Source organism: Ambystoma mexicanum, chromosome 5q (genome assembly GCF_040938575.1).
Source record: "Ambystoma mexicanum isolate Mex_15411 chromosome 5q, UKY_AmexF1_1, whole genome shotgun sequence".
Lineage (NCBI taxonomy): Eukaryota > Metazoa > Chordata > Amphibia > Caudata > Ambystomatidae > Ambystoma > Ambystoma mexicanum.
Genome location: NC_090933.1, coordinates 675,815,103 through 675,959,281, shown reverse-complemented (window position 1 = coordinate 675,959,281; position 144,179 = coordinate 675,815,103). Strand labels below are relative to the sequence as shown.

The following is a 144,179-nucleotide window of genomic DNA, read 5'->3' as shown; positions in this document are numbered from 1 at the left end:
TCTTAGGAAAAAAATAGGAACATCATGCACACTAAACACCTCATAAGAAAGAGTGGAGGGGGTGACATGGTGTGATCATGGTGATGCATTGAGGTAAGATGAAGGAAAGAGTGTGGTAGAAGAAGGAGAAGGAAAGTATTAGTGAAGACTTTTTTAGTAACATGATGGTCCCGGCCTGATGAGGAGACAGAAAAGGTTGGGATGTTGGGAAACAGAGTTATGTGCCCCAGACAGAGAGGAGAAAGGTGATATCACACCCACCATGTTGCCCATTAAGTGGTCCAGCTCTTGGTAAAAACTATGGGTCCTTGCTTTGCGGCAGACATCCCTCCCTGCTCTGCTACTTAGGCCTAGTGGGTGGCCACACCCAGACCCCGATATCCACGTGATAAGGTCTCCTGAGGACCAGAAGAAAAAACAGAATAAGAGGAAGAGAAGAAACCAGGACAGATGCAGAGAAACTAATATAAAGACGCAAGAGCAGGAAAGAAGTGCTTGGTCACTCAGACCCTGGAACTGTGAGTGACTGAGATACTTCTGGGACAGGAACCAGGATTTGGTCTTGGGAGGATAGCTCAGGGGCAATATGCTCGCCTTGGAAGCAAGACGATGCACAGCAACACAGGTTTGATCCCGGGTCCGTGCTTAGAAACCTCTGGGTATTAAGCGCGTTATAAATAACCAATTTTCTTTTATTTTTTAAATTAAATTAGCTGAATTAAATCAACCTTTCAATTTATACTAATACAATTACATAACAGTTACAAAGTATTTACAATATAGCTCTCGCTAATGATCCAGCTTTACACAATAAAATCTCTCAATGTTTGGACACTACATCACATATAAATATCAAATATGAAATCCATTTTGCTATAAAACTTACTAATAAATCTCATCCAATTGCATAACCATCAACATGATGCCCAACTGTGATTTGTTCTAACATTTTTTATCCAATTCTAGGCTTGCTAAAAAAGTTGGCGGCCGCAATTTGAATAGGCATATATGAAGGAGATAAAATGTAGGCCCAACACTGACAGGGATCTAATACTCCTAGATAAACACAATGCCTCATTAGGACCCAGGCGGTAAGGGGTTTACGGCGGCGTAAACAGCGCCGACCCTTACCGCCTGATTCCGAGGTCCCTTAGCGCCATGGAGGATTTAACACCTGCTTTTAGCAGGTGTTAAAATCCATGGCGCTAAGGGACCTTGTTGTTAATTACGCCACCGTAATTTACGGTGGCGTAATTAACGCCTTCCCCACTCCCATTATGCCCTATGGGGCAAAAATGGGAATGGGGAAGGGTAAATGGGTTAATGGGGACTTACCGCCCCGCCAACCTCGGAATGGGGCGGTAAGTCCGCCAACCACCATGGGGTAAACGTAGTTTACGCCATGGTGGTAAAGGTATGACCCAGGCGGTAACTTACCGCCTGGGTCGTAATGAGGCTCTTGCAAAATACATCTGTCTTGCGCATGTCAGCGCCGAACATTCTGTGACTACGTGTTCTAAGGTTTCTCTCACCTCTGCCTTTGGACAAAAATGACAGAATACTTGCTGCCTCATAATCAATTTCCGCTTCGACTGTACTTCTCTAGTTGGCCAGAGATTGAAGCGTGTACGTAAAATAGCTGAGCGGATTAACGGAGATGGCGATTTGGAAAGATATTGTGCCAATGTACGTGCTTTTCCTGGTGGAAATCTTGGTAAGTCTGCATGCATATATTGCAGACATAGTTCATGCGTCCTAATCCAATCGGAACAATATAATTTATCCTTTGCCTAAATAACCAATTATAATTATAATTATGCGAATACTTATTGTTTATCCAAGAAGAGAATTTGTTTTGCTTGTGGAGAAGATATCTTGTGGGTTTGTTCCAATTTTTCCCTTTTGATTTTCTGAATATTGTGCCACTTTCTCAGCAAGTGTGCAGGCATTAAAAATAATTGGAACCCATTTTCATATAAATTACAAGGAGGGCAACCAACCAGGGAAACGATTTACCACACGCATATCACATCACCAAGTATCAAGATGTTCGCCCCTGGGACGTGGCGTACCTGATCTTCCAGAGGATGCGTGTTGTGGAGATGCCAGGCTGTCAATTGATGATGGTCCGAAGAATGGTAACGCCAGAAGCCAGCTCCACTCCCACCCTACTGGCACAGGGTTGAAGGGGAACTAACTCCTGATGCCACAGTCAAGGCACTTCCCCGGGGATTAATGTGGCGCCAGAACAGTGCAAGCACTGATAGGGAAGGCCGTCCAAAAGTCCACTTGAGCAGGTAGGAATTGGTCCAGCTTCTGATGCAGTAGTAGGAGGAAAACTGATGCTGGCAACAGGAAGGATGAAGGATCCAACCAGGGAAGGTACTGGCCAGGAGGAAGCAGACGGGATCAGGCAGTGAGAAACGGAGGGCCCCTTGGGTGGTCAACAGAGGAGGGGGCTGGATCCAGGCACGGAAACAAAAAGGGAAAACTAGCAAAGGAGCAAGGCAGAAAGGAGGCAGGGACAGGAGGAACAAGGCAGATCAAGGCAGGGAGGTACAGGGGCAGAACGGGGCCTTCCCAGTGGCTACGGGGAAGGACACGAACAGGCTGACAGGGAAGGACAAGGTTCTGGCAGAGCAGTAACTTCAGGAGCGAAGTGGTGGGTCGGGAACCAAGCCACGTTGAGACGCGACTGGCTCCCGACCCGACCGCTAATGAGGAAGTCCTCGCGAAAGCGAGGCCAGACAGGCAACGCCTCCTAGAGCGTGCCCCCGGTGCGAAAGCGAGGCTTGCAACACAAGCCTCGCGCCGTTGCTCGACCGCGCATGCGCGCCAGTCGGGGCCCGGCGAGGAGAAGATGCCCCATATCCCTGCGGCCCCCACCAACAGTAGCGGGGATACAATCCCCAGCGGCGCCTGGCACCAAGGCAGCCCCTCAAGGAACGCCCACCGGTAAGTGAAGGTGGTGTCCTAACACCAAGCCAGTTTGAATTCCTTTTTCTAAAGTTGACCCAATCCAAGCACAATTTACTAAACACACCTGAGACAATGCAAACAGATTCACATAGTTTCCGCACTCACCTTGTTCCGGAGGAGAGGAATTCACTGATGGGCCCATAGGTCAGCGCTCACCCTCTAGAACAAGATAGCTGCACCATGTGAGGATAGGGGGTGCAGGATTCACTTACTCCAACACGACTCAATAATGAGGACTCAGTAAGTTGGCAAAGGGAAGTCTGTTTAATGACAAGTACATCAAACAGAGAAACAAATGAAAATCAGCAGCATTGCGATCACCTGTCGCGCTCCGACTTCCTCAAACTTCAGTCGAACAGTCATTGTTATAGGCAAAACCCGTCATCACTGACGTCTAATTCTTTAAAAAATCATCATGCAATATAATTGGTTAGGAAAGATAACTTAAGTATAGGTGTTATATCTTTATATGATAATTGGGCATGCGGATTGGATAACTCTTATCGGGTGGGCGTCTACACCCATCCCTCTACATCACGCGTGATAGACGTCACTACAACTACGACGTCCTATTGGTTCTACTATCTATAGGACTCCAGATAACTTGGTCCATTGTGATTGGGCAGGTTACACCCCCAGATATAAATCCCTGTTTTAATTAGCAGCATGCAGAATGGACACCCTTGTGCCTGGTGTCCCAAGTTTCACCCTGCCTCCCTTCATCAATCAGTGTTTTAGGGCGATGTGTCAATTAGTTGGCTAAGGATGTAGTCTCTTATCGGGAAAAGTTATGGCATCCTTGGGTCCTGGATGACATCATGCGGTGGCACTTCTTCGCGCCTGGCTGGTCATGTGTTAGTTCACCATGAATCTGCTTCAGTTTCCAGCTTTTAGTGCATTAATTCTGTTTCAGCCTCGCCACCTGCCTGGGCCCCCCTTATCTTGACCTTCATGAGGCAGGCTGGTATGCTCTGAAGTTTGAGTCTTGTTAGCTGGCGCTCTCCTCCCCTTCTCTGGTTGACCTCGATTTTCTAGGCATGAGCCGCTCTTTGTTGAGTTTCGATTCCGCTCCTTCTCTTGCCTTTGGCTGGGTTATGAAACTTGGCCTGTCAGGCCTCTGGCAGCCTGGGTACATTTCTGCTTTTACAACATGGTGTCGCACTTGTATAATGTGCCTTATTGAGGTAGATATATGGTTGGCGTTTGCCGCTCTATCTTCTACTAAGCATTGCAAGCAGTATCGATTTCTTAGCATCTTGCATTTCAAGCCTACTTACACACGTTTAACAGGTCGGTTGCTTCCATCTTGTCTTGTAGCACCGTTTCCTCATGTTTTAACATTGTCTTTCTCTGTGTCCATTACATTTATTTTCGTAATTACTTGCACTGGCGTGTTATCTTCGATAGCTGCTTTTGTTCATTCACGAGTCTGTTCAGGCCCTTGTGTCATTTCCAATGGCCTTCCATTAGGGCTCTTTGGGTCTCTTCATGGACTGTCAGTAGGTACTCCTCGATTCTTATCAGCGGCTGGTATGGCTGTCTGATAGGGTACCGTGCTGCCCAGGGTTGTCTGGTTATGGGTGCATCAACAGGTATGGAACTTCTTATGTATACTGGGCAGAATCCCAGTGCAGCTCTTTGTAGGTTAATTTGCTCTTCATACGTCACATACCTTGGCGAGTACGCTCCTGGTACCTCGAAATGAGGGGAATGGGTGCAGGCCATGTCTGGGACCTCCTCTACACTCCCCCCTCTGGTCGGTTCATTGACCACTTCTGCAACCTCCTTTGCATTTATTTCTTTTGATTCTTCTGCGTCATGTTCATCGCCTTCAGGGTGTGTACATGAAGGTGTGAATGTGTGAGCCTTTGCAGTCCATATTTTTGTATCACTCCCTTCAAACTCCCTGCTGTTTTCACATGTTCAGCTTTGTTCCATGTCATTAGCTGACATTGTCCATTTGGGCTGCAGTAGATCCATTTTCCTTCATACCTTCTTCGTTTCTTAGGGTATGTGAAACTCCTTCCCTCTGGCGCAAATTTTCTGGCTTTCACAAAGTCTCTTATTTCTTCATCAGTCAGGTCTCTGGGCTTCCACCCTGGCTCGACATCAACCATTATTTTCATCCTTATTGCTTTCTTCGCAGTTTTCTGGCACTGTGTAATGATTGTCTTGATAACACAGAATCCTAGCAATACCATTGCTAGTAGAGCTCCGAGAAACTTGAATATATCTGCCATCCATTGTGGGACCCAGGAGAATAGGTCTCCAAACCAGCTGTCATCGTCCACTTCATCACTTTCAACGATCATCTGGTTTTTCAGGTTTGTCAACATGCTTATGGCCTCTGTTAGGGGTCCGTTTTCTTCATTGTGTGATGGTACAAATGTATCTGTTTTGGAGAGTCATCAGTCTGATTGCTCTCAGCTCTTCTTTGATCGTGTTGAATCCTTTTATAGTGGTATTGATGGTCTGCAATAACTCCCATCTGGTTATCTGCAACCATTTAGCATTCACTCCAACTTGTATGTGGGGCAGGAGTAGTGTTGTGAATACTGTTGAGGTGACAACAGCCAGTGTTCGTACGGGATTGCATGGAATGCCTTTTCTGATTTGGGAGAAAAGTATTTTTCCCTCTTCTTCCTGGATACCAGTTCCACAGATCTCCTTCTTCTTAGATGAGCAGATGCTTTCGGGAAACTGTCCAACATCCAGTCATTCTTCGGGATCACTAGCACAAGAACGAGAATGTTCACTAGTGTGCATATGCCTCCACAGTTTTTCGGCAGCCTTATGTATGCCTTGGATCCACACGCCCAGTAATGGTCCATAATGACTGCGGTACCTTGTGTCATTCCTGGGTCTTCAAAGATTCGTCCGCAGTTTATATTCTCTCCCATCTTCCTTGTTCCATTACTTCTGAAGCATAGTTTCGGGCTTTCCAGTGGTACTATTTGCAGGGATCCCCCTCTATCTTTGACCCATGTTAGCAGTTTTACCAACCTTAGCCACAGAGGTTTGCATAAACTCTGCAAATTCTCTATTGCTTCTTTGCAGGCTCCAAGGACAATCCACGCTCGGCAGATTACTACTCCGTCCTCCCATCCATCTGAGGAGACTACTGACCCCCAGATCTGCATTTGACCTCTATTCTTCCAGATTTTAGCCTCTTCTGCAGTCTTTCCTTGAGCGTTCAGTCTCAGGTTAACTTCCCATCTTATCCCTGATCCTTTGATGGCAGGGTTCTCTTACCTGATCACATGATTTCTGGTGTGCGCTCAGTTTCTTGTTTTAATGTCTTGGACATAGCCATCTTCATCCGGGTAATCCTTTTATTTGGCCCATATCAACGAGGCGCCTTTTCCCATAAATTGTCCTCTGGTGTTACACATTACTACATGTGACATAGAGTGTGCTGTAGGGACATCAATTTCTACAGCCACAAAGATCTTGGATTTTCCCATGCTGTATGGTAGGCGAGCACAGATGAAGCATTCTCCTTCCGACTGTCTTCGTCCTACTTCCTTCATGTGCTGGTACCATATGTTGTTTCCGAGATGGGCTGTGCTGTCCAGGTAATCATTTATCTTCGTGTGGGCTTCTCTTGATTCTCAGTGTTCATCTGTAGTTTGCTATGACTATGTCTCTAAATGCGTCTGTGCTGCTTTTCCTCTCTGGGTGTCTCAGTGGAGCAGGCTGCCTCGACTGCATCGCTGTGGTAGGAGAAGGTTTTGCGTTTCCTTTCCTTCCCTTTTGTATTTTGTCATAGACTTCCTCTAACCGCCATTGGCTCCCCAGCCTCCCAACGCGTGGTCGTGTTGTAGGCCTGAGGCTTATTCCTTGCGTTGGAGCAGGTGTGCTTGCTGTTATAGTCTCTATAGTCCTACCTTTCAGCTCCTTGTTCAGTTTCTTTGCTCTGACTATGAATGGGAACAAATAGTCTATCAGCATTTGTGTTTTCTCTGTGAATTCCTTTGTGGCTACTTTTGTTCTTTTGATGGATTTTGTTATGCCCTCTCTCTCTAGTGTTTCACTTGGCTCCTCTTGGCTACTTCCACTGTTTTCTGGAACTGTTTGTTCAGCAGGCAGTCTCCCCTTCTCTGCTGCCTTCATTGGAGGCCCTGTAGCCATTGACACTTGCCCTTGTCTGTGTGCATCCTGTGTGTGGGTGCGTGCAGTGGTCAGTGCAAAGTTTTCATTCATTCCGTGTTGACCCTTTCTCCAGCTTTTCTCTTCATTTGTTACCTCAAATGTGTCTAAATCATTGCTCATTACATTTAAATTTAGTTTGTTACTTTTATCATCAGGTTTCCTTGGGACTGGAAGGACTATATAGGGTCTGGGTGCTTTCGTAGGCCCCAGATGTTCATTATCTGGTGGGTGCACTGAGATTGGGACACTTCGTACACCGATAAAGAAAGCAGTTCTGATTGTTAATGACAGAAAAACAATAATAATAACTATACAGATAAACATAATCGTTCGGAACAACAATTTGCAGCATTTTCTTCCAGGGAAGTGGGGGCGCCCTTCTGTTGGGGGTAAAACCAAGTTACTGTTGTGGGCCCCCATTTCGAACAAGTTCATAGTCATTTATTCCTTCTCTTGCTCTGGTCTCGTAGTTCGAGAGTTCATTACTATTTAAGTGATGAGTTCTTCTACAAATGTCCCCCCTCATGTGAGTGATAGTCTCTGGGTACTCAGTACAGTTCCTGTGCTAGACTATGGAAAAGAGTTAGGATAGCAACTTTGGTACATCACATTCATTATGCATATCGATAATAGGTGAGGTCCCAATGCACGCCTCGAATTTGCCTTGGTCCTGAGGACATGCTTGAACTTGCTCAATGAGAAAGAATGAAAAGATGGAACTGCTAAAAATCACACAAAAATAAAATGTTGTAAAAATAAAAACAAAAATAAAAATAAAAGTGAACATATGAAAAAATAGGAAAAAATGAGAAAAATGAAGAAAAGGAAAATAAGATGGTGAAGTTCTTGTGTCTGCTCCTTTTTTCGCTCGGTCTCTTGGCGACAAGTTGAAGAACAGTGTCTCTCTCCTCGATCTGCTCCACAGCGGAGGATGACGAAAAGGATAATAAGAAAAATAGAAGAAAAATATAAATAACTAGGATCAAGATGTCGTAATCCTCGGTCCTGCTCTTCTCGATCTGTCCTTGGCAGAAAATTTATTGGGATCTCCTCTTCACAAGGCTCTCCTCGGCAGTTGATGAACATAATTACTTCTCAGTTGCGCTATGATGGCTCTCAGGAGCTTGTTTAATTGTGGGTTCTTTACTGGGTCTCTGAGGAATGCGGGTACGTCAACATTGTTTGGTCTACCCACTAGTTCTGGAAAGTTCTCAATGAGGTGAAAGAAGACATGTGGCCTCATTATGAGTCCGGCGGTAACCGAGGCGGTAAAACCGCCTGGTTACCGCCGGACTCGATTTACCATTCTGCCTCCCTGACTCTTGGAAATACCAAGGCGTTACGACCCTGGTGTCCCGGGAATTCCGGAGGCGGAATTCGGTTAATCCCCATTCCCATTGAGTCCTATAGGACTCAATGGGAATGGGGAAGTGGAAACACTGGCACCATCTCGTGATGGTGCTGGTGTTTCCACGTCCACCTGCAGGTGGGCGGTGTTAAACCCGCCAGGTCAGACCTGGGGGGAACATCACCTCCCGCCTGCAGGAGTCAGGATTGGGCGGTCCGGAATTAACAGTGGCGGCGGGTTTACCGCCACTGTTATTTCCGGACCACCCGACCTGTAATGAGGCCCATGGTATGCATATCTGCTGTCTTCTGGTGACAACGACATTTGTTCTGATTTTCTGGTCTCTAGATCATAGGCCTTTTTTGTGACGTGAACAGTCGCTACACTTTCCTGCTGCATGGATTGCGACCACGTAATTCAGTTTGTACCACACTCAGTGTAGGAATTCATTGTTTCTTGGATCTCTGATAAAGGATAAGGTATCTGTGGTTCTCCCGACGAGTCCTGGGCATTCCTCTATGATGCGAAAGAAAAGCGTGTATGTCAACTCATCAATGATCACTTGTGGTGGAAGCATCTGTACCCTTATCACTGTACTCGGGCAGTACAATGAAGGCTTCCGTGATGACAGTCAGTAGTTGTCAGATTATTTTCTTGTTGGCCGGATCTTGAATAAAGTCTGTGATACTGGTAACTCTCCCTACAAGTGATGGATATGTCTCTAATACTAGCCAGAAACAGGAAAGCACATCCTTTGTGATATTTCTACTGGGGGATACCATAAGTTCTATGAACAAAGTCTTGATACTGGTTGCTTCAGGATATTGCGTTTGGTTCTCAGAAAGTCTTATTTGTAGTTCATCATAGTCTTAGTTTCATCGTTGTTGTGGCTCTAGATACACTTCTCTTTACCCTGCAACTGGGATGTACAGAGTGTTCGTTATGTCCTTATCCCTCTTTGCTTGGGGAACCTGTCCAGTTTTATGCCACAACTTGCAATCAGGTTCTCTGTCTTGGTTTTCTGCTTATGCGTCCTTCTTCCTCACCATGGATCTTGTTTGCACGTGCTGAGGTTCTTCCCCATTGTCTGTAGTTTCTTTGCAGTTGGATGTAGCAGGAGGGCTCATGTCATTTATGAAGATCCATGCCCATCTGCCCTGGAGCTTGATGGCGGAGGGGGTGCAGTCCTCTACGATGAACGGGCCATTAAATCTTGGCTCGTCCCACCTCTTCATGGTAAAGTTCTTCATAAGCACGCTGTCACCAGGGAAGACGAGGGGCGCATGTACACCTTGCTCGTTGTCTGCTTCAGCACTTCCTGCTGTGTTTCGTGCTGCGCCGTCCCCTTTTCGCCGTCGCTGCAGCTGGCCTGTAATGACAGAGGCACTAGATGTCATACAGCTTAAGTAGTCCTGCATCTCTGTTCCCAGAACCTCCCTAGTCGGCTGGGCATCACATCTAGCTCTATCTTGGGGGGTAAGAGGGGTCCTCATCCTTCTGCCTGTAACTATCTCGTGCGGCGTGAGATGATGGTCGGAGCCGGGTTGGTTCCGAAGTGCATACAATGCCAATGGTAGACGGTGCAGCCATCCCTTCTTTAATGTGAGCTTCAACTTGGCTATCCTCTCCTTAAGCAAACCGTTGATCCGTTCACATATCCCATTCCCCTCAGGATGATACGCCGACGAGAACTTGTGCTTTATACCAAGCAACAAGCTAATCTGTTCGAAAACTGAATTTACAAAGTGAGCCCTGTTATCTGATCTCATTGCTTTGCACAAACCCCATCTAGGGAACACTTCCCTCACTAGGAACTTGGCAGCACAGGTAGCGTCTGGGTGTGTACAGGGACCTGCTTCTATCCATCTAGAGAATGGACACACCACCACAATTAAATACCTGTACCCGTTGCACACTTGAATCATGTCGAAGTAGTCGATATGCAAGTGCTGGAATGGCCCATTTGGTCTGGGGATGATCCCTCTCACTACTTTTAATGTGTGCCAAGCGGTGAATTGCTGGCAGATTATGCAGTTCACCATGAAAAATGCAACATCCTCTGCTAAATTCGGTGTGAACCAGTCTTCTGCGAGCGTTGCAGCAAGATTTTCTTTTGTCATATGGATGGGGTAGTGTAGTTGTTCTAATTCTACTTTTAGAAGGGCGACAGGCATTACTGGTTTACCAGTGCTGTCTTGCCTCCACAACCCGACACAGGGGTTTAAAGAACACCCTTGACGATTCCACAAATTTTTCTCTTCCTGAGGTGCCTCCCCCTGGAGCTCCATTAGCTGAGTCTGCCCCATATTGCTATAGGCTTCTGGTGTGGCTCGCTCTACCATCATCCGCTCATGGGTACGTGCCACTTCCACGTCCATGATTGTTTCATTCTTGGATGCCATGCGCTTGGCTTCCGTGTATGCCTCATGATTTCCACGTGACACGAAATCCGTCCCCTTGGTATGAGCGGCACATTTCACGTCCGCTATGCCCACTGGGAGCTGTATTGCTTTTATTAGCCTGTCCAACAAGGCTGCATGTTACACTGGCGTGCCATCTGCTCGGAGGTAGCCCCTCCTTTTCCAGTGCGCTAGACCTGCATGTACTGTGGACGTCACATAGGCTGAGTCACTGTACACAGTTACTTCCTGGTCTGCATGATTCTCAATGGCGAGTATCAGTGCCAGCAGTTCTGAAGCTTGCGCAGAATAGTGAGAGGGTATTTGTGCACTGATGAGTGCTCGAAACTCTCCATTCGCTAGGTGTTTTACCACGGCCACGCCTGTACACCTTTGTCCGTCTTCTTGGTCGATTCTCGAAGAACCGTCAATAAAGACGATCTCTCCACTTGCCAGGGTGTTTTCCTTTACCCTGGGGATCTCATCATAGAATTCCTCATAGTTCGCACAGTTGTGTATAGGTTCTCCCTCTGTGACTGGCTCAGCTATGAACGTAGCAGGGTTCACAGTTTTACATCAAACTATTTTGATCGATGGGTTAGAGATAATGACCTCATAGGCGGATGCTCTCTGAGATGTCAGTGTGCCCTTTGGCTTCTCTATTATGGCGAACAGCGAATGTTCAACATACAATGTCATGGAGCACCCCATCATGATGGATGACGCCTTTTCGATCGCGAATGCGGCAGCAGCTAGATTTTGTTCGCATTGGAAGTGGCCCTTCATGACCAGGTCCAGACTCCCGCTGTAATATGCGACGGGCTTGTACCCCAGCGAGGTTCGCTGCGCGAGCACTGCGTCATAAAATTGCCATCAGAGTGTGAGAACAGGTAGAACTCCTCTGCATAATTAGGGCCTTACAAATTGCCCCTTAAGTTCTGCAAACCCTTTCTCCATTGCCTCAGTCCATTTAATTTCTCCTTTTGTTGCCTGGGCTTTTTTCAAAGCCTGAAGCAAGGGCTTGGTATACGAGCTGTAGTCAAAGACCCATGCTCTGACATAATTGCACAGGCCTAAGAAGCTCTGCATTTGTTTTATCGTGTGCGGCTTGGTCGTGTTCATGATAGCTTCAGCCCTTTCTGGGGTTACCTTTTTCCCTCATGAGAGATTAGTTGCCCTATGTACAACACCTCCTGTTGACAGTACTGCAACTTTTCCTTATCAACTTTGTATCCCTTCTCAGCCAGTATAGTCAATAGCTGGACAGAGTCACACCTGCATTGCTCTTCAGTGGTGCTGCAGATCAGAATGTCATCTACATACTGCAAAACAACACTGTGCACTGCAATATTGCTTAGGTCCATTTGCAGGACTCTGTTGAAAATAGACGGGGACTCGCAATACCCCTGTGGCAACCTTGTACTTTTCAAGCTGAAAGTGAATGACGTCAAGTCTTGAGAGTCATGGTGCAACGGGATTGAGAAAACACATTTTTCAAATCGATCAGCGTGAAATATTTTGCCTCAGTGGGTATTTTACATAGTATTGTGGATGGATTAGGGACTAGAGGGAACTCAGCTTCAACTATATCGTTTAATGCTCGTAAATCTTGGATTAAACACCAAGACCCTCCCTTTGATTTTCTGACAGGGTAAATCACCGTATTGCAAGGTGTTCTGACGTTACTAGGATGCCCTGCTCCATCATGGTGGAAATTGTCTTTGCGATCCCTTCATCTGCTTCTCTGGACATGGGATATTGTCGTGCTCATGGTAAAATTGCTCCTGGTTTCAGTTTAATTCTTACTTCACCTGCCCCTTTCAGGAGACCTACGTCATAGGGCCCTGTAGTCCATACTGCGGCAGGCACTTGGGCCATGTCGTCATCAAAGTATTCTGAACGTACCAGCGCCAACATCATTCTCTGTTGCACCTCCCGTTTGATCATTTTGACCCAAAATGTGAGACTTACTTCCACTCTTGTCTCCTCTAGGTCAGGGTACTCTTCGAACAGATCGTCATCGGTGACGTCAGTTACTCGATACCCTTCTTCGATGGCGATAATCGCACACCATTGACTGCCTTCGTCATCATATCCTACCAATACCACTTTCCCTCGCACTGCGGCAGATTGTATCATTAAGGGAAATACTTGTCCCTCCTCTTCGTGCATAGGTATTCTGGGTCTGAATAAAAACTCATCAGGTGTTCTCATAGTCTTATCTGTGAGGCCTGGCAATCCCGCCATGAGCACCCGCATCCCATATGCGAAGACTTCTGGCTCTAACGGTACAGCTCTCATGGCTATACGTCCTGAGTATGCTCTGATCATTTCGCACATGTTTGAATAATGCATTCCTGGAGTGGAGCACACTATACCATTCTCGGTAAACTAGATGGTCATGTTTAATTTAGTCATCAGGTCTCGGCCCAGAATATTTACTGGGGTCTGACGTGAATATAATAGGGGTACATTAATTTTGCGTTCTCCCACTGAGACTGGGAGTGCGTCTGTAAAGGGAAGTCTACTATGAGCACCGGTGAAACTCTGAGTATCTATAGCCTCGCCGGACAAGGAAAATTTGCCCTCTCGTATGCATGAGCGCGTTGCACCCGTGTCAACTAAGAAGGAATATTCTTTACCCCCTAGGGTGACATTCACCCTCGGTTCCCTGTTAGGGTCTGGTGTCACTGATATGATAGAGCACATCAGAGTCCCCCGTGAGCTGTCCTATTTCATTTATAAGTTCGGCCCACTGTATACTTGTTGATTTCCCTCAGCCCCAAGGTTGACTCCCCCTCCGGAGCTAGCGCCCTGGGACATTTGCGGTGGTGCCTGCTGGGATTGTCCTTGTGGCAAGTTCCCCATGTTCGGTGGTTGAACCACTTGCTGTGCACCTTGCTGTACGCCTGATGCCTGCGGCTGCACTGTGTAATTTTGTGCACCGCCCTGATGCGGGACGGCGGGCTGATTCACCATGCCTGCCCCCATCCCTTGGCTGTTTTGCCACATGCCTTGGCTTCTGCACATACGCGCCACATGTCCTGACATTCCACACAGCTAACACACTGGCGGTGGTCGGGCCATCTGTCTATCTGGCATAGCTGGACCGCCCATCTGTGCGTTCTGAAAGCCATTTTGATTATTCTGAAATCCTCCCTGGTTACCTGGAAACCCTCCTTGATTACTCTGCCATCCTCATCCTCCAAAACCCCTTCCTCTTGGGTAAAATCCTGCGTTACCCTGATTATTCTGCGATGGGTTGGTCACGTGCACTTGGTTCGGCTGGGCTGGTGCATGGCTCCCTCAAGAGCATACTTCGAGAGCTTCTTTTGCACCAGCTTCGCCTCCTCGCCCTTACGAGTTGCCTCCTTTTTCCTGTTCTTTTCTTGCAACAATCTACAGTAGTGTGCAATTGTCAACTGTATTTCGGCCCATGGTTTTGCTTCTACTCCTACCAATTTTTTTAGCTGCTTCTGCACCGGTCAGGCAACCCCTGGCATAATATGTGGTAGAATACAGGGATAGATTTCGTCCAAGACTCATGCGTTTCGAGCACCCACGCGCCTTGAAAATTCTGGATATAAATCAATGGATCCTCTGACTCTTTTATTTTCTGAGTCATTATGGCCCCCATATCAGAAGTGTCTGGATATAGCGTTCGCAGCGCTTTCCACACTGCTGCCCTACAGTTATTAAATAGCGCTCCGTCATGGGAGGTGTTAGTTAGGGTTACCCTAGGATAGCCTGCCCGTTTCCATATATCATCTGCTCTTTCACCAAGTATAGCAATTAGGAGGCCCTTAATGTCCCCTATAAAGACCCCGCAGCTTATAGCGATTTTGCGATCCCGCAAAATGCCGCAAAAAGGGCCGTTTTGTGCAAAAACAGCATCTTTAAAAAATATATATATATTTTTTAAAGTAATCTGCAAAAATTACTGTTTTAACAAAAATAATACTCAGGGTGCCAGGTGACCTGCTCATTTCCAAAAACGGGTTGTCTTAAAAATAGCATATCCTCCGTTCTTTTTTTAAATACCCCATTATTTGAGGAACTGGGTCAAAATCTACATTTAAAAAAATAAAAAAATGGTTACACTATGAGAGAGAGTGAGAGTGATGGGTGAGATCTGAAGTGATAGGCAAGAAAGCAGAGGGAGAGCAGTGGGCCAGAGGAGGAAGCGCTGCACAAGAGAGCAGAGGTACAGAAAGTAGAGGGAGCGTGTGGTCAGTGATCCAGAAAGTAGAGAGGAAGCGGTTGGCCAGAAAGAGGCAGTGACTGCAGATTGGGAAAAAAGGATGAGAGAAGAGTGCGATAGAATGGGTGAAAGGATGCAAGATGCAGAAGCAGCACAAAAGAATGAAGGACTGTACATTGCGACAGGAATTGTAGAGTGTAAGGTGTGAGTTGGGAGTATGATTTGGAGTGTGGCAGGGGCTGGGCAGTGCAAATTGTGACTTGACAGTGTGACATAGCATGTGAGTATTTGTATGACAGAGTGAGAGGTTAAGGAATGTAAGTTGTGATGGAGAGTTGGTGAGATGTGTGTTGGTGAGAGAGGTGTGTGGGTGTTTGGGGGATTGGAGAACATAGAAGGGGAATATTTTCAGCATTACAATTGATAATGATCAATTTAGTTAATGTCATGATGCCTACCTCCAAGGAGCCGAGTACGACCCAGCAACCCAAGAGGCAGGCATCATTCCCCCCAGGGAAGTGCCAGCGGGCCCAAGCTGGAGCCCTATGGACACAGTCCTGGCGCCTTAGGCGTCAGGCTCATGTTGGACCCCTGTCCTGGCGCCTTAGGCGCCAGGCTCATAAAGCTAGACATGTGTTCAAGTGTTTCAATGTGCACTTACCTGATGCAGACCATGCTGCTACATCCAGGCCCTCTTGAGGCCTAAATGGAACTACTTTACCTGTGGGACTACTTTCCACCTGGGTGTGGTCGGGGAAGGATACATACCTGATCAGTGGAAGGATACATACCTGGAACTTCTTCCAAAGCTATTTAAACCACACCCAATCAGCAACTCTTGCTTCGCGTTGTTCTGCTCCTCGCAGCTGGACGCTCACCGTGTCAGCTCCTGCATCTGGACTTCAGCCACGCCTGTCAGCATCCTGGGTCACCTGCAAAGGGAGATAAGAGAGAATTGGAGAGAAAGAAGATCTTCTCTGCTAAAGCTGTACCACGGAGACATTACACCGACAATCCTGAAAGGGAAGACATCATTTTTAAAAGCATTTCGTTTCGATCGCTGCAGCGCTGCATTTCACTCACCTTTCCTGGGCACCTCCATCTTCAGCAGCGATCATCCGGATCCGCAGCCACTTCCCAGTGCCTAGAGAGAAAAAGACAAGAACACAAGGTGAGAGAAGGAAGGGAATAGGAAAAGCTCAGTTTCCTTCTAAGACTTACCAGTTGGGTCATTCCCATTTCATTTCGGGTCCTGCCGCTTCCTGGCATTCCGGACCCCGGCCTCTAAGGGGAAAAAGACATAAGCGTTAGCGCTTGCTGCAATAAGACTATGAACATTATTATTAAGCTTGAACTTTTGAACTTGCAACAGAACTCTTACAGCGCCTTACCTGAATATTCAAGCTTATTTGAACTTCCATCAAACCTCAATCCAGTGAAGTAACTGGGTTTCAACGCGCCCCTGCATCAGAAGCAGGATGGAGAACTCATCCTTCCAGACCCTAAGGTGAGACTTCACGGGGAATCGTGGAAGGGTATCGTGGAGGGTTGGAAGGAAGTGGGAGGCTTGAGCATTATTCCGTCAGTAGGTAATACTCCCTTTTCACGCACAGGGGAATATTCCTACCAGCCAGAGAAGCCAGAGTAGAGGGGCCCTACCTGTCCATCTTCAGAGTCCTGCGCTTCACCATTGAAGAAGCATCAGCACTCGAAGCCAGACCTGCGCCTCCGTGGGAATCAGGTGAGCGTGACAGTTAATACTATTAAATAGGCATGAACATTAAACCAGAAATGTAGCCAAATCAAACACTGCTCTGCCAAGCCAGAGACATCTGGGACTCTTCCTATTAAATTAATACAAAAGATACATAATAATGATACCCTGGCTCTCTTGTAGCCTTGCACTCTTCCTATTTCCTGCAATATGGCAATCTTACACTCTCTAGTTAATACAAAATGCCCCGCAAAAATGCCACAATAATTAAAGGTTTGTGCTGCAAAATTAGCCATTTCATGCCGCAAAATCCTGGAAGGTCTGCCTATAGTTAAGGTGACACCACCCCGTCATTTTCTCTAACTCATGTATCCACCTTCCGGCTCCCGATGTCAGCATTGGAAGCTTAATTTTAAGGTTCTCTCGGTCCATGTGTGGCCATGGAATATATTGCGGTCTTGCTCCCCCGTTTTCTAGCAACGGGAATTGGAATGCACAGTCCTACTTCTCTTGCCCCATAGCTCTCCGGTCTATCGCCGGGGTGGCATTCCCGCCTTGCCGTCTAACTGGCAATTCCCTTCGTCTGTCTGTATAGGCTGGAGCTGACGCCCCCCTCTGACCGTGGGGTGTTTCTTCATGTCGGCTGGACTGTCCAGCAGACTTTGGTGTCCTCGTTACGGACCCACTAGCGTCTGACCATCGTACCCCTTGGTCCCCTGGGAGCCGTTTTTCGCACCGTCTCCCTTCTTCATGTGCCACATCCTCTGTTTCCCCACTGGAGTCAGATCCTGCATACTCCCAGTTTACACAACTCCTTGCATCTTCTTCGTTCTGCCCAATCTCCAGCCTGACAAGGGACAGTCCCCTGCTCCCACTACTTCGGGTGACATCCTCAGTGTCATATAGCTGAGTGCTCTCTAAGCGCTCATCTTCCCTTCCCCCATCGGATATCTGCTCTAGCCCCATCTCATCGTATATTTTATCGATCGTTTCCCTGATGCTTCTGGTGTCGAAGTCATCTTCAATATTTGTCCCGCTTGTACCTGCTACCGCATCGCTTGCAGGAAAGAATTCTTCTATGTCTTCCCATTCTACTATAGGATTGGGTTTAATCACTTCCTGCTCCAAAAGTTTTCAAGATCCCGTGCCCTCTGTCTGCGCTTACATTCCAATCCTTCGTCTATTTCCTTTCGCTTCTTCGCTTCTTCTCTAGCCTTATCTACTTCCCTCATCCGTTCATTTCTACGTTCTTTTGCCCTTCTACTTTCCTCGTCTTCCTGCTTTTTTACTTTCCTTTCGTGCACTCTCCTTTCTTCCTCTAACCTTAACATGTTCTGCCTGTACTTTTTATAGACTGCGTATTGTACGCGACTAAGCGGTATTCCTTGCTCTTCGCGATATAGTTGTTCTTGCCTTAGCCTATCTTTCTTTCTTGTCCTTTCATCCCTTTCTTCCATCCCTTTCTCTCTCTCTCTGTTTTGCGTCTCATCACACCTCTCCCTTGGCCTCAAATCATCACTTCCTTTTCCATCCAACTTCAGTAATATCTGACCTCCCATCCATTCGTCTTTCGCGAATGCTATCTCATCACCCCTATCTTCATTTCCTTTACGTTTATTTCCCTCTTTCTCCTTATCTGGAGGTGCACAACTCCGTGCCCAATCTTTCCCTTCATCTTCGCATCTCTCTTTGTCCCTTGAGATCGCAGAGACGATATTGTTTTCCTGTTCTTTCCCTTTATTATCGTCACTACTGTACGTAGGTGACTCGTATGCGGGGTTGCTATACCCCGTGGCTGCCTTAAGTTCTCTTAGTGAGTAAAGACCCTCTGACTTACTTCCTTCAATGACTGGCTCAGGCGGGGCTGGTGGCGCGGTAGGCGTCTCACCCCCCTCCGTACATACATTTAGTATCCAGTCTGCCCTACCTTGCTATCCTCGGGGGCATTCGTGCTCTTGGGTCGCCGTAGTTGGTCAATAGCACCTGGTGGTCTGTTACTATCGTGAATTTCTTGCCGAATAAGAACTGGTGGGAATACTTGCACGCCCATACAACTGCCAATCTTTCCTTTTCAGCTTGGGAGTATGCCTGTTCTGTGGCGGTGAGGCTCCTGCTGGCGTAGGCCACGATGTAGACGTTGGGCGGATCCATGAAGTCTTTCTGGGTGAGTATGGCGCCGAGACTTACTGGGCTGGCATATACGATGATTTCGGTGTCTCTCTGGGTGTCAAAGTATGCCATGTCTTCCGCTTGTGAGATGGCGTTCCTGATGTTCTCAAATGCCTTTTGGCACTCTGCGGACCATGTAAATGGAGCGTCTTTGCGGGTGAGTAGACGTAGCGGGTTGCTTATGGTGGCGTAGTCCTTCAAGTATCTGGAGTAATAGCTGGCCAGCCCTAGAAATGAGCGCAGGTCCGACGTGTTTTTGGGTGGCGGGGCTAAGTTAAGTGCTGTAACTTTATCCAGATCTGGGCGCATCCCTTTTTCCGAGAAGATGTGCCCAAAGAATCTTAGCGCTCCTTTGGAGAATTTGCACTTTGTTTTGTTCAGTGTGAGTCCTGCTTCTTCCAGGGCCTGGCACACCCTGTGCAGTGCTCTGTCGTGTTCTTCTTGTGTCTTGCCATATACGAGTACATCATCAGAATAATTCAGGCAATTAGGGACGTGTCTGATTACTCTGTGTATTTCCTCCTGAAATATCTCGTCTGCGGACGAGATGCCAAAGCTGAGTCGTTTATACTGGAATAAGCCGAGGTGTGTCACGAGCGGGGTGATGTACCTGGATTCTGGGGCTATTTCTATCTGGTGGTATCCTTTTGTTAAATCCAGTTTGGAAAAGAATTTTTCCCCATGTAGGAGGTGGATCATGTCCGTTATTCGGGGTGACTGGTGTCTTTCTCTTTCGATGGCTACGTTGGCTCTGCACATGTCGACAGACAGCAGTATGGATCCGTCAGGGAATTTCTTTGGGACGGGGACTATGGGTGATACCCAGGGTGTGGGGCCCGAGACGGGATCGATGACAATCATTTTGATAAGTTTGTCCAATTCCTCCTCCTCCTGATGCTGAATGTTGATCGGTATGCCGCGGTAGTGTTGCGCCACTGGTTTAATATTCGAGTTGATATGCAGGTGTACCTTTCTGCTTTTCAGTTTTCCGAGACCTCTGAATAGTTTGGGGAATGTTTGCTCAATGGCTTCCGTCTTGGCAAAGTATTTGTGAGCCATTGATTGATAGAATATATGCACTAGTACCATCTCCACTGCGGTACGGAAACTCAGGATGCACCCGCTGTTGGCTTCCGTTTTTAGGATGTGCAGTGGAATTTTAGCTGCATGTTCCTTGTGTGTGCACCATGCCGTGATCATGCCCTTGCAAGGTAATGGCGTTGTTGCTCCATATGGGTAGATGTCAACGGTAGTCTGTTTGACCTTTGGTGGTGGGGTGAGCGATTCATAAGCTTGTTCGCTTATGATGTTGACTGTTGCTCCCGTGTCGATCAAGAATTTTAGCGGTGTGTTTTGACGTGCAACGTGAGGATTGGGCTGTGCTGGGTGGCCGTGCTGTTGTTGAGTGCCCATACATACCCCTTCTTCCTCTGGTCATCTTCCGACAACGGGGTGTTCCTGCTGGAGGGGGAGCGCATCTCGATGTACCGGACGAAGCGTCTCCTTTGAGAGCGTCTGGACCATTCATGTGATCGCCTGTCCTCGCGGAGAGGTGGACCCGTGCGGTCTCTGTCCTCCCTTCGGGGTGTGGCTTGTTCATCCTCCCTCCTTGTGTTCGGCGGGCTGCGTCGTGTAGATCTTCGTCTGTCCTGGGTGCGTAGTTTGAGCGTGGCGGGGCTTGGTGCGTTTTTGCACATTGCTCTGTAATGGTCCATACCCCCGCAAGAGGCGCACTGTTGTCCCATGGCGGAACATTCATCCATGTGCGGACATTCATAGCCGCATCTGTAGCAGGTGGCATCCGGGCACTTCCCTCCTTGGCTGGGGGCTGTGTACAGTTTGTTGATGGTGTCGGAATTGCTTGTGGGTTGTTGAATGGTAACTTTGCCCAAGTTATCTAGTTGCGACTCTACCGCAGCTTCCATGCGAGCGAGCGCCAGAATCTTGTCCAGGGATCTTTGTTTTTGTAGGAGTTGTTTGCAGAAAGGTTGTGACAGACATCCTGCAATGACCTGTGATCCCAGTGCTTCCTCATTTGAATACCTGTGAAATTTGCAGTGATTCAATTTAATGTGGAGTCGCATGACAAAGTTGTCCATAGATTCGCCTTTCTCTTGCCGTGTGGTGTGGAATATGTGGCGTTCATAGTCGATATTGGTGTGTGGTGTGAAGTATTGTGAGAGTTTGTCATGGAGTTGGAGTTTCAACGTTGAGTAGTTCGCCTGCAATGTCTCTTACCGCTGGCCCCACTGCCATGAACAACGTGTTTTTTGAGTCTCTCATCGTCTTTCAGTCCTATGGCCCCAGCGTAGAATTTAAAGTCTCACAGCCAGGTGGTCCAGCGGGGTCCTAGGTTTGATGTGTCTCTTATCTCAAATGGGCTTGGCATGTGCATGACTTGTGCTACGCCACATGTCTCCTGTGCCGGTTAACCATCTCCTTGTGTGTTGTCTGCGCTTCCTGATGAGGACGCAGTGGCCTGTGCTGTGTCTGACATGGTTGCGCCTGTGCTTTGTGATGTATTCTGTACTTGCCGAGTTTATTACTGTGCTTGGTGATCTCCTATGAATTTTAAGCTTTGTGTTCACTCTATTTGACTCTCTCCGGGTGTTTTCTTTGACCCTGGAGCTTAGGCCGATTACCCTTCTTTGAATGTCTTATTAGCTTTATATGAGTGGTTGCCGTGGTCTTTTTGCTTTAATTTGGTGACTGCTGTGGGTAGCGTGCGTGCATCAGCAGCTACTAGTGTCAACGTGTCATGTCTCCCCTCCACGGTGGGTCTGCGGGAGTTCCTACCCGTAATATGGGCCTATTTCGCCCGTGCCGGCTTTTCCACTGCTGTGCTGGTGGGGTGCCGGGGCGGCCGCGTGTCGTTAGTGCTACGCGTACCTTGCTTGTCACACGTGTATCTCGCGTGGCTGTGCAGCGAGTGACCCGTTCTGGGGCCAAGGCTTAAACATCTTATTGGCCGTACCCTTGACCCACTCTGTGCTGTATTTCTTTAGTTTTGGTGCATGCTTGGGTAGCTGCATGCACAAATGCGCAAGCGGGGTAACTTCCTCCATTTTTAATTTCGTCCCTAACAGTATTTATACAGTTTTTTAACCTTTGAATGGTATGAGCGAGCACCACATATGCAAGCTCCAATCCAATCTTTTCCTGCCAAAATGTAAACCAACAATTTACTAAAAACCCATCAATTCAATGGCGATTCCCTCTTAGCTACAGATTCGCGTAAGGCCAAAATGCATTTCACACATTTGACATACAACAAGACACGTATTACAGACACTTGACAGACTAGACGAACACCAGCTAGACACACGTATACCTGCCTTCTAATCAATACCCCGACATGGGGTGTAAACGAACCCCTTTGATGCCGTCTTTAATCATCACCGTAGCCTAATCGTCCCCCCTCTGTGGGCTATGAGTTCACGTTACTTCTGACCGCTGTGTTAAAGTGCAGGAATAAGGCGAATCCTTACGTTTTTATCTCTGGTGCCCCCCTGGTAATCCTTACGTTTTATCTCGGGTGTCCCCCCGGTAATCCTTACGTTTTATCTCAGGTGCCCCCCTGGTAATCCTTATGTTTTATCTCGGGTGTCCCCCCGGTATCCACTCTTTATTTCTTATGCTCGAGCCATTACCCCCTAGATATATACAGTCTTCTCTACTTCTAACTACTTTATTTTTTCTGCGCCGCCCTTCGTTACCTTTCCCCTACTTGCTTTAATGCCTACAAGACATTTGCCAAAGTAACAAGTTTACTGTTTCACTCACTGATCGCATCTTTTCCTCTCTGGAACTTTGGGATCACCACCCCTTCCTCTTCCAGCTTTTAAGGTTTTCGTCTGATTGGCTGCCCGTGGGAATGAGAAGGGTTATGCTTGGAAAGGCGGGTTCCTTCAGACCCACTGCAGATTTTTGAAATGTTACTCTATCATTGTCCACGGGGAGCTTCTCAGTCTACTCAGCCAGAATGGCGAAAGGAATCATGATCTTACTGAAGGCCTGGAGTTACTTCGTGCCGTCGGTCTAAAGGTGTCTTAATATTATATAATCAATAATTAATGGCCGAAACCGTCCTCACGCTACCAAGTGTTCCAAGTGTGCAAAAGGAGAGGAATTCACTGACGGGCCCATAGGTCAGCGCTCACCCTCTAGAACTTGTAAAACAAGATAGCTGCACCATGTGAGGCTAGGGGGTGCAGGATTCACTTACTCCAACACGACTCAATACTGAGGAATCAGTAAATTGGCAAAGGGAAGTCTGTTTAATGAAATGTACATCAAACAGAGAAACAAATGGAAATCAGCAGCATTGCGATCACCTGTCTCGCTCCGACTTCCTTGAACTTCAGTCGAACAGTCATTGTTATAGGCAAAACTCGTCATCACTGACGTCTAATTCTATAAAAAATCATCATGCCTTTGGCTGGGTTACGAAACTTGACCTGTCAGGCCTCTGGCAGCCTGGGTACATTTCTGCTTTTACAACATGGAGTCACACTTGTATAATGTGCCTTATTGAGGTAGATATATGGTTGGGGCTTGCCGGTCTATCTTCTACTAAGCATTGCAAGCAGTGTTGATTTCTTAGCATCTTGCGTTTCAAGCCTATTTACACACGTTTAACAGGTCGGTTGCTTCCATCTTGTCTCGTAGCACCGTTTCCTCACGTTTTAACATTGTCTCTTCTCTGTGTCCATTACATTTATTTTCGTAATTACTCGCACTGGCGTGTTATCTTCGATAGCTGCTTTTGTTCATTCACGAGTCTGTTCAGGCCCTTGTGTCATTTCCAATGGCCTTCCATTAGGGCTCTTTGGGTCTCTTCATGGACTGTCTGTAGGTACTCCTTGTTTCGTATCAGCGGCTGGTATGGCTGTCTGATAGGGTACCGTGCTGCCCAGGGTTGTCTGGTTATGGGTGCTTCAACAGGTATGAAACTTCTGATGTATACTGGGCAGAGTCCCAGTGCAGCTCTGTGTAGGTTCATTTGCTCTTCATATGTCACATACCTTGGCGAGTACGCTCCTGGTACCTCAAAATGAGGGGAAGAGGTGCAGGCCATGTCCTGGACCTCCTCTACAACCTGAAGAGCCCGAGAAAGTGAGGAAGATAGAAGAACTTCAAGATTTTTAACAGTTGTCACTGGAGTAGGAAAATCACCGATTGTGGGGGGCCAAAGCGAATGGGACCAGAGAGCTAAGCTAAAAGTGGAACCCACCACCAAGATCTCGGTCTTGTCGTCGTTTATCTTAAGCCAGTTTACACGGATCCACTCCCCGACTGCAGCCAGGTACTCACACAGACCTGACGACACCTCAGCCCGGTCTTGATCAATGTGGACCAGAATCTCTGTGTCCCTGCCCGGTTGGAATCCAGATGCAAAGGAGTCAAAGAAAAGTGATGGTTCCAGGAAAGAAGACAAAAGAGGAGACACCAAATATTGGAGCAGTTTCATAAAAAAGGGAAGAAGTGAAATGGGATGATAGTTAGCCAAAACAGATGTATCCAAAGATGGCTTCTTCAGAAGAGGAATTACGATTGCTTGTTTCCATTCTGCTGGCATAACACCGGTCTGACAGGATAGATTAACGGCACATGTTACCCAGGGCATGATTGTTTTCAGAGTGATCAGAGTAATCGGATCAGAAGGAGCTGCAGACTTAAAACGCAAAGCTGCCTGTGTAACATTATCCTCAGAGAACTCTGGAAAAATAGCCCATGCCGAGATAGGAGAATCAGCTAAAGATGGAACAGGGGTAGGGTTAGAACAAGTCGCAATCACAATAGTTTTCTGGTTTTGTCACTTTGGTGATAAAAAAATCAGAGAGAGAGTCACACAGTGCCTTAGAGGGGGGAGCCTTAGGAGATAGGTGACTGACAGAGGAAAGGGACTTCCCCACTAAGAAAAGTTATTTTGAATGATTAAGAGCTTGTTCCATTTTTTGAGTGAAATGAGCTTGTTTAGCAGTACAAATATGGTGATAGTATTCTCTTGTTAGTTGTCCAAAGTTCTCTTTTTTTATGGAGCTGTAACCACAGCACCATTTACGCTCTGCCTGCTTATCTCACATCTGAGAAGCTTTTAAATGTTCTGTGAACCATGGCTCAGAGGGGCGCTTTTCGTGTATATACAGATTTAAGAGGGGCTAATTGAGTAGCCACCTCATTGAAAATGAGTGAAAATGAGGACAAACTAGTTTGGGGAGGACTCCCGCATTTATCCATAATCAAACATGACAGATGCTGGAGGTCAACATTCCGTCGGCTACATCTCAAAGACAACCCGGCAGGAGGTTTAGTAATGGCCATGGGCCCTAATAGTTGGAAGGGTTTAAGGTAGATATCTGACCAGATCACTGGTTGATTAGATGAGATGGAGATGCTTGTAGAAACAGGGAAGGTCATGTCAAGAATACCCCTCTTAACGTGGGTTAGATATGGACTGAGACAAGCATAGATCCTCCATTGCTTTGCGAAACTGAGCTAACACAGATGGAAGTGGGGTATTGAATCTCATATTAAAATTGCCTACTACAACCAAATTAGTACATTTTAGCTGTAAGGCAGGTACCAAATCCAAAAAAGGATTAACAAAAATGTGCATAATGGCCGGATGGTCTATAGACCAGAAGAAAGTGCCATACAACGGAGGCTGAAAGAGCAAAACATACTAGAAGAGCCTCCATTTTCAGTTTATGTTCCAGCAGCAGAAGGGAACATTTTAGGCTGCTCATACATATAATAGCAATACCGCCTCCAGGATGGAGCGAGTTTTGGTCACAATGGGTAATATTATAGCCATCGGGGGATAGCCTGGATAAGGGCAGTCACAGCTGGTTCATACAGTCAAGTCTCCATAATGAGTCCCATATCAAACGAGCCTGTGACCAGAAGCTCATGGAAGAAAGGGGCATGTTCGACTAAAGAACAGGCGTTAATTAAAAATGTTGATAGGGGTTTTACATCAGCCTTTATGATTGTATGACTAGTTTCTAGCACATTTAAAAAAATATGCTGGCAGCACAGTCTCCGAAGGGCGAAAAACCAGTAGTGGTTCCCTAGAATAAGACTTACCTTCCAAAAGTTCATGCCTGCCTCGTGCCCGGACGGGCACAGACGGGCTTGATTTAGGCGCAACTTCGGCGCAGCATGACCTTTTCCACTGTACATGACCGCTGCACTTTCTGGCGAGTCTACACATTTATACTGTAGTGTATTACCAGAGCCAATCCGTTTCCACTGCAAGTAGACAGTGAACAAAAACTGTCCAGCGTGCCTTGCATGCAGAAAGAAATTAAAGAAAGACCTGTACGCCGAGTTCCAGCCTCAGTGCACGTTCGAAGCCAGGCACCCTCTTCCAGGGACTGCCATACAAGGAAATAAAATGTATAAAAGAAGAGGTTCCTACATAAGATAGACCTATACTATGGTTTCTAAACATTTTCCTCCAGCATAAATGTCTGTGAAGAAGAATGCTTGTAGGATGAGAAGTTTGTTCATCCACCAATTATTCTGTGGCTGTCAAGGTTGCTTGTCCTCATGTCTTCTTCCTGCTTATTTATTGGCGTTTTTATTTAGAATTTGAGTCCCTAATTGCCTGAGGCCTTTGTTATTGAGCACATTGTCAATCCTCTTCTGTATTGGCTTCCTGTCAACTGGAGACATTTTATGTGCCTCATGCTAACCCTGAGGATCAGGGCACTTTTGAGCGTGCATTTGTTTCACTGTCTGAGAAATATGTAGGCTCTGGAATCTTCGATGCTTACATTTGTTGATGTTTCTTGCAGTATTCCGTTAATTAACAATGGATATCCAGTTAGTGATAGATCTTGGGAATCTGCATCTTTTGTTGACTCTCCCAAGTTGATCCATTGCTTTTATAGTGTGCTTCCTGATAAACACACTGCTCCAGAATGAGAGGAAGGGTCTGTCTGTATTCTGGAAACAGCAAGGCAACCACGGATGTCAGGGGGGTCAGCATGGTATCCAGGGACATCGGCCGAACATAACATCTGAAAGCACCTGGGCCACTGTGGTGCACAGGTGTTTGGCTTCCAGCAGGGTGCCCACGGGCCGGGGGAACATAACGGAAGTATGCGTTAACAGACCCATAAGATTGCAGATGGTATTTGATGGCAGGGCCTGCAATGAAGAAGGGGTAGCCTTCAAAGCAAAAACAAGATATCAAGACACTTAACGACTTTCAGGTTGTTCGGGCTAAGTGATGTCTGAAGTGGTAGAGAGTGTTGGGATGTACATTGTCCATCAAGCTTGGGTTATTGTGCCTGCCCTCCTCCTGTCATTGGCCAGCACTGAGTATACAAGCGAGCCATGATCGGATTTAGATGCCTCCAAATTATTTCCTCAATGTGATGTCAGTTTGCAGCAGAACCCTTCTCTCCCCACCTCAAACTCTTGCCAAGCTCAGTTGAACAGAAGTGTCTTCAAACGTTTACGAAAAGAAGATAGGTTTCTGTCCAGCCGTAGGTCTGCTGGCAGTTTATTCCATGCCAAATGGGCCTGAACGGGAAAAGAGCGACCGCTGCCTCTGACATGCTTACTTCACAGATAACAGAGGCGCATAGAATCCCTGGATCTTGTGATTCTGCTGAGTTGCTGCAAAGACAAGCAATCCTGCAGGTATGAAGGGACTGAACCATACAAACATTTATGAGTAATGTTATTTTTATTTTGAAACACACTCTGGCCTCAATAGACAGCCAGTGAAGATCCTTCCTATGCTCTGAAAAGGGATTGCTTCTGGAGATGCTTTGACAAGACGAACTGTGTCATTCTTTAGCGCCTGCAGCCTACGAAACAACCTTTATTAGCCCCACTCAGAACGGCATTACAGTATTCCAGTCTGGGCATCAAGATAGCTCTAACCAGTGTAGTACAAAATGTTTGTGACAGAAAAGGTTTGACTAATCGAAGTAGCCTCAATTGATAATGGGCTTTGCTCACCGCATTATTAACATGTGTTTCCTCACTTAACGATGATTCAAAGATAACACTGAGTGCCTTAAGCTTTGTGAAGGTCTTGAGAAAGTGCTGTTCAATATGAAAGTCTGCATAATTAGCTTCCAATTTGGCTGGCGATTACGAGGAGCCAAAAATGAGGAACTCTGTCTTTGCTCCGTTGATCCACCTTTCATTGGTTGTCATCCAGGCCTTGACTGTCTCATAGACAGATGAGATGTTCCTAGAGTCTTTACTATGATCACCTCTCAGTTCCATGACGAGCTGGGTATCATCCGCAGAGTTGGTAAAACGGACACCTAGCTTGTCTAATAAGTCACAAAGAGGGCAACAAAAGACACTGAAGAGAGCTGGGGAAAGGCAAGCGCCTTGTGGGACTCCAAAAGGAATTCTTTCCGACTCTGATCATGTGTCCCCCTAGCAAATCTTGACCATCCAGTTCCTGAGAAAGGAGCAAATCCATTCTACCACTGCTTCAGAGCGGTGTCCAAAAAGTGCAAGCCTTTTGTTGTTGGAGCATGTGGTTGCAAAAGGGGATGGAGGAGTGTTGGTAGGTGGTGCTGGGTTCATTAAGGGGTGTTGGCGAGGAGAGGGGGGAGGAAGTGGAGGAGGCTGTGATAGTGGAGGGGGTGATAATAAGGAGACAGTGGTAACATCAACAGGAAGTGGTAATAAGGGGCAGTTGTAACAATAGAATATTGGTGGTAATAAGGATGAGGAAGTGTCACAAGGAAGAGGTTGAGATAGTTGGAAGAAGAGATAATAAGGCAGTGGGAACAGCTGAAGGAAGTAATAACAAAGAGAAGGAGGTGAAAGTTGGAGATCTAATAATAAGAAGTAGGTGGTAAGATCAGAAGGAGGTGCTAACAAGGAGGAGGTAGTAACAACCTGAGAATGTGGTAGCTAGGAGGAGGTGGTGACAGTGGAAGAAGATAGTATCTAAGAGGGGTACCAGACAGAACTAGCCAGGCAGAGCAGGAGTGAACGAGGAGGCCGGATTAGGAATAGGAAGGCAAGAAAGGTAGGTGCAAGAACAAGCTCTAGGCAGGAAGTGTGTAGGTATGATGTCCGAAGTGAAAGGAGTATAGGAGGAAGGTGACGGCCAGAGCATAATCCAACAGTAGAGGCATTACAGAGCAGTGCCGACAAAGACTCCTGGTGGAAACTCATCCAGAAAAGAAACTGCATCTATACCTGATTCTGGTGGAAGAAACAACAGGTTTAAGAGCAAATTGATTAATTCACAGTGATGATTGATAGAATGTGGGTCCTCTGGAAAACCTGCAAAGGACCAGACATAGGCTTTTATAGACTGTTGTTGGGACATTACAAATATACTAAGGGCTTGGGAACTCCTGGAATAGCTCAGGGGAGGGTGAGAGACTCTGTTGCTGTTTTATATATATTTTTTTTCACCAGAACATTGTTTTGTGATAATGACCTAAACGTCCAGTCCCAGTTACTAATAGTGGCAGAAGGGCGCTATACAAGACAATTTGCATTACATTTGTGCACCCCACAAGGCCTATATGAGAATGCCCATTGTCCAAGCAGCCCATAGCTGCTCTGGCTCTAGCCCCCACCTTCCTTACTCCTGCTATTGCTCCTGTACTCCGGCACTGTACTCCACCAGGTTGTTTTTAGAGGAGCACAGCAAAGGAACAATAAAGAAGAGGGGTTCCGTGTTTTTAGTAGTCCTGATGAAGGCACGACTGGAATGAAGGGGCTGTTGTAATACTATGGGAGATCCCTATTGAAATGGGCCAAAATACAGGTGTGTCGACATGTAATAGAATTGTCATTGTACAGGGCGGCCACTAATAGACCAGAGGTTGAAGATATTCGCATGAGCACCACACAAGATAAAGCTGTGCTGGAGCACTCATGCTGGAATCAAATTGTGTAATATTGTGTTCTAACAGTGTATCTTTGGGGAACAACAATCTTGATGCATACAAATTGTCTGTGGCAGGTCTCAAACAGTACAATGTTATAATAAGAAAGCTCAGGAACTGTTTGTGTACTGAGCAAGAGCATTAAATTGACTCACATACTAATCCCTACACTATTTTTAGTTTTTGCATATTTTCTTATGAGAATTATTACATTGGATACATTTTTGTGTTGTGAAATGTATTAAAGGTGATATGTATGTGTGGATATGCAGTGTATTATTATTAGTATTATTATTATTGTTATTATCATGCTATTTATTGAGCGCAGACCCAGCTTTGAGAAGCAACAGAGCCCTTTACAGAGCTATACACCAATACAGCTACATAACAGAGCGCATTACTGAGGTGTACGACATTACAGATGCATAAGAGAGCTCTTTTCATAGGTAACAACAGAACAGATATACAGTGTGGGGTAGGATACATAGGAGCACAGAGGTGGGGTACAGCTGTACTAGGGGAGTAGATGGCCGGGTGGTGTCTAGTGAGTCAGGTGGCGTGATGGGCGATGTAATGCCCTAGGTGTTGAGGAGCAGAGGCTCCTTGAAAAGATGGGTCTTGAGTTCTTTTCTGAATTGTAGGAGTGTGGGGTGAGTTTTATGCCACCGGGGAGGATGTTCCATAGTCTTGGGGCGTAGGCAGAGAAGGCTTGTTTTCTGGTCCTTTCGTTTTTGCAGCAGCGAATTACAAGACTTCACGTGGCCTGGTTTCTAGTGGTGTGCTGTTCTCCGGAGATGCTGAGTTTCTCTCTGAGGTAGCTGGGTGACTTGAGGGCGACGACCTTATAGATGATATAACAAGACTTACTTGAAGGTGATTTGTGCGTGCAGTGGGAGCCAGTGAAGGTCGATGAGGGCCAGGTGAGAGAGGGGTGCATGCACAGGCATGATCAAGTAAGGTAGCAAAAGAGTTATAGTATGGCATCAGTGCTTCCATTTAGGTGCTGTGTTTCAACTGTAACAAGTTCCCGGTGGTAAGGGAGTACTGGGCTGGGCCCCATTGTTGATGCACAGCACTCCACCCTACCACATTCCCTCTTAGCCAGTCCTGCCATCCAAATGTCTTAGAAATTGGAAGGCAGACTTCACATGGGATCCCCCTCTGCAGCCATTTTTTACCTTTTCCTTTGGAAGAAACACAAGTCGTGTACTATGTCTGCATGGCGGTTTTTTCTCTCAAAAAAAGAAAAGGACCTTTGGCAGCTGATGGTTTGCCAGGGCCATGCAGCCATAAATTCACCCTTTTGGTTAGTGAAAATGGATGGCAACAGTCCGCTGCCCACATTAAAAGCTCTTGTCGTGGTCATGTCTATTGACTCCGATGGTATGATGTTACCACCTGGTACTCGTCAAATGCGGCATCAAAAGTACAAATTAAGGTAGGAGTCCTAAAACAAGTGGTCACATATAATTTCTGCCATACACATGAAGATGGACATGTTTATTTCTGATTTGGGATCTAACTTTTTTTCACAATCATATGCACTAAAAACTGCAGAGGTTTCTTACTAGATAACGAACAGGGTGTATTATCGGCAATGGCAACACCAATGCGAACAAAAACATTAAATTATACATTTTTTGTTTGGAAGACTAAGCTGTATAATATGTGGTAAGTGTGATTACTGCGAAATGCAATTGATGGTTCATGCATGCACTTATTTTACTTTTTTTACTTTGGTGCACCGGGCAACTTTGTATACAGCAAAGAGAAATGTATTGTATGCTGTGTGAGGCCCCGATTCATAGAAAAAGTGCAAAGTCCCCACAATGTACTCTGTGCGTAAAAACAGATTTGCGCCTAACTGCACGCAAAAGTATGTCTTGCGCGTTCTGCGTGTTCATGGAATTTTAACTGCATGGTAAGCCTAGGCGCAAGTAGCGCCTGGAACGCCCACGACACGCCCCCCTCGCAAAGCAAAACCACCGACATATACCAAACTTTGCACCTAACTTATGCGCACCATCAAGCACCCTGGCAATACTGCGGGTCCTCCCCTGCAACCAACGCAGCACCCCGGCGACAATGCGTGCGAACCCACATATCCCAAAACTGCATCCCATAATCTGTGCACCATTTTGCGTAACTCAAGGCAGCTGCCGGTAAACCTGCGTGCAAACTCCTGTTATTCAAGGCTGCATCCCAGTTATCTGCTTACGATCACCCCTAACTCCAAGCGGTACCTCAACTACATACCGTCATCCCTAAATTGCTATGTGAATCCATACTGTTGCGTGTTAGATCCTATGCGCGCAGTCCTCTGTGCCTTTAATCATGTGGCGGTGAATCCACGAGGTTTGCATGCAGCTTTTCCCCTTGTGAAGTTGCGTGTTGGATTCCATGAATTCAGTGAGGTTTGCGCAACACACCCACGTTCTTCCTCATTTGGCTGGGAGAATGGGGAATATGCATGTTTCACCCATTTTTTATTTCTTTGCGTAGTCTCGGCTCACACTTTGCGTGGAGTGTCGTGCACAGCCCTCGATGGCGCGCAAAGTTGTGACGGGCCCACGCAAAGTCCCAGAAATACATGCACAGTCCTTTTCAGCACACAAAGAATTCTATGGATCAGAGTCTCCTTTTCTCGCCTGGTAATGGACTCCGCTTTTACAAATGTGAAGGGATCACCCGGTTATCTTTTCAAACAATTTATTATATTTCAACATAATTATTTTTTTAATTACGTTGAGAAATTTCAAAATACATGTAATCATTCTTATATTTAATATTTGATTAAATGTATGTCCACACTAAATGTTTTGGAGCATATATCTTGTTTGAGTTGCGAATCCTTCTCAAGTGCATCAATAAACTTTCCTCTGTGTTATCTCGCTGCAAATGTTGCCTTCCTGAAGGAATTGTGAGTAAGGAAGAATGATTTTTAACATTTAATCCATTAGGTCATTTCTGACCTACAGTGTATGCAGACACAGACACTATTGAAAACTAACACCTCCGATAAAAAGAAATTAGATTTAAAAATAGAAATGGCAAAACAATTGGTTTTGTTAAAATTGGACGACTTGGTGGTATAGAGAAACCTTGTTTTCAAGAAGACGTATGTGGTTGTTGATGAATGCAATGCATTTTACATTATGTTGAGCGTGCTATGATGGCTGTGTTGAGTGATAAAGTCGCCTGGGAAATGGCCACCAGGGGGCGACATTTCCCAGAAAATGAACCCTCAGTAAAATCAAACACTTTCCTCAAATATTTTAGGATTGGAATTTATCATATAAAATGATACCCCTCTTAGAATATTGAGGGAAAGTATTTTAGGGGTCAGGAAAGAAATGTGCCTACCTGGTGACTTTTCCAGGCGACAGTATCACATGGAACTAACTACTGGACCATGTTTGGGCAGATTGAATAAAGTTTTGCAAGATTTCCTAAGAGATTATGAGTGATTTGGAAAGAGACCCATGCATCAAGGCACCAGCAGAGAACAAAGCTTGAGAATGAGTACAGATAGGCATTTTAGTTCAGACAAACAAAGCGTCTAATGGCAGTAATGCCATCCTTCCATCCCAATCAAAGTAACCTGACATAATCATAAAACAATATTATTTTTAAAGTCGTTTTTCGCGAAAATACGAGCCACTGACATAATCATAAAACGATATTATTTTAAAGTCGTTTTTCGAGAAAATACGATGCACAGTAGGAGAGACTTGTAACTAATTTATTTGGGAAAGTCTGATACATAGGCGTAATTAATGTTTGTGTAGCTTCCAATGGATCCAGGAGGCTTCAAAGAAGTCAATGTAGTATGTAAACGTGATTGAAATACCCCTGTTACTAGTAAATGACGACAACAAAAATCCTGCAATGGATTAATTTGTGGTAAAATTAAAAGAGAACATTAATGACACTGACATTCATGGGGCACATACTTCAAGATGAATGGTCTGTATATGCAGGGGTCAGAGTCAAACTTGCATTTAATCATATTTTATAGGGCATGGTTAGTATTCTTACCTGTCAGCTGCACTAGGGATTCAAATTCAGGTTTGGATGAAAAGTGAAGGATTTGACATAATCTATACAATTAGATGTGTATGCCAACCCAGAACGTCTTGCTTGCAGCAGGATAACAGATGGCAAACATATATACAAAACCTCTATTTAAGAAAATGTCAGATTGGGGTCGCCATATATTTGAAAATCTGCATGATGTTAACATTTGTTAGTCTCTTCTGATAAAATTCTATTTTGATTGTAAAGAATAAGTACAATATGATTCAGGTTTCATTTTTGTGGAATGAAAATAATTGATCTTCTAAAACACAGATCGATAATGATATGCAGCTCTTTAGCTGTATATTCCTGCAGGAAAGAGTTTGCCATGACCCACCTACGAGGTCTTTCAGACTAGATATTAATAGAAATAAATTGAATAGACAAACAATTTTCAGGAAAGTGATCATTCGCAATAGTTATCTTTCAAACCAATCCTTATTGTTCCTGTAAAGAACAATCACTTCTCTGTAATTGAATATTAAAATTGGTATTTTAATCAAAGATGTTGAGATCAAGTGTTCAATCTTGATTAGTCAGAAACATTTCCAATTCACACATTTGTTGAACGTGGATCCAGATAGGAGCATCAGGGTCTGGCCCAGTAAGAGTCCTCTCCACATTTGGGAAGTAGCTTAAATAAACTTTACCAGCATCCCGTTATGTCTGCAACCATCACAAAGAACTCCTACAAAAATTGTCGACTCTTCATTTGCAAATTATTCCAATTTTACCTGTATTTCAGAGTCACAGACAAATTGATTTCACATGTAACTTTGGTCCTGCATTGTAGAACTAAACAGATATAGCAGATAAGGGTGGAAGATATGTTTAAGATGAGTGACCAGCAGGCTTTGGCTTGATGGCTCACACATGACAGATTGTTAAAAAGTGACTGGCACAATCTTGGGACATCAGATTGCTGAGCTAAGTATAGGGATTGAATTGGATCATGGAAGACAGGACCCCTTCTTATTACAGAATCGGATCAGAGATTCTAAGAGCTTATCCCTAACTTAACTTTTCAGCTTAATACTATTAATGGTGTTCCAAATGTTATTAAAATATCACAGTAATCCATTATAATTGTTTGATATGTGTTGATAATATATTTGTTGTTATAAGTTTTGATTCAATGCCGATAGAAGAACAAGTTACTTACCAACTGTAACTTTCTTTTGACTGGATGTCCCTCCCACGTATTCCTCATCTTATGATATTCGTATCTCTCCAGCTTCGCTGCTTCGGAGAACATTTTTCTCGGCAGAGGGCACTGTGCACAAGGTCGTGGCATCGATGTCCCTTCGACGGGTTCCGTAATGTGTCAACTTCACCATCAGTATAAATAGCTTGTGCCACGCCCGTTGGGTTCAGTTCTGTTTTTTCGAGGAACACCCAGGCGTGTCTCATGACTGAAAACTCTTCGTGAGAGAGAAGTGTAAGTAATGCAAACTGTACTGCGGGCTAGGATGGGAGGGTCGATGAGGAATACGTGGGAGGAACATCGAGTCGAAAGAACATTACAGTTGGTAAGTAACTTGCTCTTTGAATGAATTGTGTCCTCCCATGTATTTCTCATTTTATGATAGACTCCCATAGCAGTGGACATTTTTGGAGGTGTGAGTACTAATTATTTTTATCATGGATGGAATGTAGTACCGCATTAGCAAATAATCCTTCATGGGAAGAAGAGGCATCTAAGCAGTAATGCTTAATGAAGGTATGCATTGATGCCATGTTGCGGCTGAACAAATATCCGCTACAGGGACTCCCCTCTTCAGAGCCGCAGAAGTAGTCATACCCCTTGTGGAATGGGCTCGAAGCCCCTCTGGCGGGTCCTTTCCAGCCAATCTGTAGCACTCCACTATAGCCAAAATGATCCAGCAGGATATGGTCTGTTTTGTCACCGCTAATCCCAATTTATGGCCAGTATAACCTACAAAAATGTTGGTCATCCTGATGCAATTTTGACATTCCTGATATATAAAAACTGAGAGCCCTTTTTGGGTCCAGTCTATGAAACCTCTCCTCTTCTTTTCCTAAATGAGGAGGAGGGTAGAACTTTGGTTAGTATGATTTTTTGTGACAGGTGAAAGTTAAAAACTACTTTTGGTAAGAAAGGTGTACAGAGGTTTGCATGAGAGAGCCTGCAACTCACGAACCCTGCGGGCTGAGGTTAAAGCCACGAGAAGGACAGTTTTTAATGTTAAAAGCCTGAAGGGACAGGAATGTAGAGGCTCAAAAGGTATACAAGTTAGAAACTTAAGTACAAGATTTAAATCCCAAGTTAGGACATGAAAAGGAACTGGAGGGTACACATTAGTGAGCCCTTTCAGGAATTGGATGATCAATTGAATTGTGAAGTAGGAAACCTTTTCAGAGGAGCGCTCGAAAATGCACAGCGCAGCCAAATATCCTTTAATTGTTCCAATCTGAAGCCCCAGATTGGCTAAATGCAGCAGAAAAGAAAGCACCATAGGGGTGCCACACTGAAAAGGGTCCACATTCTTATCCCTGCACCAGTTACTGAATTTATTCCAATGACACTGGTACAGAGATTTAGTTGCTGGCTTTCTGGCCGAAAGTAAAATCTCCATTATGTCATCCAAAAGATCCCAATCTTTATATCTCAACCTCTCAGAAAACATGCGTAAAGGTTGAGTGTCTTGACCTCTGGATGGAGAACCCGACCTTCCTCTCGTGAGAGACGATCCTCTCTTTGTGGAAGACGTATTGGAGGGCAGATGGACATGTCCAGAAGGTCTGGGTACCACATCCTCCTGGCCCAATCCGGGGCAATTAGGATCATGATTTTCCTGAACTTTCTCAACCTCCTGATTACATGAGGAATCACGGGGACTGGAGGAAACGGGTATAGGAGTGGAAATACCCAGTCCACCACAAACGCGTACTCTAAAGCTCCTCTTGGGGGAAATTCCTTTGAGCAATACTGTTTGCACTTTCGGTTGACCCTGGTTGCGAACAGATCCACCCGAGGGATTCTGCAAAGGGTGAAGATCTCTTGAAGGACTTCTTGAGCTAGTTCCCACTTGTGGGAAACTGTGCTCTGCCTGCTCAGAGGGTCTGTCGCTGTGTTCTGCTCCCCGGCTAGGTGAACTGCTGACAGAGAGATTCTTTCTTGTATTGCCCAGAACCAGAGCTGCATTGCCTCTCTGCACAGTGGAAGTGATCCTATGCCTCCTCTCTTGTTGAGGACTACCTCAACAAGAGAGGAGGCGTAGGTACATGTACTAACATGGCCACTGTGTTGTCTATTATTATCAGGACATTCTTTCCCCGCACAGAGGGTAGGAAGGCCCTCAGCTCCAAAAGGTTGATGTGTAGTTTGGACTCCGATAGAGACCAACGACCGCTGATTGTCAGATCATTGGTGTGGGCTCCCCATGAGTGAGGTGTCCATCACTACTGTTAGCTTCAGCCATGGTTGCCAAAAAGATTCTCCTTTGAGGATATTGTCATTACAAGCCCACCATAGTAGATCCTGAGCCACTTTTCTCAGGACTTGCAGAATATCCAACATACTCCCTGAGAATTGGGACCACTGAGTTCTGAGAGCCCATTGAAGAGATATCATCCTCAGGCGAGCCTCTGGCACCAGAAAAATGCAGGACGCCATGAGGCAGAGCAACCTCAGATAATCGTAGGCTGGTAGACACTGGGCATTCTGGAATTTTGTTACCATCTGCAGAATGTGGATAGCCCTCACCTCGGGAGGCAAGGCTTTGCCCGATGACCGAGGAAGTATCCAGGACTGCTCCAATAAACTGGAGTCTTTGGAATGGTATCATATGGGCCTTCTTTTAATTGAGGAAGAAGCCCAGCTTGTGTAGGGAGTGGCAGGTGATTGCAAGATGTTCCTGAGCTTGCTCGGGGGAACGAGCTCTTATCAACCAATTGTCCAGGTAGGTGTAGACATGAATCCCTCCTCTCCTGAGATTCGCTGCCACAACAGCAACCTCAGGTACCTTCTGTGCTTGAGATGGATTGGTACATGAAAGTAAGCATCCTGAAGGTCTAATGATACCAACCAGTCTTGGAGTTGGAAAGCCTGAAGGATCTGAGAAAGGGTTACCATCTTGAACTTGTCCTTCCTGAGGTACTTGTTGAAGCTTTTTAAGTCTAAGATGGGTCTCAGTCCTCCGTCCTTCTTTTAGATGAGAAAGTAAGGAGAGTACCAACCCTTGTTCCTCTCCGCTAAAGGCACATGTTCTATTGCACCTTTCTCTAGCAGGGTTAAAATTTCCTGCACCAGGAGCGGATCTGGAATTTTGACAGAGTTGGCTCCCGGTGGATGGTCCTGAGGCCTTTTTAGGAAGGGAAGGCAGTAACCTTGAGCTTCTGTTTCCAGTGCCCAAGCATCTGAAGTAATGCCCCGCCATTCGTACAGATGCTGAGAGATTCTGCTTCCCACCAGGGTCGTGTGTGTTAAAGTCTCAAAGAGATTTTGAGGCAGCTGCAGGAGCGTGTGAGGGCAAAGATGCTGCTGCTGAGGCTGATTTCGCACCTCTTCCTCGTCCACTACGAGGGAAATTTCTTTTACCTTTCTGTGCGGCCTGTCCTCTTCCTCTACCAAATGAGGAGTAGTATCGAAAAGAACGACCTCTCCAGGAAGATGAGCCTGAATAAGGTTTTTGAGGCTGTTGCAGAGAGGCGCCAAGTGACTTAGCTGCCGCCTTGGAGGTCTGCAGTTTTTCTAAGCTCTCGTCAGCTTTACTGCCAACAGCCTCGAGCCGTCGAAAGGCATGTTGAGTAGCCTGGCCTGCACGTCTGGTGCAAACCCGATTTCCTCAACCACGGCAATCCGTGCAGTACTATGCTTGCATCCATGGATCTGCTGATGCTGTCAACAGTATCCAATCCAGATTGGAGACATTCCCTCATTGCCTCCTTACCATCTTCCTCAATATTCAGAAAGCCTTCCCTTTCTTCACCTTGTGGAATACGTTCAGCTGCCACCTTTATGCAATCCCACAGGGTATGGGTAAACCTGGCCAGGGTACAAGTAACATTTACTGATTTAAGGGCCATACTGCCTGAGGAAAATACCTTGCGGACCCAAGCAACCACCTTTTTATCCTCTCTATCTGGGGGGATAGATGGATAAGGTGACTGTCTCATGGAGGTAGTGGCTTGTACCACTAGACTTTCTGGTCTAGGGTGTTTACTCAGAAAATCAGTGTCATTGCCTGATGGCCTATATTTTTTAGGAAAGTCTTTTTTGACTGTTGAAACAGACTCAGGAGACTCCCAATTTGTAACCACTGTTCTTTGGAGAACCCTATGAAAGGGAAGGACTGGGTCCTTTTGGGGGCTTGGTCCAAGATGTCAGTCATATCATCTTGTTCAAAGGTTGGTAAAGACCTGCTTCAACCCATGTATTCAACAACTCTGTTCATCAAGTTTCTGTACCCGGAATCTGCATGTTCTGCAGGATCAGGTTTTTGAAACTCTAACTCAGGTGACATATCAATGCTACTGGCAGAGTGAAGGGTATCACACAGGTATCTCAATCTTGACTCGGGGTCAATCAATTCCTCTGGCATATTTCTAGTACCAAATTTGACTCCAAAAGGAGAAATATCTTCCTCTGAGACACTTTCTTCCTCAAATATCAAGGACATGGACTTAGAAAAGTCTGATTTAGGTGCTTCGACGATGTATGCTTTTTAGCCATTACCGAGGAATCACTCGTATCTCGAGGAGCCTCCGACGTTTTAACGTCGGGTCGAGATCGTCGTGTTTCCTCCTTACTTCGGGGCGTGGCCTTAGTAGTTTCGGACTCTCCTGCATCGTCCAAGGGAGCGACTGCGGTCTGGCTCTTTCGAGGTTTCTTTTAGGGGATCAGGCCACATTCTCAAAGAGCTTCATCATTTGTTTTCTTAATTCTTCCTATTTTCTTGGGAATCCGACCTAGTTGGACATTTTACCAAACGGTAGATGTGTCAGGCGAAGAGGAGGGAGATTTGTGTCTCGTCTTCATCTTCTTTGAAGAAGATGAAGAACACCTCGATCTACTACCTGATCGGGATCTCTTTGAATTTTTGTGCTGACCCGAATCTGTCGATTTTATGTTACTTTTTATGTTTTGAAGAGGCCTTCGAAGAGATCTACGAAGAGGCCTTGGAAGCTTCCCGCCCCACCGCCAGTTTACCTTTTCTCTCACAAAGAGCTTTCTCCGTCATCGACTGACAGGAGCCACAGTCGCTGGTCCGATGGTCTGAACCCAGGCACCAAAGATCAATGTAGTGTGGGTCAGTGATCGACATTTTAGAGCCACAGTTGACACATTTTTTGAACCCCGTTTTAGGAGTTGAAGGGGTAGAAGACGAAATTTTCTTGAAGAAAATTCAAAGCGCGCTGTTAACACGAGAGTGAAGCAATCGGAGAAACAGAACTGAAGTCAACGGGCGTGGCACAAGCTATTTATACTGATGGTGATGTCGACGCAGTATGGAGCCCGTCGAGGGACATCAACACCACAACCTCATGTACAACATTTTTTCCGAAGCAGCGAAGCTGGCGAGATACGAATATCATAAGATGAGGAATACGTGGGAGGACACAATCCATTCGAATGGTATGTTTTCACATAATGATATGTGGGATATATTGACCCACTCAACAGTATTTCCCCACATCACCAAGCTGCATTGGCGCTGAAACAGCAAAATGGCTGCACTGGCTCCTGTGGCGCCATGGCCTCAAAACTGTGTTTTGCAGCAAAAAACAAAAATGGCTGCACCGTCCTGCCAAGCACACATCAGGCAGGATGGAACCAGGGAACACCCTGACATATACAAAAGGAAGAAAGTAAAAAAAGCAGCGTCGCTTTGCTGAAAACCCCAAAATCCCCATTGAAAAAAAAGAAACTTTTTCACCTTTAAAAATGCTGCTTTGACGCTAATTCCATCTGTTCTTTCTTAAACCACTATGATCAATAAAGCCCTGCCATGCCCAGGATATCTCATTGTGCTTCAGCAAAACCAGGCATGATTTCTGAAGGACAGGCCCTGTCAAATTAACTTTGAGAAAAATCAACAAGGAGCTTCACTTTTCCCGCACGGGAAAACACATTAATTTCTTTACAAATGTATCAAAGCTCAGTAGTTCAAAAGAGACTCCAGCTATCTGAGCCATGTCAGTTTCAATGCATCTGTGCTTCAAACCAAACATAAACCCTGCATACAAGAAAAGAACTATAGATGCAAGACAGTGTGGGAATCTGATTGAGATGCAAAACCGAATTTAAAGAGAAATGCTACAGCTTGCACCACATGTGTAGAAATGGGCTTGTCTAAAAATGCCTGTTTAAAATGTAAACTGAATCGAAGCCTACCATTACCCAGCAATGTGAAGGGGTTTGTGGCTGGTGAAAATACATACATAGGCTATTTTATTCCACTGGCTTGTTTTAATTCAGGACCAAATATCAGAAAGTAAAGGTGTTCAAGAGGAGAGGAATTCGCTGACTGGCCCGTTGGTCAGCACTCACCCTCTAGAACTTGTAAGACAAGATAGCTGCACCATGTGAGCACAGGGGGTGCAGGATTCACTTACTCCGACACGACTCAATAACAAGGACTCAGTAGTTTGGCAAAGGGAAGTCCGTTTATTGACATGTACATCAAACAGGGAAGCAAATGGGAATCAGCATTGTAGCGATCTCCTGTCTCGCTCCGACTTCCACGAACTTTGGTAGAACAGCAATTTTTATAGGCTAAAATCGTCATCACTGACGTCTAATTTCTATAAAATATCATCATGCAATATAATTGGTTAGGAAAGGTAACTTAAGTATAGGTGCTATATCTGTATATAGAAATAAAGCATGTGGATTGGATAACTCTTATCGGGTGGGCGTCTATGACCATCCCTATACAACACACGTGATTGATGTCACTACAAGTACAACGTCTAATTAGTTACAGTGTCTATAGGACCCTAGATTACATGGTCCATTGTGATTGGGCAAGTTACACCCCTAAACATAAATCTCCACTTTAATTAGCAGCATGCAAAATAGACACCCAGGTGCCTGGTGACCCAAGATTCACCCTTCCTCCTTTCCCTCAATCAGTGTTTTAGGGCTATGTGTCAATTAGTTGGCTGGGTATGGTCTCGGAACGGTAGCCTCTTATCAGGAAAAGTTATGGCATCATCGGGTTCTGGATGACATTAGGCGGTGGTACCTCTTCGCGCCTGGCTGGTCACGTGTTGGTTCGCCATGAATCTGCTTCAGTTTCTAGCCTTTTGTGCATTTAATTCTGTGTCAGCCCAGCCACCTGCATAGGCCTCTCTTATCTTGACCTTCACGGACGGGCTGGTATGCTCTGTAGTTGGAGTCTTGTGAGCACATGCTCTCCTCCCCTTCTCTGGTTGACCTCGATTTCCTAAGCATGAGCCGCTCTTTGCTGAGTTTCGATTCTGCTCCTTCTCCTGCCTTTGGCTGGGTTTCGAAACTTGGCCTGTCAGGCCTCTGGCCGCCTGGGTACCTTTCTGCCTTTACAAAATGGAGTTGCACTTGTATAATGTGCCTTATTGAGGTAGTTATATGGTTGGCGCTTGCCGCTCTATCTTCTACTAAGCATTGCAGGCAGTATCGATTTCTTAGCATCTTGCGTTTCAAGCCTATTTACACATGGTTAACAGGGCGGTTGCTTCTATCTTGTCTCGTAGTACCATATTCCTTACGTTTTAACATTGTCTCTTCTCTGCGTCCATTTACATTTATTTTCGTAGCTACTCGCACTGGCGTGCTTGCCTTCAATAGCCACTTTTGCTCATTCACAAGTCTGTTCAAGCCCTTGTGTCATTTCCACTGGCCTTCCATTACAGCTTTTGGGGTCTCTTCATGGACTGTGTGTAAGTATTCCTCATTTCGTATCAGTGGTTGGTATGGCTGTCTGATAGGGGACCGTGCTGCCCAGGGTTGTCTGCTTATGGTTGCTTCAACCGGTACGAATCTTATGTACACAGGGCAGAGCCCCAGTGCGGCTCTCTATCGGTTCATTTGCTCCTCATACGTCACGTACCTTGGTGAATACCCTCTTGGTAGCTTGAACTGAGGGGCAGGGGTGATGTCATGTCTGGGGCCTCCTTTACACTCCCCCCTCTGGTCAGTTCATCGACCACTTCTGCTTCATTCTTCTCCTCTATTTATTTTGATTCTTCAGTGTTTTGTTCATCATCTTCAGGATTGGTGCATGAAGGTGTGAACATGTGCCTCTTTGGAGTCCATATTTTTATCACGCCTTTCAAACCTCCTGCTGTTTTGACATGTTCATCTTTGTTCCGGGTCATAAACTGGCACTGTCCGTTTGGACTGCAGTGGATCCACTTTCCTTCATACCTTCTTTGCTTTTTAGGATATGTGAACTTTGTTCCTTCTGGTGCAAATTTGCTGGCCTTCACAAAGTCCAGGATTTCTTCATCTGTCAGGTCTCTTGGCTTCCAGCCTGGCTCGACATCGATCATAATTTTCATCCCAATGGCTTTCTTTGCAGTTTTCTGGCATTGTGTGATGATTATCTTGATAACGCAGACTCCTAGCAATACCATGGCTATTAGGGCTCCCAGGAACTTGAATATATCAGCCATCCATTGTGGGACCCATGAGAATAGGTTCCCAAACCAGCAGTCATCGTCCACCTCATCCGTTTTATCGGTCATCTGGTTTTTTAGAGTTGTCAACATGCTTATGAGCTCTGTTAGGGTTCCGTTTTCTTCATCGTGTGATGGTACAAATGTGCAACATGATTCTCCGATTTTTGCACAAACACCTCCATCCATTGCAGTGATCATGTCAAGCACATATCTGTTTTGGAGGGCCATCAGTCTGATTGCTCTCAGTTCTTCTTTGATCGCGTTGAATACTTTTATCGTGGTGTTGATTGTCTGCAGTAATTCCCATCTGGGTATCTACAACCATTTAGTATTTGCTCCAACTTGGATGTGTGGCAAGAGTATAGTTGTGAAATCTGATGAGGTGAGGCTGAACAGCCTGTATTCGTATGGGATTGCATGAAATGCTTCTTCTGATTTGGCAGAAAAGTAATTCTCTCTTTTCATTCGGGATACCAGCTCCGCAGATCTCCTTTTCCTCAGGTGAGCATCTGCTTTCGGGAAACTTTCAATACTTAGGTCACTTTTTGGGATCACTAACGCAGGAACGTGGACGTTTACTATTGAGCATAGGCCTCCCCAGTTCTTCGTCAGTCTTATATATGCTTTGGATCCACACGCCCAGTAATGGTCCATAATCACTGCGGTTCCATGTACCATTCCAGGGGCGTCAAAGACTCATCCACAGTTCTTATTCTCTCCCATCTTCCTCGTACCATTGTTTCTGAAGCAGAACTTTGGGCTTTCCAGTGGCACTATCTGCAGGGGTCCTCCTCTGTCTTCAACCCATGTGAGTAATTTTGCGAGTTTTGGCCACAATGGCTTGCATCCGTTCCGTACTATGTTGATGGTAGGTTCGTATTGACCAATGACCATCCAGGCTCTGCAGATCACGACTCCTTTCTCCCATCCGTCTGGTGAAAGTACTGTTCCCCAAATCTGCATTTGGCCTCTGTTCTTCCAGCTTCGAGCCTCCTCTGCAGTTTTCCCTTGAACGTTTATCTTCTGATTCACTTCCCATCTAATTCCAGCCCCTTTTTCTCCAGGATTCTCGTACCTGATTACATGATTCTTAGTATGGGCTCTGTTTCTCGTCTTTATGTCCTGAACATAATCATCCTCGTCAGGGTCAGTTGCCTCTGTTGCCCATTTCAGGGAGGAATCACTGCCCATGAACTGGCCTCTGGTCTTGCACATTGCCACATGCGACATACAGTGTGCTGTCTGGACATCAATTTCTACGGCCACAAAGATCTTGGATTTTCCCATGCTGTATGGTAGTAGAGCACAGACGAAGCATTCACCTTCTGACTGCCTTCGCCCCACTTCCTTCATGTGCTGGTACCATATGTTGTTTCCAAGATGGGCTGGCCTGTCCAGGTAATCATTAATTTCACTGTTATCTTCATGAGGGCTTCTCTTGATTCTCAGTGTTTTCCTGTAATTTTCTATTACTACGTCTCTGAATGCGTAGATGCTGCTTTTCCACTTCGGGTATCTTGGTGGAGCATGCTGCCCTGACTGTATCGCTGTGGTAGGGGATGGTTTTGTGCTTTCCTTCTTTTCATCTTGTAGTCTGTCGTAAACTTCCCCTGACCACCTACTGTCTGCCGACTTCCCCACACATGGCTGTGTTGTAGGCCTGCGGTTTGCCCCTTGCGTTGGAGCCGGTGTGCTGGCTGTCATAGTTTCTATAGTTCTTTCATTCAGTTTCTTGTGCAGCTTCTTTGCTTGGGCTATAAATGGGAACAAGTAATTTATTAGCAATTGTGTCTTTTCTGTGAATTCTTTCGTGGCCACTTCAGTTCTTTTGAGGGATTTTGCTATTTCCTCCATCTTTGGTAATTCACTTGGCTTTTGTTGGTCATTTCCACTATTCTCTGGAATTGAATGTTTGTCAGGCAGTCTCTCCTTTTCTGCTGCCTTCGTTAGAGGTCTTGTAGCCATTGACACTTGCCCTTGTTCATGTGCACTCAGTGTGTGGGTGCATGCCGTGGGCAGTGCTACATTATAATTAATTCCGTGTTGACCCTGTCTCCAGTCTTTCTCTCCATTCATCACCTCAAGTGTGTGTATATCACTGCTAATTACATTTAATCTTAAATCATTTGCTTCATCATTAGCTTTTCTTGGAACTGGAATCACTATATAGGGTCTGGGTGCTTTTGTAGGACCCTGACGTTCATTATTCTGCAGTTGTGCTGACAGTGGGACACTTTGTTCACCAATAAAGAAAGTAGTCCTAATAATGGAAAGACAACAATAATCACTGTACGTATGCACATTATCGTTCTGAATGACATTTTACAGCATTTTCTTCCAGGGATGTGGAGTCGCCTTTCTGCTGGGGGTAGAACTATGTTACTGTTCTGGGCCCACATTTCGATCGAGTCCATAGTCAATTACTTATTCCTTTCTTGCTCCGATTTTACAGTTCAAACAGTCTATTATTACTAAAGTGTCGAATGCTTTTTTAAGTGGCCCCCCTCTTGGGGGTGATGATGATAGTCTCTGGGTATGCAGCACGGTTCTGTTTTCTAGACTATGGAAAAAGGTTACGCTATCAGTTCTAATACATCACATCTGTTCTTGCGTATCCATAGTAGGTGAGGTCCCAGTGAATGCCTCGAATTTGACTTGGTCCTGAAGACATGCGGGAACAGTGCAATGCGAGAGAATACAACAAAGGGATTGCTAAAAATTACACAAAAATAGAAATGCTAAAAAAATGAAGAATAAAACTAAAAAGAAAAGTGAACGTGTGGCAATATAGGAAAAAATTAGCTAATCTTACAAAAATAAAGTTGTAAAAATAGGACCAAAAACAGAATAAAAATTAACATATGGACAAAAATAGAAAGCAAATAAAAATCGCAAAAATAAGATGTTGTACAAACAGGAACAAAAATAAAAGCAGAAGTCGATATATGGAAAAACAGAAAAAATAAGAAGGATGCAGGAAAGGAAAAAGTAAGAAGGTGAAGTTCTTATGTCTGCTCCTTTCGCTTGGTCTCTCGGCGACAAGTTGAAGAACAGTGTCTCTTTTCTCTACCTGCTCCACGGTGAAACGATGACGAAAAAGTTTTATTTTGGATTTCCTCCTTCTAAGGCTCTCCTCAGCAGTGGATGTCCATAGTTGCTTCTTAGTTGAGCTGCAATAGCCTTCAGGTGCCTGTTTAGTTGTGCGTTTTTTGCTGGATTACTGAGAAAAGTGGGCACATCAATGTTGTTGGGTCTGCCCACTAGTTCTGGAAAGTTTTCAATGAGGTGAAAGAAAACACGATATGCGTATTGGCTGTCTTCCGGTGTTAATGACATTTGCTCTGATTCTCTAGCCTCTGGATCACAGGCCGTTCTTGTAACGTGAACAGTCTTGCACTTTCCTCGATCTCTCTCTCGCCGAACAGTCTCACTGGAAACTCCTTAGGAATTCTCGCTGGAAACTGGACAGCTACACTTGGAGCATGATACCATGGAGAAGGGTCCTCATGTGTAGGAAATTGACTGGATCTCTTAGGAAGGTGACAATGTCAACATCGGCGGGCCTTCCCACCATTTCTGGATAGTCCGTGACTAGTCTGAGCATAACATTGTGTGCAAGCTGCGTATCCGCGGGAGACAGGGATATCTACCTTGTTTTGCTGGGACCGATCACAATCCCTTCTTTTGACGCAAACAAGTTTTACACCTTCCTGCTGCGTGGGTTGCAACCAAGTAATTTAATTTGTACCATACTTGGTTGAGAAATGCATTGTTTCATTGATCTCTAATGAAGGTTAGTGGATCTGTGGTTCTCCCGACAAGTCCTGGGCACTCCTCTATGATTCAGAAAAATATGGTATAGGTCAATTCATCGATGATCACTTGAGGTGGGAGGATTTGTGCCCTTTTCACTGTTTTCAGGCAGCTCAGTGAAGGGTTCTGTGATGACAGTCAGCAGTTGCCAGATTACCTTCTTGTTATCTCGATCGTAAATGAATTCTGTGACACTTGTTTCTCTTCCTATGAGTGACGGATATGATAGCACCACCAATTGAAAGTACGTGAGCACATCCCACTTGAGGCCTCTGCTGGGGGATACCATTAGGTAAGTGAGGAGAGTCTTGATAGTGGTTGCTTCAGGATACTGTGTTACTCTTTCAGAGAATATTTTATTGGCAGTCTATCAGAGTCTTGATTCTTTGTACTACTTGGGTGTGACAATTTCAAACGTTCATTTTACCACTGTTGTTGTGGCTTTGGATGTGCTTCTCTTTACGCTGCAACTAGGATGCACAGAGTGTCAGTTTTTTGTCTTTTATCGTCTTTCTCTGGTTTTGAGGAAATGTCTTGTTTAAAAGCCACAATTCAAACAGAGTTCTTTTGTCTTTATTTTGCTGCTCATGCGTCCTTCTTCCTCGCCATGGATCTCGTCTGCACGTGCTGAGGTTCTTCCCCTTTGTCTGTAGATTCTTCAGAGTTGGGTGCAGCAGGAGGGCTCTCTCCTACAAAGGGTTTAATGTCATTTAGGAAGATCCAGGCTCTCCTGCCCTTGAGCTTGACAGCGGACGGGGTGCAGTCCTCTATGATAAACAGGCCATTAAACCTTGGCTCGTCCCACCTTTTTCTGTTAAAGTTTCTTACGAGGACGCTGTCTCCAGGGAAGACGAGGGGCGCACAAAGGCTGTGAGCTGCGCCTGCATCAGCACTATCTGTCGTGGTTTGTGCTGTGCTGTCCCACTTCCGCCATCGCTGTAGCTGGCCTGAAATGACAAAGGTGCTGGATGTCAAACAGTCCAAATAGGCTTTCATCTCTTCTCCTAGTACCTCACTAGTTGGCTGGGCATCACATCTAGCTCTGTCTTGGGGGTAAGAGGGGTCCTCATCCTTCTACCAGTCACTATTTCGTGTGGCGTGAGATGATGGTCAGAGCCTGGCTGGTTCCGAAGAGCATACAATGCCAGTGGTAGACAGTGCAACCATCCCTTCCTTAATGTGAGCTTCAACTTAGCTATCCTTTCCTTAAGCAAGCCGTTGATTCGTTCACATATCCCATTTCCCCCAGGATGGTACGCCGACGAGAACTTGTGCTTTATACCAAGCAACAAGCCAATCTGTTCAAAAACTGAATTTACAAAATGGGCCCCGTTATCTGATCTCATTACCTCGCACACCCCCCATCTAGGGAACACTTCCCTCACCAGGAATTTTGCGGCACAGGTTGCATCGGGGTGTGTACAGTGACCTGCTTCTACCCATCTTGAAAAGGGACACACCACCACAATTAAATACCTGTACCCATTACACACCTGGATCATATCGACATAATCGATATGCAGGTGCTGGAACGGTCCATTTGGTCTCGGAATGATTCCTCTCACTACTTTTAATGTGTGCCCAGAGGTGAATTGCTGGCAGATAATGCAGTTTACTATAAAAAAAATGCAACATGCTCCGCTAAATTCGGTGTGAACCAGTCTTCTGCGAGCGTTGCAGCAAGATTTTCCCTTGACATGTGTATGGGGTAGTGAAGCTGTTCTAGCGCTACCTTTAGAAGGGTGACAGGCATTACTGGTTTACCAGTGCTGTCTTGCCTCCACAGTCCGTCAGAGGGGTTTAAAGAACACCCTTGATGCTTCCACAAGTTCTTCTCCTCCTGAGGTGCTTCCCCTTGGAGCTCCATTAGCTGAGTCTGCCCCATGTTGCTATAGGCCTCTGGAGTGGCTCGTGCTACCATCATTCTTTCATGGGTACATGCCACCTCCACGTCCATGATTGTTTCATTCTTGGATGCCATGCGCTTGGCTTCTGTGTCCGCTTCATGGTTTCCACGTGACACAAAATCTGTCCCTTTGGTATGAGCGGCGCATTTCACGACCGCTATGCCCACTGGGAGCTTTAGTGCTTTTATCAGCCTGTCCAACAAGGCTGCGTGTTGCACTGGCGTGCCGTCTGCTCGGAGATAGCCCCTCCTTTTCCAGTGCGCTAGTCCTGCGTGCACTGTGGACATCACATAGGCGGAGTCACTGTACATCGTCACTTCCTGGTCTGCAGGATTCTCAATGGCGAGTATCAATGCCAATAGTTCTGCAGCTTGCGCTGAATAGTGAGATGGTATTCGTGCCCTAACGAGCACTTGAAACTCTCCATTCGCTATGTGTTTTACCACGGCCACGCCTGTATACCTTTGTCCCTCTTCTTGGTCAATTCTCGAAGACCTGTCAATAAAGACGATCTCTCCACTTGCCATGGCATTTTCCTTTACCCTGGGGATCTCATCATAGAATTCCTCATAGTTCGCACAGTCGTGCACAGGTTCTCCCTCAGTGACTGGCTCAGCTATGAACGTAGCAGGGTTCACAGTTTTACATTGCACTATTTTGATCAATGGGTTGGAGATAATCACCTCATAGGCGGATGCTCTCTGTGACGTCAATGTGCCCTTTGGCTTCTCTAGTATGGCGAATAGTGAGTGCTCAACATACAATGTCATGGAGCACCCCATCACAATGGATGACGCCTTCTCGATGGCAAATGCAGCAGCAGCTAGATTTTGTTCGCATGGGAAGTGGCCCTTCATGATCGGGTCCTGATTCCCGCTGTAATATGCTAGGGGCTTGTACCCCAGCGAGGTTCGTTGTGCGAGTACTGCCGCCATAAAATTACCATCAGTATGAGAGAACAGATAGAATTCCTCTGCATAATTAGGAATCCCGAGACCTGGGGCCTTACAAATTGCCCCCTTGAGTTCTGTAAACCCCTTCTCCATTGCTTCATTCCATTCAATTTCTTCTCTTGTTGCCTGGGCCTTTTTAAGGGCCTGTAGCAAGGGCTTGGTATACGAGCTGTAGTCAAAGACCCATGCTCGGACATATTTGGACAGGCCTAAGAAGCTTTGCATTTGTTTTATCGTGCGCGGCTTGGCCGTGTTCATGATGGCTTCAGCCCTTTCTAGGGTTACCTTCTTTCCCTCATGTGAGATCAGTTGCCCTAGGTACAACACCTCCTGTTGGTAGTACTGCAACTTTTGCTTGCCAACCTTGTATCCCTTCCTAGCCAGTATAGTCAATAGTTGGACAAAATCGCACCTACATTGCTCTTCAGTGGTGCTGCAGATCAGAATGTCATCTACATACTGCAAAACAACACTGTTCACCGCAATATTGCTTAGGTCCATCTGCAGGACTCTGTTGAAAATGGATGGAGACTCAAAGTACCCCTGTGGCAACCTCGTACTTTTCAGGAGCATTTGTCTGAAAGTAAATGACGTCAGATCTTGAGAGTCACGGTGCAACGGGATTGAGAAGAATGCATTTTTCAAATTGATCACCGTGAAATATTTTGCCTCGGTGGGTATGTTGCACAGAATTGTGGAGGGGTTCGGGACTAGAGGGAACTCTGCTTCAACTATATCGTTTAGTGCTCGTAAATCTTGGATTAAACGCCAAGACCCTCCCTTCGTTTTCTTGACGGGGTAAATCACTGTGTTGCAAGGTGATTCTGACATCACTAGGATGCCCTGCTCCATCGTGGTGGAGATTGTCTTCGCGATTCCTTCGTCTGCCTCTCTGGACATGGGATATTGTCATGCTCGTGGAAAATTTCTCCTGGCTTCAATTTGATTTTCAATTCACCCGCCCCCTTCAAGAGACCTACATCATAGGGCCCTGTAGTCCATACTGTGGCAGGCATTTCATTATCAAAGTATTCTGGACGAATCAGTGCCAATATCATTCTCTGTGGTACCTCCCTTCTGATCATTTTGACCCAAAATATGAGACTCACTTCCACTCTTGTCTCTTCTAGGTCAGGGTGTTCTTCGAACAGATCGTCATCGGTGACGTCAGTCACTCGATACCCTTCTTCAATGGCTATAATCGCACACCATTGTCTGCCTTCATCGTCATATCCTTCAACCAAAACCACTTTTCCTCGTACTGCGGCAGATTGTATCGTTAAGGGAAATACTTGTCCCTCCTCTTCTTGCATGGGCATTCTTGGTCTAAATAGACTCATCAGGGGTTCTCATAGTTTTGTCTGCGAGGCCTGGCAATCCCGCCATAAGCACTCGTATGCCACATGCGAAAAACTTCTGGTTCCAGCGGTATAGCTCTCATGGCTGCACGTCCAGAGTATGCTCTGATCATTTCGCGCACGTTTGAATAATGCATTCCTGGGGTGGAGCACACTATTCCATCCTCAGTAAATTAGATTTTCATATTCAACTTTGTCATCAAGTCCCGACCCATGATATTTACTGGGGACTGACGTGAATACAATAAGGGTACATTCATTTCGCGCTCTCCCACTGAGACTGGGAGTGCATCTGTAAAGGGTTATGAGCTCCAGTGAAACTCTGGGTATCGATGGCCTCGCCGGGCAAGGAAAACTTGCCTTCTCGTATGCACGAGCATGTTGCAACCGTGTCAACTAAGAAGGAATATTCTTTCCCCCCTATGGTGACATTTACCCTTGGTTCCCTGTTAGGGTCTGGTGTCACTGATAGGATAGAACACATCAGAGTTCCCTGTGAGCCGTCCTATTTCATATGCAGGTTCGGTCCACTGTATACCTGTGGGTTTCCCCCATTTCCAAGGTTAATTCCCCCACCGGAATTAGTGCCCTGAGCCATTTGCGGCGGTGCCTGCTAGGGTTGTCCCTGTGTCGAATTCCCATTGTTCGGTGGTTGAACCACTTGCTGTGCACCTTGCTGCAAGCCTGCCGCCTGCTGCTGCACGGCATCATTTTGTGCAATGCTCTGTTGCGGGATAGCAGGTTGATTCACCATGCCTGCCCCTGTCCCTTGGCTGTTTTGCCATATGCTTTGGCTTCTGCACATGCGCGCCACATGTCCAGTCATTCTACACAGCCAACATACTGGCGGTGGTCGTGCCATCTGTCCATCTGTCGTAGTTGGATTGCCCATCTGTGTGTTCTGGAAGCCACCTTGAACATTCTGAAACCCTCCTTGGTTACCTCGAAACCCTCCATGATTACTCTGCCAACCTCTATTTCCAAACCCTCTTCCCCTCGGGTAAAATCCCATGCTACCTTGATTATTCTGCGAGAGGTTAGTCGCTTGCTCTATGCTTGGTTCGGCCGGGCTGGTGAGCATTGCTCCCTCGAGAGCATACTTCGAGAGTTTCCTCTGCACTAGCTTTGCCTCCTCTCCCTTACGAGTTGCCTCCTTTTTCCGATTCTTTTCTTGCAATAACCTACAATAGTGTGCAATTGTCAACTGTATTTCTGCCCATGGTTTAGCTTCTATTCCTACCAGCTTCTTGAGCTGTTTTTGCACTGGTTCTGGTAACCCGTGGCAGAATATATGGTAGAATACAGGGATGGATATCGTCCAAGATTCATGCGTTTTGAGTACCCACGCGTCCTGAAAATTCTGGCTATAAAGCAACGGATCCTCTAACTCTTTCATTTTTCGAGTCATTATAGCTCCCATATCAGACGTGTCTGGATATAGCGTACGCAGCGCTTTCCACACTGCTGCTCTACAGTTATTAAATGGCGCTCCACCATGGGAGGTGTCAGTTATGGTTACTCTAGGGTATCCCACCCTTTTCCACACGTCGTCTGCTCTTTCACCAAGTATAGCAATTAGGAGTCCCTTAATGTCCCCTATGGCTAGGGTGACGCCCCCCGTCATTTTCTCTAACTTTTGTATCCACTTTCCGGCTCCCGATGTCAGCATTGGAAACTTATTTTTAAGGTTCTTTCGGTCCATGTGTGGCCATGGAATATATTGCGGTCTTGCTCACCCCTTTTCTAGCAGTGGGAATTGGAATGCGCAATCCTCCTTCTCCTTCCCTGTACCTCTCCGGGATGGCGTTCCCGCCTTGCGTCTACCTGGCAATCCCCTTAAACTGTCCGCATAGGCAGATGTTGACGCCCCCCTCTGACCGTGGGGTGCTTCTTCATGTTGGCTGGACTGTCCAGCGGACTTCGGTGTCCTACTTGTGGACCCACTAGCATCTGACCATCGTACCCCTTGGTCCCTTGTGAGCCGTTTTTCACACCGTCTCCCTTCGTCATGTGCCACTTCCTCCGTTTCCCCACCGGAGTCAGACTCTGAATACTCCCAGTTTACACAACTTCTTGCATCATCTTCGTTCTGCCCAATTTCTAGCCTATCTAGGGAGAGTCCTCTGCTCCCGCTACTTCGGGTGACATCCTCGGTGTCATATAGCTGAGTGCTCTCTAAGTGCTCATCCTCCCTTCCCCCTTGGGAAATTAGTTCCAGCCCCATCTCATCATATATTTTATCAATCGTTTCCCCGATGCTTCTGGTGTCGAAGTCAATATTTGTACTGCTTGTACCTGGTACCACATTTCTTGCAGGAAAGAACTCTTCTATGTCTTCCCAGTCTACAACAGGATTGGGTTTAATGACTTCCCGCTCCAAATACTCAAGATCTCGTGCCCTCTGTCTACGCTTGCGTTCTGCTTCCTCATTTATTTCTTTTTGCTTCTTTGCTTCTTCTCTAGCCATATCTACTTCTCTAATTCGTTTGTTTCTACGTTCCTTTGCCCTTTTAATCTCCTCATCTTCTCGCTTCTTCACTTTCTTTTCGTGCACTCTCCTTTCTTCCTCCAACTTTAGCATGTTCTGCCTGTACTTTTCATAGGCAGCGTATTGTGTGCGACTGAGCGGTATTCCCTGCTCTTCGCGATATAGTTGTTTTCGCCTCAACCTGTCTGTCAAAGGTTTCCCCCTGGCTCACCTGAGTTCTCTTCTTGTGGCGTTCCGCAGAGGACTCCTTCTCCCGGCCGGACCGGGACTTGTATAAGTGCGCGCGAGTCGAGTCTGACTCCAGCGCGAGCGTTCAAAGTTCCAGGAAGTCGCGTGTTCCAGGACGTCCAGGAAGAGGATCGAAGAAAGGTAAGAGATACTGGAAACAGGGGAAAAGGGAAGAAAGAATAAGGGAGTTGGCCAGGAACTTGGAAGGGTAACGCCGAGCAGCACACACACGTCGAGACACTACCTAGAGATAGCGTTGAGACACGCGTAGGTGCGGGGGCGTGGCCCATTTATAGAATGTGCCGTGTCCGATGTACAGGCTAGTATGGAACACGGCACTGGGCACGGCCATGTTGGAAGTATCAAGGAGCACACTCTCCGTCTGGACCAGGACCAGGAAGACCAGAAGGGGCTATGTCCATGGTTCATGACATCATGCCTCCTCCGAAACCCCGTCCCACCAGGCTTGCCAGGGTGCATGAGATGGAATCTTCTCAGCAATCGAGGGGTGTTTAGGTTGGATAGTGGTTCCCATGTTCTTTCGCTAGGAGGATAGCCTTTCCACTCGACCAGGTATTGAAGCCGACCCCGTTTGTACCTGGAGTCACATATTCTGGATACTTCATATTCCAGCTGATAGTCCACAATCACAGGACTGGGTCTGCCGGTTTTCCGGGTAGAGTGGATGTAGGGTTTGAGTAGAGAAGTGTGAAAAACTGGATGTATTCTCTTCCAGGAGTCAGGTAGCTTGAGCCGATAAGAAACAGGATTGATGATTTATTTTATGGGAAATGGACCATAATATCGGGGGGGCTAACTTGTTAGGGCGTAGATGTTGTGTTAATAGTTTCGAGGACAACCAGACCTGGTCACCAATAGAATAGGAGGGTGCTGGTCTTCTTTTGGAATCAGCATATCGCTTAGTGCGAATCTGGGCCTTTCCCAATTGTTCCTTGGCTTCCTTGAGGATGTTGAGGAGAGTTTCAATCCAGGAATCAAGTGAAGGTACTGGAGTTGGATGTGGTAGAACTGAAGGTAACACGGAGGGATGAAAACCTTGACTGCAATAGAAGGGGCTAACGTTGATCTCTGAGTGATCTGAATTGTTATAGGCAAATTCGGCCAAGGATATAAGGAGGGACCAATCATCCTGTACCTTCGTTACGAAACAACGAAGATATTGCTCCAGGGTTTGATTAACACGTTCTGTGGCCCCGTTGGTCTGTGGGTGATATCCAGATGAAAGACCGCGTTGAATCCCTAGAACACGACAGAGATGTTTCCAGAATTGTGAAATATATTGCGGTCCTCGGTCCGATATGATCTTGGAAGGGAGTCCATGAAGATAGAAAATGTGCTCTAGGAAAATTCCTGCGAGCTCTGAAGAGGATGGAAGTTTATAGAGAGCCGTGAAATGTGCAATATGAGTAAACAAGTCTGTGGTTACCATGATGGTCGTGTAACCCCGGGAAGGTGGTAATTTCACGATGAAGTCTGTAGCTATACATTCCCATGGTCTTGTTGGCAGTGTAGGTTGCAATAGAAGGCCAGCCGGTCTCTTATTGTCGTGCTTATTCTGACTGCAGACAGTACAGGTCTTGATGTACTCTTGTACCTTGCATTTCATTTCCGGCCACCAAAACTGTCTTTGTATAAGACGGAGCGTGTTGGTTACACCACGACGTCCAGAATGAAAAGTATCATGGCAGAGAGTTATTATTTTATGTTGAAGTTTCGGTGTGGGAATGACCAAGGCATTGTCCTTGAATAAGTATCCTTCCTTGATTCTTAAGTTCCAGGGATTCTTCCTAGAGACGTCCTTCCAGAGGTCAGACGACTGGGTTTTGGCTCGAATCTCTTCTAAGAGGTTGATCGCTTGAGCTATAAAGATTGTGTTGGGAAACATTGTAGGATAGGTCCTATCTTCAGTGGTTAAATTGTCAGGACGTCGGGACAAGGTGTCCGCAATCACGTTTTGTGATCCAGGAACATGAGTGATTTGGAATTGGTACTGGGCGAAGAAGTAGGCCCAAAGCGCCTGACGACTGTTCCTGCACTCCATAGATTGGAGAATTTGTAGATTTCGATGGTCCGTACGGACCTGGACTGGATATCTAGCACCCAGGAGTAAATGTCGCCATTCTGTGAAGGCTTGGTGGATTGCCAACAGCTCCTTTTCCAGGACGGAGTAATGGGTTTCGCTGGTTGTTAGGGTTCTAGAGAGGTAAGCCACTGGGTGGTCCATCTTGTCCTCAAGCACCTGTTTCAAGACTGCTCCTATGGCATGGTTGGAGGCATCTGTTTCCACTATGAAAGGGCGATCTAAGTCAGGCTGAGCCAGGACCGTGGCTTGCGTGAATCTTGTCTTCAAGCGCTGAAAAGCCTTCTCTTGCGAGGAAGACCAGATGAAGGGAACATCCTTCTTCATCAGAGCAACTATCGGTTGGACGAGCTCAGAAAAGGTAGGAATGAACTTTCGATAAAAGTTAGCAAGTCCCAAGAAAGACTGAACCTGTTTCACCGATGTAGGAGCAGGCCAGGCCAGTATGGCCTTTACCTTTGAAGGGTCCATTCCAACTCCTTCTGGGCTGAGGATGAATCCAAGGTAATGAACTGAAGTCACGTGAAAAAGACATTTCTCAGGTTTCACCAAGAGCTTGTTTTCACGGAGCCGTTGTAGTACCGCCATGACATGTTCTTCATGTTTCAAGGGATCCTTGGAATAAATCAAAATGTCGTCTAGATAGACAATGACAAAGAGAAAAAGCATGTCAGAAAACACCCTATCCATGAAACGTTGAAAAACTGCAGGGGCATTAGCTAATCCAAAGGACATGACTAGATATTCAAAGTGACCAAAGGGCGTTCTAAAGGTGGTCTTCCATTCGTCCCCTTCCCGGATACGGATTAAGTGATAGGCACCCCGGAGGTCCAACTTCGTGAATATTACGGCGCCTCTGACAGCTTCCAGGATATCTGAAATCAGAGGCAGAGGGTACCGATCTTTGAGGGTGCACTGTTTTAGACCACTGTAGTCGAGGCAGGGTCTGAGTTCCTTGGAATCCTTCTTAGGAACGAAGAACAATGAGGCACCCGCTGGAGATTTTGAGGGTCTTATGGTGCCATTTTCCAAATTGATGACCAGGTATTCTCAGAGGGCCTTTTTCTCAGGTTCTGAAAGGATAAACATTCTGCCAAAGGGAATTACTGCCGAGGGATCTGTCTCAATGGCACAATCTTCAGGTCTGTGAGGGGGTAAAGCCTGGACTATGGCAGTCGAAAAGACATCAGTATATCCTTGGTAGACCTCTGGGACTTGTACAATGTTGGAAACCATGAGTGAGGTTTTTTGCTCTCCTGAATGTTCAATAGCTGGTGTTAAGGAGAGATCCAGTGATAAACAGTGGGACATACAAAACTCAGAGCCCAGAAACAATGACCCTGCTGTCCAATTAATGTATGGATTATGTCTTTGAAGCCAGGGCATACCCAGAACCATAGGGTAATGGGCTGATTTGATGATGTCGAATGTAATCTGCTATTGGTGGTGGTTTATGGAGAGACGGACCTCTTTTGTCGGTATGGTTATGGGTCCTGAAGAGAGAGGTCTCCCATCAATTGCTTCTACCGGCTGTTTAATGTTTTGTGACTCATATGGTATTTTATGTCTGATAACCCAGTCTTGATCAATGAAAATTCCCATAGCTCCACAGTCCACCAGGGCCAGTATGGGATAGGTCTTGTGCTTGGAGGGTGATAGAAAGGCCTGTAGCACCACCAGGTTATTCTGTCCAGGAGAGTTTAAGGATGTGATTGATGTGGAGCAGACATCTTTCTCCCGAAACCTCGCTCCATCTAGGGCCGGGAGCTGGCGTTTCCCGAACGCCGTGGAGGGGCTAAAGGACATTCTCTAACAAGATGCTTGTCTGAGGCACAATACATACACAGGCCGGTGTGAATTCTTCTCATCCTTTCTTGTGGAGCAATTGGCCCACGAAAGGCACCTATTTGCATTGGTTCAGAGTCGTTATCAGGGGTTGAGACAGGATCGGATTTTACAGTCGACTCCGGAGGGGTTCGTTGAAAGGCAGTCTTAGCCTTTTTCCTTTCAGCCCTTCTTTCCTGGATACGAAAGTCTAGTTGTAAGGCTAGATCTACCAAAGCCTGAAACGAACTGGGGCGAGCCACTCTGGCTAATTCATCCTTGATATCGTCATTTAGACCCCTGCGAAATAAGGTGAAACTCGCTTCAGGGCCCCAATCAGCCTCCTTTACCAGCTGTTTGAATCTGGTAACGAACGTTAGCATATCCTGGGATCCTTGCCGAAAATCAAGTAGGCGTTCCTGGGCGCTGAACACTTGTTCGGGGCGGTCAAACATAGACTTGAGCGCCTGGATAAATGCATCATAATCGTCCAGGAGGACGTCTCCAGAGTTCACTAGGGGAGTGGCCCAAGATAACGCATTCCCTGTAAGGTGGGAGATTATGAAGCCCACCTTGGCCCTGGAAGTTGAAAAATAATAGGGCTTGAATGTAAAATGCACCAAGCAGGAATCCAGAAATCCACGTAAGGATTTTGGCGAGCCATCGTATTTGTCTACCACTCCACCCAGTATCACGCTTTCCTTATTGGCAGAGTCACGTGACAGCACTAATTATTTCAAGGCTGCGTTCTCTGCCTTTAAGTTCTGTACCTCGGTTGTTAGCTCCTGCATGCCGCACATGAGGTCCTGGACCGCTTTCTCCATAGCGGTATCAGTGTTGATTGTTTGGCGTCTCAATCTGTCAAAGGTTTCCCCCCGGCTCACCTGAGTTCTCTTCTTGTGGCGTTCCGCGGAGGACTCCTTCTCCCGGCCGGACCGGGACTTGTATAAGTGCGCGCGAGTCGAGTCTGACTCCAGCGCGAGCGTTCAAAGTTCCAGGAAGTCGCGTGTTCCAGGACGTCCAGGAAGAGGATCGAAGAAAGGTAAGAGATACTGGAAACAGGGGAAAAGGGAAGAAAGAATAAGGGAGTTGGCCAGGAACTTGGAAGGGTAACGCCGAGCAGCACACACACGTCGAGACACTACCTAGAGATAGCGTTGAGACGCGCAGAGGCGCGGGGACGTGGCCCATTTATAGAACGTGCCGTGTCCGACGTACAGGCTAGTACGGAACACGGCACTGGGCACGGCCATGTTGGAAGTATCAAGGAGCACACTCTCCGTCTGGACCAGGACCAGGAAGACCAGAAGGGGCTATGTCCATGGTTCATGACACTGTCCTTCTTTCTTACCCTCTCGTCTCTCATGTCCTGTTCTTTCTCCTTTTCCTTTCTTTGCGCCTCATCAGACCGTTCACTCGGTCTTACGTCATCACTTCCTTTTCCATCTAATTTCAATAATGTCTGTCCTTTCATCCATTCGTCTTTTGCGAATGGTAACTCATCACTTCCTTTCTGCTTTTTTCTCTCTCTCTCTCTCTCTCTCTCGGTGCACTAGTTTGTGCTGATCCTTTCTTCCATCGCCGCGCCTCTCCTTGTCCCTCGGGACTGTGGAGGCCAAATCAATTTCCTGTTTCTTCTCTTTCGTCTCGTCACTACTGTATGAAGGTGACTCATATGCGGGGTTGCTATACCCTGTGGCTGTTATACCCATTATACCATTTAAGGGGAGCGGGGGTTGCAAGGGTGTTCCCGCTCCCCTTAAATGGTATAATGGGTCCGGGGGTTGCAGGGTTGTCCCCCGCATCCTTTACATGCATTGTGGCGCAAAAACCACAGCATTTTTGCCGCGATATTTTGTAACCACAGCATTTTTTCCCTCGATTTTATCACATGGAACCCTTCAGAGGAGATCTCCATGACGGCCCTGCCCTTTAGGGGGGTAGCTTGCAAGCTATGAATAAATATGGCAGACAAAGTATTGCCATTTGCTTCCAGAGACCATTTCATAAATAAACTTTAAAGACTTTTATCTCTGCAGCAAGACTTTGTAAAAATGTGAAAATGTTATAGTTTAAATATGATTTTATGGCCTTTCTTTTAAGACATGGTAGAATTCATTGACACCTTGGGAATAGAAATGGCAAAGTATTGCGGATTACAAGAAAAGCATTCATGTTGCAAATGCACATTTTTGTACATACATCCCTTATGATAATCCACACCCATGTATAAAGTTATAGAATTTTGAGTAATATAAATCCCATTGAAAAGCGTGATAAACTGGTATAAGAGTCGAAACAAGGTCTCCCAAACTGGAGGATTGGACTGCTATGTGCTGCATAAAATATGTAACCTGCTCATGTAAGTGTTTAGATGTTTCCACTGTATGAAGGTGCCATTTAGGGCAAAAATGGATTTTAAGTAAAGTAATTGTGGGATGTTTTGGACATTGGAAAACTCACATCATAAATCTGACATCATTTTCTGGAAATCCAACCAGCTGAGAGCGAGGCGGAGACTATCACCCTTGTCCAATCCATTTGTTATTTGCGTGTTTAGTTAAGCCTGCCCCAGCAATGTACTTTGATGATGTCACCATGCATTATAAATAAGAGTCCCTGACAAGACTCCACACAAACACTCTTCCTGACGTTCCTGCGCTGCGTTCCTGTTCCATCCATCCAGATTCCAGATCCCAACTACAAGGCCAAAGCATTGCTGACCCTACTCCAGGGCCCACTTCAAAACCCAAGCAGTGCTGATCCAATTCCCAGCAAGGCCTCAAATCCACTAATCTCCCATTAAAAAGGGGAAAGCAGTGGTGCCTTTTTGCATCCTGAAGCAGCCTGGCTTGCTGCCCACTAACTGCATGCCATCCTGCCATCCAACTGACCTTTAGTATCCAGTGACAGTCCAGTGCCAACAGTGACCAGAACTGCCCAGCTGTTTGCTAGACGCGCCACCATGTGGTGACCAGAACCTATTGACGGTCCAAAAACCCCAAAACTAAAAGGTGGACTGTGAGTATAACTCACCACCCCATAGAAATCCATAGTATACCTTGTCTTGCCTTTGTCCTTATCCCCCTCTCTAAGCCACCCTATCCTGATAACTTGTTTAAACTGTTACAATTATTCCTGCAACCCTGCCCTTGATTTCTAGTGCTAGCGCCATCTCTCTTTAGTAATTTTCTCTTGTGTAATCCTAAGCCATTAGTCCTATTTCGAGTGATCGGACTGGTTTCTGCCAGGGTTGGGCGCTGGGGTGACAGGGTTGAAATCGCAAATCAACCCTGGATCTTACCGTGTCCCTCTTTGGTGGGCTAGAGACCTAGTTTCACTTCTAGAATATCTCTGGGATATACCTCTATCCCCCAGCCCAAAAACCACACTCCAAATCAGTGTAATTCACCCGTTTTTATTAAAAACCGTTTGGGTAATTTCAGGAGGGAATTGAAAAATTACAAAGTTTCCAACGTGTCATTTTGCTGCAATCTATTTTGAACTTTCCACTCGTTTTCGAACTGTATGCTTTTGGCAATCCATTCTTTATGATTGTTAGTGTCTTTGCATTGTTGCTTTAGTGAGGAATTATATTCACTTTAAGGTTTTTAACGCACATTCATTATTTATTTGTCCATTTCTGAGTGTCATTTCATAACATTGCAAGGGGTTTATCTCTCTTATTTGGGGAGGGAAGGTCAGATTTAGATTCCGTTTCCTGTTTCTTATTCCTTATTCCCTGCTGCTTCTGTTTATCCACTCAGAATAAAATATTTGTGGGTTAAGGAACATTGCAGGGGGAAATTCTAACTTGGGTGCTATCTTACCTAAATCAAAAAGTGCTCCTATTCCGCCGTGCTGTGAATATGTTGCACCAGAAGGTTAACCCAGTGCATTGCTCACATTCTCATTGTAATTATCACCCCCTTAGTGGTTGCTGCCCCATATTAAAAACTGTCTGATTTCTTGTGAATTTTAAAATAAATAAATATTGTATTTTACCAACCAGCCTGGCTCATGGTCCATTGTGACCCGGGGTATTTCAAAAGTGGGTGTGATTTGAGTGGTGTACCATCTCAATATTGAATCTATATAATATAAAGAGATAAGCATTTCAGTCGTGCGCTGCATACTAGGCCGAGACCAAGGTGTGTGTCGCCTGATTGAAATCCTTAACAATTGAAACAAAGAATTTAACATATTTTTTGTTAAGCATCCCATTATCCTTTGAAGTAAAGTGCGAGCTCTAGCAAATGTTTTAATAAAAGGCTGTAGCCTCTTACATGTGTGAACCATGAGGGATTTCTCAACTATCTAAAGCTTAGGCCTGTCTGACCCTGAGTATTTTCCATGAGGGTGACATGATGTGAAAACTGATGATCAGTTTTGACACCTAAAGTCTTAGATTGATGAGATTTTTATCCAAAGTGGAAGTTTTGCTCTCTAAAGTCTGAGGCTGAAAACTCTTTGTACCTTGCCATAGCTTTGCCAATTACAGTCTGGGCCTGTAATCTGAGAATGCACCTTGACTCAAGAAAAGTACTCAAATTCTAACATCCAATGCCCCACCTTGAGACCACATTTCCCCGATCCATAGACCTGGATCCTCCCATCCCGAAACCACCATCCCTATCCTGACGTAACCCCTTGCTACCCTGGCACTAAAACCACACACCCATGCCCTTTCTGCACACACACAGACTTCCCATGAACACAAAGGAATTTGTCAGTGTCTGACTGAGTTGGTTGCCAATGTTTGGAGCCAGTTAAAGAGGTTGCGGATGTCCTCTTGCTATGTGTTTGATACTCTGGATATCTGACCAGGCAATGACATGCAATAACTCGTTTGGGAATCGCTGATGCTGGATGTGGTGTCATTATTCACTGGGTCTTGGTTAAGGAAGACTTACTTTTTAGTACTGGCTCAATTCACTGCCTTCATACATGTCTCATTATATCAATGGTAGAAGTGATTCAGTGCCCAGCGTGTGCTATGCTAGTACATTTCTTCATGTAACGTATGCGGCAGAAGTAGATGTACTCTACAGGGTAACCTATCTTTAAACCTTTTTCCTAAATGCTAGGCACTGCTGCTTTGCGTAATATGTTGTTGACACACATTCGGTATTGATCTTTCCATAACAATTGCAACATTTCCCTTAATTTAGTAGAGACTGCTGGAGCAGCAAAAAAAAAGTGGACACAAGATACCCAATTGACCTTGTCAAACATTTTATTGTGTGCAGTCATTCTCTCACACCCAAATGTTACATTATAAATAAATAAGTTAAAAAGATGATGCAAGCCACAAACACCCGCAATGTACATTAAATAAATACATAAATAAATACATAAATAAATAAAGAAATATTTGTCCTGCTTCAAATTCCTGAATCGCACAATAAATACATTCACAACATAAATCCATATGATGAGATTGTTACTTAAAGCATAAATTAAAGTCACTACAAACTTTTTTCAGTCACTCAGCTTTCTTTGTAAAAAAAATTCTCCTGTGCCCCCATTCTTCTCATGGCTCGCTTTTTTTAGAAAATCCTTCATTTGGCGGCTTTGCTTTTTTTGAAAAAATATTTGGCAGCTTTGAAATTGACAGAATACGTTCGGTTTACGCAGCTTTGGCTTGTGTGTTCTCTCTTCTGATTGAGCAGCTTTCTGGAGGATTCGTAAATAGTGCATATTCCAGTATGGAGAGAGACACTTCAAAATATTGGTAGCCGTGAATGCAGGTTCTATGTTCTTGTTCACTGATGCTTGGGACAATAAATCAGTGAACCAAAGGGGACTAACCCACCTCAAGACCTCCGCTCTTGAGCTCGAGTTAGTGCAGTGCTTCTTGCAACCAATAGCCGACCTTGCATTATCCACAGGTTGAAATAGATCAGGGTAGATGTGCGCCGCAAATGCTGCTTCACTGCCTTTCTGATACACGTTATCAATATAAGTATGTGCGTCTTATTTTTTATTTGAAAATATGTCTTATTTTGGAAGGTAGCAATGGACATTTACCTTGATAAGAAGCATATGCATTTTATTTACTACTAGCAGAAAGTGCCCGTACTCCGCACAGGTTCAGTAGACAGACATGATAACATTCTCATCAATTGTTGAAAATGAATGATCTTGTAGGTCGCTGTTCCGAGTCGCTTATCGCTTGATGTGCTTTGGACTCTGAATTAAACTGCACTGAGAATGGGCACGTGTGGCGGGCTGACATATCTTGGGGCAGACGTGCAGGGGAGGCGGGAGTTGTCGTGCTGCAGCATACTGGGACCTTCTGTGCACTCTCCCCAACTGTCACCTTACCGCGGTGCTGTGCAGTGTGTTGTGGTGAAAATATATTTGCAACGGTGCATCCTACAGCCTTAAAACACGGTTTTCAAGGAGCTTTGTTCCTCGCGGAGAGACGCTTAAAATGAGCTTTGTCCAGTCCTTCCACGACCACATTGATGTTTCACCGATTGTAGGCAACCGTCTCGTGTGAAGGTGCTAAAATCCGGGGCTAGGGGTGGGATGTCCAAATGTCATGAAGCCAGTAAGGTCTGGAGGGTCCTAACAGGTAACTATGCAAAATGTGTGGTGCAGATTGGTGGTACGGTGTGGAATTGTATAAGGAACAAACTAGCTGATTTTCTGCTTCATAGATAATTTGCAGATTATATTGATTTGTGATGTTTGTGAGTTAACCGTTGTATTTAGTAATAACATGTTTTGTATAAAGAATTATTAGAGATAAGCTTTATATTTAATTTGTATTGATTGCCCAACAGACGTAAAAACTGATTTTATAGAGCCTGGAACAATGAAGAGCTGGGTTGGATTTGAAGCAATATACGATGTTCTCAGTTTATTTTCCCTGGACCCCAAGAATGGCTGCTGAAAGGAAGAGTGACCTGGGCCTGTGGCCTACCACTGTGGTGCATGTCTGGAACACTGCGGGTTTCCTTGGCCAAGAAACATAATTTAGACCATGTGTATATATGCGCAGAGTTACTATAAGGGAAACTGTGCACAGGTTGTTCTTTTACTATGCCCCTGCTACTGTTGTGAGGCTTAGATATAGGTTTAGTATATCTTACCAATGTAATTATCCATCACAAATAAATACACAGGGCTAGATGGGATGCAACCATGGGATTCTAAGAAGCTAGGAGCAGTTTAGGGAATATGTGAATACTTTATTTTTGAAGACTGACAGCGTCGTTAAGAATTTAATGGTGCAGTAAAAAAAGTGGTGGTAATGGTATTGCCAAATTTAGAGTTTCCCTGTAAAACTACTTAAATTCACCTGTTTACTCCACAAAAAAACCATGACAGTAGTAATTACCGACCCCCATGCAGTCCTACGGGACTACAAAATGGGGACTAACTGAACAGTCATGTGGACCCTTCCTGTTACTGCATAATTGCCACATGCTGCAATGGTCATTTAGTTTCCAAACTGTGAATTAAGTCCTGAAAGTCATTATGTAAATATGGGGCAAGACCATATTAGGTGGCAGCTACAGATCAGTTAAACATATGTAATTATTAATCATTTCAATGGACCTGGGTGTAAAAGTCGATAGCTTTAAGAACTGTAAGAAAATAAGTGTTATTAGGTCAGATCTTTTAGAATGGTAAGAAATAAAGTGTTCATGCTTTGTAGTGGGACTGAAAAGGGACAGGGCGTACAATCCCCATCCTCAAGTTAGCACATATGCATTTGACCATTGGTAAAATGGCACTTTCTTAAGGTGGACATATGCAACTTAATGGCCCTCAAGGGACACATTAGTGTCTTTGTTTGACTTGCTTGACGTTAAACATTGTATATTTATATGTACTGCCCTGTCAGGTTTAGAGATGCGTTACTCGATGATGCCCACTTTATCAATTACCCTCAAACTGTTTAATGTGTTGTAACTTTTACATTTTCTCATGTTGCTCAGTATCTTTTTTATACCGGGGTGACCAAAATGGAATACAATATTATGGGCAAAAAACAATCATTGCCTTTTTATTTCTTCGCACTTTTCCTTAATATAACTTCATACAGCATTTGTTTAGTTTATTTTTGCCACCAAATGACATTGGTCGCTCATATCTAGGTTTTGCACACTTGTCACCTTGAGCCCTCTCAAATGTAGTACAATCCAGACATCAATAACCCGTTTTGCAGTGATATTTGTGATTGTTACTTAGCAAGCTCATTGCTTTATTTGACTGAAATCTCATACTTTTTGCAGGAGACCAGCTTTCTAGTGTCTCTAGAACCTTTCTGAGGTTGCCTTGCAGTGTTCACTGCCATCCCTAATATTGTGGAGAAAAACATATTTTACAATAAAGCTGTGGATTTCCTTCTCTAGATCATTAACCGTATGTTACATGGTAGTATTGGCAGCAGTGACCCCTGGGGTACTCCATATGTATTCTGTTCTGAAGCTACTACTGCCTCATTAACATCTGCTGGGGTACTTTATTGAAAGCATAATATCCATGATCTGGACACATTTTATTGTATGACTCGTTAGTTGGCCTTTTTGTTGGTTGAATGTCACACATGATGTAGACGAGGTTTAATGCCTCTTATTGGTCCAGCTTTCTTGTAGTAATTTGATTAAGCAAACCGGGCTAGTAGTTGGGCATGATTTTTCATAAAAATATGTTTAATAGGACACCTTATAACAGTTTGTACCATCTAACGTCTTAAATCTTTCATTTATTTTAGCTGTTATTAACATAAGAATTGATGACAATGTGGCAGAATATTCCTATCTTTGCTGATGATACAAAACCAGGCTGGGTCATTCATCAAGAGCTGCACACATCAATATTATGAAGGGTTCTGCAAACCCACAGAAAGTAGGCAATCATAGGTCAGATCCTTTCTAATATGGATAACTTGATGAACAAAAGGCTGTGGCCATGGTACCATTAAGTTGTATCCCGGGTCGGGACTGATCATTCATGCCTGATAGATTTACTACCATTGAATATGGTTATAAGATCAAATATTATTTCAATAAGGGCCATTTTAATTTGATGTGGGTCCTACATTAATTGTCAGTATCACTGCACATTTTTATTACTGCAGTAAGTCAATAATTATCAACAGGTCAGTTCACACCATGTGAGGTGACATGTGCTTGGGGTGCTCCTAAGCAACAGGCTGGACACAAGCGCCCTGTCTTGCTGTAGGCCCCGACGCAGAGTGTGTGTTGTCATTACCAGGAACATAGACAATAGAAGGGTACTTGCATCGTTGCACAACAGCGCAGTCAGAGGAAACTTATATTGGTTATGGGCGGCCAAATTATCTAACGATATGGAAGGAACCAGTTAGGGTTGTTTTCCTTTGAGAAATTGAGTTTGCTGGAGTGTCATTACCCACCTTGAGAAGTGTAATGAAGGGTTGGAATGGAACAGCGTCCATCACAGAGACTCCAGGTCACAAAACCTCCCATTAATAACAAAGGACGAATTTTGATGTACAGCAAACTTACAGTGTGGCATAATATTGCTGGATAGTGTTTCTGGAAGACCTCGTAAGAATTCTAAAAGGATTTGGAATGGGTTCTCAAAACAGTGGAGCATGCTAGAGTTTTGCTAGAAATACTAGCGAATTTTATTACCCGAAGTACTTTGATTTTGAAGCTTGGAGGCTGGATTGAGCCTTTGTGCTTTTTTTCTTTGAAACATGAGTGGCTAATGCTCCAATGAGGCCCTCTTTTCCTTCCTTAGAATCACCACGAGAACCTATTTCAAATTCTAGCAATAGGGAGAATAGTGAAATCAGTAGACCTAGTATCCTCTATAGAGCCAACAGGCGATGTAAAGTGTACATGAGCCTGTGCGTGAGGTGTGCTTTGTTGCATTTACTTGAATCAGTTAGTGAACATTTGGCTGTCCTAGCTGAACGACGTCTGCCACTCATTACTTTGTCTACGGGGTTCCATGTGATAATGTCGCCTGGAAAAAGTCGCCAGGTAGGTGACTTTTGTTTCCTGACCCCTAAAATTCCTCCCCAAATATCCTAGGAGGGGTATCATTTTATTTTATAAACTCCATTCGTAGAATATTTGTTGTAAGTGTTTGATTTTACTGAGGGTGCCTTTTGGGGAAATGTTGCCCCCTGGCGGCCATTTCCCAGGCGACTTTCTCACTGGACACGGGTGCAGGTGGTATTTAATGCACAAATCCAGTGATCACATCAGTGCAGAAGTCAAAATAATAAGCATATCTCCCAGTTACAAATATAACTCTGATGGAATCCAAAACATACAAATAGAATGGCTCGTTCCACATCCAGCACTTTTGGCAAAAAATGATTTTAAGGCAGGCTCAGTGAAACAGAGCAGACCCCTTGCATCTGTCATACAGTGGGACTCTGAAGCATTGTCCTGGTGCAAAAGGGCTCTCGTTTCAGACCCGAAAGAGCACCATCAGCACAAGGTCTTAGTCCGCCTCAAAAGCCCCGTTCATTGCGCCGAGATAGGCTGCTCTCTTTTTGTGCTTCATCCACAGTTTCCTTAGAATGTTTGTTGTACCACAGGACGCACTGCGGCCTGCTATGAGCAATGACGCGTCGGTTCCTTCGGGCTGCGCCTGGTCTTCTGTGGTGTTCCGATGCAGGATTTGCGAGTTTCTACTGGCAATAGGAAGACAGAAAGACAGAATTAATTATGACATAACATAAAGTAAAATATTGTTCACATTTAAAGTGCCCTCTTAGAAACTCAGAGGGGTACCTAGTCCTTGATATCAGGTGTTTTTTGTTAGCTATTTCAATGGTACTCTTCCTACATTGTTGCTTCCGGTGGCGTTCAGAGGGTGCCATAATCAAAATAACTAATATTAATGAATTGGAGGAGGAAGTGGCGGACCCCCTTTAAAGTAAATAAACAAATGAATAATTGTACGCAACGCTGACAGCAATTAGCCAAACCTCAAACACAATTGAAAAGGGGTCTGCAGACTGATATAAACTTCTCTTTCAAGAGATATGTGGCTATATGTGTATTAACACCATTTTAATAGCTGCAGGGCTAAATGTTTGGTATGCCTCCTGGGCATCATTAAACTATGGTGTGTTGTGTGTTGGTCGATTGTTTCGAGGAATTGAAGGGATAATGGTTTTCACGCGGGCCTTCCTCTGGGTGTTACCTGGTAGTCTGTGTAAATGTGCCTAATTCGAAGCTTGACTTAAGTAAATGCAGCTCCTGCTGCACCCACTGGAAAGATCATGAATGCGACTGAAAGGGCCAAAGTCGAGCGAGCAATAATTGCCACAATGACCATCACTTAACAAAACATTTCATGTCAATTGCCTGATGGCCAGAGGGCTCCATGTCACTGGGACATCAAACAGTCCCGTGCTTTTCTATTATCAATTATTGGTATCATGTGTCTGAGGTAGAATTGTTCTGTTAAAGTTCATTAGGATTTGGTGGTCCTCCTAATGGATGACCATTGTAGAGCTCCTAATAAAAGCAGTCTCTTGCAACTTTAGCGTCTCTCTAAATGTATTCAGTAATTTCATCGCTTAGTAATTGTTTTGACACATTTCGCCCATTTCTTATCATTATAAATGGCCTGATTATACCTCACGGTATGTGCATAGTCTCCACTGCTGGGTCACTAGATCCCTAGAGCGTCTTGCGGAACCATCTGAGTCATCTACCAAGTTCAAGGTTCAATCGGAACCCAACAAACTGCAGCAAATAGTTGTTTCCCCTTAAATAACTCTTTAAGATTTGATGGGGTTCCCAGGCTCTTGCCGTTACCATGGAAATGAAATTGCGTCACAGTCTGAAGGTTGCTTTGGTGCCACTGTTACTGCGATGCTTGCTTGCCAAATAACCCATGCTACCCCTTTGGGATTTTTCAGGTCTGTCTTTTCCTTGCATAAATGGCTGGTTTGGTCCAGTGGCTATGTTTTTGAATGTGGTAATAATTTCGAAACCTGAGTTATGATTCCGGCTCCGCACCTCAGTGCGTGACCCATTCTAATTATCTCCCTGCACTTCGGCTCCTTCATCCACCAAAAGTTGGAGTGCTTCGATAGATACTAACTGAAAGTACTAAGTGGCATTGATCACCCAGGATGTTTACAACTAGACACAGAATACGCAAGAATTGACTATTGGTGTCATACCAACTTCAAGGCTCCCTTTGGAAATTGACACATATGAGGCAACTAGTCAAGCTTAGGGTGTCACATTACATAGTATGTGTATTGCATTCAGCTACTGTGATTTCTGAATGGCCACGTATATAAGTGTGTTTGTTATTACTTTCAGCATTTATAAAGAACTATACCGCTGATGAAGAGAGTTATTTCTTGAAATACCTTGGGTTATAAATTAAATGTATCTGTGTATTCCAAGTCATTCTTTTTCTCATGATCTATTGACAAATAACCATGCATTTCACGTGTATCTCTATGAGACCTTATAAGTATCTTTCAGATAATGTTTGGGCTTTCTTTGGCCTAAGATAGTGGGCAGGGTGTGCAAGCTCATTGGGAACTTTTCATTCCTGACTACCACTAGACACACATCATATGTAAAATTGACAGTAGATCCTCCATCTATACCCATTCAGACTATAACTTAGATTTCTGATCTCCTGACATACCTTAACCTGGTGGCAAATGAGCAGTCTGCCCTCATGCAATGCGACCCTAGAGGCATATGGATGTGCAATAGGAGACTGATTGGATATGTAGACTATTAAACATACCTGATCCAGGTGTTGTACGTCTTAATGTCAGCATTGAAATGTCAACTGTGAACGCATTGGTGGAGGCATTGCATTTTACCCACCTTACAAGGGGGGCAAGTAACAGGGTATAGACGTTTGGGAAGGGAGGGCAAAGGCTGTACGGGCGAGCTACCACCCTGTAAAAGAAGCCACCACCAGCTTTACTGTCAGCACCGTACAGCCAGCATTTATACATCGAAACGATCCAGGAAATGTGTTAATGAAATTTGTTAGATTGCAAGGTGTTAACAACGTGCTATAGTAATATATATCACCCCGGGTTCTTACAACAAAGTGCTTGCAGCCACCAACATTTCAGCAAACGCTACATTGCAATTTCTTATAAAATACATGCATGAAAGGAGTTCCAAATTCAGGGCAAACTAGTTCCTTCGTTGACAACTGGCCCATTTTTTTTATAAAGCTATGGGAGAGAAGGTCCACAGCACTGGACTACTCGTCCTACCTACGAAAACATGTTTTCAGTAACCCGCCAAATGGTGGATGGAATCCTAGCATGCTTGTTGCAGCGTAGACTGAGTATTTACTGCCCTTTCTCCTAATTATATCAGCCATATCCTTACTGAGAACTCCAGGAGCACAGTAACCATTTTATTTTAAATATTGATTTGTGAGCTTCTTTTATATCAAGCTTGGAAGCTTTCCAAGCATTAACCTAGCTCATCAGTTGCTATGGACAACCAGATGAGGACTTCCAGGTTGTCTTGCTTTGATGGCCTGATGAGTTCAGGATCAGATGCCACTTCTCCTGTATCTTCTTCCCTCTGGGGAGTAGATTAGTTCCAGTTTTGGATGACTTGCATACCCTTCCAAGATCACCTTGGAGCACTTGTCTCCAAAGTGTGGAACTGATACCCTATCTGACGATGGCGCGTGTGCAGAGTATCTATTGGTGCACAAGAGTCGGACCAGAAAATGTTACCTTGCCCACTACACTCACTATCATTGCTTTAAGTTGCACGTTTTGGAGCAGGACAATAATAGGTACTGTTGAGCTTGTTATTAGCTACAATCCTGGAGGCTTTCAGCAAGCACGTGGTATATTTCAGGCTTGTTTGATTGTCAGATTTTGGGCATTGTATATGTTTTATTTGGGAAATGATAAAGCACTACTAAACACGGACTGTGCGCGTTACACGCAGGCTGTTCCCCCGTGCACAGCGGCACCTTGCTCGACAGTCTTGCTCGCAGTATCTCACATCTTAGATGTTGATTGTGGTCAAGCAGCAGCATATTTTGTATTTAGGGGAGCCATTGCCAAATGTTTTCACTCTGTTAATTCAATCAAGTAAAATTACTTTTTTTAAGATAAGGTTTTTCATAGCAGGTAGCAACTATGGGTAAAAGATGTGTTACTTAGGTACTTTGGTTTTGGGTGTTCATGCAAAACTCCCGAGTACTTCAAAATTGCTTCAAAACAGACATGATCTGAAGCCCTGTGTCACATTCGTGTGGGTGAATGTGATTGTGTTTTGTGAATAGATGGATAAGAAATGTATTCTGGACTTTGCACTGTTATTAAGTTTCTGATACTTATATTATTACGCTTCCATTTTCATGTTTGGGACGTTTTCCACTTTACGCAAATAACTTGGTCTAACACATGTTCCGTGTATTCAGCACTTTCTCAAGGACATATTACATGAAAAACATTCAAATCTGTTTCTCTTTTCACCAAGTGGATTAAAGCAGGTACCTAGAATGAGTGCATGCCCGTGGTATTCCAACTAAATCATTTTGGGCCCAATAGAGTAAAGACCCTAAAACGAAAACTGTTCCTAGAAATATTACAAACTGACACGTTCTTAATAGATATGAAATGATAAAGGCCATTAGGAGTAGAGGAAAAGATGTCATGTTTTTTCACGTAATATGGCGTTCAGAAAGTGTTGAATATGTGAAACCGGCGTCTGCCAAAATGATATGAATAAGAAAAAACTCAATTGCAAACAATCCATGTCAGATGATAGAGGAGACATGGTGGCTGAGGATGAGTTAACCTTAGCAGCGGTGTCTCAAGCTTCCAAGGTCGGAGCAACACAGAAGACATCCAAGGTTGGCAGCAATGTCTAGGGGCCTCTGTGTGCATGCGAGTTACCCTTCAGAAGTAGGATGAGAGGTCATGCTGCTCAGGAAACTGACCAACCCCAGGGAAAATACAGCCTGTTTACTCTGTCTTCTGCCGCTGCGTTGTCTGAGGGACGTGCCAGAGATTAAGCAAGTTCTTGCTGTTCCGGCATAGCCTTGTCCGTGGGTTATATGCCAACAGCATCAAAGGAGTTACAAAGAAGTTGATAATAGTGCTACAGTGACCCTCGAAAGATGTAAATGTGTAATTGGAGACTGATGAGTATGCGGGAAGCAGGTCGATTCGATTACATGGCATGGCCCCTGTGCTTGATAGTGAGTGTGAGAAAATGGGCATGTCTCTAATGTCCATTGCTACTCGCCTTTAATGATAACATTATTGCACTACCCGGCTGCAATAACTCATTGTATTTGATTTGTGGCGTCACAATGCCCGCTGCCAGATCCGGCACAGAGTGTGAAAGGCAGCTCCCGGAACAGAATTGCAGCTGTTTATTAAACTATAAACGATTCCTTAACGAGATGATTAGCGTTTCAGACTCCATTATTGGGAAGTAATCGTCCCTGACACTTAATATGTAATAATAGTGAAGGAGACTTTACTATGTGTATCTTTATTTAGTATAATACCTTAATCAATGGAAAGGAAGAATCTTTATGTGTGTTAGCGCAGATTTTAATCTACACAACTGGCTTCTGAATTGCTTTTCATTAAGCTCCAGAGAAGTACTGTTTGCAAGACATTATAGACTGCATATGGGTGTGTGTATTGCTTCAGTGCATATTCTCAGAGCCACCATTTAAATGTATATTGCATTAGATTGTACAGGAATAAAAGCAGCGATAAAGTGACACGGTATTACCAAAGTCAAAGGCACTGACACTATTAACCTGGGCCGGAAGTAGACCTAGTCATTCCCTACTGGGATTCGAACCTGTAACTTCAGGTTGTACACAGCTTCCTGAATCCAGCAGTTAGCAATACAGCGTGCAAACGCAGGAAGGGGCCCATGATTCAAACGCAACACACACAGTTCTAATTTAGCAAAGCGAGTTAGTTGGTTGATTCTCAATGGACAGAATTGACTTAACAGGTGAGGCGCGTGTACGTCAACTTGAGTAGAAATCCTCGAGGTGTATTGGGCGGTTGCAGGGTCTAGTTATCTGGCACCCATTTGGGTTCATATGAGCAGTAGTAGAATTCTCAAGTGTCATATTAAAAGAACATAACATCAAAATAACATGTCAAGACCTTGATTTCGGAGTTCTCTGTTAGCTCATACGTGCTGATGTTAATGTTACCAAATGTTGCAATTTGCCGCTCTAACTGTATTGTGCTAAGTAGGTGACCTCTGACCCAGGCCACCTGCTAGTTCTCTTTTACATTTTCCATGGGCGGCGCAAGGGGGGCACTTCCTTACAGAGAGACTATTGTTGCCCACTGTGTCCCGGGGCACAGCTGCCTTAGAATAGGACCAAGACAACAACGAACACACTTACTGTTCTCTGACAGGACTGTCCGCGGGCGTCCTCTGCGCTGCGGCCTGCTGCGTCACTGAGCCGTGATTGGCTGATGAAGTCTCGGCTTGCTACAAAGGAAGAAGGGACACGTCACGTTGGGAGGGGAAGGGCGATGTATGTCGTGTGGACGAGTTAGTTAACAAAAAGCTTTTCACAAATGGCTAAACGACTCTGTGACAAAATTGGTGCAAAAAGCACTGGCAAAAGCAACTTTTTGGGCTTTGTTGTAGGCATTGGATGGGCATGTGTCAGGCACTGCCGTAGTGGTACTCTAGCCATAACACGGCAGAAAATGGAAAATGGTGTGAGTACCTGGGCATATAATAGGAGTGCCTGGCATATTCCTATACACTAGCCAAATCTATTTATTTTATTTATTTATTTTAATTCTTATGACGCGTCACATGCCCGCGGGCCTCATTTGCTTTGCCAATACTGATTTTTACCAGGGCTTCAGGTGCTCTTTTTTAATAGTACTTTAGAGGCGAGGACCCCCATACTGCTTACAGGTCAAGTGGCTGAAGGTACACTTAGTTAAGACAATATTATTAAACCAGTAGTGCATTTAAAGCTAACATTAAGCCATTAACCCCCAGAAGACTACTTTGAAATAACACTGGCAGGCTCTACACAGAACATGTTTGATGTTACCGCTTGAAAGAGCTATCTTACAGAGATCGCAGGGGATGCGTTTTTAAGTAGTAGATGGGGAAGGGCCTTAGGGAGCATTATGGCTAAGGGCAGGCAATGGATTGGTAAATAACCAAACAATACCCACAGGTGGTATGCCTTCCCTCTCACATTACCTCGCCCTTATCTTCGCATCCCCTGACAATTGTTTTTTGGCTCAAAGGCTGTGCTTTCAGAGCCACGCAATGGTCAGAACTAAAAACACTTCATGTTAGCAACTAAATCAGGGGAATTTGGAGCTAGTGTCAGAGGGAATTCTCTTTCTCCATTTGATATGCATTGGAGGATTGTACTGTTTTTTTATCATAGAGAAAGCAAACCAATCACATTGTTTAAACAAATATAAAATAATGGGGTGGTGGGTATGTAAGTCCTGTTTGCAGAGAGCTGCCTGTTAGAAATTCAGTGGCAGAATTACATGTTTTCTTCTCAATCCAGGTCTAATTTTTTGACGGTAGTGATATTTTTCTGTACATACTGTCAAATACAAATACATACAGAAAAAAACAAGTTCCATTATGTACATGCAAAAACTACAAAGTGAGAAAAGAAGAGGCAAGCACTAGGACCGCTCTGGCACTGGCGCTGCTACATGGATTACAGCGGTAGTGGAGCTCTCCTAGGCTGCAGCACAAATGACATTACCCTGTGTTACTATTATCTTGTGTCACTGCCCATTGGATACTGACATCATATTCTATTATTGCACATTGGAGACTGGCAATATATTCTGCCACTTGCCATTGGCATTGCCCGTTTTTGTGGTGGGAACAAGCCTGATTTGCATATGGTCACCCCCCTTCTATAATGGGGTGGCATGCTGCAAAACGGTAGCTTAGAGGGTTGCCCAGAGCAAACACAGAGGGTAGGTTTCATGCAACACCGTCCAGCCATCAGCAATCACTTTAGGCAATGTCACCCTGAGTGGGTTGCGTATGCCCAGTTGTGGGTCCCGAACCTGCTGTCCCTAGAGATCAAAGCCACATCTCCCTGATGATGCCCATTAAGGAGGCTGAAATATGTCTGAAGTTGCCTGTGGTCTCATGCAGAAGGGAAGTCACTTGTGTGGCCTGGAATGCCCCTTTTGGGGTGGGACCAAACCTAATTTGTACATGGTTTTTTCCCTTCTGTAATGGCATGGAAGGCAGAAAGATTCATTGTCAAGACCTAATCGCCAATGGGTATCTTTCTTTTGGAAGGTTCAATAATGTTGCATTACAGCCCTGGAGGAGGGCTGTACCCGGTGTTATGGGTTCACACCTGCAATTTAGTAATGGGTAGATAACTTGGCTATGGGATGATAATATAGCTTTATAGACCTGCAGCGAGGGCCGTACCGGGCGTTAAGGGCCCTGAAGACCAAGTTAATGGGCCGAGCCAAGCGAGGGCCTTTAACGAGGTCCCCCAGGGCTGTAAATGCCTTTACAATATGACAATATGGCGAAGTCCCAAAAACAGGTTACAAACAAAAGAACATAGTTGCAAAAGGTGACAGGACCCTTGTATTGGGCATTGCGCTGGTGGTGTGTTGGCTCAGGGAGACACTGAGGATTGAGGCAGAATGTTAGGAGAGAAACTGAAAGCTTAGCAACAGTGGTGATGACCCACTGCTTAGCAACGGTTTGCAACACCCCGCCAAGATTCCAATGTTATATATAATAAGGCGACCATGACGTGGGTGAAGTCCTGTAAGGTGTAGCAATAGCCCGAGAGCCCCCGAGACACACAAAAGGAGAGTCCTAACGTGCCTGGCGAGAAAGGAAGAAAGGGTCTGGTGGCTGCACACCCAGTCCCCGGCAGAGTGCGGGCGAGGTATGGTGGATGGGGCAGCGTGTGCTTGTGTCCGGGATGCCGGAGGGCGAAGGGGGAAATGGAGAGCAGCAAAGCGTCCGGTGGGGAAGGACGAGAGAGGGGGCAACGCATAGGAGAGAACGAGACGGCATGGCGATAAGAGGGCGCGCAGAAAGACGTCCCAACATGGTGGGTTGGCAAAGGAGAGGGAACACATTGTGGCGAGGAGAAGGTCAGAACGAATCCCCCCTTTTGGTGCCCCGCGGTGTATCACTGCTTACCTTAGGCAATGCTGAGTGCTCATCGGACTGGCTTCCAATCAACTTGCCCGTTCTTCTTTCTGCCATCTCTCCTGCAACATGAAAAACAGGTTTTAAATGTTAACCCATGCATTTCAGATTTGCCTTACATTTTGCAAAGGAGGAATGTGGGTGTTCTTTTTTTTTTGAAGGGTCTAATCAGTAATGGAATGTTACCTTGTTCATTTAGATGTAATGTAGACAAGTGATTTTGTTTAGCAAAAAAATGGTTTAAATTATATGCAAATACATATTTTTTAAAAACTCCCAAAATTATTCTAATCCCATTACTTATAAAAATGAGCATAGAAATCCCATTTGGATAAACCAATCTGCAGCATAAACAGGTGCAGTTTATCCCACGGCCCACCCCCACCACAACTACTACAGAAAAAAGCATTGGCAAAGTGTTTGTGCAGGGATTACACAGGCATGTGCCGGGTGTTGCTTGACACTGCTATCGTATGGCCAGGCACACACTCCATTTGCAAGCTGTTATCGTATGGTCAGGTACCACCATCGTTTGGCGGACATGGCCATGCAATGTTTCTCTGGGCGAGTGGCCAGGACGCAGGACCTCTGCACCCCAAATCGTAAAGGTGGGAGAGACATGGCAACACTTTGCAAATGTGGGAGGACCTGAGTATTTAATAACCCAGTTTATAATAACTACCTAAAAGGCTGTGCCCGATATTTAAGCCTCCCCCCTCATATGGCCAAATAATTGCATCATACCTGGAATATTCACCACATGCAAGTAATATCCCCACATTTCCAGGAGCTCCTATAATTTGCATTGCCAAAAATACCAATACAATCCATATGTCAAGGTATGACCTCAAATGTGGCGGTGCTGCCATAATATGCCAACATTGCTATCACATGCCTGCCTTGTCATTACATGTAGGGCATAGCCCCGCCCGTCTCGGTGCTGACATCATTTGCTCAGCCTCCTCCCAGCGGTGTGTGCTGCCTGTCTGCAGCCCTGCAGATGCTTGCCTGTGTCACCGCCTTATTGAGAGCCGTGGGGGCAGAATAGGGATGTGGCGTCATTAGATTAATCAAAGTGACATCCGCACACAAACTATGCTAATGACCATTTCCATGGCACACGCCCAAGCGAATAGCCTCTTTCCCCTTAACCCTTTGACTGCCAGATGTCAGAGCTACATCACAGCTGCGTCTGCTTATACCAGGCGAGTCGCGTGTAGCCCACCCGGTCACCTGTTTTTCTTTTATAAAGAAAAAAACAATTATAAAGGCAAAAATGGAGGTCGAACAATGCTGCTAACAGCAGGATTGGACGGGCTGGACACAGCGACTCCAGAACCAGTTGAAAACTCTGCATCATGGCAGAGAAAAACGTGCATTAAAACAAGGGATGCCGCCACTACACTTTTTGCTGGGATAAAAATGATCTCGCCAAAAAAAACACAGGTTTTGTGTGTTATCTGCTTCACGATAGAAAACCCCTCCGTCGGGTTAGGCTGGGAAAGGCTCCATTACATAGCCTATTTTCTCGCCAAAAAAAAACTGTATGCTGTGTGTCCCCCTCGTATTTACCTCACCTCTATATGCACTCTCATACCTATACATGTACCTCACCAGCTGCTGCATTATGAACCAACACTTGCAATTACTTTCAACATTGTCTGATCTACACTTACCTGGTCCCATCGTTAAAGGGACCACCACCCCGTGGATCCTCCTTCTCAGAGTGTTGACTGCTTTGCCGTCAAATGTCACAGGTGACGTCCGGGGCCCCCTTACACGGACTCTTCCGCCACACCACTAGTCCAAAAACGCATCTCCTTCCCCCAGCACAAATTTTGCAGAAGGTTACCCATTTACGAATTCCAGGGCAATTATGGAAGCAGACACCTGCAGACTGGGACTGCGCGATAGAGCAATGGGGCAATGATCAAAGGGCCAGCCCGTGATTCTAGATGGGCCAGTTTTATTTAAAGATTGGACCACTTTTATGGCCAGAGTAGGACAGTTTCATAAGTTACTACAAGAGTTTTAACCAATAATGCATTTGAAAATGTAATTTCTTAGTATCATTTGCATCATCTTTCAAAAACACTACCTTATATAGTACTCAAACAGCCTATATAGTAATGTGTTATTGCGGGCCACTTTTTCATTGTTGTTTTGTGAGATTTTTTACCCCAGTCCGACCCTGAGCAACTGCAATGCAAAATCATTTCCTTCTCTCTGAAGACTGGGTGGTCTCCCACCGCTTAAGATCCCAGATGTACTGCTATTCCCTCAGATTATCAGACAACCATCATCAACCTTCCACTGTGTTCTAGGTTGTTAGTGAAAGTTATAGTGTCACTGTGCTCTATGTGTTGCCCTTCCAAGTCCCCATCTTAAAACATGCAACTGTTTTGGGGACACAGCCTTTTTGATACCTGTATTTTTAAATCTGGTTAAAAATCTGTTTCCAAGTCTTCCCTCTTTGTCCATCAAGACTCCACCCCGCTTTCACCGCCTGCAGCCTTTTCTCCTAGTTTATCTTCTCCAATAAGGCGTTTATTTAAATGAGCACTTTAAGTAGGCATATCTTTCCTCATAACTCTTCCCCTCCTGACATTAAAGTTGCTCAAACAATGTATTTAACAGCAGAAACTCTGATGTTAATCCCCTGCACTCTAATCGAGAATTGGTGAATACATGGTGCTTCAATTTCACAGAGAAGAGAAGTACAATGTGATTACATCACAAGTTTCTCATTAGACAATCTGTTAGGCAAGAGACTACTCTTTGTAAAGAGGTGTGTGACTCGAATATTTCTGTGACTCTGTATAGAACATTAATATATTTCTGTGTTATTGGTTGACAGGTACGGGCAGATTCTTGGGTGGAATCTGATTATTACTAATATTGTGGGAGATATCGGGTTAGTAGGCATGAGTGTAATTGAAGGTAATGCTATTCATTTAGTTAATAGAGGGAAATCCCATGTACATGGACTCATGTGCATAAAGGAAAACATTTTCAGAGTGTAAATATATTACGTGGTGTACATTAATGTAATTTATGTTAACAGGGAAAACATTTTTTTAAAGGATCTTTCTCCTTTTACGTGGAGGAGTCATAACCTCAAACAAATTCTCACAGAATCCGTTGAAAGTTCAACATAGTGCATACGGCCAGTTGTTGTATCTGCTCCTACCTGTCTTGGATTCCACTTACAGGTTTTGGACTCAAATATATAATGATGAGGGATGTCAGAGGGCCTCATTACGAGTATGGAGGCAGCCATGCCCCAGCCGGCTGCCTCCAAACTCGGGTCCGGGTCCGTGGTCCCTGAATGGGGAAATACCGGGCCATTCCAACTTTGGAGGGCCCGGTATTTCCCCATTCAGGGAACCCGGACCCGGACCATCCCCATTTGAGCCCCCATAGGGCTCAATGGGAATGGGGAGCATGCTAACAACGGGCCTGTTGTTAGCATGCTGCTCCCCTCGCGGGACCCGCAAAGGACGTCTGGTCTTACCAGACGTCCAGAGCGGGTCCCGCGAGGGGACCTCGTAATGAGGCAGTACAGGGTTAACGACACCGGCACCTTTACCGGTGCCATTAACCCCTTACCGCCTCACTCCTAATGAGGCCCAGAGTAATACAATTCACATGCAGCATGATTCGAAGTAGACATGAGAACAGAAAATAAAGTAAAATAAAGCAAATAAAATCTAAAACATACATGAAGAATATTATTTATATAATAATGCATACCAAATAATAGTATAATAAATAATTACATAATACATAAGTACATTAAAATAAAGTACTTTATTTTGTTAGAAAAATAGTGCTTAATCAAATGAATTTCTGTTTATATGTTATTTTAAAATGTATATATTTTCTAAGTGTATGCAACTTGAAGCATGCTGCTGGAGTGGTATCCCTGTCTTGGGCCTCTTCTGCAGCTAATTGTATGTTATCATTGTGGAAATACACATTTTGTTCACCTGGAAGATGAACTTGAAGTCTAAATGTTTTATGCGTAAGGCAACAGCTCCCTCTAACGTGATGACATGAAATACACATTTTGTTCACCTGGAAGATGAACTTGAAGTCTTTTTGTTGTATATGTATGGCAACAGCTCCCTCTAGTGGTGATAACAGGTGAAGCATGCAGGACGGCTTCGGACAACATAAATCTGACCTTTTATTATATAGTATGATTGTATCAGTACTTGTTAAGCACATATGTTTCCTTTATCGGAAATCACTGAAGACCATCCCTTGAAGAAGGATTTAATAATCTTAAACATGGTTATCATTAAAATCTAGTCTTCATTGCTGAATATAAATTTGGTTTGGAGTCTATGAAATTATTTGAGCGTGAAAAATATTAGATGCCCTTCTGATATACTACATCTCAAGAACATACACAGCTTTACAAGTCTTTGTATGGTAAAGTGGATGGTGGACTTTATTAAGAATGTATACTATTTTTATTTTTTAGAGTATAGATATTGATTGAAATTCCATCAAATAAACACATGTGATTAAAGTGAATTAGATTTGAATTGTGTTAATGATTCATACTCAAAGCAGATAGGGATGTGCACAACATTTTCATCAACTATGTATCTCTAGCTTCCACCAAGCCTCTTCTGATTATCTTGTTTAGGGCACATAGCTCGTTCATCTCTGCACCCTATTTAGTTTGCTGTAATACAGACAAACTAGTGGAAAAAATTACTATCAGGCAGCAGGGAAACACATCTTAGGCAACAGTCAGCACTTAGGCAAATGAATAAACATACATGGTTTGGAATATGCATGTGTGTGTATATATAATATGTATATCTGCATGTACCTGTGTATGTATATGAATATATATGTATATTTGTGTGTCTATATATAGATATAGTATATATATATATACAACCTTTGCTATAGTTACTCAGGTTGTATTCACCCTGGCATGTGTACCTTTGGTTTATCCGTTTATTATAACTTTCCTGGCTTATTACCCAATGCACGATAAAATAGACTGAGTATAGCAACTCATCTTGCTGCATCGTGCTTGGAGTGTTGTAGCACTGTTTCCAGTAAACTGTTCCCCACGTCTTCTACTCTAACCCACATCCTGATTGCGGACCTAACGCAATCCCAACTTACCAGGACATTACAACTCTTTGCTGTGTAGATCAGCTATTTCAAAACTGACAAGTAATTATATCTAGCTCACGGCTTAGTGACCTTAATACTATTTGCTTTCAAGTTCAGTGTGTTTCCTCTTTCCTTCCCTTGATTCTTACCTCATGTCTTTTTCCCACACACTCATATTTACACACCAAACTCTTGCACTGACCTCACGGTCGGCTAGCTTGCAAAAAACAGTTCTCACCCACTATGCAGTGAGTGTTTCTTTCAAACCAATCTGGTGAAAGCCTTCACATTACTAGGGCCCGCTAGAACACCTGCCAGATCCATCATGCGACCACACACCATTGTTTAGCAGCCATCACCTTATCTAGATGCCTCCATCACCAAAATGCCCTTGCTTTAAACGGGCTGCACATTCTTGACATTTTCTCAAGCTTACCGAGAACTAATCTCATACAAAAAAACATGCATTCATACTACTACAACCATATCACCCGACCTTCTTCCTCACTAGCAACAGACTATGGTCAGGCGGGGTCACACTACGCCAACCCTTGGACAAGATTTAGGCTTTGTAAGACCACTACGGTGGTGAAGGGTGCAGTTTAAATATTGGATAACAAAACATAACATCAAGCAAACACTTGTTTTTCTCTATTAGAGAGCCGGTGATTAAAATCAGGGTTTCTGTGGGACATTATATTGATTTAGAATGTTCCCTTTTGCCTGACTGCCAGATTCTCCTAGCACCAGTGATGCTGTTCCACGACTGCCATATCATCCTGCACTCACTGATCTAATTCCCCAGGCTGACAGAGAGCTATACCCCCTCCATTCGACAGAGACTGCACTGCTCCCTGTGTCATTTGAGGTGCCACTCTTGAAGTCTCTCGTGAGGAGTAAATCTCAATACTGCCAATCACGATCAATATTCTCACTCAATTATCAGCCTTGATCCCATAGAACACTAGAGGTAGGGCACTTGGTCTCAACTAAAAACAGGTAGTGTTGATGCCAGTCTCTTTGTCCAAAGAAACAATTGGTCTCTTTCACTTCCAGCCATTTTTAGTTCTGGCTATTAGGTGGTGCTGTAAGCGCCGCCTACAAGTTGAAACCATTACCATCAGAAGTGAAGACAGGAGAGTGATGTTATGCGAGGAAGGACAAAAAGCCTATGGGTAGGTCCAAACTACCCTGTAGGGAAATAGTGCAAAGCCTGAAGTGCAGGAGCAGCATGCTAGTGTGGGCCAGTCTTTGTTTATGTAAGTGGGCCAGTTTATTGGCCAAAGTGAGCCAGATTGATGGATTACTTCACTATGCAGCTAGCCCTTTTACCCATGTTACTGAACAAATATTCTTTAAAATGCACAATTTGCAACACAATGTATAAAAAAACTCTAAATAACTCCCTACTGTATACTACTCAAATTGTCACAAAAGAAATGAATGGCTGTTTGCGACTGTTGGCCACTATTTCATTGGTGTGGCCCCATTCCACCCATGCCCATGAGTGCTGTTTGGAGTTTTATTCACCCCTTGCATATTGTGAGGAATCTGAGGGCGTCCTCACATCTTTCTCCAAAATATCCTACCCCCAGGTGGCCTGGGAAGCGCTTTTGGATCCTGACCCTGGGGTTAGATATGCGAGGAAGGATCACCTGGTTGGAGGAGACTTGGGGAGTGGGGATGTGGCGCCCTTGGGTGGTACACGATATACCCCATTTTTTCTTTCATCAGGAATCAAATATCCCTTAGGCTTCTAAGGGATATTTCCAATCCCTTCCCTATTGTGTTAGAAAACCATCTCCCAATGTACACCATTATGGTACAGAGATGAGGAAGAGACCTCATTGGAACCTACATTCATCCTTTATTAACTCAGACATACACAAACCCCACTATGGTACTGGGACAAGTAAGAGGAATGCCGAGTACCAAGACCATTGTGAAATCAAAGCAAATGGCCTGCACCTGAAGCCAAAAGGGCTGTATAAATGGCCTGCTCAGGTGAGGCTAATGGGGGAGATCGACTGTGGAATGCTTGCAGATGGAGAAGCCAGAGGTGAAGGTAGGGAGACGCGTGTCCGAGGCGCTGATGTTCTGCAGAGTCGATGGAGTGGAAGCTGATTGTGGCTGGCGTTGTCGGAAGGTCTCCATTGGCAGGGTCAGGTGCCGAACTCCTGGAGTCAAGAGGACTCCCTCCCTGGTAGCCCGAGGTGTCGGAGACCCAGGAAGAGGGCTTGTCAGGTCAGGAACAGCAGCAGCCAGGAAGAACCGACCGAAGCAGAGAAAGGCTCACAAAGACAGCACACCCGGTGAGTCAAGTGAGGCTGAATGACTCTGGGATGCTGTGATGCAAGCCGTGTGGTGAAGGAAGGTCGGAGCACTTGTGAGTGAACTAGCGACAGCAGAGGCAGAAATGTTAAACACAGATGTTTTGAAGGTTAATGAATGGAGCGGTTTGTGAATACTGAACTGAAGTGCAATTGGCAAGGCCGCGGAAGGGCCAGAAAAGCAGTAAACCTGAAATTGGGTGCAAAGCCTGTGAGCAGGGTGCAAATTCCCAGCAGGAGAGTCAACTGGGAATTTGCAATCAGTGAATGCCACATGAGTGGAAAGCAGATACAAACATTCCCTGATACAAAGGAACTGTGAATCATGGAAACTAGGGAAACGAAGCATTGGTAATGAATATAAAGAACTATGAATCGTATAAATTGAGCAAAAGCAAGCAATGGCAAGGGTCCTAAGGAAAAGAGGAACTGTATAAAGGTGAAAGTTAAAACTGTGGAAAGTCATGAGAAAGATTTTATAATCCAACAAGTGAATGGTGGCAAAACAAGTGTTGAAAAGCACTATTAGAAGGTAAGTCCATTACGGCCCCTCTCCCTGATCAATATGGACGCAGAACATGTTGCCAAACTCCTTGCAGCCAGGCGTTTGCCATACATTCTATCTTGGTCCACCCAGGCCAAGCTGGCTTTATCCCGACCCGATCCACAGCTTTAAATTTACGGCGTCTTTTTGGGGCAAATTGATCCAAAGGCAAATGCGGCTATTGCAGCACTAGATGCCGAGAAGGCTTTCGATTCAGTCTCCTGGTCCTATTTGTTTCTGGTTCTCGAACGGTTCGGCGTGGGCCAATACTTTCTTAATTGTGCCCGATTGCTCTATACGAATCCGGGAGCAAGAGTCCTTACTAACCACACTATGTCTGCTCTCTTCGACCTTAACAGAGGTACACAACAGGGGTGTCCCTTCTCTCCTATTTTATTTGCACTTACTATAGAACCCATGGCGGAATTTGTGTGGAAAAATCATGCGCATAGAGGGCTAAGAATTACAGGAACCCCGCAGGTAATATCTCTTTATGCTGTTCACACCCTATTATATATCCGTAATCCGAAAGATAATCTGGAACCCAGCATGGCTGATATCCACACGTTCTTCGAATACTCTGGGTACAGGATCAATGTCTCGAAATCTGAACTGTTTCCAATGACCCCCAACACTGGGGATCTGTCAGATACCAGCGGGTTTAAGTGGGCCCCCACACGTAACCGCTACCTGGGCATTGTTGTATCCAGAGACAAACACACATTATACACGGAAAACCATGGGGAACTCTTCCAGACCCTAACGACTAAACTACATCTGTGGACTAAGCTTCCTATCTCCCTATATGGCCGAATAGCCTTCTTACAATGGTGGTCCTCCCCAAGCTGTTGTACTTTTTTGGTAACATTACAATATGGCCTGGAAAGGCCTACTTTGCGAGGCTTCAGACGCTCGCCACCTCCTTTATTTGTGGGGGTGGAGGAAAGACAGCCAGATTGAAATGGGCCAAACTGGTCGAACCATTCTCGAAAGGAGGCATCTCAGCGCCTGACTTTGAATTATATTATTTAGTATCCCAGGCGCAATTCGCTAAACACTGGTTTGATCCCAATGACACGGCCCCTCATATCCCATTGGAGAAATATGCTGCCTCCCCCGCCGACGTCCGGTCGGTAATTTTTTGCCCTAAGCACAGAGACACTTGTGAATTTGACCTGGTGACCACTACCACACGTGCATGGTCCAAAATATATAAGAGGATTGGATTGATGACCCTATATGACCCGGAAATCCCTTTATGGAACTTCCCCAACATCACTCCCACGTTTGAAAAGGCCCTACAGAGATTGTGGGACCGGAACAAAAAGCTAAAAATGTGTGATATGTTCCCTGGGGTACATTGTGAACTGGGGGACTTTGTTGAAATGGTGGGAGATGGGCAGCTCAAACGGTTTCAATTCCACCGAATGAAGGCTGCATTTGCCTCTAAGTGGGCAACATTCCCTCTGGAACCCCCCACCATGAATGCATAAGAGCTATAATAGCAGCCGAAGGGCAAAAGAAAGGGGTCTCGATGTTATATACTCTTGTCCAATCTCATTCTAGGTCATGTAACACCATTAAAGTGGTTTGGGAACGAGATTTAGGGATTGAATTAAAAGAAATGCTATGGCTTAGATGCTTTCAGCTTGAATTCTGAACTACGACTAATCCAATTTAAAATACTCAACCAACTACACTATACCCCAGCAAAACTGGCCGAGTTTGTGAATGGCTGCACTGGAAACTTCTTAAAATGTGATTCCCCAAAGGCAGATGCATACCATATGTACAGGACATGCACCCCTGTGGCGAGATTTTGGGGTGAAGTCGCAGAAATCCTTGAGGAAATCACATCAATTCCGGCATCCCCCTCTCCGTTGAAATATCTGTTTGGGGATATTGGTAAGGTGGCGGAAACCATTAGGATACTATTTAATATTGCGTTTGTTATAGCAAAACGTTGCATCTTGAATGCACCTTGCAGAGACGATTTCCTTGAGGATCTATCGATAGTGAATGAATGCGAGGAACAATTTGTATTAACGGTAGCACTGACATGTCGCCCCAAAGACATCTGGGCTCCTTTCCGCTGTACCTTTGTAATATGCTCTCTGATGATGACACTATTCCCCTGACATCACCCTAACCTGTCAAGTGTATTGTGAAATGTGCATATGTAGATTGGAAATTGTATGTTATGTGGTGGTGTGCCGCCTGCGCTGCGGCTCTGCTCTGATGTTGCTCTCTATTAAAATAAAAGTTAAAAAAAATATATAAGTCCAATACCACAGTTGAGCTGAATCAGTGGTGGTGCAACTGTGGAAACGAAGCGAATCAGGTGTGCCGGTTGCGTGACCTATGATGGGTGGACCGTGTGGCCCGACAACTGCGCTGAGAACAAATACACCCCACTAAAGAGAAGCCACTTGACTTATCTAAAATATTATGGTTAAATAACCAGGGAAGCTGGTACATGGGGAACTTAATGAGTTGAACCTTATGATACTGATGAAAGAGCCAAAAGCCTGAAAGCTGGGGAGAATCCCGAGGAATTGTGTTGTTGTGAAAACAGTGAGAGACTTGAAAGCTTGTGGAAGGGAACCCCTTGTGACTGAAAGTGAACTTTTCTTTGAACACTTTTCATTTGATGCTGATAGCCTACACCGTTTGAACAAATAGATGTGAGGTCAAGTATAGGTTTGGACACAGACAGAGATTGACATTGGACTTCCTGACACAGATAATTATTAGTTTCAGTTAGGTAGAGAAAGCTCACCTTATCACAGGGCAAAATAGGCCTTAACCCAACCTCTTTGTGATTTTAATAAAGGTTTGTACCCCAAACGTTCCTCAGTTATCTGTGTCTACTACTTGATGCCTTCACAAAGTCCATAGCCACACTAAAGCATATGGGCATTCCCTGCCACCCCTTTTCAAACCACAACCAGGTGGTCGCGCCTTGAAACACTTGTGTATAGGCGCGCTATAAATAAAACATCATTACAGATTCTTTTAGCGACTACACACTTTCGCTGTAGGCAATTTCTTGACAGGCTGCATTGTTCGCACTGCAGCCTTTCTGGAAATATCTGTAAGCGCATTTTGCACATGCGTGGCAGAGAAACAGGAAGAAAGTTGGAGAAGCAGGCAAGTGGGACGCAAAGAGAGGGAGGTAGGGTTTCATATGGAGGCAGGGAGGAGAGGGATGGATTGAGGGAGCATAGAGGTGGGGAAGGATCGGGGCCTAGAAGGAGTTCGGGGGTTGCGGGATGTCCCCAGAACAACAGGGACAGCGCCTGGGTAGGGGCCAATGTGTGGGGGTCATGGGGGTGCAACCCTCACAAGATGAGTGTCAGGGATTAAGTGGGGGAAGTATGAAAATTGTCTGCAATGACAAAAAGTGGCCAGTGGGCAAATCATAGATCCTACTGTTGTCAATCTGCTGGATCTCTCAGGGGTTCATTTGCGTGCCTGCGGGACATGCACCTGATTGATATGAAAAAGGAAAACAAGTGTGATCATGCAGGGGTAAAAGCTTCTCCACTCTGAGCTCCCTGCAGTCCCACACACCCTGCCCTCCCTGGCAGGTGATAGTCAGTCAGTCAAACAAACTTTTATTTGGCGTAAAACCTTTAAGTGACACACAGTTTAAAATACATGCAAGCATTAAATACATAGATCTAAAAACACAAGCACCATAAACTACACAATGAAACAGAACATTTTCGAGGATAAAGCTGTATGATATGAATCCAAGTCACAGTTATTAAGTTCAGTCCAATCAGGTGGCCCCAATTAATTACTAGAGTCATACAATAACTGATGGGTGTTACCATCTGGGGGCAAAACAGAACCCCTATATTTGATAATTCCAGGAATACTCTTGCGAGGAGAGACAAGCTTGCAGCCTCTGAATTTTACACACAAGTTGCACTTCTGTCCCTCAAAGTAACAGACATTATTTCAGAGTAGAAATGGCAAATATAACTATAGGATTGCATCAGTGTATAATGTGGGTTCCCATGGTAGCATGTTTCAAAGTATTTGATTGTTAAAGCAATGCTCTATGGGTATACCTTGCTGTTGCACATATAATGTGCAGTCGCCTTGACTGTCTTAAATACATCACGGCTTCATCTACATGGCGAATCCCTGCTTCCTTCAAAATAGGTTTCAAATAGGAACACCTCAGTTTCATTGTATTGGGGCAAATCAGCATATAGTGGATAGATGTTTCTTCAAACCACCTACACATGGGACACAAACCCAAGCCATTATCAGTCCAAGATTTTGTAAACAAAGCTGTTTGCAGGATCCCAATCTCAAGCAGGCATAAAATGATTGTTCAAATGGAGGATTTAGATCGAGGTAGATGTGGTTGCCAACCGTCATCTGGAGGCATAAATATCCGGGCCCTTGCTTCAGGGATACAGCCTTACTTTTTAGCCTTTCCCTTGCATTTGTTTTTGAGGCTTCCTCCAATGTGGGTGCATTTACATCAGGTGTAGCTGACAGATATTCCCATAAACCAACAACTCCTAGGTCACAATGGATAAATCACAATGTAATGGCTAAATCCCCTGTATTAACATATCCCCAGAGTTCAGAGCCGTAAGGCCTGTTTCTTATATAGATCTAAAGCTGGAGCTATTGCCCGACAACCATGTCTGACAAAGTAAGATTTAATGGCCCCACTGTGTTTCTCCAAATTATTTATCGCTTTGAGAACTTGCTGGCTCACCCAGCTGATTCCTGAAATCTGACACTGAGGTAGTCAAAGTGTCTAACCTGCTTCAACTTGGCTTCATTCACTTGTATTAACAAGGGGCAGTGTTTAGCGAATTGCACTTGAACACCACGGCCTTGGTTTTATCTACATTCAGTTCAAGGTGCAATACCTTACATTTGGGCATAAAGATGTTTAGTGACATGTCCAAGCTTGAGGGGGCAGTTGCTAAAATGACCGCGTCATCAGCATAAATTAATTCTGGATATTTCATTGGCGCCATTTTTGGGCAATCTAGGCAATCTCTTTCCAGGCTGTCTATTATCTCCTGGATGTAGATAATAAAGAGCAGGGCTGCCAGTACACACCCCTATCTCACACCTTTGGTGACAGAAAATGGGTGAGTCTGTTTGCCTCCAAGGCGTTAGCGTACCGTTGCTTGGTTCCCAGAGTAAAGCAACATTGTAGGGGCCAACAACTCGATAGGAACTTTATGCTCTGCTAGAATTTGCCATGACATATTCTTTGATACAGAATCAGATGCTGTTTTTAAATCCAAAAATATTGCACATAGTTTCATTTTCTAAAACACTGTGTACATCTGGAATATCAAGAACAGCAAAAACAATGATCCACTGTCCCTCTGTTATTGTAGAAGCCTGCCTGGAGGTTACTGATCACATGATTATTTTCGACCGATTCTTGCAAATAATAGAGTATCACTTTCCCGAAGGTTTGTCCTGCGGAGTCAAAGCGAGAGATTTGCCAGTAATTCCAAGAGAGGTCCCTTCCCCCTTTTTATCTATTGGCACTATTACTGTGCTCAACCGAGTATTTGGGACAGACCCTATTCTAATTATCGCATTGTAGATTTTACATAGGATCAGTGCCCAAATTTCCCCCTCATCGTTACAAAGATCCAGTGGGATTCAATCGGGCCCTGCGGCTCTTCCACTTTTCTGGCAAGTCAGTGCCCTCTCCACCTCCCTAACCATTATGGAGAAGCCCCCTGGCTACGCCGATCATGACAACAGGAAAAGTGTGAGATTTGGGAATCACCTCCTCAGAACTTTGGTATAATGTGGAAAAAGTGAGACTGCCAAAGTGCAGCGGGCATAGAACGTTGTTGGGTCTGACCGCCATTTAGGTCTTTTGCTGTGACCAGTTTCCAAAAACGATTATAATCTCGTTCCTCCAGTGCTTTGGTAAGAGCACTCCATTGGCCCAGGGCAAACTCTCTTTTTTTCCCCGCATTTAACTTCTTATACTTAGATCACAATACGCGCAGCTTGGCTTTGTCTGCCCCTGATTCAGTTCTAACACATGTCACCCATCCTTTCTTTGCCTTTGCACAATCTTCATCATACCAGGCTACTTTGGACAGAGTTTTTCTTTTTACAATAGCTCCTCCAATATATCACTGTCTGTTGACTCACTACTGCAGATAATGCATACATTTTCCAGGGTAGAACCATACAATGCTGGTTTAACTTCACACTCTACTATACTGGTCCATTTAACCGATTTTCAAGCATGACCTATGATAGCAATCGGTTGTTTCCCCTTAAGGGCACAGGCAACTTATTTAACCTAAGACTAATAGTTAATGGGAAATTGTCAATTTCCGATCTTACTTGGACCTCAGAATCTTAGATCTTGTCCCATCTATTGACAGAAATCAAGATGTAATCAATGCAGGAAGAACCACTGATGCCTTTGATTGTTAAATTGGTCGGCTGATCTTTAGAAAAGCGACCATTACAGGCCCTTGTATTTAAGATTATCTAAGAGACAGAGGGATTCAACTGCAAAGTGATGGGTTCTTTTGGCAGGGGCAGCGATCAGATCTGGTATATCCCAAGCCATATCTTGGTCATCAATGGTAAACAACCCTTGGTGTGGCAAAACCAATGCATACATCTGTTTGAAAGGGATTCATGATCTTCATAAAAACTTGAGTATAAATAAGGGACATTAGTCATAAATACAGATGGACAATCCATACCTCCCATTCTGTTTGGGCCATCTTTATTCCTTGGGAAATAACCTTGCACCACTATGGGTGTGAGATTGGAACATGACAGTGAGAGCCTAGTTCCAATGCGGGTGGTCTATTACGTGTACCAGGAAAGTTTGTGGTACCGAAATTGAGCTTCTCTTGGCCACACTGCTTAATAAATTGATGCCGCAAGAAATTCTGTTCTCGTCCCCATGTCGTCCTGGCTTTCTTGACAGTACCCAAAGCCTGGAGAGGGACACCAGAGTTCGAGGTTTCCTTAGGCGTGGCAGTTTGTGTAATATATGCATTCATCGTATGTTTGGTTGGTTTATCTGCCAATATTGACTTTGAGTCAATATTTCCTTGTTACCAAGGGGTACCTTAAGATCTGTGATTGTTGGTACAAATATACCTTTTCTCAACAGGGTCACCTCTTATTTAACCTCTCTCACCACTTCCAGAATTTCTTTCAGCTGGTTATCAATCTTAACAACTATAAAATCCTTTCTTTATAAAAGGATATTTTCAAATTTAGTAGGCTGTTGAGGCCCAAATAATGTTTTGGTCAGGAAGATTAGTTTGGATTTGACAGCCACAAGTTTTCTTAGGCTTAGATCTCTCGACTGGGTTCAGTTGTTTCTTGCCCCTCTTCTTACCATACCCTTTTGTGCGATAGTGCTTTAATGACTCCTTTTTGCTTGTTTCCCCAATCACAACTTCCACTACTTCGCTCATATCTATAAGGGGTTCAAATCTGTTTGATGTAGGGATCTGCACCATGTCTTGGTTTGCCAATTTGGCCTCACTCAATGTATCTATTCTCAGGGGTGAAACTAGCATCAATGTTGGGACAATGGGGTCCTTAGTATCCCCAATGGCGTCTTCTGGATTGCCCCCCTCTCCCTGGCAATAAGTCTCCATAATATTGATGACGGGTGCCCCCTGTCTATAGCTATTGCCGTTGATTGGGAATATAATGTTTTTCCAGATCTATGTGATATTAACGAAAACCAAAACACCGAATCACATTGTACTAACCCATGTACTCACACTTTACTCAACACCTACCCAGTAATCTACTCCACAACTCTATTCCACTACACTACTATACCCCACCCTCCACTCTGTCCCACCAACTACCTCATGTGACAAGTGTACCCCACCACTCTAGTATTGGATATCCAAACTTCTATAACCTGTACAATCCCCTTCCACCAACCTCTATTAACCCCAAATGGCTTGTACAGTGCTCCGTCCCACTACTTTACACTGCCCCTACAACCTACCCACTCTACCCCATCTCACCTGACTCTTCCACCACCTCAACCCACCTCACCCAACTCTATCACACTCTACCCAACTCACTCTACCTAACCTCACCCACACTACCCCCTACTACTCTACCCAAACTAACTTCTCTATCCCACCCATGTTACCCCACCTCACCCACTCTACCATCACCCTCTCTTCCTGACCTCACCCCACTCTATCCCACCCCATTCCACCCCACCTGGCTTTACCCTTTTCCACTATATCTTACCCTTACTCCCACCCACTCTATGCCACCTATTAATATACCCTACCCCACCCAACTCTACCCGACCCCACCCCACTCTACAGCCTCCCACTCCAGACCCACCCACATCTCCACCCACCCCATTCCACACCTATACCCATTTGATGCTGTGTCACCCTACTCTACCCACCCACTCTATCCTAGCACACCCAACTACAACCCTACCCTCTATATCTCCCACCCCCAACCAACTCTATCCCAACCCCTACCCAGCTATGATCACTACATGGTACTCCATCCACCCTATTTCCCACTCTACCTCTACCCACACACTCACACCATTCTACCTCACCCCCACCGTACCACACACACCCTTGCTCTCCCTTTCTACCCCTCACCCACTGGCCCTTACTCCTCCTCTCAACCTCATCTCCACCCTCACCCCTCTTGATCCCCTACCAACCCCCCCTTCCTCACCCCTTTCTACCCACATCCACTCACCTTTCCATGCTATCCTCCACCGATCCACCCTTCCTCGCCCCTCTCTACCCTTCAACCTCCCTTCCTCACCCCTATCTGCTCCTACCAAACACTCTTCCCCACCACACTCTACATCTCCCACCATACTTCACCCCTCTCTACTAAACACCCAACCTACCTTACCCCTTTCTAACCAACCATCCTACCTCGTCTCCTTATTACTCACGCCACTCTGTCTCCCACCCAACACACCTCCCTCATGGCTATACCCACCAACTCCCACCTTGCCTGACTCTACCCTACGCCACAACAGCCCAACCCCAGTCTACCCAAAAGCCCTGGCAGCCTAGCTCACCAATGCCTAACCCACCTACCCACCCACTTACCCTAACTCATATCTACCCTTGCCCACTCATCTTTGCTCATCGTCGCCTAATATGCTCACTCTACCTACTGCCTCGCACAACACAATTTACCAGTTGTATAAGCGCCTTACAAATGCACAATAAAATTAATTAAATACATAAATAAATAGCACATTGGTGCTTTTGCCCACCTTAACTCACCTCTTCCCCCACCATCGTAGCTCACCCATAAAATAATCATGATTATTTTAAAAGATGCACACATATCTGCAAGTTAGTGTTTGCTGACACATGGCATTAGTAAAACATATAGTAAAAGATGTCCATACACCACAGTGAAGAGAAGTCCTACTACTATGCCTATTACTAATAACATTAAAGGGGTAGTTCACAGAAAATGTTTATTGTTTAAAAATATGGGCCATAATCAAAAATACATTAAAAAAGATATTTTTAAAGAAACTTCCTATGTACATTTTTGGGGAAATGAGGCAAAATGTTTTAAATGGGAGGCATCAATTTTGTAAAAGCAGCAGCCTCCTCTGTTCATGTTAAGTTCTGCTCTTCTGGCCAGAGGCGTTGCCCCAGGTCTTTTGCTTGTAGCCCCAGAGAGAAGCTCAGGGGTTACAACCAAAAAGGCTAGCTAGCCCCCAGTCCCGACAGTCCCCAAATTAGCATAGCCTCTGATCTTTTCCAGACCTAGCAACACCCCTGCTCCCGGCACTGATCAAGCAAAAGCCCCCCTACTGGGAGCTTTTGCTTACTGCTACCAGTGAGCAGAGCGTAACATGAAGAGAGGAGGCCCCCACAGTAATTGTCTTGATTTTCATTGTACGTGTTCTGTGCTCCACAAGCCCAGGGAAGCACAGAATATGTAAAATGAAAGTCACAGCAACTATAAATACTTCGCTGGCCGCCGGCAGAGTTTTCATAATTGCTGTGACTTTGTTTTCAAGTTTCATGAGCACAGGAAACTGAAAACAAAAGTCGCTGCAATTAGGAGTACTCTGCCAGCATCCGGCAAAGTAATCATAGATGCAGCGACTTTCATTTTAAGTCTCCCAGCTCCCCCGGTTCGGAGGAGCCTGGGAGACTCAAAACGAAAGCTGCAGCAATTATGAATACAACTTTGTATTCATAATTGCTGGTACTTTCGCTTTGAGTCTCCCGGGCTCCTCCATACTGGGGGAGCCCGGGAGACTCAAAACGAAAGCCACAGTAATTATAAATACAACACCGTTTTATTTATTATTGCTGGTACTTTCGCTTTAGTTCTTTCATGCTACCACAGCCCGGGGAGCCCGGGAGACTCAAAACAAAAGGTGCACCAATTATAAATACAACAATGTTGTATTTATAATTTCCAGTACTTTCGCCTTAGTTCTCCCGGGCTCCCCCGGCCCGGGGGAGGCCAGGAGAATTAAAACGAAAGGCACAGTAATTATAAATACAACAGCATTGTAGTTTCGGGACTTTCGCTTTAAGTCTTCCGTGCTCCTCCGTGCTGGGGGAGCCCTGAGACTTAAAACAAAAGGCACAACAATTATAATAGCTTGCTTATGATTGCCAGGACTTTTGCTTTAAGTCTCCTGGGCTCCCCCCAGGCCGGGAAAGCCTGGGAAAGCAGGCACAATAAAAAACAAAACCACTCACCTGGAGCACACACAGGGGCTAACAGCATTCCCTGCTCTCCGGCTGTAATAAGAAAAAGCTCCCAGTAGAGGGATTTTGCTTTATTATTGCCGCAAGAGCAGAGCTTAACTTAAGCACAGGAGGATCAATGATTTCAGAAAGTGGATGCCTCCTAGTGCTTACAATTTCTGACTTTGAGCGTAATTTCATTAAAATTTTACATAGGAACTTTGTTTAAAATTATTTTTTAAATATATTTTTGAATATGGTCCATCTTTTTAAACAATACAATTTTTCTGTGAATTACTGGGAAAAGAGCGATCAAGTATTTACTGAATTCAGACCTACAAATATAAGGTGCAATAAACAACTGCAAACGCAAAAACTATTGGCTTTATCAACGTTAGTACTTTCAAAAGGAAATAGTGAGTTTGCAAAAAATATTTGTTGTAACCAATCTCTCACTGGTACCCCAAATTGGCTACATTCCCTGCACCGTTTTATTTTTTCCCGTTGCACCGATTAACGCCAGTTCTTAATTTTGGTAAACATGTTCATAATTACCTACAATTACATAATTGTATGCACAAACAATTTTTTTTTGGGAAAAAATGATCATGCAAACATTTCTTTTAATTCAGCAAATGAGAGCAAGGCCTGCATGAATTTGCAGACATTACTAGAATTAATGGCGCTCAAAAAAAGCTACTGCTGAATCCCTTCATGTAGCAAGCAACCTCTGAGATTGTATTTCAAGTGTCTCAGTTCACTGCACAGATGGTAGAGGCAGATTGACAAAGCCAACAGTTTTTTCTTTTGTGTAGGCATAGATCAGCATTTATCATGCACTGCCATAATGGTACTATCTGGCCATAAAATGGCAACTGTTGGCAAATGGTGACATTTCATTGGCACATTATGATACTGCCTAGTGAATTCCTATCCAATGCCTATACAAGAGCAAAAACCGTTGGCTTTGCCAATTATTATTTTTAAAAGGATTTCAGTGCTAGGAACAGATGCAACTAAACACATATTGTTTATACATTGCACGTCTGAAGGCACACTAAGCTATTAACTCTCAGAAAGCTTCTCAGAATGCACAGTGCTAGCTCAAAGAGATCCCACAGGATCTGTTTTCAGCAGGTCGGGGGAGGAAATGGCTATAGGGAGTAGCACGGCTAAGGGAATTCAATGGGTGGGTAAATTACCAAACAGCCAGAGTGTGTGTATTCCTCCTCATATTCCATGTCCTATTTTCACTTCCCATGACAATAGTTTTGGCTGGTATGCAGTGCTTACATTGACACCTTATAACCAAAACTGAAAATACACAGTGAGCGAGTAAAAACAACTCGATCTCCTCTGAGCACTTACTTTGCTTGGTAGGACATTTGACAGGAAAAAGAACTTTCTGCCCATTCTGCAGACGGCCAAACCTCCACACCTCATCATCTTTGTACAGGATGTCGATGAGCTCACTGGGGCACGGCAACAGCTCTGTTGGCCAGTAGGGTGTGCAATCAGACACTGCCGCCACCTGCAGGAAGGAAGAGAAATGGGGATTTGAGACTTTCATTTGCAATCATAGCCCACGGTTAGTTTGATGTATACTAGCAGATGGCTCTCATCTTGATCTCCACTTGGGAAGTACGGCAAGTGAGGATGCAGCTTTGGGTCAGGCAACACATTTTTCTTTAAACAGCAACCCACTTCCCGCTACTGATATCTATATCGTTAGTAGGCCTGCATTTTGACAAACTGCTGGAGGAAGTGCGGTATGGCACGAGCTGACATTTCTGAAACACCACCATTCTGTGGCCTCTTAAATTAGCAAATGCCATGGGTCCTGTTTTTAACGCTCCATTTTCTCCAAAAGAATGCACATTTTGTAAACTCATCTTCAGTGACTTATGAAACATATATATCATTTATTTGGTATTTATTTGCTGGTGACTTCTCAGGTGTTTTACACCACTTGGCCACTGATTCATGGTGACATTTAGAGGGGGTTCCGCTGGTGGGAACCATCCAAAACTGGGTTCTCACCCTTTAGGTGATCTTCACATTAGGGCAATACCCAAATCAATCCTGGCGGTGTGATATAAGAATGAAGCAACCTAGCAAAGACATGGAGGAATCAGTGGAGCACACCACGGATCTGCAATCTGTGGCTCTCCAGATCTTTTGGACTACAACTCCCATGATCCTTCAGCCTTACTTACGCTGGCTAGGGCTGATGGGAGTTTTAGTCGGAAAACATCTGGTGAGCCTAAGGTTGTAGACCTCGGAGCTTAGATGGTGAAAGGTAGGCTGGTGGTAAAGGGGCGGAGCATAAAAGTCGGGAGAAATATTACTGGTGTTATTGTAACCACTATTATTTTTTGAATGATGATAGTAATACTATTGGTGATTTGTCGCGTGCCCCGGCCGCTCAGCTCTGGTCAGTAGTAGGGCTGGTCTTGTCTACCCACCAAATACTAACACCCACTCGGGTTGTCAGGCTATCCACGATGCACATGTTTGAGAGGCATATGCATGTAAGGGGGTCCAGTTCCGATTGCGTGCCCTTTTCCTGGGTCATTCTGTGAACCAGGCAGGATTTGACTTTTTGGTGAGTTGACACAGCAGTGCCTAGTTAGTGGTAGAGTGTGGTGTAGATTTTGGGCAAACACCGGCCACCCTGGTAAATATCTGTTTAGTGGCTCCAGGTCTGGCTCCCTTGGTGATTTACATGTTTGAATGTCGCAAAAGTACATTCCTCAGAGTGGGCTTGCTCATGCGTTCGTCGCACCTTTGCTATTGTGACGTCCCCAGAAGCAATAGTCGCCTACTACATGGGTTGAGCCTTGGAGATGCCCATCGAGAGCAGTGGCACCATATTGATGCAAAGGTGACCCAAGGGCATGAGAGCTGCCCGCGGATAGTTTGGTCACAGCATGCTACAGTCCAGGGGCCGGCCAAGGCCAGCAAGAGGCCTGGGAGCTGGCAGAGTGGACAGGGAGTCAGAGGTCTATGTACACCAACCCTCGTGCACTTACAGAAGCACTCTGAAAAGGGCAAAGAATAGGCACTTATGGAAAAGGAGTTGCTTTTATTAACCACAGACAATGTGCCAAATGGAAGCATTTATTACAGGCATTCCACTGAGGGCAATCCCCATCAAAATGTTCAAACTATAAATATGTGCCATTCTCTCCCCTAGACTTTCAATATAGAGGAATTCAACCATTTTGGGAGGAGGACACGGTTACTTAGACATTGTATTACCTTTACAATGCGTCAAACGACTAATGGATTGTCAATATTCCTGGAAGGGACATCTACAATGGGCCCAACTCTGAGGCTCAATGTTGAATCCTCTCGCGCATTACTACTTATTTAATATAACGAGAGTAGAGTCATTAGCAAAAAACAAAAACACATGCATTTTAACAAAACACAGTTTAGACGCTTCCCATTTTGGGAAGTGAACATTTTTCTACATGGAATGAACCCAAATAAACCTCAGACTCCACAGAGATGCACAAAAGCCCTTCAGCGTCGTGTGTGGACATTCTAGACAGGCCTCAAGTTTTGGCTGTGCCTATAGTCCCTGAGGATGTCCAGTGAGCTGAAACAGACCTGTGGTTACTTGTCTTCTCGTTCATAAGGGATGTTAACTTTGCAGTTTCGGCTGAACTTTTGGGGTGGGACCAAGCCCAATTTGCATTTGGTATTTCCTCGTGTGTACAGGGATAACAGGGTGAAACACGATGGTTTGGAAGGTTGTCCCGAGCAATTGTCAGTGGTTAAGAGTCATTCATATCCTTCCAGCCATCAGCTTTCAGTGTTACATCCATGCCAATGTCAAACAACACCTGGTTGGATGAATCTTCTGCAGAGAGGAAAGAGCAAGCAACAGCAATGTATCCTTGCACGCATGCTCAAACCTCATCTAGAATATATCTAAAAGCTAAAGTACGCATTTCCGCCAGTCTTGGGCAAAGGAACCTGAGGGGTCCTCATTTCTATGGACATGAAATACTGTTTGCTGATGTGCCCAGAACCACAGACACTCTGGGTCCAAATCAAGAACCTTAATTCTATTTATCAGGAACACTGAAAGGAATAAAGAGATGATAACTGTCAGGTTGTTTACCCTTCATGTTTGCCTTTCCACATCTTTATGTGGGCCGACTGCGGTTGTGGTCTTTTTCGGATTGACAAAGTGACGTAGGGCTAGGGAGGGGGTCGGGGGAACATTCTGGCGGGTACTGCCTGTGGGAATAAAGAGCAGTTTAACGGCTCTCCTGGCTCCCACGTATTATGTCCCAATGACGGTTTTAAGGTCCGTGTAAAACCTCACATTTGGCGACGAGGGGTGTTCGACACCCACCCGTGCCAGTTAGAGGTCCGCGGTCGAGCGGTCTAGCGCGTCGGCGCACCTCGACCCCGTGGTACAGAACGGCACTGAGGACTGCGGTCGAGCGGCCTGGCACATCGGCGCTCCTCAGGTGAGAGGACCCTAGCCTAGGAACAGAGCCAGAGCCACGCAGACAGCGTTGGTGGCAGCCCTATCCCACACTACAGTAGGCAATCCATGTGGCCCGTGTAGTGAAAGGGTTACACAGTGGCCTAGGAAAGCCTCACCACAGGGGTACGGCAGAGGTGCAGGGATCCTGTCGTGTTTCAGCAGGGCACTGACACGCACGCTTCAAATCAGTTACAGAGGCTAAGGAAGGCCCCGCGTGTCGCATCACACAGAGTGTCACGCTGGCCAAGTGGGCCTCTCAGCGACCCAGGAGGGCATGCCAAGGCACAGAAAAAGCCCGGCTCTGAGGGTTTCATAGTGGCCAAATAAGGCTTTTGCCAATGGTGCTTGGTGGCAATAAAGGAACTTCTGCTACAACATAGGAAGGCCCTGATAAGGGTGCACAGTACGGCCCAGAGAGGTTCTATAGAGGCCAAAGTATGCCACACCATGCAACTAACAGAGGTGGCATCACAGGCTCATCACAGTGCAGCTAAAGGGGGCCCACAAGACACCCGCGCCACGTCAAGAGGTGTGCTACTAGATACACACGTTGTTTTGGAACTAGTTCCACATAGAAAGTTAAACATTTCAAACACTCAAAACCAGTCATCATGTCAGAGTCTTCCAGCCCTGTGGCATCTTCATCCAGGGGTGCAGATACGATTGCTGATGATGCACAACAGACGCAAGGAGCTAGTAGTGCTTCACAAAACATGCCTATGCCAGGCCCGTTTGATGTCAGAGACACTTTTATTCTAGGGCCCAATGGGTCATATGGCTACACGATTTCAAATTTTACGCTGGCGCAATTGGCCTAACAGAAGATGCAAGACTTAAAAAGCAAGTTGTTCATGGCGGTAGGTCCAGCCATCAGAGACATAGCTGGTGAATTGCTGAATGTAGAAACAGTAATTTATGGAGAACTTCATGGCAAATTATCCGAGTACTTTGCCCCCACACCAACATAGATTACGAGCGTCATGTATTCCACACTACGAGACAAGAAAAGGGGGAATCATTGGACAGCTTTGTGATGCTCCTATGCATCAAGCTAAAATACTGCGAATTTCACAAATATTCAAATGAAGAAGCGCTGAGATCACAAGTTATAGCAGGGTGTATGTCACAACCTTTTAGAAAGCAATTACTTCAAAAACAACGGTCATTAGAAGAAATTCTTGCACTAGCTCGGATGGAAGCGGCAGTAGAATCGCAGTTAGATTATCTAGGAAAAGTCACTATTCAACAGCGAACACCCAACACGGACACCATCAACAAATTGCACGCCCCCCCACTCAAAGTGGAAAACGGGCAGATGCCACTTGCTATCGCTGCGGATATGAATATCCACACATAGGTGAATGTCCTGCAATAGGCCAACAATGCGCCGCTTGTGGTGGAATGGACCATTACCGAGTGGTCTGTAAGAATGCACCAGGACCAGCACCCAGCAGGCAGAGACATCAAGAGAGAAGGAGAAGTTCACGTCTTAACCCACCAGGTGGAAGAGGTGATGGAGACGAGAAGATACCAAGACGGGAGGACAGAACCCAAAGGAATTTATATGCACGAGATGATAAAAGACCATCAGATGGTTCCAGAAGGTCACAAAGAAGAAGGTTTGTCAGATACATTGAGATGCGCTCCCCATCCAGTAGTGAATCTCAGTCGTCAGAAGATGACCAAAGAAAAAAAGGCTATGTGTGGGCTCTTAACAATGTCACGGCCACCCAGCACAGCCCCACACTCACATTACAAGTCAACAACACCCCTTTAGAATTTCTTATAGACACTGGGGTGACAGTCAACATCATAAGTGAACAAGCATACAACTCGCTCGTTAGCCCACCAAAAATACGTAAAGCAACAGTGGACATCTACCCATACGGAGCGACGACCCCGCTACCCTGCAAAGAGACCATATCAACATGGTGTGTGCACAAAGCTCATGCGGCAAAGATTCCTCTAAACATATTGAAAACAGAAGCTAACAGTGGGTGCATTTTAAGCTTCAAGACGGCAGTTTAAATGGGTTTGGTCCACATATTATATCAACTAAGTATTTCGCCAGGACGGATGCGGTAGAAAAAGCTTTTCCAAACCTCTTCAAAGGCTTAGGAAAACTAAAACACAGGAAACTACAGTTTCACATCAACCCAGAAGTTCCACCAGTTGCTCAACACTATCGTGGAATACCTGTAAACATCCAACAACAAGTGGAAGAAGAACTGGATAAGATCATCAAACTCAATGTCATTGAGCCGGTTTCGGGACCCACACCTTGGGTATCTCCCATTGTTCCAGTTCCCAAAAAGTCCCCGGATGGATGAATACGGTTGTGTGTTGATATGAGAAGAGGCAATGTAGCAATTGAAAGGGAGAGGCACCAAGCACCCAGGATCACAGACATGATCCATCTTCTGCATGGAGCACAAGTCTTTTCGAAGCTGGACCTCACAAAAGGGTACCATCAAATAGAAATAGCACCTGAATCAAGGTACATAACATTTATAACTCACCTAGGGTAGTTCCAGTACAAGAGACTATGTTTCGGAACCTCTTCTGCTGCTGAAATCTTTCAGGAAGAGATTCACAGAGTCATTAGACACATGCCCAACTGCTTAAATTATTCGGATGATGTACTCGTCTTTGGGAAAACCCAGGAGGAACATGACACGGCCCTTCACAGAGTGTGTGAGGCACTGGAAACGGCAGGTTTAACACTTAACAAGGCAAAATGTGAATTCAGAAAGGGCTCCTTATGTTTCTTTGGACACATTTTTTCCAACAAAGGGATGCGACCAGACCCTGACAAAGTGTCGGCTCTCAATTCAGCCTTACCTCCAAAGACAATAACGGAATTGAGGTTGTTCCTTGGTTTGGCCAGTTATTCTTCTCGTTATTTAAAAGACTATGCCACTGTCAGGAATCAACTGCATCTACTAACGTGCAAAGATCAACCGTATACATGGTCTGAGGAATGCCAGAACGCATTTCAAACAATACGGGATGCCATTGCAAAAGCGGAAGACATGGCCTATTTTGATACCAAATGAGACACAGAAGTAATAGTTGATGTGAGCCCTGTGGGTTTGGGAGCCATACTAATGCAAAAGGACCCGGAAGCACCCACAAATGTATACATAGTAGCATATGCCAGCAGAAGTTTAACTCCCACAGAACAGTCTTATTCACAAGCGGAAAAAGAATGTTTGGCAGTGGTATGGGCATGCGAGTACTTTCATTTATTCCTATATGGCAAGGAGATCACCATAACAACAGACCATCAAGCCCTGCTCACAATATATGGAGACCTAAAAGCAAGAATGCCCCCGAGGATAGCCAGGTGGGGTTTGCGCCTACAGGATTACAAGTTTATCATTAAACCTCGCCCAGGAAAAGAAGATAATCCGGCAGATTATCTGTCTCGTCACCCAACAGGAACAGCAAGCCCTCAACCATCCATAGCAGATGAGTACCTTAATTATGTGGTTCATCACCTACAACCTCTGCCAGTGGGGTGGACAGACATTATCACACAATCAGAACTAGACCCGACCCTCAGAATAGTTCGGCACTGCATACAAGAGGAAAGGAAACCACACATGAGACAATAAGCAAAACAGGAACCGGAGGAGGTTCAAGAGGACATCAAGTGGATTGACCAAGTACGAGATGAACGCTCCATAGTTGACGAGAACATTGTATTGAAAGGATGCAAGGTACTCATTCCAAAATCAATGCGAGCCAAAACGATACACCTGGCACATGAAAGTCACCGAGGAGCGGTTGCCACCAAGCGATTATTACGACAAAAGGTCTGTTCCCAAGGCTCGGCGCCATGGTGGAAGAAATAGAAGGTAAATGCCCGACATGTCAACAAGTAGCGCCACCACCATATCCAAACCCACTCCAGATGTCTCCTTTATCTGGACATGTGTGGGAAGAACTGGCTGTGGACTTCTTTGGCCCACTGAGAGACGGCACATATGTGTTGGTATTAATAGATGAACATTCAAGATTTCCGGAAGCACAAATTGTAGACAGCACAGCTGCATCAAGTGTCATTCCTGCCCTTGATCGCATGTTGTCCACATATGGAATCCCACGACTGATAAAGTCCGACAATGGAGCCCCATTCACAAGCCAAGATTTTGAGAACTTCTCTAACTATATGGGTTTCCAACACAGAAAAATAATGCCCAGATGGCCTCGGGCGAATGGCATAGTCGAGAGATTTATGGCCAATGTCAAAAGAACACTACAAATAGCTGCTATCCTCAACAAGCCATTTGAACAAGCTCTCTACCAATTCTTAAGGGACTATGGACATACGCCTCACAGCATGACGGGGATATGGCCGGCGGACCTGATGTTCCGAAGACCTGTCAAAACTCATTTACCTGAAGACCCCAGTCCTGTCCATGCAACACCTTTAGAACAGGAAGCTAGAGAAAGAGATCAAGCTGCAAAGACCAAGAGGAAAGACCTGGCAGATCACAAAAGGAGAGCGCAGGAGTCAACTATGGATCTTGGAGACCAGGTGTGGATGCGTCAACTGAAACAACGAAAGGAAGATGCCACCTTTGCAAAAGAACCACTGACCGTGACGCAGAAGAAAGGAACTATGATCACGGCACAAAGACAGGATCATTCCTCAGTGACCCGCAATGTTTCACATTTCAATGAAGAATGACCACCCCGGAACGCACGCGAGATAGAGGTGAAGACAGTGCTGAAAGAAGGTCACGGATGAACCGTATTTAGGGGACAGTGAGGCCTCAGAAGAAGAAGACAACAGGATGCAATATGATGAGACTGGTGTCACTCCTAGGAACGTGGGGCGACCACAAAGAAGTGGCATGAAACCTTCCAGACTTATTGAAGAGATAGAGTGAGAAAAGACAAGGACCTTTAATGCTCAAAAGGGGGGAGATGTCAGGTTGTTTAACCCTTCATGTTTGTCTTTCCACATCTATATGTGGGCCGACTGCGGTTGTGGTCTTTTTCGGATTGACGGAGTGACGTAGGGCTAGGGAGGGGGTCGGGGAACGTTCTGGTGGGTACTGCCTGAGGAAATAAAGAGCAGTTTAACGGCTCTCCTGGCTCCCGTGTATTATGTCCCAATTATGGTTTTAAGGTCCGTGTAAAACCTCACAAATAACGAAAGTAAAGGATATTCCATGTCGTGGTTGTGTGGGAACTAAGTGACTAAAAGAGAAAACTAGTAAAGGAATGCTGTACCATGTACTTATACTTATAGGTGAAAAGCATAGCGCAGGGGCAAAGCATTTGTCTTGAAAGCAAGACAACACAGAGCAACACAAGTTCGATTCCTTAGAGACTTGTGTCCGGTGAAAGGCACGTTATAAAAGGTTAATTAATTAATTATAGTCAATCAAAAAACAAACTGTCATAAAGCCCATATTATTATGGTACAACGTTGTTACATCGCCAGTATATTTTTTGATTCGTTTTTTGCAGATACATTTTTCAATGAAAAAACTCTTCAGAAAATATAGGGAGGGTGGGTAATGGGATATAAGGGAACGGCGGGTAGCGAATAGGGATTAAATAATAGGGGGAAGGGGAACTTGAAGGGGGAACCCCACCAAGCATATAAAAACATTTCGATGAGTGTTTTCATTAAAACATTTCCTGAAAAAAAATAAACAAAAAAATAACTGCTGATGAAATAACATAGAACCATTATTACACCCAGTAGTAAACCTTGACAAGGGGTGGGAACGGCTGTAAAAAAGGAGAATCTGTGGGTAATAGGAGTGAAACATGAAGGATGCTAAAGTTCACCTGGATCCCACCAACACCAATCATAAATGGTGACCTCTAACGCCAGAAGTCCCATGAACACCCAGGCCCCATCTCTGCTGAAACAGGGGGGTATATCACGCATGCAACGCTATTGTTGGTGGCCGAATGACAACATTTCCATGGGTTTTAACTTTTGGGTCAGTTCTGAGGGTGCTGGTCCTAAGGCAGAGCACACTCACCCAACAGGAGGACATTGAAAGGGTCATTTTGTAAGCCCTGTACTGTAAAAATAAGGTGCAAACCTGAGGCGCAAGCCATTTAGACATTACTCTGGGGGAGGTTGCAGCGATTTTGAGGCAGAGTAGGGGCATGAAGGGATTTAACTTTTCTGCCGCGTCTCCCTCCTCAACCTTCATTGCCACCCGGGTTTGCACCAAAATGAGATTCCCAGCATAAAACCAATGGATTTCTATTGATAAATATGGCTGATTTGGCACCTGCTAAAAGCAGGTGGATTTCATAGGAATCCATTGTAGATAGATGCTCTTTGCCAGACATTAATGGCGGGTGGCATTTACAGTGTCTTTTGATAAAACAGAGCGTAAAAGCACGATGTTAAGGCGATGTCACCTATTTTTAAACTTTGCTTTTACACCCCATTTTGTAAATGCAGAAAATTGCCTGGAGCGGACACAAAAGGATGCAAGTGCTGACATTGGTTGTCCCCTCCATGCAATGACCCCTTCTTTCAAAATGATAGTGTTGGCTGCGCGTGGGTGTCCCAGAATCTTTTATTAAAGTCGACAGCCTGTAGTGTGGAAGAGTTTACAGTATCGCCTCTCTAGAATTGACTGTTACATGGTAGTGAGACTCCTGGATCTACTGTTTCAACAGTGCAAGACTAGACCCTGTGCATAATACGCCAACATGTTTCGGTTCTTAGACCACATTGATTGGCATCATTTATTCTCTACCCCCAAACACCCAGCATTGCTTGCTGTGTCCTAAAGATCCAAATCTGGTGCCATATCCTGGAAGGTGGTCTGTGCGAGGGTGGGGCTCCCGTCTGTCTCGTATTAATCTAAATTGTATTTCTTCCCGGTGTGTCATCTATTTGATGGCTGTCAGCAGGTTGTCTCTTGTCATATCTCATGCTGCTAGATTATTGGGCCTGTTAACCATGATCTGAGGAAAGCCTAGTCTAACCAGCCCCAAATATTCTCAAAACATACTTATTTCATTTAACGCTTTCCTAAAACAGTCAGTCACTCGTCGTCGGGGCAGCGATGCATTGCTCAGGCACTGCCGAGTGGGATCAAATTGACTACTGATTTCCTTTGCTTACCTCGATAGTCGCTCTATTCCACCATATGTTGCCTTAAATGGGAAGTTTCCTGGCATTTTTGACCATCTCTTGAGTTTCTGGGTGCACTAATACTAGCCCTCTCAAGATCATCAAATGGGCCTAATGTAATTTACTCCCATCAGGGTAAACAGTGGCTCTCTTTCTGTTTGAAGTGCCTACTATTCTTGTCTCCTCTTGTTCTTCACCTAGTGTTCCTGCTTTCTCTAGGTTCCTCGCGCCATGGGACAATGACAGTGCAGCCCATCTGAGCGTGGCATCCTGTGGCTCCCTTCTTTCAAGGCCCAACGGCTCTTACAAAGGCCCTCCTTGTATTTCTGCAAACAGCAAAAGTGTCTACATTTTAACCGTGTTCCTCCATTTGGTTGGAGCCAGAAAGATTTGCTGATCTTTCCCTTTGCCTTAGCAGATAGCCTAAAGCAGAGTAATACACTCCAAGCTATTGCCATAATCCAATCATTAATGATCTCTTTCTTTAATTGAAGTTTCTGTTGCTATCAATGGTAACATTTTTTGAGACATTGTTCAAAAACAATCTTGGATGTTTTCTGGGGCTGCAGACTATTAGTAATGTCTCTGGTCTGATTCTGAAAACCACTGAGGTTTGGTTTTCCCAAATTTGGCACATTACAAATTCTGTTCATTCATTTCATTACAGCCATTGAGTCAGAGTAAATACTGTGAAAGAATCCTTATTCCTGGCACTGCATGCCCTGCTCCGCGCTCCACCGGGGCTGGTTGGTTGCCATAGCAGCCTATGCTTTGCTTACAGTTGCCAGCAGCCAGCCGTGCGGGCGGAGGCTCCGGCAGTCAGGAGGCATAGTTTCCTCATGCAATTATCTACGTGTTTGTTATGGCTGCTGGCACTACCAACACAAAGCAGGCAATAGTTAATTAGCCTCCCGGGGGCCCAACACAACTTAAACACAATCCACGCGTTTTGAAGTCCATTCAGAAATCCCACCCGGCCTCTCATTTCATGCCTGGCAAGTCTCATGCATGGCACGTGCCAACTAGCATATGAAGTAATGCAGAAATTGCCTCAATTTTCCTTTTGTAATACATGTTAGATAAAATGACACATGTGGCTAAAACTGTTTAGAACAGTTGATAGTACTTCCCCAAACCTACCTGTTGAATATTTAAGTCTTTCAGTGGTATTGGAACTTTACAAAAAATACATAATCCCTGAAAAATATGTTGGGGGACTTTCGGCTGTGCTTAATTAAGTACTACACGTCTACATTATTTGCATCCTTTTCCGCCAGATGAACTCAGCATTTATGTGGCCTATTTTTTCCAGAATACATTTACCTGTCCCATTGTCTGATAGAGCAATACCTGGCATATCCCTGCACTTGCGCAATCTGAATGACACAAGGCCTAGTAAGATCGTTGTTTTGTCTCCCTTGTCTTGTCGCGCCTAGAAACACTTGTGTACAGGCGAGTTATAAATGCCACATCATATCATATATGAGAACCAGACCATATTAAGTCACTTCCTGACAAAAGCTGATACCTTCTGTGCCTATGAGAGCAATAGCTGTAGAATGGACAAATGGTTGGCACATTTTTTTATGGCTAATGGTATCTCGTTTCATAGCAGAGCTGCCGCTATGGAAAATGTTTGGCCTCCAATCCGTACATGCAGGAAGGAAGGCACACAAAGCCGATCAGCCGAGGCAGAGCGCAGACAATGATTAGGGCAATAGCGGGTGAACTTTTCTCTTAGAAAATCAGCCCCTAGGACCTGCAGCGCCCGATGGACGATGCATAATGCTTTAAACTTGATGCATTGGGAAACCGGGAGCCAGTGATGGGACTGGAGCACCAGTGAAATATGAGCCCCATAGGGCATGCCTGTTGCGACATGAGCTGTTAGATTTTGCAGACGCTACAGTCGCCGAATCAACCCCTTCGACTGTGCCAGATAGAGGGAGTTACAGTAGTCCAGCCGGGACAGCACCAAGGCCATCACTGGCGGACGAAGAGGGGCTGGAATCATGGGAAGTACTTTCTTTAATACTTTAAGCTGGAAATGACCAGATTGACAAACAACTGCAACTTGGTTGTCCATGGATAGAGAAGCAGACAGGACTACCCCCAAGTTTTTCACCTTCTCTGCCGGAGCCGGAGCGGACCAAGAGAAGAGGGCCTCAGTCTTGTCTCCGTTCAATTTAAGCCAGTTGTGGTTCATCCAATCCCCCACATCCACCATGCACCCCGTAGGCACGACGACACCTCAGCCTGATCCAGATCTAAGCGGATCAGGATCTGGGTGTCATTGGCGTAAGAGTAGCACCTGATGCCGAAGGAGCGGATGAGACACACAAGTGCCCAGATGTAAATATTAAATAGAATCAGAGACAAGGAAGAACCCTGCAGCACCACCCAGCTAAGGTGACAAGAAGCAGAGAGAAAGGGGGGCATGGCAAGGGTCTGAGTGCAGTCCATCAGGAATGAAGTGAACCAGGCTAGTACTTGCCCAGATATACCCATCTGGGCAAGACGGGCCAACAGAATGGGGTGGTCGACAGTGTCAAATGCTGCTGACAGGTCTAATAAAATCAGGGCTGCCAGCAAGGATGCCAGTCATTCTTCGACACGCACAGCCATGCTAAGCACAGGTTTCATCCGGTGCCCCTTCAACATCAAAGTAAGAGCTGGCTCCAAAACTGGAGAAACGTCTCCAGCAGCTGCTCTGCAGTGGAAGAAGGATAGGTTCAAATGTCACACCTGCATTCCTGACAGCAGCTTGAACAACAACCAGAGGTAATTGCCATTACTCTGCTAAGTGGAAATACTGGAATTTGCCCTTACTGTACAAACTGGGCACAAGGGAAATGAGCCCTGCTGTGCTTACTGGCTAAAATACAGACTGGCACTGTTACACTAACTTTGCTTAATAGCATCTGTCCTTACTGTGCTGAGATTGCACAATGAAACTGGGTAATGCTGTCCCAATTCAGCACAATGAAAACTGACAGTGCTATGCTAGCTGGGCATAAAGGAAACTGAACTGTTAGACTAACTGATCATATCCTTGACGATGTGAGTGCTTTGGTATGGCATAGCAATAATGTGAGTACCTGGAGTTAGATGGGAATACCCAGTGTATGATATCAATGTCGGACATATGATATGATGACTAGCACATCCAATGGCAATACCTGACAAATAAAGGTACTCCATGGGCATAAGATGGCAGTAGCTGGAAAATGATGAGAGTGCTGATCATGTTATGTTATCACGTGACAAATGCATATCCAATGGCTATATGTCAGTCAAAGCTATTGGATGTGTCAATGGATGTTTCTCCGGGTGTCTGGCCTAACCATCGAAAGGGGTATCAACTTTCTGTAGCGTATATGTTGTGCATATTATTTCAATACTGGTGGTACTACCCGGCGTTGCACAGGTCTGTAGCTGACATGCACATAGGGGTCTGCTATAGTGTTCTGTATGTTTTATTGTGTCATGACGTCCTATTTTTGAAAAATCATGAAATGTCAGCAATCTCCCGAAATCGCCTATACTGATAGCAAAGGGCTGGACCACGCTGCACCCCTATGCAGGGCGAATGAATGGGGTTAGTCAAATGTCCTATCGCCAGTACACCACAGACTGCTATGCTGACCTTGTGTCCTAACTTCCTATTATTGGAAAAGTCACAAAATGGTCAATCTCACGAAATTGCCTATACTGATACCATACCTGTTCAGGGTGAATGGGTGTGGTTGGTCAAATGTCACTATCGCCAGTACACCCCAGACTGGTATGCTGACCGTGGGTCAAACTTTCAGCCCACCAACTGTTATGGGGCCAGAGCCAACCCCGAACATATAAACACACTTTCACAAATAGATATATATATAGAGAGAGAGATTCTTTTATGGTTGGTGGAAAAAATGGTATTGCCTTGGTCAAAAAACTGTTATGCTATGTAACGTTATGTAATGTTATGTTAGCAGGAATTTGAAAGCCCCAGTATGGGGATCTTGGCGCTAGTATCCAAAACTGCAGCAGCGTATAAACGAACCTCCATGTTGCGTAACACAACAAGGATGCAAATGTACATTTTCTAGATGTTTTCAGAAGATAACGGGGAAGGAAGGCTTCTCAGTGTGAGTGGAACAGAATTCCAGGCTTTTGCTCCCAAATAAGCGAGAGTCCATCTAGACGGGTTTGCTTGTGCAGTGAAACCTCCAAGAGAAAAGCCACTAAAAGGAGGTGTCGGGCTTAGCCAGGATCTGTGAAGCATGCATGCATTTTTTTTTAAGGATTCTCGTCCTTACTGGTAGCCAATATAAGGCAGAGAGTGATTAAGAGCTAGAGGCAGTGCGTAGTCTATTGGAAACAGTTTGTCTGCAGCCGACTGCACTTTCCGGGATCGGTCTAGGGCATAACTTGATAGGTCCAGCTGCGGACCTTTGGCATAATCCATTCTAGAAGAAATGCCACAATAGCAATTGCACTGTGATCTTGATCAAGATACCGAAAACAGAAGACAGAGTCCTAAGGCGGTGCCAACACGTCTCCACCACCAAGGATAATACCAAGATGTGGCACCTACAGTCTTAGAAGAGGTAACGGGATTGAGGCAAACAGCCAGCAGTCCGGGTTCAGAGAGGTATGAGGTACAAGACTTCCCAAAAGACGATGACTTCTGTTTTACTCGGATTACATTTGAACGGACTGTCATCCAAGGGTGAATATGGACCGTGCAGGTTTGAAACATTTCCAGAGAGGTTTTGGTTTGAGCTGTGTAGTTAGATAGGGAGCCCTTATCACAATTAAAATAATCCTATTCATAATAATGGATAATGGAAAATAAAGGCAGCAGATAAAAAAATTTAAAAAGAGAAAAGGCAGAGCCATGAGTTACACCATAAGTTAACAGTAAGATAGAAGCGAAATAAGAAGTCATCATAACAAGCTGGTTTCATTTTGACAAAGAGTGGCATCAGGCTGTCATGGCCCCTCTCTCTCTTCGGCTGGGGCCTCCCTCTGGAACAGCTTCCCTGCCTCCGTGAAACTTGAGGAGAACCATCTTCAGTTCCGGAAGCACCTAAAAGCCTTCCTCTTTGCTTCTGCTTTCTCTCCCCCTCTCCCCTGCTGAAGTCCTGGCTGATGCTGAGACTGCACTGGTTACCTGGCCACCCATCTGATCCCGGGCCCAAGCCCTGCCAGTTGCACGCTTGCGCTGCCTTCCTGGCAACCCCTGCACCTGGGGACTGTTTTCTGTATCCCTACAGTCCCCCCACCAGCACTTATGTCTGCGCTCCCCCTGCACTTGCCACCAGCTGGCCGCTCTTATGTATCTTGTTATTGTATTATCCCATGCACTGCACTTTCCCCTCCCCGTAACCCTTACACTTTCCTTTTCCCCCTTCCCTTGCACTTGCGCGATCTGAATGACACCTGGCCTAGTAGGATCGCTGTCTGTCTTCCCTCTGTTCCCCCTCCCTTGCCTTGTTGCGCCTTGAAACAATTGTGTATATGCGCGTTATAAATGCCATATCATATCATACCAATCGATTGGACTCTAGCTAGAAGAATCTTGTGGCAAATAGTGTCAAAGGCTGATGACAAATCAAGCAGGATCAGAGGGCAGGAGATCCACCCCGAATAAGCTCCAATCTGATGTCATCTGAAGTATGGACAACCATCTCCATGCCAGCGCCTGGACAAAAGCGGGCAAGGAGAGGACCCGGAATCTCATGATTAGCAACATATTTTGCATTTAAATATGAGCTGCCGTTACAAGATGTTTAGCCAGAAGAGGCAGATTAGAAACGGGCCAGAAGTTAGAAGGGTCAGCAGGGTTGAGAGTGGACTTCTGAGGGTTAACTGCTTCTATCTTAAGCACCTGTGGACCTGACCCACAGAGCACAAATGGAGTCAAAGGCTCTTTGAACTGTGTGACAAGAGCAGGGGTTGAAAGTATCAATTTAAACATCTTTGGGGAAGAAGGGTACCAAAGAGATCCTGAGTTTATCCTAGAAAAAACGAGGTCACAAAACTATTCACTAGAGAGTGGAGGAAAAGTACATGTTGCATCATGGGAAATGCAGTAAAGTAGGAGAATATGAGATTGCTAAGTGTGCATAAGGCGAGCAGCTCTTTGGCCGCTTGATCAGCCAGGATCGTGACAATTATTTGAATGGAAGAATTGAGTACAATTGGTACAGAGTTCTGACATATCTCCTCTGCTTTTTAACATCTAGGTAAAGCCCTTTCCCACTCTGTTATCCAACCTCAGAGGCACGTTTCAGAACTAAGTACATGATCATATGGCAGCTGGAGAGCCAGTTTGATGACAAAGTCACATTTATTCAGTCTGTTTTAAAAAATAAAAAATCATATTGGATCTTCTCAAAATGGTTGGGCCTTAATCAGGCCAAAACAGAGATATTTCTGATTTCTTCATCACGTATGTTTTGGAAAGAATGGCCTGCTTTTGTGGATCTCTCCTTGTCAAAGTGTTCAATTCAAGTTCTGGAATGAGCAAAATCACGTGGGCTAACATTGGACTCCTCATGGTCTATGGTACCACACACCAGTAGCTTGATAAGCTTCACTCATTTCCATCTTGTGGTTTTCAGGCAGTTTCGACCTCTATTATCTAATTTTGCCCGTGCTATTATAGTGAGGGCCATAATTGTGTCATCATTGGATTATTGTAACTGTCTTTATGTTGTAACTACCCAGCATACAAAACAACGCCTGCAAATCCTTCAAAATATAGCTGCTCACATTGGTACAAACAGTAATAGGGGGGCCACATGACTTCACTGGCTCCCTATTCACGCCAGGATCAAATTCAAATTCTTATTGACGAGCCACAAAACCCTTCATGGTCATTCCCCGTCAAATATTAGTATGGGATTTGCCTGGTAATTTTACTAAATTTGTTAATCATTTTATAAAGTTCTTTCTGTCAATTTGGTTTCATCTTTTCCAGCAGCAAAGTTTTTTTTCTAATATCCCTGCTTTTTTTACTCGTTTTTAAGCATAGACTGAATACCAATCTTGAGTCCGTTGAATATTATTTATTATTAATATTATTGGGGAATTGTTTTTTATTTATTTAAAATTAGAATTTTGTATACGGTTTCCAAAGAAACCTTTACAAAAACATAGAAACAAAACAGTCATGTGAGTACAATCATAGATAATATAGCTTATTAAAAGAAAACATTAATTTTACAATATATATATATATATACACACATTTTCATAAATAAAATCGTTTGTTGTATATCAAATTAATTACATCCGAATACAGAACAAAAGCATCATTACAGATCTCAGAAATAAAAAAGAAAAGGAGCTTTTTGAGAACAGTCAACCTATTCAATCAGTTTAGAAGCATGAATCACAAATACTAATTCATAGCAGAATTCCAACCTATTCAGTATGATTCATATTGAGCAACTCTTCTTCCAATTTATACAGATATCTGGCTAATGCAAGTATTAATCGTATGCTATAACCCTTTGCAATACAAAATGAACTTTACAAAGACTTTTCACTGCAAAAATACACTTTGCACAGTTCCATGGATCAGGGTTTGTGTCGGCAGGGCAAAGCCACTTTTCAGCCGCGCAAAGTCACTTTGAACGTCCATGAGATTGTGACTTTTTTCTCAAATATGCTTTTTTTTCTCAATAATTTATCATTCAACCATCATAGAATTTACATGGGCTTTAATCAAGACAGGTGACAGGTGTTTTGCGATGTTTACCTTATCGGAACTTATTTGGAACACCTGTCAGTAACAAAATCAGAATACCAATATTTTAGTAATATATTAAAAGTAAATACATGTCCATATGAGAATCTATTTGGTTCTCATCTGTGTTTCTTCTTATACTGCTTACATTTATTTGGTGCCCATTTAGTCGGGAACGTACAGGAGTGACCTTTCATATTGTTTTTGTGTTTCAATAACGTATTTTTGTATCTAGTCATTTTTTAATAGCACTTTTCGTCGTTGGCAACGCTGGTCGTTTGTCACTTTATATTACACCTTCGTTTTCATTTCTACCTGTGTTACTGTTCTCCTATTCATTTTATTATTAAGTATAACAACTGTGGGGGTGGTGTCATTGTCTCGTTTATTTCTTTGTGTTTGTTCCTTTATATGAGAGAAAGAGAGAGAGAGAGAGAGAGAGAGAGAGAGTCTGCCTATCTGGTTTAACAAACATAGAAACGAGACTATATGTTTTTACCCCTATCTAGTCCCAGTTTACTGTGTTGTGAGAAAATACTACATATTTAGGGTTTTCTTTTAAAACAAGTACAGATAAAGATTATTTACAATCAATTGAAAGCAAATATAACATAATCATCACCAATAACGGACAACTTCCAGACACCTCGGACTGACACCTGCCAGTCATCTCTGATGGACATCTCTACACATCAACCTTTCATCCAGTGTCAGTGTTAAGCCTTATATCCTGACACTGGATGAAAGGTGGGCGGGGCATTCCTGTGATGTAGATCTCCGGGTTTTTCATTTTGAAATGTAGGCAGGTATGACATAAGGTCTGATAGCAAGCGCTTGCTAAAGACTGGAGAGAAAGTGGTACTCGGCATGCTCCAGTTAATGCTCAGAAACAGTGGGGCTTTAGGCAGATGACCCGTACCAAAAATCTACCATACCTGTAGGAGACTGATGATCTCCATTTGGAACACCCAGGGCTTTAAGTGGGCCGGGGCCAGCCAGGGCTTGGCCCCGGCAGTCTCCAGAAAAGGCAACCGAACCGGGGCCATACCGTTACAACTCAGTTAGCCCATGTAGAGGCTGCACGGTTACACGAGTCAGCACTTTGGTTTAGAAAAAAGAAAAGGCGCCTTTTCTTTTTTCTAAACCGAAGTTATTTTTTCTAAACCAAAGTACGGACCCCTGCAAGCAGCAGGCGTAACCGTGCAGTGTGGGCAGCCTGATGTCTATGTATTCAAAACAGGAGGAGGGCTGGACTGCCCAGCTCTCCTTTTGTTTCGAGTAACTACTCATCACCCAGCTGATGCTGGGTGATGACTACTGGAAAACAAAACTGGGCCCTCCAGCCCTCCTCCTGTTTCAAGTACAGAGACACCAGCAGCAGGCAGACCTTTCATTCAAGGAGCCCGTGGTTAAAGCAGGCTGCTTGAATTAAAGGGCTGCCTGCTGCGTGCGAGCTGGGGCACACTGGCGTCACACCTTTTGGTGCTCCCAGCCCCTTCTTTCGTTTAAAAGCATGGGCTGGCCACATCAAAGGTAGTAATGCCAGTGTGCCCCAACTCCAACTTTTACCAGCTGCCCCCCCACTGCCTTAATTCGGGGGGGGGGTATCGTGAGAGGGTGCATCCTTAGGCCACACCCCCTAACTAGATCCCCCCTTGATTTCCAATCCCACTTAAAGCACTGGGAACACAGATGAAGTGGTAGGCCAGGTCTGAGACGGACCAGGGTTGCTTCTTAGGGGGCGGGAAGGGGAGCTGGCCGGGGGCCCTGGGCTTGCCATGCTCAGAGACAAACTTTCAATCTCACACTGAAAGAGCCGGGAATGCAGTGAATTTGGAGAATGGAGAGGTCTGGAGTAAAGAGAGAGTGGCAAAAGCGCCAGGAGGGGAGACAAGTTAGAAGATTGTGATTTAAGTTGGTGTTGTGAAAAGAAATGCTAAAGGGAAGGAGGTGTGTTACATTTGTATTAACGTGTTAATACAAATGTAACACTCTGCTCCTGATTTTGGTTCCTTTTCATTTTGCATGTCAAGTGCAAAGAGAAAACTAGGCGGCACTGGGCCCTCTTGACAAGTTTGTCAAACATCTTTTTAGCACGTCTTTGTTATCAGCAGCGCATTTGAAACGAGAAGCGATTGGTGGTAGGTGGCTGCAGGCACAACAGCGAGTTGGTCTATTGTCTGTGGCATCTCACATTAGAAGTGTGAATCCTGGGCATGCTGCTGTATGAAATAATGACTACAAGCAGGTTGCCTTCTCGCGAACGTTCTTCCAGTGTGTGTCCTTAAGTCTTGAAAGCAGAGTGGTAAAACCCAGAGGTGATTTCTTGCATGCTGGTTCTTGCAGTCTCCCTTTCAGGATTGGGACAGTAAAGCTGCAATCATACTGATTTTGCTCAACATGTTATTATAACAATGTATGTATACTGTCAGTTTGAATAAGTGTGTGATTTTATACTTTTAAAGTGATCTTGACAAAAATAGTTGTATTTTAGTTTTTTTAATCCTAGCATTATCAAGTATGTGTACCAACTATAGCAGGGAATATATGTGGTCAATAACCTACATTGCAGACTGAACTAAAATCCTGGCTTCAGCACCTAACCAAAGTGTGTGATCCTAGGCAAATCCTTCAATCTCAATGTGCCTTTTGTGCCAAAATGATGAGTCCCCAACAGTGATTCAGTTGACAGTGGAAGATATTAAACAGAAAAAAGCCTAGACCAACCTATCAATTCATAATAGTCTTATTTTGAGAATGTCTTCCTATTGGAGCACAGACATCATTAAGACATTACATTTCAAATCATCATTACATTTCATGTCAATTTAACAGCAGGTTAAAACGTTTTTTAAAACGATACAAGCCATCAAATGTAGATACTCTACGAAAATCTAATATCATAGCTAAAACAGATTACAATAAAAACACAATTAAATTGCAATCTCAGTAAAGCAGTGTAAATATGTACATCGTTGATGTTATTCTTAATTTACGGTCATGAGTACCTTTTTTGGGCTTCAGCCCCATTAAAATGACGTATGGGAAAGGAACCATTCTATTAGTACAGAATATACAAATATGGCGTGACAACACACTACTGATTTGGCACAGCATAAAATCATGTTAACATAACATCACATAACATAGATTCAAGAAGTTAACAACTACATTTAAAATATGATCAATTAGATATATTCAATGCACTACATACAATATTAGAAAAAAAGAGTGACCTTGACAATACCCGCTTAAAAATTCACAGTACTGAGGTCAAAGTCACGGAAGGGCTTTCCTACGGCAAATGTCTTAAATAATTCAAAAGGACCAATGTGCTGTGTGGTGCAGCAGCTGACAGAAGACACAGTAGGCCTTGCCTACATTCTCTAATTCCATAATTTCTAAAAATGTGAACAGGTATGGATTTCTCAATTTCTTTATGAACAGGACAAAAGAATAGCAGATGCGTAACTGTCCCTTCTTCCATTGGACACGATTTACAAAAAGGCTCTTTTATCGACTTGCCATGACATTGGCTCAAACCTGCGCTGACTTCCGCGTGGTTGAGGCGAGCATGAGAAATCAAGCGACGGTGGCAAGCAATCGGTGACCAGCTGAGGTACGGCTGTACTCCGTTCTAGCGCTTGATTTGCTGGTTTATTAAGCTGCTATATCTTCTTGCCCGGGTTTAAGACGCTACTCCAAAAGGGCATATTTTTACCCTAGATGCTATGGGCCAGATTCTGAAACGTTTATTTGCGGTGCGTGAAAGTGATCAGATGCGGTAACGCATCTCATCTCTTGCACCCAAAAAAGTAGCAGCACAATCCGCAAAGGGCGTCTGAATGTGTGCATTTAGATACCCTGTTTCACCCCTATGCATGTTTGCACAAACCAAGGGGCTTTTCTGCACATTTAAAAGTGCATTCTGAATTTACAAACTGGATGTGTTTTTAAATATGCAGAAATGAGGCAAATTTGCCAGAGCCTATTTGGAACAGGCGCAGGGAGATGCGTGCATCAGGACAGGGTCATTTGTGACCCTGTCATTGACGCTGTTAAGTGTGACAGCCGTGGTTTAAACCACGACTATCCCACTTGCATTTCTATCCCTAAATCAGGGCTAGAAATCCTTTTTTGGGGGGACATTACACAGTGACAGGCCCACCAAAGTGAATTGCGCCCTGTCATGGCTTCTAGGAGATTGTAAAACAGTGGCAGGGCAGACTCGGGACGATCATGTTTTCAAAGGGGCTGGTCAGCGTATCATGTGTGTTACAGCTCAGCTCTCTGGAAAAGTGAAGGTCACCTTATTCCTCACATGCGCATTTGTAAAAAGGCACTTTTTTTTAAATACCCCATTTTTTGAGAATGTGCTTGTCTCCACCTAGTTTTCTGTGGATCTTCTAACCTCCGGATAGTTCATAATTTATTTAGTTTTTTCTTTGCCGGGGGAATTGTCCTTTCATTCTGCTGTTGCCAAATAACAGAGACTATTGTTTGTGACAAAGTTTCTTTTGGATTACCCCCAAATACCTAGCACTAACAAGACCAATTACTTATGCCTAGCATGAATAGGGATTGATTGCAGAAGACTTAGGGCCCGATTCTATGGGATTGCGCCAGTATTCAAGGAATCTGTGAAGTAGGCTCTTAGTACTCTTTGGCAAAATCTGTTTTATTGGTTTTATAGTGAAGAAGGATTAAGAACACTGAAAAACGCTGTCCTGTAGAGTGCTACAAAAACTGTTTTTGCCTCATAAATCTTCAACATAAAGTTTACGGTGTGGTATTTATACCCTCAAAACCAATAGATCCCTCCTATAGCTCCTATTTCTCCTACCAGTGGCTGATTAAGAGTTTAAGGAAATGTTATCCCTAAATAGCTATTGGATTTCACACGGTCAATCATCTCTATATCAGTCTTAAAGTTAAATTAAGGGCATCGTTTCCCATTCATAGTTAAAGCCAAAGTGGCGGATTGTGGTCTTTAATTTAAGGATAGAGCAGGCAGAAATACGGTTGTGTAAACCAGACGGATTCCTGGCTAGCAAAACCGAATGATCGGCATAAGCTAATATTTGGAGTTGAGTTTTGGCAAAACATGGGGCGTCTGCATCAACTTTACATAGGGTCTTCTATAAAGAATAAGTGAACGAGCTAAAGGGCGGAGGGGCTAGCACGCAGCCTTGCCTAACCCATCACTCTATGCTGAAGTGCTCAGCCATTCCCCTAGTCTATTTATAACGTACCACTGGTGTATTGGCTGCACGCAGGGCCATTCAAATTCTGAGTAGGCAAGAGGGTATGTCCATGTTCAGAAAGACTGTCCACAGCTTGGTTCGATAAATCATATGAAATGATGTGGAAAGGGCCATAAACACATGCTTAATGGCTTCCTTATTCATATGAAGAGATATGGCAAGATCAGATGAAGACTTGGGCCTGTAATCCTGCTCCTACCCGTTCCTAAAACCTTATTTATTTATTTATTCACATTTGGAGAGTGCACAACAGCCCAGAGGCACTGTGGCGCTTGTTACAGAGAATGAACATCACTTAGTTACATATCAGAAAACAAACAAGCCTAGTTGCTGTAAACTATGCATGGAGCAGTTTAAAAGAGCAGGTAGAGGGGGTGGAGGGGTGAGGAGTGGGAGAAAAAGGCAGGTTAATTAAAAAGAACAGTTTTAAGGTTTCTTCTAAAGGCAGGGAGAGCGGTTGTAGCTCTGAGGGCAGTGGGGAGTGCATTCCAAAGCTTCGGGCCTATGTATGGGAAGCCTATCCCTCCTGCTTTGGCCCTGTTAATGCGCGGTATTTGAGTAAGTTGGTGTAGTTCGATCTAGTAGTCCTGCTTGAGGTGGATCTGGATAGCTTGTCTGAGAGATAGGATGGTGCTGTGTAGTTAACGCATTTATGAGGATTTTGAATGTGATGCAGTCTTTGACTGGGAGCCAGTGAACCGACTTTCTAGCTTGTGAGATGTGGTCTCTCCTGGGACTACTTAGGGCAGCTCTTGGTGAGTTATTTTGGGTGATTTGGAGTCGGTTTATGTTTTTCATAGAGGTGCTGGCTAGGAGCGCATTGCAATAGTCGAGCTTGACTCCTATGGTGGCTCTAGCTATGGAGAGGCAGTTTTCCTTGGTTAGGAAGGGTTTAATGGAGTTGATGAGTTTCGTACTAAGGGCGGAGGCAGAGACAATGGCGCTGACTTGTTTGTTCATAGAGAGGGAAGCATCAATGTGGACCCATAAAGTTTTAAGTGAGGATGAGACAGGGATGAGGCAGTTGTCAATGCTGAAGTTGGAGTAAAGACAGTCTAGCTTGGCTAGAGTGGCCTTTTGACCAAGAATGAGAATCTCTGTCTTGTCCCAGTTAAGGCACAGGCCGTTAGTGGCCATCCATGCTTGGATATTGGAGTAGATTTGCCTTAATGCTGTGGCGTCTTGGTGATATACACAGGTTAAGGGAATGAGCACTTGGGTATCACCAGCATAATTTGTGTATGCGATCCCAAGTGCATCCAGTTTATCAAAAAGGGGCTTTGTAAAGAGATTGTATAGCATGGGAGCTGTGCAGGATCCCTGTGGGACACCACAGTGGATGATGGTGGAGGCTGCGTTGGCTGTGTTAGAAAACCCTTTCATTGCTCTTCCTTCAAGGAAGGAAGTGATCCAAGAAGCTGCTTGGTCGGAAAGGTGTGCTGCATGCTTGAGGTGTGAGGTGAGAATTTTGTGGTCCACAAGAACGAACGCCGCTGAGAGGTCTAGGAGGAGGAGGAGGGTGGGCTTGCCAGTGTCAATGATTTCAGTGATTTGGTTCTTTAGATCAAGCAGGGCGGTTTCAGTTGCGTGCCCTTTGCGGGATTCCCGACTCACTTTTGCCTAGGATGGAATTAGTTTCTAGGTAGAGTTGGATCTGGCAGTGAGCAGCCTTGTCCAATAGTTTGAGAAGAAATGGGACGGTTGTTATGGGTTGGTAGTTGTTCGGCAGGGAGGGGTCTAGGGTAGGCTTTTTTAGGAAGGGACACACCCAGGCCTCTTTAAGGCTGTCTGGGACAATGCCTGTTTTAAAGGAAGAGTTTATAAAGGCGGTCGGTAGTGGAGCAAGTGCCTTGGCACATTTCTTGGTGATCTTAGGGGGTGCATATATCACCCTTGCACTGCAATGGACTCAGATGTCTGAGGATGTCTATGACTTCTGATTCAGAGATGTCTTTAAAGGTGAATTTAGGGCTGTTGATGTTTTTGGAGATATGTGGGGTCTGTACAGGCTGGTTTTGGTTCAGTAAGGTGTTGTAATGGTCTCAGATTTTGTTTTTTAGTAATTCTATTTTTTTTTAGCATGGCAGCTTGAATGCTATTGCACCAGGCTTCATCTTTAACAATCTCGTCAGTGGAGATGGGAGGATCAGTAAGTTCATTAAAGATGGAAAAGAGTTCTTTGGATTGAGAGTTGGCTTCAGATATTCGGCGATTATATGCTTCAGATTTGGCATTCAATATGGCGTCTTTGTATGTTTTGGCTGTGACTTTAAAATTTTCTTTAGTGGTGTCACTGGAGTTTGCCTGCCAATTTTTGAGCGCCAGGCGCTTGTTATTGCATAGGGTTTGCAGGTCATCTGTGAACCAAGCGTTAGAGTGGAAGGACTTCTTTTCTTTCTTATCTTTAAGAGGGGCAATGGTATTGATTGCGTAGGTAAGGGTGTCCTTAAATATATCCGCTAAAATGTTGGGGTCGTGCGAAAATGGAGGTGCTAGACACGGTATATCAAGATAGGGACAGAGGTTATGTGCAGTTAACTTTTTAGAACGTCTGGCTTGGGTAGCTGGAGCATGAGTATTGTTTTTTAGTGATTGGGGTAGTAGGGATGGAGAATTGTATACAGATATGGTCTCCCCACGGGTAGACCGTGTTGGACGTGATAGTGGTCTGTGCCCAGGTCTGTCAAGTCCTTGGAGAAAGATATAGTGGCCTTATCATTGGGGTCTTTGAAACCAAGGTTGAGGTCGCCAAGGAGTAGGGTTTTGGTACTTTTTTAAATATTTTCACTTAGTAAGTGGGTGATGTGTCCTTGGAAGTCTGCTGAGAGTCCCGGGGGTCGATAGATAAAATGAATATTAACGGTGCTTTTAATAGAGAGTGTCAGTTTGGCTGATAAGATGTCTGCGTTGCCCTCCCAATGGTGGGTTATAGGCCTAAGATATAGGGCATTTTTGAACGTTACAGCTAACCCCCCCTCCTATTTTGGAGGGACTATCCTGTCTGAGGATAGAATAATCGGCGGGTAGAGCTAGGGTTATGGCTAGGGTTATGGTAGGACCGGAGGCCTCGTGGAGCCATGTTTCGGTAATGGCTAATATATCTAAATTCTGGCTTGAGATGAGGTCGTTGATTTCAAGAGCATGGGCGGTAAGAGAACGGGCGCATTTGTAGTGCGGTGCATAGTTAATATTGTTTGGGCGCGCCCGTTTCCCTACTTGTAGGTGTAGAATTATATTCCTTGGTGGGGTTGAGAGTGGGATTAGTTTTGGAAGGCAGCGTGGTGCTAGAGTTGAGGGTGTGCAGACCCTGGTGGGAAATGTTACATCTAGCAGGGGTGCGAGTTTTAAGTCTGCGGTTAGTGCGGTGCATAGTTAATATTGTTTGGGCGCGCCCGTTTACCTACTTGTAGGTGTAGAATTATGTTCCTTGGTGGAGTTGAGAGTGGGATTCGTTTTGGAAGGCAGCGTGGTGCTAGAGTTGAGGGTGTGCAGACCCTGGTGGAAAATGATACTTCTAGCAGGGGTGCGAGTTTTAAGTCTGCGGTTCCTATGTGATACTTGCGTAGGAAGGGAGGTTATGAGCACGGGTAGAGTGCGTGTTCTGAGTCTGTTGAGTCTAGAATGGCAATTAGGTACACGCGTGAATGCATGCGTAATGTAGTGAGTTGGTAGGTCGGGCCTGAGCGAGTCACTCATAGTGCGATTGGATAGGTTGGCGGTGTCTGGACAGCTAAGGGCATGCAATATGGAATAGAGAAGTATAGTGTTCAAGAAAAGAACTGCGCCTATCGTACTACAGTGTAGGAGCGTGGTGCATATAATGAGTGGAGGGGTGGAGAAGAGCTCCCTGATCAGCTAATGCATAATACAAAGAGATAAGGACAGGTGGGCTGTATTGAGTAAGATTAGCTAACACAGGGACGGCTAGGTCAGAGTAATCTAGTAAAGTGACAGATAAGCTATTTCAGCACACAGTTGGCAGTAGGCTATTTCAAAACATGTTTAAGCAATAGGCATAGGCTAATTCAGGGCACAATTGGCAGTAGGCTATTTCAAAATTTGTTTAAACAATGTGGATAGGCCATTTGAGCACACAGTTGGCAGTAGGCTATTTCAAAACATGTTTAAGCAATAGGCATAGGCTAATTCGGGGATTGCAACAGTCGTTAATACAGATACAATGATGTTTTTTCAAGTAGGTTGTATGAGGGAGTGCGTGGAATTATCTAGGCATTGCCAGCAACTGGAGATGCAGTGGAGAGGAGCCGAGAATAGCAGCAAATATTGCATATGGCAGATGAGGCAATTAGTTATGCGGGTGGTATTAAAGTTTTTTCATGTATATAGTGTTAATATATACTTTGAAATAGTATTGTGATTAGGTATTAACGCAGCAATAGTCTTAATAGGTGTGGCAGAACCATGGAGCATGGAACAGCTGGTCAGCAGTGACTGATACTGGCGATGTCTGTTTCACACCTGATCATTGCATATAAATGATGGTATACTTGACTTTATCGGCGGACATGAGCGTGAGAGTAGTGCGAGGTCTGGAGAGGATAATAGTATCACAGAGAATGTTCTGAGTTGCTGCGACTGCGGTGAGGTGAGGCCAAATGAGAACAAAAGTACCTTTAGAGTAAGAATCACGGAGCTGCGGTGTCCGTCGGCGAAGAGGAGGCAAACAGGGCCTTACTCCTGGCCTTCCTCCGACAGTTTCCGCCTACTGGTAGCGCCTGCTGGGTAAAATGTTTACAGGTTTCTTAGCAACCGAGTCAAGCCTTGTTGTGGGCCCGAGTCACGCCGGATATTTTGGGGTAAGCCACGCGCTTCGTAGAGAATGGCAAATTAACTGGGATCAGTTGTTCAGACGGGGTGCGGTTGCTCACTTCTGGGATCAGCTGGATTAGGTCGGCTGCACAAGGTAGGCAGTTAACCCAGCCTGGGTAGATATTAGCAGGAGCGATTGTCTGTAGGGCAAGTTACCTCGGTGGTCTGCTGGATTTTCAGACGCTGGGAGGCGCGGCTCCAGCTGCATAGAGGCAACTATTTCTTTCTCAACAATCCAATTCTCCAGGTTTGCCAGGAAATTGCCAGGAAATGTGCTCCCAAAACCTTTTAGGATGCTATCCAATAAAGATATAGGTCGGTAGCATTCAGGCTGTTGTCTGTCTCCCTTTTTTAAATATCTATATTATCACTGTACTATCCCATAAGGATGGGTAAGAATTCAGGGCTAAAATGGCATTGAACACCTTACAAAGTAAAGGATCACAATTCTTGGTAGGGCTTTAATTAATTAATGCACACTCAGAACTGGGACTTGTATTGGATTTCAATGCCCAATTGGCTTTGTCTACATCCCCCACTATACAATTTAAATAAGGCAAGATTGCCTCGGACCAATAAATGCAGGTCACGGGGCGGGCCCTCAGAGTCCCTTTTAACACTGTATAATGATGAGAAGTGTTCTACCCACTCAGCGAACAGAGTGTTTGTCTCCAGTCTGCTATTTTCAAAGGGACCTGGACCTCTGACAATCCTCTCCAAAAATCTGTGAGAATTGCTCTCACAAGCTGCACCTGCAAATTCATCCCAGGCTCTCTCCAACAGATTGGATGACTTTTTTTTAAGGCGTTCAGTGCAGAACAGAGCTCCAAAATGTCCTTCGTCTCTGCTTTAACGACTCCTAGGAGAGTGGATTTGATATTGTTATAAAAATTGTCCAACCAGCTGGCTTTAAGTGGTGCCCGACTGCAGTTTGACTGTTGGGTGGTTAATTCTTTAACGCCCCACCTAAGCGCTGTACAATTAGTTCATATGTTGTTGTAACTGCCTGAAGTATCTAGACAGTTTATTATATTAAAAGGGTTCACCCTTACTTTGTATATCTTTAAACAGTGTCTGCACCCTGCCACAAAAGGCAAAAAATATTTGTTTAATTTGTTTGTTTATGGAGCATCACCGATTTTATGTGCTCCACTGTTGTGTCTCTGAACAGGGGTCGACTGGGAACCAAAAGATGCCCTGGAAATAATTGTTCAGGGTGCCCCATATTACACATTTTGAGCAAGCACAACCCCTTTTCCACTGTAAATTTGGAAATCTGAGGAGTTCCCTGTAGGCCAGTCCACACCTGTGTCTGAAGACAACATTGCCCTGGTGGCAATACAATCAAACTACGCCAAACCAAGAAAGGCAATATTTGCAACGCGTTGTTCCCAATTTGTTTCTTATTTGGCTCAAATCCGTCTAGCGTTTTTCGTGTGTGCAATGGAAGAACCTCTTTTTCTATGGCAAAATGGATGGGAGTAGGCTGAAAACAGTTTTCATTTCTATGCTTAAATACTTTTGAACCATTTGCTGAATTTGCCCAGAAATCCCAACATTTCCAATTTGGAGTGTCCTGTGCCAGACATTTATTTTGGAACCCGTCCATCGAGTCAAAAGGTATTATGTGCATGTTATATACGACAGGTACAAGTATGTGTGGGAGATGTACATTTCCTACATGTACACTAATATATTTCTGACTTTGATTTCACTTTTCAGGAGATGTAAATTGTATGCATGTGTGAACTGTACAACTTTTATATGACTTTAATATATATCAAAACTCACGTCAAAGTATAACCTGACTTCAATGTGAGTTTTCGTAGGTATAGAAGGAGCATAAGGGTGAGAAAATTGGACAGGTAAATTCATATGACTACCTTGGGTTGCGAATAACCTCAACAGGAACACGGCATGATCAGTGAACAAAGCCAACCTGCTTCTAAAGAGGTATAGTGGGGCAATTGCTAGGTTTTCTAGAGATTATGGAGGGGGTCCTTTGAAAGTGTCGATGGAAGCTTGCTAGCAGCAGGCTCGCCAGACAGCCATTCATGTAGCCAAACTGTGGGGCAAATGGATCTGAAGCAGTTAGTCTTTTCAGAGAATGGTTTCCTGAAAATATAACTGGGCTTTCCATGTATACTCATACAATCACGCTACTACTAGAATTTAACATCCAGAGTCTAAGCCACTTAGCAATGATTAACCTGTTTTGGGCTAGATTGTGGAGTTCGTCCTCTCTATCGAAATACAGAGATGCTGCCAGAGATCTTTTGTGACAGGAGGGAGGGAACTGTACCCTATGTTAATGCATTTAGAAAGTGCTTGCTTAGTTTGGGTTGCTGCAATTTCTGGTAATATCCTGAGTCAATTGATATGCCAACTAGGGCTACTCTCCAGAATAGGTATCTTGAGAGGGAGTATGAATTGTTAGCTTTTAAAACACAAAGTATTGCATCTCCCACCCTCTATTGGAACAAAAAACAAAGGTTTGGATATGAGACATACTTGGATATGTTGTGTCCTAATCATATGAAGCTTCTGTTTATGAAATGTAGGTTTGGCATCCTCCTGCTAGCAGTACGGCTGCATTGTAGGGACAACTTATCGGATAATTGTTCCTATTGTAGGGATGTAAGAGAAAGTGAAACTCATTTTTTTTCTAATTTGCCCTCTCTATTTAGACCTAAGGAGACAATACTTGAAAGTCTCATTTGTGTCTAGAGATCATCCACAGAGATATGCTGCTTTGTGTTCGAACTGGTGAATTGACGGTTACTTCTTTAGTAGCTAAGTATCTCTTTAGAGCTTGGTTGAGGCAATTGAAATTTTTCTAAAAACCAACATGAAGGCACTAATTGATAGGAATAGTCTTAATGTTTTATGGGACTGTTTTCATAACGAATTATTATATGGGTCGTCAGTTTATTGATGTATTGTATCTTTTTACAAAGATTAATTTATGCTCTGCTATTAATTTGTATCTATGATGTAATGTCAATATGATAAATAAACGAACGGAGCACAGAACATGAGAATTTAATTACTTTATATAAAACACCCATACAATACTTATACACCATACACTCACATGACAAACACACATCAACATTCATACATCTTACACCCCACACTTAGCACACCCACACACTTAGGTCACACGCTCTTACACCACACACTCTCATGACACGTGCGCTTACAACACACACTCTTACTACACAAGCACATGAAAACACATGCATATAAGATACACACACACTTACAACACACACACTTAAGACACACACACACTTATGATACACTTACGGCACACACACTTGCAAGACACACTTGTATGCCACACGCTCTTCTGCCCCAGGTACACACACAAACACTTTTGAAACACAGTCTTATAAGACACACACACATTTGCCACACATGCACTTACAACACACGCACTTACAACAAAAATTCTTACAACTCATATTTTTCAGAGGTATATGAAATGTATTGGAGATGTAAATTGTGTGCATTTAGGAACTGTAAAACTTTTATACACCAGACACTTACACGCCAAACACTCATAAGCTCTGCACCATACACTCTTAAGACTCAAGCACTTACAGCACACACACTTACAACACACACTTATATCACTGTGACATATGTATAGAAGGGATAGAGGTCATGCACTAAAATAATGGGCATGTTCTACACGAACTCGACATATTACGTACATGTACACTACAGTATGTATAAAATCTGACATCAAAGTCAGGACTAATTTTGATGTTAATGTTCATATATATAAAAAAACATATACAAAATGTAAATTAAATAAATGTATGAAATGTAACTCGTATGGCTTATATGCCACTCATACGGCAAACACTCATGCTACATACACTTATACACTACATACCGCATACTCTCCAAAAAAGAAATTCGGAAATGAGATTTAAAAAAAACGTTTTAAATCAAGAGCCAAACTCACAAACATCTAAAGTATATAAAGAGCGGGAATAACATTGATAAGTTACGAACACTCACTGCATAAAACTACCAAGTAAACCATAAAACTTGAAGTATAAACTCTTGTTGAAGTGAGTGTTAAAGGTTGAATTTGTAGTGATATGGAGAGAGTATGTGTACTTCGAGTTTCATGGTGGAATTTGTAGTTGTATAAAGTGTTTGTACCTTAACTACATTGTTGTCACTGCTTGCAGACTAACTTTTCTTGAGATTATCCTTAACTCTTGATTTAAACATTATTTTTATATCAAATATGTGTATACACACATACATACCATATCTACATGTACAGAGAGATAGACACGCTTGTTTTGCAATGCATACTGTAATAAGCGAAATATCTAACAGTGCTACACAGTTATTATATTATGTATATATATATATATATATTATACAGTCCCAATAAAGACTTGACTTGCTTGCGCGCAAGTGGCGTGAATGGAAATCAGGGTCCGCTTTTGTAACCTCTTTGCTCCTGTTCAGGCTCCCTTTGCAGCCGACACCAGGGCTAGAGGTCATGACCCAGAGGACAAAGGACAGCCAGAGGCAGGCCACCTGCTGACTGGGCTGTGCATCTCGTCAGGCCCGTGGTGTCAGGCGTGCCTCTTGTTACGGGAGGTCTCTGTGAATAGGAGGCAGGCACATTTAATTTTGAAGATCCTGTTGCAAAGGCCTAGGGAGTGTATAACCAAGCAGCTGCGGAAGGGAGAAGACCCCGCGGCACAGAGGGGAGACAGATGCAGTGCTGCCATGTTGGGGTGGAGTTGGAGATAGAAAGAGGACAATAATGAAGGCGATGTGTGCAGGCCGCAGGGAATGATAAGCAAGGGAGACAGGCAGAGATTGTGAGCGTGAGTGAGGACTGTAAATGGGAAACATGTTCAATTATACGACGAATAGACTTAATTTCCTTACACTTTCTCTTCGGATCTGTGGGGGGTGCCGTGGTCTTCCGCGGGCTGAGCGACACACTGGAAAGGAAAACATTGCAAACGGTTACTGGCTTTCATCGATAACGTTTGTCAGATGTTACCGACTCATTGATGAAGCTCAATTCATTCATAAATATTGAACCCCAGTCTTAAAGTGAAGACGTTATTTGTTTAAGTGTTAATCTCAAAATGCAGGTATTTCTTTGCGAAAAAAATCAGTTAAGGCGACGTCTCTTGAATAGTTAGGAACAGAACTAACAATAGATTTTTTCACAGAATGCATATTACTTTGAAACGTCTTAGTAATTTAAACTAATAACACTGTTATTTTTATATCTAGTTTACCACCCAATAAAACGGAATCCAAATTCAGATCACACAATGCAAATACAAACATGCGATCGAACACAGACTTGGATTAAGTGTGTATGATTTCGCCATGGGCTAGAATGGGCGAGTGCTGTCATTCTAAAACATTAACAATGACACAGGGACCACGGGCCTCGGACCATTCTCCCATAGCACACCTGGGGACGGCCGAATTATTTCAAGGTAGAAAAAAAGTAATTTCTTAAAAGTTGGGTGTCAGAGATTCTAGCAAGCCCATATGTTTCACATGGGGTTATATTTTTGGGACCAGAGTCCTGTGGCACAGACACGAGAAGAGCAGTTTATTTACTCATATAAAACATGCACTTATCAAGAATATGAGGCCTTCTTGTCAGAAGTGGTAAAAGTAAATCAAGTCTGCATGGAAGGAACGTTCTGCTGCCGCGGCTTTAGAGGCGTGGCGTTCCGAGCCTTTTATTTGGCTTTTCTCGAACCTTGGTATAAACATAGTCCATAGCACAGTCCAGGTGGCGCTTGACCAGTGTGGACGACAGGGCGTAAACCTACCAAGGTGAAATAAGGGTCCCGTCTCATGAAATGCCATGTGTGCCATACACGATGCCCAGAAGTGGGCGCCATCGCCACTGATCATCATTGAAGACTGGGTAACGCTGGTTCCTTTAGATTGATACGTGAGGTTTTACTTAAGCGCCCGGTTTCTGGCATGTCTTGCCGCCAAAACGGCAGGTAATCTACCCAGACAGCCTTCCGATGAAGGTGGCAGGGAATGGCAAGCGGGGGTCACAGTCTTCATCTACATTTTAGCCACAGGAACCCACCGTTGACAGCGCCCGCAATCTAAGGGGGCACTAGCAAATATTGCCTCCAGGAGTTTTACTGTAGTTGGTGGCAGAGGACGTTTGCTCTACGAGTCCAGCCTGATGTGGGCTTCGCCTGTAAGCATTAGCAAATCTTTCAGTGCATTTTTGCACGAGGGCAATATCTGTCCTAGTCTAGCACTAGTGTGAAATGAGCAATGGTGCAAAAATGCATTTAAAGAATATGTTGATTGCTTCACTTAAGCCTATGTCTTCCCCTCTGGGGTCCCTCCCCGACCCCTCGCCCACCTTACCCATCCCAGCTAATCTGATGTAGCTGCGGTCTACTTGTAGCCCGCTGGGTGTTGCCCCTTGGTACAGTGTTCCATTTTTGTAGCCAGGCTGGACAGATAGCACAGTGAGATGAGCGCTCGAGAGCCTGCCAACGTAGGTTCGAATCTGCCGTAAATAAGCACCACACGCCATGGGTAGCGCTCAGATGCCTTAGCGTTCATAACGCTATATAAATGCAAATTATTATTATTGGGTCCATGCTTTATAAATCCTATACACACTTGCAGAGGTTTTTTGCACTACGGCATGTTATGCCCCGGTGCTAATTGCACTCCAACGAAGCAAAGTGTCTGTAATAGGACAGATGTTGTGACTTTGAGAAAGGGGCAATGGCATTTCCTGAACCGAATGGACATAGGGTGGTCGCGCTATAGTATCACGGGTGCAGCGGTCACGGCGAAGGCGTCATCACTTCAGGCAACACACGGGAGAATAGTCGGGGTAAAATGAACCACAAAACCCTCTTTACCAAAAAATGTAACACAAACGAATGCACCCTTTCACACTCAATATAGTGAGCACTTGATCCAAAATAGCCCTGGTGAGAAAAACACATTATTTAAATACTTTTTCAACTAGGGCAAACATTACCGGGCTACAAAAATGCATTGAAAGAATATGTTTTAGGCACTAGGGTAATTGTTGGCCTAATGCTAATTGTACTTGCACGGTTGCAAAGTTTCCGTAATTCCTCCCCAAACGCCTGCTTTAGGAAAGATGTTCGTGTCTTGTATTGGCATCTGGACGGCCAGTTGGTCATACAGATAAATGAGCATGCACCACAGTGGCGTCACCAGGAATCAAATTTAGGAGGGGCACAGGGGGGGCCAAAGACAAAAGTAGGGGGGCACAGACAAAAGTGGGGGGAACATGGTCACTGCTCGTCTTAGGTAGGGGGGCACAAGGCGGGGCAAAGGGTTTCACAGGGGGGGCGGCCCCCATCTCCTCCCTAGCGATGCCACTGATGCACCACAATAGGCTTTCAGAAACTAAGAGGCTACTTTCTCTTAAATTGGTATCTGAAGAGATTGAGGGCCCGAACCTTTAGGTAAATCAGGCCCGTAGGAAATAAGGTCGATGTTCTGCACTTGGGCTTTTCTTCGAGTTGGCGCTGGGCCATAACCAGCGGGACTACTTCTTAAAGCTACGCTCTCGCCACCACTCAGCCTTGGCAGTCGGTCGCGCGCGCCGAACTTTTTCGCGCCCACAGCTCCTATTACTGAATGCGCATGCTCAGCAGCGCTCTAACCGTCATTCAGGCACGCTCTGCGCACCTTTGCTAAACCCACTCACTCAGCCACGCTCGTGACCTCATTGAGGCCGCTAGTTAACCCGACACCCGGGACCACCGCTCCACACAATCACAACACACGGTGCCCCCCTCCCAGCGCACAGTAACGGTCGCTGCCTTCCGCGCGCACGGATACATCACCGCCCCGCGGCCCACGCCCACACACGTGACCCACGTTCAGCCACTCGCTTGTCCGTCGTTCGCCTCGTGCACTGCGAGGCAATGGCCCACCCCTTGCCTATCCACACATGTCCAATACATCACCAGGACTTACCCCACTGATATCCTGCGCTCATCCTCGCCCACTCTCGCCACCAGTAACATCTACACTAGACGACATTCGTGCTGATAGACGATGTACGAACATGCCTTTCGTATTTGAGAAGAAAACATGTCTTTATGAATTACTTAATGCCCCAACAACAACGTCATCATGTACCGTGACTACACACCCAGCTCATGTTTGGGTGTTTGGATACATGGTGCTGCAAGAGGCCGCAAACTCTCAATACGGATTTTATACGGATTTTACCTTAACAAAAAGCACAACATGCAAACACGTTGTCAGTGGCAAAGTGGAGCCACTGATGAGCGTACCACTATGGTCGAATGCACAGGCGTCTAGCCACTTTGTCGGGACACTGCTGCGCTTCATTGGCACGAGTCACTGATCTCATAGCAAGTCCATCTTTTTTCAGTTATGGCTAAAGTAGCACCTATTAGCTGAAACTATTGCGTTAGAATACAGCTAGGGGGAAACATCATTTGTGGTATGTGTTTGGTTATTTACCCACTCATTGACTGCCCATGGCCATGCTAAGTTGCTAACCCCTATGGCCATTTCTACCCACTTTCTGCCCCTCTCCACCCACAACACATCCTCTGGGGATCTCTTTGATGTAGCTTTATCAAGCCTTGCCTCATGGCAAGGCTGTGCTCAAAGTGCCTAGCAGTGTTTTCTCAAAGCAGTCTTCTGAGAGTTAATGACTTATAGCCTGATTCATGGAATTATTTGCGCCAAAAAACGGGGATTTGTGTGCCATTCTGCCCACAAATTCCTGTTTAACCAATGGGGATTTGCGGGCAGAATGGCCCACAAATCCCCGTTTTTCGGCGCAAATAATTCCATGATTCAGCCCCTTAATTGGAACTGTAAAAGTGGGACTGGCGTAATACAGAAGTACATCCGCAGAGTGTGCATGAGGCAAGGCGTTAACTGTGCAGTTTCTCAAGCCCAGAAAGATGAACTGATTCTTGAAGGAAATGACATTGAACTGGTATCTAATTCAGCTGCCTTGATCCAGCAGGCCACCACTGTAAAGAACAAGAACATAAGAACGTTCTTGGATGGTATTTACGTCTCGGAGAAAGGAACTGTACAGCAGTTGGAAGAGTAGGCTTGGTATTTCCTGCCATCTTGAAGCATTTTTGTAAATACTGATTAAGTGACAGATTGGTATAAAAGCTGAAGAATAAAAATATATTCTAAGTAAAAGGTCAACCAGGTCTGCCTTCAGCCACTCGGTTTATAAGCAGTATGCCTGTCCTTCACAGAAGGCCTGTTACAAACAACAGTTTAATCTTGTGTATCAATATTACACATTCACCAGGCACTGCTATTATATGCCCAGGTACTCTCACCATTTTGCACATTCCAATTAATACCGCTATGGCAGTACCCGCCAAATGCCTTTCCCAGGCCAACACAAAAGACACAGCTTGTTGGCATTGCCAATGTTCGTTTGAGAATGCCTTTTCTCAGGGTGCCCTTCCCAGCACAGGAATAGCATAAACTTGATGCGTGCAATCTGGGCACCTTTAATACCGGACCAGTTCGTTTTTCTCATCTGCAAAATGTCTAACGTCCCTGTAAAGGCCCACTTTTTATTTGAAATGACCCCGTTGCCGTCTATGTGAGAGTAGGCAATGTGCCCTCGCTGGAGTCCGAGAGGACAGGTCAGAGCGGCGAGCACACGCCTCCAATCTGAAGCCATCCTGCATTTTTGATGTTTAGAGTCACAATTACGCTCAATATTACTATCACCTATTAATACTGCGCCTAGAAGCGGCAGGACGCGCTGTGCTAACACCGCGCTATTATTGCAATCTACGCATTGGAGCGAGGTGTGCATTAATGTTCACTCCAGAACCCGGAAACGCGCTGCACAAAAGGTGCTTCTTTGTAAACCCAAACCTACTAATTCCCATTTACGGGTTACAATCCATGCGCTCTGCAAATAGTCTATTTTTACACACCCACAACATAAAAATGACATCACATCCTAGCACTATGTTTTTTCAATATCACAAAACAAAATATGTATGCTTTAATTCAGGGAATTTGCTCAGGGCTATCGTGTCTCCTTTTGCCCACTTCAGTGCGCTTTACGCCACTATACAGAAGAAATAGTGCTAGTGTGTGGGCCTGATCCCCTCTCACGCAGGGATGGCCCAGTTCTGAATCAGCCCCGCAAAATGAATGGTCTCACACAACACCCGAGCACAGTGTCCGCTCCCACTGCAGGGGGGCGGCACCGCAGCAGCGCCCCTGCCACTGAATCCCGCGCCCAGTAATGCGGCCTCTTTCCACTCACGTTTCGGTGACATGACGGTGGTGAACACTTCCAGGTTGTCCTCGCTGCGGCTGTAGATGTGGTTCATGCTTGTGCGGCTGCTGCGCAGGTCGGCAGCTTCAGGCGAGTGCGTGCAGCCTCTGCCAGAGCGGCCCCTTAATACCGGCGGCTGCCTGGTGAGCGACGGACCTGCCACAAAGGACGGGCGAGCCGTGACCTCACCTCATTCCCTATTCTGCTCCCGCACCGTGTTGTCACTCCCATCTGCCCCGCTATGAATTCGATTAACGCCGGGATGTCATTAGTCCTTAAACGTCACATTTAAAACATTCATTGCCGGCGCGGCGGCGCGTCGTGTGGTAGCGCTGCCGAACACGGAGACAGTCAATGAGTAGCAAGGACGCGTTCTCTCGTGCCACACACGCACTCAATAACTAGGGGTTTCCGGGCTCTACAAACAAAGCACCCATTTTTATAATAACAAGAAGCTGCTAACACCACGCCATGTATTCCTTTACTGGGACAAAGTCACCTTGATACATGGATGTTATGTCCTGGCCAATGTAGGCAATGTTATATGCATCCTTTTTATGCAATGTACATGCATACATCTATATTTGCAATCTTTTCATGTTAAAGGTGAGTTCTTTGATGTCTAAAGATAAATATCCAGTGCGTAATTTGTATTAAAAAAAAAAAAACAGTGCCAGGGCCCAACTTCTTTCTAGTATGCTTGCCACACATCGGGGTGGGCAGCTCTCCACCACTTTTGCCACAGCGACGGCCTGTTCCCAGCAGTCTGAACATTTTGGGGTTTAAAGGCGGAACCCACACAGGCTGTTTGAGGTTGATGGTTGCACTGACTATGCCAGATATGCGAGCGCTTTGGTGTAAAGCGCTATATAAACAAAAGTAAATACAAATTTACAAAACCCTATCACGATAACACAAAACAACATACTAGAACATGTTAAAGTACTTCTGGGCCTGATTCACAGAAGCGTTTTATAATGATGCAATCCCATAGGAAAACGTTCTGTGAATCAGGCCCTTACCCGTTAACCTTTTGCTGTGGCTCTTTAGGGGGCAAGTGGAACGTATTGACTGTCTAGCCACAGAAAACAGAACACACCTGCTTTCCTCCAATGGCAAGAAGTACACACGCAGGCAAAACCACTCCTAACAGAGGAGCTTTCCTGTCAAAGATTGTAGCAAGATCTTCTTGTGTACGTTGGCACGCAGGACAGGCACTTCTCCTCGGGACTGGTCTTTTCCCTGGCATTTCCTCACGGTTGCTACTGCTGGCTGCCCGGCTGTCGACCCCGCCCTTCTGGTTGCTGGAGTAGCAGAGCTGCACCAATGTCATGCAGGCTGACTGAAGCAGAGTGCAGGCATGACCAGCACAGACGCCCAGCATTGCCTCCTCCTGGGAATTGATGACACGTGTGGGCTCTCAGGTCAGTGAATTCAAGTGAGCAGGCCCAGGGTGCAGAGACGCGCGGCCAATGCACACTGTTGTTGCTTGTTGTGTTATAACATAAAAAAAGCTAGCACAACACCATATCATAATCAAACCGAGTCTGAGATACTAGGAGCGCAGGCTCAGAAATAAGTCCATGGCCAATCCCCCCCACAAATTCAGCACTGATATATATATCTAGGCTAGGTATTTGGCACCAAGGAAGCGTTTTAGCCCCTACCTTGCCCAATATGTACATTTTTTTGACATCAAGGAGGTTTTGGGCACCTGTCGGGCTGAGCAACCTACTTTTATCATGATATAATATGATATTTTATTTTTAGCGTGCCCAGACACAAGTGTTTCAAGGCGCGACGAGGCAAGGGTGCGGTACATGGGAGGACAAAACCACGATCTTACTGGGCCCAGTGACATTGAGAACGCGCAAGTGCATGGTAGGCCTATGCGGATTCTATCACCCTCTTTGAGCACCGCCGATCGGGCTGCAGCACAAATTCACTGTGCTTGCATCCTATGCCAAAGGCAAAAAGTGAATTGCTCAAAAACACAAGACGAACATCCGAAACCCGGGGACCCCTAATCTTTTCTTGGCAATAAGAGCACCGTTTGCGCATCAGATGGAATGGTGAGCAACCTCTGTGCTGCCATGCAGGGGTGGACTGGGAACTAAAAGAGTCCCTGGAAAAAATTACCGGGGACCAAAAGAGGCCCTGGAAATAATGTTCAAAGTGGCCCCATATGACACATTTTCAGCAAGCCCAATGCTTTTCCTATGAGAAAATTTGGAAATACCACACAAAAGAGGCCCAGGGTGCAGAGGCCCACCGGGAAATCTCCACAGTTCCCTATAGGCCAGTCCACCCCTGCTGCCATGGAACATACCCGCGTTCACTTGGTGGTAAAAAGATTGCAATCTAAATCATAAGTGTCCTAAACTTAATACTGCTAATAGAACAAATTCATTATCACTAATTAACAGTGCTCTCGACCAGGTGCATTTGTAATCCAGACACTTTGCAATTGCCTTTAACGTCATTTAACATTAAGTTAAGTTATCCCGGGAGGATAGCTCAGCAGCAACGTGCTCGCCTTGGAAACAAGACGACACGAAGCAACACAGGTTCGATCAGCAAGTCCGCGCTTAGAAACCTCTGGGTATTAAGCACGTTATAAATATGCAACTAAGACATATTCCTGTAACTGTGCCTCGATGCCCCTAGGCTGTGTGAGCGCTTTAAAAATGCAAAAAATGAATAAAAATAAGTTCGTACTTAAATAGAATGTTGAGGAAATTAAGTGGCCCACAGGGCATTTCTAGGCACCTGAGTCCAGCTAAATTGTTTAAAAATCCGGCAGGACCTACCAAATACTACAGAGTGCCTGGAGTTCTCAGCCAAGAAATGCTCAGGACAGGGCCGGATTCATGGAATATTTGCCCGGTTCAAAGTGAATTTGCGCTGCTTAAAAGTGACTTTCTACTGCCAACACAAACCCTGATTCATGGAACAATGCAAAGTGTATTTTTGCCGGGAAAAGTCAGGGCAAAGTCAGCGCGTAGACATTTGCCCGAACTTTGCACGGAAAAAATACACTTTTCACAGTTCCACGAATCAGGGTTTGTGTCAGAATGCAAAGTCAGTTTGCCGCAGTGCAAATTAACTTTGAACTGGGCAAATATTCCATGAATCGGGCCCTTAGTGTCAAATGTTGTATTTTTAGCACGTTTGGCCAGGACTTCAGAATCAATGTTTTTCAAATAATGTGTATGTAATAGCTCAGGTGAAACGCGTTTGCCTTGGAAGCAAGATAATAACACAGGTTTGAATCCAGCGCTTAGAGACTGGTCTCCGGTATTAAGCGCATTACAAAAGATGAATCAATTAATTTCACACTGATTTCAATGAAGTTTTTATGGACTCGTTTTATGATGCGTGAACATATATTTGTAATTAATGCATTGGTAAGGTTTGTATTCAAATTGTATGAATTATTGTCTGACATTTTTTAATTTCTTTTATAAATTGAATTGATTTACTGTAGGATCCTACCAGCAACGCGGGGGCGAGATCTATAGGGAAAATGGTTATGAGATGGGACTTTTTGCACCCCAGAACAACTGGTATTTATCCAAAGACAGGAGCATTTCCTGTAATGTTGCTTGAGAAATGTAAAGCGATTTCACAGGCATCCATATCAGAGCTCAGTTGGTCTTCTGGGTAAGCATCTCTCCATTGTCCTAACAACCTAGGTTCGAATCTAGTGGCTTTGGCACCAGTTAAAAAAGTCCCAACACACTAAACCATTTGAAGGGTATTAATGGATTTTTTCGGATCTGCGACCTTGGGATATATTTGTAAAACCCCACCCATTTCAGCGTGGGAGTTTATTTATATAGAAAGAAGGGGGATTCATAAGTGAAAGTTCAGTCCTGTTTTTATGTCTGCAGGCCTTATCTCTTCCTTGGCCCATGGTAGGACTTGGTATGAGCCATCCGCAGGGGGATTCGGAGCGTAGATGAGGGGATTCTAGCAAAAATCCTCTCACCGTCTCCCCTCACTGGGGAACAGGTGGACAGGGCCAGCGTTGTACATATCGGCAGCTCAGCACGGGCTGAGGAGAGGGAGAGAGAGAGAGAGAGGGAGGCATCCTAAGAAGCACGCAAGGCATCTAGAACCTCTGTGCCTACAAGGTCCACGGAGGGCAGCACCATGCCGGGCTGCGCTCTCCCCTCAATCAGGGTGGAGGCAGCGTGCACCGGATTGCGGTGTGCAGCCCAGCTCAGACTGGTAGCGCCCGTGGGTTCTAGCAGTCTATGGGTCAGTCGTAGCTGATGGTGTGTTCCCGTCCCCTCACAGTGACGGAAGGTAGGAGAGGAAAAGTATACTGAGCCGGCTGCTTAGTAGCCGCTCGCTGGAACTATATAAGCATTGTGTGTTTTTTTACAGCCGTTTTGGTGGATTATGTACATTTCTTGTGTACTTCATAACTGAAGAGAAACGTCACAGAGTGTAAAAGGTATAGGAAATAGCAAGGTATTGTGGAGACTTCAGTCCGCAACAGGCTCACAGGCTGAGGTAGATAGTGGGGGTTAGTTTAGAATAGACTGATGGGTCAGTGGTGCAGGTATAGACCCTTTTGGTTTTACTGCGTATCAGTGGAAGAGAGACTAGACGGGCAGCTCTTGTCAGCTAAGAGCACGCCCCAGGCATCCCGCCTGACTTGGCACCTCAGATCGGGTCACTGAACTCTGCATCCATGGGGTTCGTTCCTCTCAGGGTTTCAAGGGATATCTGGCAGACAATAAGGCCCATACCGACCGGGACCCAATAGAGGCTCTTATGAGGGATGATGGCACCTCAGGAGGAGGCCTAGGTGTTCGCCGGCATGTGAGGGGAAGTGTCCTCAAGTAACAAGTGTTTATTTAACAGATGTGACCAAATCACGCTCGCATATGCCACTTATGAAATAACAAGTGTTTATTTAACAAATGTGACCAAATCAAGCTAGCATACGCCATTTATGAAGTTATAAGGTTTATTGAGCAAATGGGACCAAATCACGCTTGCATATGCCATTTAGGAAGTAACAAGTCTTTATTTAACAAATGTAACCAAGGTACGCTCACAGGTGTTGCGCATGACATAAAAAGTGTTTATCTAGCTAACAGGACCAAATCACGCTCGCATATGCCACTTATGAAATAACAAGTGTTTATTTAACAAATGTGACCAAGGCACGCACCCAGGTGGGCCCATGTGTGCCAAAGCACCCGATGAAGTGGAAGAGGGAAAAATGGTGAAATGTGTAATACCCCCCTCACCCATGTTCCCCAAGAAGTGAAGAAGGGATATTTAAGTGGCAAGTCTTTCCAGCAAGTACCTCGCAAGTAGTAAAAAAAAAGAGGTTTGCCAGGTACCATATTATAGTGATCCCTCTTATCACAGCAACACAGAGGTGAAAGAGTATTGGGGTTATGATTGACATATTATGCGCTCGCCAAACAGGCTACCAGTAATGTAAAGTTTTAGGGTCTAGACACGTGTATGTTTAATTGTTAACACACGTTATTATTGGTTGCAAAGCAGATGGTTACTTGCCAAATGTACTACAGAATGTGCTGGGGTTCTCCCATCTAAAGGGAGCCCCTTGATGAGTTTAGTACAAATGAAACTGTAGTTAAGTCATTAGGTAACCCTTTGTAAGCACCTTTGTATTGGGATCCTATTGTGAAGGGTATTGATATCCTCCAGTGTCATACTAAGATAAATGCAAAGTACACCCAGAAGAGACCATATTAAGAATCTAAAAGAATATTATAAGACTGTTCCCCCATTTTTATTGTTCTTTGAGATGTTATATAAAGACTGAGTGGTACTCCATCCAAATCTTAACGGGCTGTGACTGTTTATTTAACCTGGTGCAAAACACGGGACAGCTGCCCAGTAGGGCTGGACAGCCCATACAGCAAGTATTAGACCCCCCCCTGGGTTTGCATCCGCACATGTGTGTGGTAAGGTGTATTATCCCTCTCTTAGGACTCCTACTGGTAGCTACACTCCCCATTTCACTTTTTCCCTTGGGAGAACCACATTACACATTTTTTTTTTACAGAAAATCCTGCACAGTGCCAGCTCTGTAATATATACATTTCTTTTGCATTGGGCTTTCCAGAGACCCAAAATACCCCACACTTTCTGTTTCCATATCCCAATATGACTGGCCCTTACCTCAAACTGGTGCACACTACAAAAATGTAAACAATTGGATCAGCTAAACTTGAGGCATTTGCTTTTTTAAATCCAAATATGTATCTAAATCTCAGACATGCCCAGAAGGCATAGACAGACAATAAATATGTGCAAATGTGCATTAAAAGCCACAGCATCACCACCAATAACATCCTCAAAATAAACCAGGAACATCATTTAGGGGACGCAAGAGGTTGCAACTGCGACCTCTGAGGTATCCCTTGCTACCCCTAAAAAATCAAAAGAAAAAAGATAACTTTTTTTTTTGTAACACAAGCTCCTGGGCTGTGGCCAGCACCATGTGGCTCTTTACTTCTGGAGTGGCTGACTTTCTTGTTCAAGCATCTTAGAAAAAGAAAGAAAAAAAAGAACTGGGGTGCCACAAATCTAACACTTTCATCACTGACCCTAAAAAAGAAAGAATAGGAATACCAAATAATGTGTCATTATGGAATTCTATACAATAATTGCTAGACTCTTTAAAGGTTTATTTAAGGCACACTTCAGGGGGTGAGTCACTGGTTTAGTCTGTTCTTAAACAACTCAACTCAGCCGTTCATCCTTCTGAGGTCGATAAATGAGTACCAACACAGGTTGGGTGATATTGGGTGTATATTTTTTCTATATAAAGCGCTTACGCGTAAGTGCTATATAATAACACATCATTATCATTTGGCCATGGACGTCTGCTTGAATGCACAGTAATTTGGTAATATGGGTCTATACACACTGATCCTAACGATACATATGGCGATCCATTCTTGTTTGAAATATACATCACATTATAGTGACATTGTAACCATATTTTTCATAGTGTACTTAGGAACAATGCTATGTGATGCCACTTCCTGTTTTGTCAAGGGGTGAAAGGTCGTGCTCCATCGCTTCCCGCGATATCACTTTGGGGTGGGGTCAAATGACATCACTTCCTGTGATGTCATCAGAGGTCAAGGGTCATGTGATGTCACTTCCGTTACCACTGGCATTTTGGTGAAATGATGTCCCTGAAAGAAAGATCAGCAAATATGCTTGTAATAAAAGTGAGCACAATATGCACAGAAAACACACATGGACAATATGCCAAGCCAATACACGTGAAAAACCTATGCAGCGACAACACACAACAAACACATGCAGTACATTAAAAATGTACACAAACACGAATCACAGTCTTGGAATATGCATATGCAAATACATGCTTGGAACAAACAAACGAACACACACACACACACACACACACACACACACACACACACACACACACACACACACACACACACACACACACACACACACACACACACACACACACACACACACACACACACACACACACACACACACACACACACACACACACACACACACACACACACACACACACACACACACACACACACACACACACACACCCCCCCCCCCCCCCCCCCTTCAAAGTGGTCAAGCACTGTGTTAACCTGCTACCCAACCCTGCCATACCACACTCCATTGAAAAATCCATCGCCATTAACATCTTCTTCAGCGCCAAAATCAGCAAGATTCACCAGCACGTAGACACCAGCTCTGCATCTACAGACCCACCTCACGTTCCTCTTCAAAATATCTCCACACACTGGAAATCATTCAAGACATTTTGGACAGAGGACCTGGTAGAAACCCTGGCCACCCTTAAAGCCACATCGTATACAGATGACATCCTCCCAGCATCCTTTGTCAAGACCCTCCCCACAGAAGCACTCCTTCCCTACCTGGAGATCATCAACAGCTCCATAACTCAAGGCACTTTCCCATCGACCCTAAAAACAGGACAAATCCTTCCTCTACTAAAGAAACCCACTCTGGATCCCAACAACCTAGGTAACTATCGTCCTATCACCCTTCCTATGGAAGATCTTCAAGAAAGCGGTAACAACACAACTGCAGCAACACATTGACACCAACAATCTCCTCCAACCCTACCACTCCTGATTCAGACCTAGATGCAGCACAGAGACAGCAACCATACAGATGGTCGACAACACCCTCAACATCC

At 44.8% G+C, this 144,179-nt stretch overlaps 1 protein-coding gene across 2 annotated transcripts; it reads right to left on the bottom strand.

Moving 5' to 3' along the window:
* Positions 1-63,453: 63,453 nt before the first annotated feature.
* Positions 63,454-136,146, bottom strand: VXN (vexin). Of its 2 annotated transcripts, none has more exons than XM_069621131.1 (6): positions 135,941-136,146; positions 130,537-130,592; positions 97,505-97,667; positions 77,382-77,452; positions 74,599-74,687; positions 63,454-68,875 (listed from the first exon to the last, which is right to left on the bottom strand). In XM_069621131.1, the coding sequence occupies exons 1-6, from the start codon at positions 136,005-136,007 to the stop codon at positions 68,683-68,685; spliced, it is 639 nt and encodes a 212-aa protein (XP_069477232.1). In that variant the 5' UTR covers positions 136,008-136,146; the 3' UTR covers positions 63,454-68,682. The 2 variants fall into 2 exon arrangements, with proteins under 2 accessions (XP_069477232.1, XP_069477233.1); XM_069621132.1 differs by having other exon boundaries at positions 63,454-68,872.
* Positions 136,147-144,179: the final 8,033 nt, after the last annotated feature.

What these genes read in the sequence shown, in the direction of transcription:
- VXN (XM_069621131.1), bottom strand. Translation starts at nt 136,007, where the DNA reads ATGAACCACATCTACAGCCGCAGCGAGGACAACCTGGAAGTGTTCACC. An exon ending in CACCGTCATGTCACCGAAAC is followed by an intron (nt 130,593 to 135,940) that starts GTGAGTGGAAAG and finishes TTTCCTTTCCAG; the next exon opens with TGTGTCGCTCAGCCCGCGGA. An exon ending in CAAATGTCCTACCAAGCAAA is followed by an intron (nt 77,453 to 97,504) that starts GTAAGTGCTCAG and finishes TTCATGTTGCAG; the next exon opens with GAGAGATGGCAGAAAGAAGA.